The 144,179-nt window shown below is 37.8% G+C and overlaps 2 protein-coding genes across 3 annotated transcripts; one reads left to right on the forward strand and one right to left on the reverse strand.

Annotated features, from left to right (window-relative positions):
* Positions 1 to 18,526: 18,526 nt before the first annotated feature.
* LOC149839641 (Alkaline-phosphatase-like family protein) lies at positions 18,527 to 91,381 on the forward strand. 2 transcript variants are annotated; one of them, XM_090002702.1, is made up of 20 exons: positions 18,527 to 18,950; positions 19,182 to 19,216; positions 19,509 to 19,630; positions 30,173 to 30,262; positions 32,053 to 32,172; positions 32,563 to 32,646; positions 46,580 to 46,657; positions 47,169 to 47,294; positions 47,363 to 47,452; positions 53,848 to 53,883; positions 53,972 to 54,027; positions 54,859 to 55,006; positions 79,044 to 79,824; positions 79,930 to 80,021; positions 80,140 to 80,689; positions 87,568 to 87,709; positions 88,130 to 88,171; positions 88,310 to 88,475; positions 90,865 to 90,948; positions 91,126 to 91,381. In XM_090002702.1, exons 1-20 carry the CDS (start codon positions 18,574 to 18,576, stop codon positions 91,219 to 91,221), a joined length of 3,315 nt encoding a protein of 1,104 aa, XP_089858828.1. In that variant the 5' UTR covers positions 18,527 to 18,573; the 3' UTR covers positions 91,222 to 91,381. The 2 variants fall into 2 exon arrangements, with proteins under 2 accessions (XP_089858828.1, XP_089858829.1); XM_090002703.1 differs by lacking the exon at positions 19,182 to 19,216 and having other exon boundaries at positions 18,861 to 18,950.
* A 21,705-nt stretch (positions 91,382 to 113,086) lies between these two features.
* LOC149839642 (transcription factor MYB61-like) lies at positions 113,087 to 114,892 on the reverse strand. The gene is made up of 3 exons (XM_090004188.1): positions 114,760 to 114,892; positions 114,500 to 114,629; positions 113,087 to 114,379 (listed from the first exon to the last, which is right to left on the reverse strand). The coding sequence occupies exons 1-3, from the start codon at positions 114,890 to 114,892 to the stop codon at positions 113,524 to 113,526; spliced, it is 1,119 nt and encodes a 372-aa protein (XP_089860314.1). The 3' UTR covers positions 113,087 to 113,523.
* Between the last annotated feature and the right edge of the window lie 29,287 nt (positions 114,893 to 144,179).

A 144,179-nucleotide genomic window follows, 5' to 3' on the forward strand; every position in this document is an offset into this window, starting at 1 on the left:
CAAGTTTTCTTCATCTATCTGGATGCCATCTGTCTTCTCACTTCTTGTTATCAGTCTTTGCAAAATTATTATCATTTCACTCTCTTATTTTTCCAATTATTTTCTTAGCAAAAGCAATTTGTTTTATGATAGGCAATTTCCTTGAATAAAATTTATTCTATAATTTTCAGAATGTCTTCCCGATCAATCAAGAAGCTCGTCATCAATCCAAATGCCTTTTTGAAGCCGGCAGTGATCCATCAGGTCAAGGCAAGAGCAGAATGCAGTGAGGCTACAAAGCAGTCAGAAGAGTCCACAAAGTTCGATTCAACTCTCCAAGAATTGCCCGAGTTTGCATCAATTCAGAAACAAGATGAGATGTCATCCTTAGTTTAAGATCCAACTAAAGACATCAATATTGGTTCGGAGGATAGTCCGAAGATTCTCAAGATTGGCACCAGTTTGAGTCTGAAAGAAAAAGAAAGGCTCACCAATTTTCTCAAACAATATGAAGAAGTATTTGCATGGACTTATGAGGATATGTTGGGTTTAGATACCAAAATAGTCAAGCATCGCCTCATCTTAAAACCGAATGTCAAACCAGTTAAATAAAAGTTTAGAAAAATGGATCCCTGAGTGGAACAACAAGTTAAGGAAGGACTTGAAGACTTGCTCAAAGCAGGTTTCATTTCAACCATTGATTATCCAGTCTGGCTAGCAAATATCATTGTTGTTCCCAAGAAAAATGGCAAAGTTCGAATTTGCATCGACTTCAGAGAACTCAACAAAGCGACTCCAAAGGATGATTATCCACTTCTTAATATTGATCTTTTGATCAACAACACGACAGAGCATGCCATGTTCTCTTTTATGGACGGATATTTTGGATACAATCAGATCAAGTTGTCCGCTCGTGACCAATCAAAGACATCTTTCACTACTCCTTAGGGCACTTTTTGTTATATTGTCATGCCATTTAGGCTTAAGAATGCCAAAGTGACATATCAGCGTGCAATGGTCATCATTTTCATGATCAAATGCACAAAATCATGGATGCATATGTTGATGATATCCTCGTAAAGTCTAAAGAAGAAGAAGATCACATTGAAGCTCTTGATCAAGTATTCAAGTGGCTCATTCTTTACACGCTAAGACTCAATCCTTAAAAATGTGTCTTCAGAATCGAATTAGGCAAGTTGTTAGGCTTTTTGGTCAGCAAAAAGAGGACAAAAGTGGATCCTGTTAAGGGAAAGGCCATCATTGATATGCCGCCCCCAACAAATCTCAAAGAATTATGTAGTCTTCAAGGACGCATGCAGTCGATCCGATGATTCATGTCGAATTTGGCCATGAGGTGTGAGTCTTTCAATCATTTGCTCAGAAAAAAAGTAAAATTCAAATGAGGACCGAAGTGTCAGCAGTCATTCGAACGCATCAAGAAATACCTTTTCAATCCTTCTGTCTTGAAGTCGTCGAAATTGGGGAAACTCCTTTTGCTATATGTTTCTGTTAATCAAGCCGCTTGTGGCGGATTCTTAGCACAGTATGAAAAAGGCAGTCTGATAAAGCATGTTATCTACTATGTGAGCAAAACATCCAATGACTATGAAAAGAAATACTCTCAGATAGAGAAGGCATGTCTAGCTCTAGTCTGGATGTGTCAGAAGTTGCGACACTATTTGTTGGCATCAGAAGTCAAGGTTTTATCTAAGCCAAATCCTCTTAAGTATATTTTAGAACAACCATTTCTCAGCGGACAGATCGCCAAACGGCAAGTCCTACTGATGCAGTACGATTTGGAATATGTCTCTCAAAAATCTATCAAAGACCAAGCAATTGCAGATCAATTAGCTGATTTTCCTTTGGCAGAAGAAGTAAAAGTCGAAGATGATTTCCCCGATGAGCGAATATGCAATATTCAGCAATCTCTAGTTTGGAATTTATTCTTCGACAGTTCCAAAAATATGACAGACATAGGAATCAGGATCTTACTAATCACACCTGAGAAGGAGATGATCCCCTTTTCTCTCAAATTTGATTTTCAATGCACTCACAACATGGCTGAATATGAAGCTCTTATTCAAGGCCTGAAAATTTTACAAGAATTCAATGTCAAAAGGGTGCATGCCTATGATGACTTTTTACTCGTTGTCAATCAAGTCCTAGCTGAATGGCAAGTGAAACATCAAAAGTTACTTTTTTCCATAAAGATTGTTTCAGCCTTTATCAATAATTTCGACGAATTTCAGCTCTTTCATATCAAGAGGGACTTTAATCAAATAGCTGACAACTTAGCCAATCTGGGTTCTATTATGTCCTTCAAGAGCGAAGAATCTTGTTGTTCTTTTGAAATTGACAGACTTGATCAACCCGTCTTCATACCAGTAGAGCAGATAAACCAGGTTGAGCAAAAGAAGAAGCCCTGGTATCATGATATCAAGAATTTAATTGAAACTGACGAATTTCCTTCAGAACTCTCGAAGAAAGAGCAGTGAGCAATTCAGTACATATTTGTCTAATATTTCATCTTTGCTAATGTTCTCTATCATCGTGGATTCAGTTCTAAATATTCCATATGTTAAGACGAAGATAAAGCCAAAGAAGTTGTGCAAGAGGCACACAAAGGCATTTGCGGTGGTTACGTCGGCTACCAAACTCTTATCAAGCAAATCATCAGAGCAGGATATTATTGGAAGACTATGCAGCAAGACTGCTACCATTTTATAAAGAAATGTATTCAATGCTAGAGGCATGCATCTTCTATTCATTCGCCAACAACATATTTGCAATCTGTCATCTCTCCATGGCCATTTTCTATGTGAGCCTTTGATGTTGTGGGCCCCATCACTCCTACTTCAAATAACCACAAATATTTCCTTGTCGCAACAAAATACTTCAACAAATGGGTAGAAGTTGTCACTCTATGTACAGTAGAAGGTCGACATGTGGTCTTATTTATCCACAAGAATATCCTTTGTCGTTTCGGCATACTGCACGATATCGTGTCAGACAATGATAGTTATTTCAAGAATGAAGATATTCTTTTTGAAATTCAAAATTCATCATCATTTCTCAGCTCCATATTATCCTCAAGGGAATGGTCAGGCAGAGGCCACCAATAAAATTTTGATTCGAATATTGGAGCGAACTGTGGAAATAGGCCGTGACTGGCATGAAAAGATACATAATGCATTGTGGGCATATTGAACTACCATTTGCACTCCAACAAATGTTACTCCATCAAAACTTGTTTATGGAACCAAAGTAGTACTGCCTTTACGTGTTCAGAAGCCCGCTCTGAAGTTCACATCACTTTTGGAGCTACTCCTTGATCAGTACCAGCAGCAACGATTGATACAACTTGATTTGCTTGACGAGAGAAGACTCAAAGCAGCGAAGCACGCTCAATCATATCGTTAGAGGATAGCCAGATAATATGCAAAATCTGTCATTAAGAGAAAGTTTCAAGTCAACGATCTAGTGCTCAGATCCACGACTTATCTCAAGCACCGCACATGCGGCAAATGGTCGCCAAATTGGGAAGGACCCTACGTTGTCAAGGAGGCATTACCTCACAATTCATATCGGCTCATCAATGTAGATGGTGTAGAATTATCAGACCCCATCAATGCTAGATATTCGAAAAAATTCTATACTTAAATCATTTATTCTTTGTAATTCTTCAATATATTTTCATCAATAATGGTCAAATTCCTCTTTCCCAGGTACACTGAGGCATTTTCAAAATTTTGTTTTCATCTATAAACATTCTGTGTGCAGGCAGGATAAAATAAATTTCTCATTTTGCATGTGTGTGCATCCATTTGCATTATTTCGCATTCATTTGCATCAGTGTGTACTCATTCATATTCATTTGCATTGATTTATATCAATTTACATCAATCCATTACCCATTCAGAATAAGGGATAATCCTAAGACTCCGACAATCATTCTCGTCACAATTCCCAAATATCTTGAGAGCGCCAGTCTCCTTTCAAAAAATCAAGTCTCAATTAAAAAACAATGTTCATTTTCAAAATCGAGTCTTTACACTGGTTCATTTTCAAAAGTCGGTCTTTACACTGGTTCATTTTCAAAATCCAGTTTTTACACTGATTCAGTTTTAAAATCCAGTGTTCATACTGCTACATTTTTAAAATCCAATGTTTATACTGATACATTTTCAAAATTCGGTGCTCATACTAATACTCTTTCAAAATTTAGTACTCGTGTTAGTGCTTTTCCCTTTGATCGCATTAGTCAATCTCTTAGGTTAAGTCTTTGTCTTGACCTTTCATCAAAATTCAAGCTCTATACAAATTTCGACCCTTGGGTCATTCAATTTCCAATTTTGACCTTCGGGTCAAACAATTTCGACCTTCGGGTCACTTAATTCTCAATTTCAGCCTTCGGGACACCCAATTCTCAATTTCGACCTTCAGGTCATTCAATTCTGCCCTTCGGGCCACCCAATTTCGACCTTCGGGTCACCCAATTTTCAATTTTGACCTTCGGGTCACTTAATTCTCCAATTTCGATGTTTGAGTTATCCAGTTCTTAATTTCGACCTTCGGGTCACTCAAATCTCAAATTTGACCTTCGGGTCACCCAATTTCAAATTTTCAATTTCAACCTTTGGGTCACCCAATTTCCGATTTCCAATTTCAACCTTTGGGTCACCAAATTTCCAATTTCCAATTTCCAATTTTGACGTTCAGGTCATTCAATTTTCAATTTCGACCTTCTGGTCACCCAATATCAATCTCAATCATTTTCTCTTGCGAAGGACCCTTTTTACAAGGAGAGTTCGAGGGAGCTCGTTCTTTTCGCATGCTATTCTCTTTGTTCACTTAGCCCCGTTTCAGGGAGAGTTGAAGACACTCGTGTCTTTGTGAACCGTTTGCAAAATATCTTCCAATTTTACACAAGGAAACCATATTTCAGGAAGAGCTTTGACGGAGACTCATTTTTCTTGTGGCCCTCCCAATTTCTATACTAAGCCATTTCATCATGAAGGACCCACTTTCCAAAGAGAGTGTGATGGACTCGTTCCTTCATGACCAATTCGTCGACCTCATCATTACCGGCCCCCTTTCCATAAGAGAAGCCTAATGTTAGGGTGCTTTGACGAAAGCTTAATTTCTCTTCGAAAGTTCATTTTGCAAACACCTCCTCTTCAGGGAAGAGAGGAGTATTTTCTATTTTCCATTCTGAATCTTCTCTTTTGGGGAAAGAAGAGAAGAATTTTTGTCATGGATGCGTTAAGTCGTACTTCAAATGCTTGCTTTTACACAGGATTTCAAGAATATTTTGTCAATTTGTCGTTAAAAATTTGTTGATTTCAAAATCTTTATTGCACAAAATCTTTACCTCAGAATACCTTCAACATTACTTCCGAAAGAGCAAAGCTTTCACGAAAAAGGATTTAAAATTCAAAATCTTTCTATTGGCTAACCAAAAGGATGAAGAATAAATCCTCGATATGGCCAGCAAGAAAAATTCAATGTTGTTGCAAAGTCGTAAGCGATTGATATTAATCGCAGTCAATGACACATTTTTAAAGATCATTCTTGTGAAAATAAGACAGTGAAAATATCCTGGGTGATAAAGAGAAATTCACTCAATTTCTATATCTCCTTAATCATTTAAGCTGCAATTAAATATTTGCAAAAGGGATCTCTCAATTATCGTCAAGTTGAAGACTGGTGGACGAGTTAGACCCCCGAGGCCAAAGAAGATTTTGATCATCTCTAAGATGAATGAGCATGTGACAGATCCATCTAGGGAAAGTTTAAATCATCGTCAAGTTGAAGGCAGATGGGATGGATCTCCCGACAAACCCTAAAAGATATTTGATTTTCACTATCATCAAGAGACTTTCAACCAATAAGACAATACCGTTAGTATAATTCCTAAGACAAAGAAGGCTGAGAATATCTCCAAGTTGAAGGAGTTTGTGACGTACCCTTTCAAAAAAAAAGAGACAAAGAAGGATCAGAAGATCTCCAAGTTGAAGGAGTTTGTGACGTACCCTTCCAAAAACAAAAGAAAAGTCAGGACATCTCAAACATAAAGGATGATGTAATAAACTTCTCCCCCAAAGCCCAAGAGAGCTCCAATTCTGTCTCAAAAATAGTGCAAAAAGATCATCATGAGAAAAGAATCCCAGGATATCAAACTGCCAAATCTGTCAAGAATCTTCTTTAATTTTGTGAAATTCTCTTATCAGTATCTTTTCACTAATTGCTTTCACAATATCAAGAATACTCTTTCTATTCATATCAAGGGAATTAATAGCTTCCTTGAAAGAAAGCCAATGGCAAGCAATTTGAATTTAAATTTTGATTCTACAGAGTTAAGCCCAATTGGAAGTAATACTTCAGGTAGAAAAGAGGGAATATATTCGCACCAATGTGCATCATTTTCAAGTACTTTGAATCAACAATAAATTTCAACATTTTGACAATATTTTCTAGTTATCCTGACAAGAAGTGAGAGCTTGAGGTTCATCTTTGATACATTCTGGCACCATTTGTCATCCCTTAGTAGGACTTGATAATGTGAGTTTTCAAGATTCCTTCCCTACTTTGTTATAATCTGAGTGCCTGGGTTCTTAGATTTGCAAACTTCTCTGTGTCCCCACTGTCCCACCATAGACAGTCCCATTTCAGCTTGAGGTTGAACTACCAATCATTTTCTTGCAAAAGGTCATCAATTTCAAAAGTTATTTCAGTCTTAGCAACGAGGCGTTCAAAATCAACCCCTTTTCAAGCTTTAGGGACCCTCATTTTTATCCTTTTGCAAAACCCTATCAGATTCATTATGCGGAAGTTTAAAGGTCCCATCATTGTCTCTTCTTTCAAGGATTCCATCATTTCATCCCCCAATCAGGTTAAGGGTTTAAACCCGAGCCTCATTCTGATGAGATATTTTATTTTCTCTTTCAGAATAAGGGTTAGAACCTAATCATTCTTCGCAAGAGGCCATTTTTCAAAAGCTATTCAGTCTCAGTCACGGGATGCCCAAATCACTCATTTTTCCAAAGCTTTTAGGGAAAATCATTTTCATTGCCATCTTTGCGACCCCTCGTTTCTACACGAGGTATTTTTCGTCCCATTTAGGTTAAGGGCAAAACTTGAACCTCACTTCTATGAAGTGAATCTTTCTTCTTCATTCTCCATTTCATATCTACCATTTTCCTCAGGGTTAATTTTTTCATCAGTCAGATCCTTCTAACTGAGGCATTTTTTTCATATAGTCCAAAATTTGGTGTGTTTTTCTTTGTCACTAAGCTCGACCCTATACCAACTTAGTAGCAAAGAGGGGCATTTGTAAACACCACAAAATTTTATCATCCATTCTCAGACAACCCACCTCGTGTGGATGTCAACCCTGGTAGGTAAGTACAGGAGTCCAACCCTGAGTCTATCTTAGAAAATTACCATTTTACCCACTTTCATTAGGAAAATTATCATTTTACCCCTGGGTTATCCTAGACTCATGTCAGACAGAGTCTACCAAGCTTATTCTTAAGCTCAGAACAATTAGAATGTCAGTCATTTCTAGCTCACTTAAGCTCACGATGAGCCGATCATTTTCATTTCTGATCATTCCTGCCAAAATAGGATCATTTCTTGAGAAATGAGCTCAGTTCCAATTTAAATCTAAGCCAATTGTCTCCAAGTCAGTTATTCCCAGTTAATCCCATTCCTTTGAGTCTAGCTTGAGCTAATCAGGAGTTCAAGTGCTTCAGTTTCAGTTCAAATCCATTTTCCATAGTCAAAGAGCCTATTTCAGCTCATTTTAGATGAAATTGAGCTAAACCTAGTCAGTTGAGCTAGTGTTTGAGCTTCAGTTTTAGTTCATCTCAGTATTACTGATCTTTGTTCCAGCTCAAACCTAGTTCTTGTCCACAACTCACTTCAGTCCAGTGACCATTTCTCTAAAAATGGCAGTATTTCTTGACAATTCAGTATGAGAGTTTAGTTGAGTCACTATCTTGTTCGTCCATTTGGGTTCTGAAACCTAAGAACCCCGCTTATTCCAGCTCATTTCAGGTCAAACCAGCTAAAACCTTAATTTTCAGTGTCACTTTGGGCTCAAAAGAGACAAAAATCATTTCTTGAACCATTTTTGCCCATTTTTATCAATTTTACCAGTTTCTAAACTGGTACAACTATCAATCAGGGTCCAATATCTAAAATTCTTAATCCAGAGTTAGCATTTCGCATGGCATTTCATATAATTTCTCGTCATTTTTTATCATTTTATGTCATTTTATCATATTTTATTTTTGAGATCCATAACTCCAGTTTTGAAAATTTCAATCCAGATTTAAATTTTAAAGCTTTTCAAAATCAATTTCAAACTCTCGGCTTCCAAAATTGACATTTTTACCCCCAAGGCTCTAAATTTGGAAATATTTTCTCGAGAAAACAATCTGGATTCTATTCAAACTTAATTTTTTGAATTCTAAACTAGATTTGCTCTGCAAAGTGGTATAGGATTTCAAATTTTGAGCTTTATTTCAAAGTTGCTAAAAATAGCTCATTTCATCCGATTTTTTTTTTGAGAAACCATTTCACCCCTTTGGTTTTTAAATTGGATTTCAAAATAATGTGTGGGACCCACTCTGAGCGGCGCCACACTAAAGCTTCTGGGTTTTATTTATTTTAATATTTCCTTTTTAGAAATCATGTGGGCCCACTCCAATGTGGTGCCCCACTTTGATAACCCTTTTTGATAAACCGTGTGGGACCCACTCCAAGGTGGCGCCATATGTAAAAAAAATATATAATAAAAAGAAAAATAAAATAAAAAATTTCCAAATTTCTTCTTTTTCCTTCATTTTCTTTCTTTTCCTTCTTCTTCTTCCTTTCCTTTTCTTTCTTCCTTCTTTTTCCTTCCTTTCTTCCTCTCCTTGGTCGACCCCCTCTTTCCCTCTTTTTTTCTTCTTTCCTTCCTCCTCTTCCTTCTTTCTTCTTTCTTCCTTCTTTCCTTTTCCTTTCTTCCTTTTCTTTCCCTTCTTTCCTTTCCCTCCTTGGTCCAGCCCACACCATAGGGCTTCTTCCCCTTTCCAATTCCCATAACATCCATCATACGGCTGCCTCCCTCTCGCTACCAAGGCATTCACGCCCAGCTCTCTACCTCTCTTAACCCTTTTCAGCCCCTAACACTGCCTCTCTCTCATACTCTCTCTTCTCCAATTGACGCCATGCTCTCCTTAGCCTCTCTCCAGATCCCTCTCTCAAGCCTTCTCCCCTCTCCTCTTAGCATCTCTCTTTTTCTCCCTCACATACTTGCAGCCACCATACAGGGGACGCCCAACCTACCTTCAAGACAATCCAGTTAGTAGCTCAAGCCTGCTCCAGCTCCATCAAGACATCAAGTTGCTCCAGCTCTCCTTGCAGCATCAGTCAACTCCATAACCTCTCTCTAGCGCCCACCTTCAGCCGGTTCCACCATCTTCATCACCACCGGCACTATCTTCCTCCTTGGCAAAAACCTCCTTCACAACAACAACATCAACCTTGGTTGCAACCCCCAGCCATAACACCACAACCACCATCTTCTCCATTATAACCTCTACAGCCATTACAAGCCTCCTTCAAGGTAAAGCAAAAAAAAAAAAGAAAACTCTTTGTCTGAGGATGTAACAAAGATTTTTCATATGATGCTTACATGGATCTAATGTGAATCCTATTTCAAACTGGATTCATGAGTTTCTTTATGAGGATTGAATGACATGAAATGGTAGTCGCCCATTTCAATGCTACACATGTAAGACGATTGATCCGGAAGATGGATCAGATCTCTCATGTCAATAGCCAACAACAATTAATTTCATATCTCCCTTCTTTTTTTCATTTCATGTTATTTTAAGCATCATTTTCGTGAAAATCATATGCTTTAGGCATTTGACTGAATTAGTTTTATTGTTTTTTTGGTTTTATTAGCTTCATTAGTATTTTCCTAGGAATCTATAGGTTTAGATTTTATGCACAGTCCAATTATTATTTTATGTCTGATTTTTTATCGATAAATTCTGAAAATTTTGTTATGAATACCTCTATTGGTTTGTGATTCTCTGTAAAAAACCCATAACGATTTGGTGTCGGCAACTTTGTTTCAAAAATCTAAAACCAAATCAGGTTTTAAACCTTGTGGAAATATTAAATCCCCCTATAGCAAACTTATTCATTCAAGATCTCCCTTGTGGGAGATCCAATTTACTATCTAAAAAATACAGTAGATTCGTGGAGGAACTTTCTATTTTCCTGTATTTTATGTTTTTTTATAAAAAGGTTTGTTATCTTTCAAAAATCGAGTTTTGCAGACCAATGTGTTTTACCTGTTACAGACTTGTCACGGTCTAGACCAACCTTAATCCACTGTGGCTTCCCAATCTGTAGGTCGGATGCTCTAACTATCAAAATAAGAATTATTCCTCAAAACATCATCTACCATTTTCCATAAGTTAAGAATTTGAGGACTTAGATTTTTGTTATTTCTAGATTTTATAAGTTCATCTGTGAATTTCCTGTTCTTTCAATTTTGTCAGAATTATAGGTCTGACAATCCCATGTGTTCTCTGTAACCATAGGTCAAATGCCAAAACTATCAAATGAGAAGTTGTTCCTCTGTGTGTCAGTGACTGCCTCCTAAAATTTCAGATTTTTTGGTCATGGATTGCTATTTTGTCTGTAATTTTTACCAAATCCTATCAGTTTGCCTAAGATTTCAAGGTCGCTGGATTTTGACCTAGATTGCCAGCGATGTAATTCTCCGACCATAAGTCCAATCCTAAATCTGTAAAAGGTAAAAATCATTTCCTAACTGTCCTCTATCACCCTGCAAAATTTGGTGCATTTTCATGGTAAGTTACTATTCGAAATTAGGTTGTCATTAGAGCAAATCTAGGCTAAAAGGCACAAATCATGCATTTTAGGTTTTCTTTATTAATTTCCATATTGAAAAAATACCAAAAAAAGAGATTTTTGGATTCCATTATGTTTTTAGTATTAATTTAGGTGCTCTTGCCAAATTTGGTGCAATTTCAAGTTCATTTGCTATGTGAGTTAGTTGATTTGTCAAATTCAAATAAAAGTCACTCAAAATTCAGTGTTTTTATGATATTTTTGAATTTTTAGGGTTTTATCATATATATAATCATCTAATATCATATTATGTTTGATTTTAAGTTCATTTGCATTCATTGTAATTTCAAAATCCTCATTTTTAAAACAATTATTTTAGAAAACCCTAATTTCAAGGTCATAGTCTTGTTATCAAGGGCATTTTAGTTATTTTTACCTCAATTTCGAATTTCCAAACTTTCATTTTCGTATTTTCACATATTCAATCATATCATATCATCTTGTGTTTGATTTTATTTTTAATTAAATTTCAAAACCTCATTTTTTATAAAATATCTTTCTGAAAACCCTGATTTCAAGGCCATAGTCTTCCTATCAAGGCATTTTGGTCATTTTCATCCCAATTTTGAATTTTCAAATCTTATTTTAGAATTTTCAAGCTATTTTCATCATTTATTTCTTATATTTATATCAAGAAGGTATGAATCAGGGTTTACATCTGGATAAAATCTGATGATTTCTCGATATTGTCGGATAAATCTAGATAAACCTATATTTCTGTGCTAACCTCATTTTCTAGTTTTGCAAAGATATTCAAGAAGAAAATTGCATTTTTTTTTTTTCATTCGATTCAATGTAATATCAAATGTAATATTTGGAATAAGAATTTACATTTCTGCATAGAATAAGATGCATTGCATATAGTTTGCTTTTATACAATTTCAATATGTGATGTATGATTTATGCATGTTTTTTCAAATCTACTATGGTTGACACAAATGACATGCACACAAGCTCTTAGGGAGTCGACAAACTCGGTGGAATTCGTATTTATGGCTATAGTCAGAATATGAATGAAACCCAGATTTGTGATCTTCGTATTAGCCACATTCAACCTACACTCTTAGGTTAACTTCAAAATGCAATGCATTTATCACAAATAAAAAAGAGAGATTTCTCAAATTCCTCATAAAATATATTTAAATCCATATTCATTCATTCATTTCATTCAATTTGGATTATTTTTTTGACTTATTTTCTAATTCCACTACAGAGAAATCGATTTTCTCATATTTTTTTAAGTCTTTCTTAGAAGTTGAAAAACTCAAAACTTTGAGTTTTCAAATGAAGTTTCAAGTATTTTCCAAGTTCAAATCATGATTTTTTAATATTCTAACATCTTTAATTTAAAGATTCAAATCTCAAAAATCGATTTTCTCCAAATATTTGAATTATCTTTGAAACTGGTTTTCCCAAAATTCTCAAATCTTTCTTAGAAATCGATTTTCATTTCAAAAAGCAATTTCCAATAAAATTCATGATTTTCTCAGAATCATCACTTTTCCAAAGTATTTTTCGAGCAAATTTCAATATTTCAATATTTCAAGTAAACATCATATTTATCAAACTTGCATTTTTTGTTCAAAATCTCATAGCACATGTTTGATTCTCTGTGCATTTAGTAAATAAAGCTATATTTAGACAGTTGAGCCCAGTTAAACACACTCTTGATCCTTGGTTCAATTATCCCTGGTAAAAGCGTCAGGAATGGTTGAACCTCGTACCAACAGGCGAGTCCCATTTTACGAAATTTTTCCATAAATTAAAAAAATGAAAGCGAGTAATTTTCAAAAACCAATTTTCAAAACTTTGTTCGAGTTTGACCCGTAGAATTGTTTCTCTCTCTCTCGCAGAGAGAAGAAAAATTTTTGCGATGATAACAAGATGGAGGGCAGAATTTTGAGATGGAACGGGGTGAAGAGCTTATCCCCCACATGATGAGTTGTGGAGTCTGATTCACTGTTTTTTCCCTTGCAGGAAGGGGGGTCCGGGGGTTCCCCCCGGCACGGGTCCCGTTTGGAGGAGAGGTTTTTCCACGTAAAATCTGTGTTCTTCTTGTGTTTAGTTTGATCGTTCTTGTTCTTTGTTTCCTTTTGATTGTCTCTTGCTCGTGGTTTTTTCTAACAACTGGTATCAGAGCTAGGTTCGTTGAAGCAAGAATGGAAGAGGGAAAGATAAAGATCGATCGATTCGACGGTAAGGATTTCGGTTTCTGGAAGATGCAGATCGAGGATCTGCTGTATCAAAAGAAACTGTATCAGCCTCTATCGGGAAAGAAACCGAAGACGATGGGGGAAGAAGAATGGCTATTGTTGGATCGACAAGCCCTAGGTGTGATTCGTCTCACCCTGTCTCGCAATGTTGCGTTTAACATTGCAAATGAGAAGACGACGACAGATTTGATGGCGGCCTTGTCAAACATGTACGAGAAACCATCCGCCTCTAACAAAGTGTATTTGATGCGACGAGTGTTCAATCTCGAACAAAGTTGAGTTCAACACCATCACAAGCCAGTTGAGTTCGGTGAGCATCGATTTCGATGATGAGGTAAAAGTTCTTATTCTACTATCCTCTTTACCTGAGAGTTGGGGTGCGACGGTAACTATGGTGAGCAGTTCGTATGGCCAGAAGAAGTTAAAACTCTTAGAAATCCGAGATATGATTCTCAGTGAGGATATTCGGAGAAAGGAGTCGGGAGAATCCTTAGGCACTGCCTTGAGTTTCGAAGGCAGAGGGAGAAACTTCCAACGGGGCCAGAGTTCAAACCGTGGTAAGTCAAGGTCAAAGGGAAGGAGTAAGTCGAGACCTCGTGGTGACCTTGTATGTTGGAACTGCGATAAGAAGGGTCATCTAAAACGGGATTGCAAAGCCCCTAAGAAGAAGAAGAACCAGGACAACGCTCAGTCTGTGAATGCAACAGTTGAAGAAACTACATGTTTTGAGGACGTTTTGATCTTGAGCGTGGACAGTCCGATCGAGTCATGGATTTTAGACTCAGGTGCCTCTTTTCACTCCACTCCGTGCAAAGAGCTTATGCACAATTTTGTGGCCGAAAAGCTTGGTAAGGTTTATTTAGCTGATAATGAGCAGTTAGATATTATGGAGAGGGGAGATGTGCATATTAGGACTGCTTTTGGGTCCAAATGGACATTGCATAATGTTCGTTATATACCTGGTTTAAAGAGAAATCTGATTTCAATAGGTCAGTTGGATAGTGTCGGGTATAAAACAGTATTTAGACATGGTTTCTGGAAAATTGTGAAGAGAATCTTGATTGTTGCACAAAGAAGAAAATTGGGGACCTTGTACATGACTGATAACGACCAAGATATTGTTGCTTCGGTGAGTTCGGAAGCAGATGCTAAGTTGTGGCATTGTAGACTTGGGCACATGAGCGAGAAAGGAATGAAGGTGTTAGCATCAAAGGGACTATTGCAAGACTTGAAGTCTGTACACACTGGTTTCTGTGAGGATTGCGTGTTAGGCAAACAGAAATGGGTCAGTTTCTCAAAGATCAGAAGAGAACCGAGGACAGAGAAATTGGAATTAGTACACACTGATGTTTGGGGACCAGCCTCTGTTTGTTCCCTTGGAGGCTCACGATACTATATGACCTTCATTGATGATTCCACTAGAAAGGTATGGGTTTATATTTTGAAGAATAAATCTGATGTTTTTGCCACTTTTAAGAAGTGGAAAATAGAGGTAGAAAATGAGACCGGGCTGAAAGTGAAGGGCCTACGGTCTGACAATGGAGGAGAGTATGACAGTACAGAGTTCAAAGCATTTTATGCAGAGAACGGAATTAAAATGAGTCGAATTGTTCCTAACCGACCACAACAGAATGGAGTTGCTGAGAGGATGAATAGAACTCTCAATGAGCGTGCGAGGAGCATGAGACTGCACGCAGGTTTGCCCAAAGCATTTTGGGCTGATGCTATCAATATTGCAGCCTATCTGATCAACCGGGGTCCTTCAGTCCCATTGGATATGAAACTGCCAGAAGAAGAATGGACGGGAAATAAGATAAATCTATCTCATTTAAGAATTTTTTGTTGTGTTTCTTATGTACACATTGATTCTGAGAATAGGGATAAGCTAGATGCTAAGGCCCAAAAATGTTACTTCATTGGATATGGCTCTAATTACTTTGGTTATCGTTTCTGGAATGAAGAAAATCGGAAAGTAATAAGAACTAATGATGTAACGTTTAATGAGAATGTGTTTTACAAACACAAGTCCAGTGTAGAATCAGAGGGGACAGAAAAACAAGAAGATATGATGAGAGAGATTGACTTGGAGGAAATCTCAACAAATACCCATGTTGAGAATTCTGATACAATCGAAGTAGACTCTAACGTAGAGCCAACCACTCCTGCATTTGAGTTAAGGAGATCTGTTAGAGTACCTAAACCTTTGACTCAGTATTCTCCATCTTTACACTACTTACTGTTGACTGATTCTGGTGAGCCAGAACATTTTTCTGAGGCAATGCAGGTGAAAGATTCGGTTAAGTGGGAGTTAGCAATGCAAGATGAAATCAAGTCTTTGCAAAAGAATGAGACTTGGGTGCTAACCAAATTACCGAAGGGAAAGAAAGCATTGCTGAACAAATGGGTGTACAGAGTGAAAGATGAGTCTGATGGCAGCAAGAGGTACAAGGCAAGATTGGTAGTTAAGGGATTTCTGCAAAAGGAGGGGATCGACTACACTGAGATATTCTCTCCAGTGGTTAAGTTGACTACCATAAGGACAATTCTTGGTATTGTGGCTGCAGAAAACTTATACCTAGAGCAGTTGGATGTGAAAACTGCTTTTCTCCATGGAGATTTGGAGGAAGAGATTTATATGGTGCAGCCTGAAGGCTTCAAAAGCCAGGGTAAAGAAGACTTGGTGTGTAAACTGCAAAAAAGCCTATATGGCCTAAAGCAAGCTCCAAGGCAATGGTACAAAAGGTTTGATACTTTTATGTGTAACTGTGAATTTAGAAGATCCGAGTTGGACCATTGTTGTTACTACAAGAACTTTGAAGAGTCTTACATTATTTTGCTTTTGTATGTAGAAGACATGCTTGTTGCAGGTTCTAGCATGCAGAAAATAAACATACTTAAGCAAAAATTGTCAAAAGAGTTTGAGATGAAGGACTTGGGCCCAACAAACCAGATTCTTGGTATGCGGATCACTCGGGATAGAGAGAAGGGAACTCTAAACCTATCACAAGAAAAATATATTGGAAAAGTGTTGGAAAGGTTTAGAGTTCAAGATGCAAAGACTAGGAGCACCCCGCTCGGAAGTCACTTCAAACTCTCGAAGGAGCAGTCACCAAAAACAGACGAGGAACGAGAGAAAATGGCTAAGGTCCCATATGCCTTAGCCGTTGGCAGTCTCATGTATGCCATGGTGTGTACCAGACCGGATATTGCTTATGCAGTGGGAGTTGTGAGCCGTTATATGGCGGATCCAGGACCAGAGCATTGGGAAGCTGTGAAGTGGATATTGAGATATCTAAAGGGGACATCAGGTATGACACTTTGTTTCAGTGGGAGAAGTGCAAACTTGCAAGGTTTTGTAGATGCAGACCTTGGTGGAGACGTGGACGGTCGGAAGAGCACTTCTGGATATGTGTTTACATTTGGTAACACCACGATCAGTTGTATGTCAAGACTTTAGAAATGTGTTGCCCTCTCAACCACATAAGCTAAATACATTGCTATTTCTGAGGCCGGAAAGGAGATGGTGTGGTTGAAGAATTTTCTGAAAGAGATTGGCAAGGAACAGGACAAAAGTGTTATCTTCAGTGACAGTCAGAGTGCCTTGTGCATTGCAAAGAATTCAGTATTTCATTCAAGGACAAAGCACATTCAATTAAAGTATCATTACATTCGAGAGAAGATAAATGATGGGACATTGTCATTAGAGAAGATTCTTGGTGCCGAGAATCCAACATATATGTTGACAAATGATGTGACCACTGAGAAACTGAGGCTGTGCATTGCCTCAGTTGGACTCCTTTAATGAGCATGAGGGAGAGATGTCGTTTCAGAGAAGAGTTTGGGAAGAAAGACAGTTGAAGATTTTTTTTTTGTATCAGTCTCCAAGTGGGAGATTGATGAGTTGTGGAGCCTGATTCACTGTTTTTGCCCTTGCAGAAAGGGGGTCCGGGGGCTCCCCCCGGTGCGGGTCCCGCTGCGCGGTCAGTGGGCGGGGGTCCAGGGGGGCAGTGCCCCCCCCCGAAGAAATTTTTTCTGGGGCTTATGTTTGGGACCCGATTTTCAGTGGATCCGACCCGATTTGGTTAGGGTTAGGGTAGTCGCCCTTGCCTTGTTTATATTCTCGCTTTTCTTTCCCGAGCTGTAACTGTCTGTTAAGAATAATAATATTTCTCTCTGGGCGGCCGTGGTTTTTTACTCTCTTTCGGATTTGAGGAGAGGTTTTTCTACGTAAAATCTGTGTTCTTCTTGTGTTTAGTTTGATCGTTCTTGTTCTTTGTTTCCTTTTGATTGTCTCTTGCTCGTAGTTTTTCTTAACACCACATCCGCCACAGTCCACTGCCATCTCCATCCCTAGCGGCATGGGTTATGGTGCTAAAACCTATACATGGGGGAGGGGCGCCTTGGTTCTGTGAACATTACTCTTCTTTGCAAATGGCTATGAGAACTTTCTGTGTTGAATAATGACTCAGTTTCGAAGGAATTCCTGATGACAAAATACAACGGGGTCGGTGAGTTAATGCGTGCGGTCTCACAGCCTCATCATTTTATCTGAGAGAAAAAAATATCTCACAGCCTCAACTTCGATCCCCCATCCAGTCGGTCGGACTGGTTGACAGACTGACCGATTTTCAGGGAGAGCATGGAAAGACTCGAACATGTCGGGCCGTTGGATTTGGTTATGTGAGAAGGATGGGATATTCCCGGTGTCCAGCTGCTACTACTCTGTGACAGATCCTGGCCTAGCACCTTGGCCCAAGGAACTATTGTGGGGCAGTGAGCCATCTCCTAGATCACCCATGTTTGCTTGGCTGCTGTCCATGGACAGGGTGCAAACGCAAGTGAATTTAAGGAGAAGAGGTTTGAATTTGGCAAGCTGCTGCACCTTATGTGCTAAATTATTCTGTTCTTTGAGGTAATGAAAGAAATGTTTCTCTTTCCCTCAAAAAAAAAAAAAACATTGATTCACCCTCGAATCTGGTAGAATCGTAGGCCCTTAATTTAACATTTTAACATTATAATTTTTTAAATTAAAAAAGTTAAAATAAATCATTCAGCTCGATTCGGTTGGAGACTGAATTAGAGATCCTTTAGAACCGATTAAGGTGGGAAGCCGATATTGATAAAATAAAAAATACAATTTTTTTATGGTGCGTGGATGCGGCAGGACAGCACGTCCAGGAACATCCGTGGACAGTACAGGAGGGGACGGGATGTCCCCAATTCAAACGCCCTCTTATAGTCTTTAGACCATTTGGACATGGCTTTCAATTAATATTAATATTGTTATAGCCTCAAACTCGCTTACCCATCCAGTGATGTCAATCTTCGAATATTTGTTCCTCTAATTTAGAATTAAATGCCATTTTTCTGTGGGCCGAGTTTATTCAGCCCAACAGGAGAGGACAATCGAGGAGGCAACGCGGGGAGTCCATCCAAATTACAAATGGGCGGGACGGGCGTGGGAGGAGGAGGAGGAGGAGCAACAGCAGCAGCAGCAGCAGCAGCAGGGGAGAAATCTTTGAGGGATCAGAGATGGGGCCTCATTTGGCCCTTGTTCTACATCCTCTTCCTCCACCTCGTCGCCTTTTACTTCTTCACCCGGGGCTTCCTTCTCACCAGAACCGAGCTCTCTTCCATCAGCACCTGTTCCGACGCCTCCGCCGCCCCCTGCCGCAACCTTTTCCTGCGATCCGATCCGGCGTCCGAGTCCCCGCTCGGAGACGCTGACACTCCCCGCAGTTCGTCCGGGGAGACGCTGAACGAGTGCTGGACCAAACCAGCGGTCGATCGCCTCGTGATCATAGTTCTCGACGCCTTGAGGTGAGTTGACTTCCTGATCGATGCCCAGAAATTTCCCCCGCTTTTTGTGGAGTCCTACTGTTGAAGACCTTGATGAACTTCTGCACCGCAAAAGAGAAAAGCGAAACTGCAGTCTGAAAGGCGTTTTGGCATCATAGTAACTTTATTATGAATTCATTTGGAGGAATTGGTGCACGCTTCTTTGTAGGTTTTGATTTTCTTTCGCAATAACTGCATTTTGTTTTCCTGTAGGTTTGATTTTGTGGCGCCTAGCACCTTCTTTGATGGTAAGGGCATCATGGTTATGCCTTCCTCCCGATGGATCGATTTGTATTTTCTTAAATTGAGTTTTCGAGAGCCAGTTGTGGCATTTGGCCATGACTAATGATAGAATGCTAAGTTTCTGTACCTTAAGTGGTTGTTTGGATCCACCCACCTATCTAGTTAATTGGGGCCTATTAAGAACTTGCGTTTTTCTCTCCCCTAGTTGTCACGGTTATTTGGAAGAGTGGGTTAATCCATGCACCCCCTAAAAGAAAATTTTACAGGGTTTGAGATTATCCATGCGCTTTCTTCCAGAGAAAAAACCATGGATGGACAAACTAAAAGTTCTGCAGAAGCTGGCTGCAGACGAGGGATCCGCTGCTCGAATTTTCAAGGCCATTGCCGACCCGCCAACCACCAGCTTGCAACGTCTGAAGGTGCTTCATTTTGTTTTCCTTTTTGTTGTACTAGAACGAGTGCACTTTACAGTGATGCAAAGACTACTCTTGAGTTTCTTCCCTTTCATGTAAGCCATCCTCTTTATGTGATAAAAGCTCTGCAAATAAAAAGAGGATTTGTTGCACGAAGTCCATGTGGGTGTAACTGCAATACCCAAATAGCTTTCATTTGTTGCAGAATTATATTCATAACGAATTTATTCCTTTTATAATTTCAAAAAGTATATAAAATGTATACCTTCCATAACATGATTTCTTAGGTGCTTCTGTTGTTGTTTTTAGCAAATTTTGATGACTCATTCCTCTGTTTGGACTACCTCAATTGAGGATCTTTTGTCCCGCTATCTCTCTGCCTGTTTTCCTTTCTAAATTGTCTTACACTTTTATACTTCCCACGTCCGACCTATATTTGGAAAAGTACCAAAAGTTTATTGCTAAGACTGATGAATAGATCCAATAACTATTATCCCTGGAATGAGTTGCTTAAGCTGGTTGGTTGATCAGCTTGTTTTAAACTCTCCTGTAAGCCATAATCCCTAGTCCCCACCTGTCCCTGTTCCTATTAAACACCTAGATGGCTGACACAGAACAAGTTGAAAGTCTACAGTGATGTTTGTTTGGTCTTGTTTAGTCCACTTTAGTAAAGTTATTTTGCTAGAATGATCTTACTATGGTGTGCCTTTTCTGTTTATGGCAATGATGGTATTCTCATGCATTGATATGATTGTGAAATTTGCTTTTTACTTCCTCTCTCTCTCTCTCTCTAATTTAGAAAAAAACATTGGGATCATAGCCATAATAGTGAGAAAAGAGAAAAAAATAGATGAGTACATGGACATGAAAACGATGCTGATGAATGCATTCCATGCTTTGAGAGTACCATGACCCCAATGTACAACCCAAAATGTTTACCCATTGCAGTGTGGACACCCTCTTAACGAAAGAATTAAGTTGGTGAACCACTTTTTGCATCAAAATGAATATATTCAAATTTAAACAGAATACCACTTTGTTAGTATCATGTGTTGCAATGGCATGTTAAGGCTCTTGTTATAATAGCTTTGATGATCTTCAGAATTCCATCCTTTGTTGGGTTAAAAATGTGAACCTTGATCACTATAGGTGATTATTGAAGTTTTGATTGTCTTGAAGTACTAGTTTGAAAATAGCATGATACTATGCAAAAATACAGTTAATCAATATTCAAGGGAAATATTGCGATATTTTCAGAATATCTGCTGTAACATAAATATCGTGTTAATACTGCAATATTAAAAAAATATTATTTTATATATTTTAAGTATATATATTTTTGTTTGTTTTATTTTAAAAAATTTTCTAATTGTTTCTTTATGTTTTCATAAAAAATACTGCTAAAACCTGTTATTTCATTTAGAGAGAGAGAGAGCACTTTTTATGTAGTGACAATTCATGCTATGCCTATAATGTTTGGGGTCCTCAAGATGGTTGTTAGACGACCAGTTCACCAGGTTGTCACTAATAACTCTTAAAGAAACAACTAACCATTTAAAAGATAAATTGGAATTGGAAGACAAATAATCATTCTTGCACTCCCTTGTACTTTTAAGTGTGTTTTGTTCTTTATCTAGTAATTTGGTAGTATGGGTTTTGGGGATCTCTTCCTATATTATAGAAGATAGTTGTCAAATTGGTGGATCAACTTATGAGAAAGTATGCATACATGCATGCACACAGACACACACAAAAACACTTGGGTGTATCACAGACTGTATCAGCCAAAAACTATTGGGTGGCACCTGCCATTGGAAAGATGCCAGTCAAAATGATGGGTTTTTGTAGTCAAAGGTCTAAGATTGGCTTGTTTATTGCTATGAAGGGTATGCATGTAGAAAAACATGATTTGAGGCCATGTCACTCCAAAAACAAAAAAAAAAAGGAAAAGAGAAGGATTTTTACCATTAATGCTTAAATAAAAGGAGGAAGCCATGAAGACCACCTTCCTTGACATTAGTCCTTGGAAATAAAATTTCTTTTCACACAAAATCACCCTAATCACCCTCTTATATGAAAAACTCCAAAACCTCAAATCTCCCACTCTTGAAACTCTCAAAACCCTCACTCGTATCCTCTCAAATGTGTAAAGGGGTCTAAGACTCTGAAACACCCCCTAAGTATTTATAGGGTTCCACTAAAACAGGCTAGGCGTCTTAAAAATTTTAGAAAAATTAAATTTGCGCAATATAAATGTTGACGTCGGCTAGGGTTTTAAGAAAACCAGAAAAAGAAGAAAGGAAAAGAGAGAGAGGGAGAGAATAAGACTCGTTAAACTCTCATTAGGTCTAATCTCTCTTAAATAGAGAGATTAAACAAATAACTAATTTACAATAATGCACCTGACCTATTAAATGATTACCATACTACCCTTAAATACATATGCCTATATACGATGACTGTTTCTCAACACTCCCCCTCAAGCTGGAGCATATATATCAATGATGCTCAGCTTGTCACAACATTTTGAAAAATTTGAACTAGCTAGGGGTTTTGTGAAGACATCAGCAACTTGGTTCTCTGAAGGTCTGTGCTTGGTACATATGTACCCAGTTTGGACCAGGTCACGTACATAGTGACAATCCACCTCAATATGCTTTGTCCGTTCATGAAACACTAGGTTATTAGCAATATAAGTAGCAACTCTATTATCACATATCATCTCCATAGGTGATGAGACTTTCACTTGGAGATCAGTCAACACAGATTTAACCCATATCATCTCTGCAGCAGTTTGAGCCATAGCTCGATACTCTGACTCAGCGCTCGACCTGGCAACAACAATTTGTTTCTTACTTCTTCAAGTAACCAGATTCCCTCCAACAAACACACAGAATCCAGTTGTCGACTTTCTATTAACAACCGACCCAGCATAATCTGCATCTGAATAGGCAGTAACATCCAAAGAAGGATTTTGTTTAAACCATAGTCCTTTTCCAGGAGAGAACTTTAGATATTTGAGAAGGGCAGTTGGCCCAGATGGTATACCTATCGAGGCTTGGAAGTGCTTGGGAGAGAAAGGTTTAGAATGGTTGACAAATCTTTTTAACAAGATTTGGCGGACAAATAAGATGCCTAATGAGTGGAGGAAGAGTACTTTGGTGCCTCTATATAAGAATAAGGGTGATATACAAGATTGCACAAACTATCGTGGTATAAAACTCATGAGTCATACTATGAAACATTAGGAGAGGGTGATTGAGTCTAGGTTGAGGAAGGTTGTCATGATATCGGAGAATCAATTTGGTTTTATGCCTGGAAGATCAACTATGGAAGCTATACATCTTCTTAGACAACTTATTGAGAGAAATAGAGAGAGGAACAAAGATTTGCATATGTTTTTTATTGATTTGGAGAAGGCATGCGATAGAGTACCTAGGGACGTTCTCTGGTGGACAATGATGAAGAGATGTGTTTCTCTCAAGTACATTAGTATAATTAAAGATATGTACGAAGGAGTAGTAACCAATGTCCGCACTTGTGGAGGGGTGACAACCAATTTTTCTATAACGGTTGGGTTACATCAAGGATCTGCTTTAAGCCCTTTCCTATTTGCTATAGTGATGGATGAGCTTACAAGATCAATTCAAGAAAATGTGCCATGGTGTATGTTGTTTGCTGATGATATTGTTTTGATTGATGAGTCTAGAGCTGGGGTTAATGCTAAGTTAGAATTATATGTAAGAGTAAGACATAATATATGGAATGTCGGTTTAGTAAGAGTAAGACATAATATATGGAATGTCGGTTTAGTAAGCAACGAAGTAGTGATGAGAGTGTAGTGAAGCTTGGTGAGCAAGAAATACCGGTGCATGATTGTTTCAAATATTTGGGATCTATCATTCAAAAGTATGGAGAAATTGATGAAGATGTAAATCATAGGATAAAGGTTGGGTGGATGAAATGAAAAAGTGCAACTGGAGTGTTGTGCGATCGTAGAATGCCATTGCGGTTGAAGGGAAAGTTTTATAAGACGACTATTAGGCTTGCTTTACTATATGGTACAGAATGTTGGGCTGCCAAGAGACATCATATTCAAAAAATGAGTGTAGCTGAGATGCGTATGCTGAGATGGATGTGTGGAAATACAATAAAAGATAAGATTCAGAACGAGGAGATACGAAAGAAGGTAGGCGTTGCACCCATTGAAAATAAGATGAGAGAGAATCGTTTACGGTGGTTTGGACATATTCGGCGAAGGCCTAATGATGCTCCAGTTAGAAGGATGGAGAAATGGGAAAATATATTAGTTAAAAGAGGTCGGGGTAGGCCTAGGAAGACATGGATGGAGGTGATAGGAAAGGATATGAATGTTTTGAACCTCACCGAGGACATGGCATTGGATAGAAATGATTGGAGGAGAAGGATTCATGTGGAAGACCCATAATGATTTTCTTTTTTGGTTCATATCGCCGACCCCAATTGTTTTGGGATGAAGGCGTAGTTGTTGTTGTTGTATCATTGCAGCCTCCCAGTGGGCCTTTGTAGGTTTGTCCATAAACTGACTTATCTTGCTCACAGCTAAAGATATGTTAGGTCTGGTCACAGTCACATATAATAACTTGCCAACCAAGGAACGATAACTGCTACTGTCCACATACTCTGATTTTTCATCAAACAGATGAGCCTTAGGATCCATAGGAATCCTTACAGGTTTAGCACCTACCATCCTTGTCTCCTTCAACAGGTCCAAGACATATTTTCGCTGTGACAGCGTCCAAGACATATTTTCGCTGTGACAACACCAAACCTTCTTTACTCCTTGCAACCTGTATACCTAAGAAATATCTGAGTGGTTCCAGATCCTTAGTCACAAAGTGTTTCTGAAGATGGGACTTTGTCTCATATATGTCTTTTTCACTGTTGCCTGTGACTATAATGTCATCAACATATACTATCATAACCACAATCCCTGTGCAAGTTTTCTTAATAAAAAGAGAGTGGTTAGAGGCAGATCGGGCAAACCCAAATGTTGACATGACCTCAGCCAACTTGGAGAACCATGCACGGGGACTCTGTTTGAGACCATAGATTGCCTTGTTCAACTTGCATACCTTCTAACACTCCCCCTGAACTTCAAACTCCAGAGGTTGCTACATGCAAACTGTCTCCTCCAAGTCTCCATATAGAAAGACATTTTTCACATCAAGCTGACATAGAGACCAACCATGGTGCACTGCGACTGACAAAACCAGACGAATAGTCCCAGGACGAGCAACATGAGAGAATGTTTCAAAGAAGTCCATGCCATAAGTTTGAGTATAACCTTTAGCTACCAGGCGAGCTTTAAACCTTTCAATCGATCCATATGAGTTATACTTAATAGTATAGACCCATTTACAACCAACAATATCAGCCTCATGCGGAGGATCGACTAAGTCCCATGTTCGTCGAGAAAGCAGTGCATCCATTTCATCCTGCATGGCCTTCGCCTATTTGGGGTCCAGAAGAGATTTATGATGATTGAGAGGAACTGATGCCGCAGATAATGCTAATACAAAATTCTTCATATTTGCACCAAGTCTTGCCTCGGAAACAAACTAAGAAATGGGATGAAGTGTACACTGCCTTTTTCCTTTTCGAAGAGCAGTAGATAAATCACCATCAACAATAGGTTCGTCAGTAGGGTCAGGAACACTCACCTCTGGAGAAGTTGATGGCAAAGGCATAGAGTTGGGTGGAGCTCGATGTGTGTACACCACAGGAGGATTTTTGTAACGAGACGGAGTCAGATTTGGAACAAGTGGCTCAAGATAGGCAGACTCTAATGGAAAAGGAGGAATAGGAAGAGGAAATGAATCACCTTGACTAGCATGTAACCGTGGAGAAGTACTAGAAAAATATGGGATAAAGTCAAAAAATGAAACATCCGCACTGCCATACTCTTTCTGGGATATGAGATCATAACAACGATATCTTATTTGGTGCTTGGGATACCCAACAAAAACACATTTCATAGATTGGGGTGACAATTTATCTTGGTTGGGACCAAGTTTATGAACAAAACACACGCAGCCAAACACCTTTGGCGAGATAGGGAAAAGAGGAGCTTCAGGACTAAGAATTTGAATAAGAATACGATCCCCCACAGAAGTTGAAGGCATACGGTTGATTAGGTATCCCGCAGTTAGAACCGCATCTCCCCAATAAGACGCATGCATATTAGACTGGATCATGAGGCAACGGGCAACATTTAGGATATGTCTATGCTTGCGTTCCGCTACTCCATTCTGTTGCGAGGTATGAGGACAAGAGGTCTGAGGTTGAATTCCCAGATTATTGTAAAATTGTAATAATTCAAAGGATTTGAATTCGAGAGCATTGTCAGTACGAACAACTTTGACGCAATAATTAAATTGAGTTTTTATTTCAATAATCAAGGATTTAAGAATAATGGGGACCTCAACCCTAGTTTTTAACAAGAATACCCAAGATAATCTGGAAAAATCATCTACAATAACTAAATAATAACAACACTTGGAACGACTAGGAATTCTACTTGGACCTCAAATATCAACATGAAGAAGATCAAACAAATTTTGACTTGAAGGACTCTGACTAGACGGAAATAAACTCCTATGATGCTTCCCAAGCTGACATGCTTCACACAACAGAGTTGTGGATGGCGAGAGATGAGGAATAACTCGACGCAATTTATGCAACGGGAGATGACCAAGACGATGATGCCAAAGCAGCGGACTAGATGGGGATTCAACTGCCGAATGAACCGAGCCAACTGGTTGATGTAGATAATAGACTCCACCTTCCTCGTAGCCTCCACCAATCGTCTTCCCCGTCAGCAAGTCTTGAAAAGTGCAATAGGCAGGATCAAATATTACTCTACAATTCAATTCTTTTGCAACACGACTAACAGATAACAAATTTTGAGGGAATGATGGGGCATGAAGAACATTTGATAACTGAAGAGTAGGGGAGATGGAGATATTTCTCTGGCTAACAATGAGTGAGGAACTTCCATCAGCAAGAACTACCTTTTTTATGGTTAGCAATATTATCCAAAAAGAAAAAATCACATTTATTTCCACACAAATGTCTAGATGCCATTGAATCAATAATCCACCTACTACCTTGGCAAGATAATCCATCACCTGCAGAACATGCAACATCAGTCACGGGGGAATTAGACGACCGCTGTGCCAACAAATCATCATACTCAACACGAATAAGTGTAACAGAATTAGTAGGAGGAACAACGGGAGACTCAGGTTTGGCAACTTGAGCCGTATGAACAACTTTAGTTGAAGGTGCGGGAGGTCGTCCATTCTTGTCAAAGCATCTGTCTTCTAAATGTCCAAATCTCCCGCAGTAGGTACACTGTAGCTTGCCTCATCCTCCTGTGCCTCGACCACGTCCACGACCTCGTGTATTGGGAAGAAAACCTCAACCTCTGCCATAGGAGACAGACAGAGCAGAGGTCTGTGATTCCGATTAGGATGAATGAAGAGACATGGCAAGCCTACTTAGACGATTATATGCCTCAGCAAGAGTGGGAACATCTGAGCCTGTTAACATCTGAACTTTTGCAACTGAGAATTCAGCTGACAAGCCAGTAAGGAACCGTGAAACCATGGTGTGTTCCTGGTGTAGTTTCTGTTTGTCACATCACTATGGTCTATGTGCATTTAGTCTCTCAAAAGTTGCCTTTACAGAGGCATAGTACTGGGCAAGAGTTTGCTCTCCTTGCAATTGATAGATCTTCTGCTCTACTTGAAGAATACGACTTACATTAGTTTCTTGAGAGTAAGTATCTTGCAAATTATCCCACATTTGTTTTGCGGTGGTGTAATAAATAAGCCCATCGGCTATGTGAGGTTGCACACTGTTCATAATCCAGGACATGACGATATCATTGTCCTCTTTCTATGTAGCGTACTTTCCAATTTTGTCTTTAGGCTCATTTTCTAACAAAATATATTTTCTTCGATGCCCTGAGACAGACATCATGAATGTACGAGACCATCTAGCATAGTTAGTCTCATCCAGCTTTACTGATGATCCATATGAAAAGGGATTTGCAAAGGCTTTATAATCAGCCACTGTTTCGGTATTTATGTCTGACTTCTGCGTTTCAGCCATGGGCAAAGATAATGAGACTGATTCAACATGCAGGTACGACCACACTCAAATGTCACCTACTGAAAAACCCGGATCTGATGTGCACACCAACTACCACCTTATGAAACCGACTATACCAGATTTTAGTCACACAAAAAAAAATTTGATATACACGACCCACGACTGTTACATGCTTTGCAGATCCAAAACTTGCATACCTAACTCATATTGAACCTTACCTGACCATCCACAACAACTGCGACAAGCTGCATGCCACAACTAATTTCATATCTGAATGATACGGATCAGATCTGATCTACTCCACGGCTGCTACCTTAGACGATACCAAGATCGTGACACAGCTGGTTCATGACGGAACTTGCTGACTTATTCGACATCCACACTACCACCATCAACACGATCTGACGTCAGATCCAAAGTGCAGTCTAGATCACATCTTTCTTATGATGACCAAACTGCTTTGAATTAGACGTCAGATTTGAAAAAGAGGCGTCTCCCTGCTCCTACACGAAGAGCGATCTCGGCTGTAGACGCTGTCAACGATCTCTACAGGCGTGCAGTGATCTCTGCTGTAGACACTGTCAATGATCGCTGTGGATCCGATCTGCATTTTCTGTAGGAGGAGGAAGATGGGACGATCAGGTCAGACGCCCAGCTACGTCCTGCTCTGATACCATGTTGACGTCGGCTAGGGTTTTAAGAAAACCAGAAAAAGAAGGAAAAGAGAGAGAGGGAGAGAAGAAGACTCATTAAACTCTCATTAGGTCTAATCTCTCTTAAATAGAGAGATTAGACAGAAATAACTAATTTACAATAATGCACTTGACCTATTAAATGATTACCATACTGCCCTTAAATACATATGCCTATATATGGTGACTGTTTCTCAACAATAAAATGACAGTATCGATATCGTATGATACACTCCATATAAGGGTGTATCTTACGCTACAGTCTTGTATTGTACAAGACCTATACAACCTTTCAATTAGTTTCAGAGGTGTATCATGTTGAGTTTGGATATAAAGAGATCCATATTGTAACGCATCATACTATGCATTAAGATTTTTACAACCATGGTTATCTTTACTACGACAAAGTGTAGTAACCATCAACAGTTATGCATATGAGAAGGGAGACAATGAACAAAATAAACTAAAGTGTTCAGCTCGAGTTTGACTCAATCTCAGGTTGAACTTACACATGAATGTTTAAACTTGTCTAAACTACAATCACCTATTTCGCTGGTACTTCGAAAATATTGCAATATTATTAACACTTTAAGGTAAGCCGAAATTATTGGCATAGTATCACGATATTTTCAACATATCACAAGAACACATAATATCGCAAATTGTCACGATATTTTCAAAATATCACAATAATACATAATATCATGAATTATCACGATATTTTTGAAAAAATCTTATTTTTATATATTTAAGCCTACATTTTATACTTTTTTTTTTGTTTTTATTTTAATAACTTTGCAAACTTGTTTCTTTATATTTTGGAAGAAAAATAATGCAAAAATTATTATTTTCTTATCTTTTTATTTAGTCTTTATATTCTTTATTTTTTAAAACTTTCGATATTTCCCAAGAAAAACCAGTTTTTACAAAAGGACTTTGAGAAAAACCTTCAACGAAAAATTACTGAGAATGATACTGGTGACTATGATCTAACCTTAAGTGGAATTGACTCACAAGCGGTATTTATTTTTCTTGGGATGAGACAAGATTTGAACACATTACCTCACTTTAGAAAGGCTACCACAATGAATATTTTGATTTTAATGCTGACATTTGTATACAATATATGCATATCTGTGTTTGTGATGCTTTTAACAAGATTATATAAGGTTATCAATGTCTGAACAGCTCTAAGCTCTTATGCAGTTAAATGGGCCTTTAATTAAGCTTGAGTCTTGTTATTAAATGAATGAGTCTGAGTTGAGCTTTAACAACAAAAGACAGTGCTTCTCCCAAGAAGCTTGGGCCATTGCCCATTCATATAGGCTATGGGCAACCATATCACGTTCTGTGTCATGAGATTGCCTTGATTTGTTCACGAAAAGAGAATGAGAAAAAGGCTGACTTTAAGGGTATGTTCGGTTCGTTCCCACATAATCGCCTGAGAAAGCGATTCTAAAAGCATGAAATCTCATGTTCTTTCGAACATGAGATTTCAGGCAGCCTGTCGAAATCCCTGGGGAATGGAATCAGAATGATTTGAAATCATTCTGATTCCAAATCCCATGCGAGTTGAGGCACCCGAACATACCCTAAATGCTTTTCTTTCCCCCCCCTAAAAACGATTAAGTTTTTTAGAGAAAACAAAATTTTGTTTAACATATCATAACATAGTACATTTTCTATTGCCTCGTTCCAGGGTTTAACTACAGGTGGGTTGCCAACATTCATTGATGTGGGTAATAGTTTTGGTGCTCCATCAATAGCTGAAGATAATTTGATACATCAGGTATTATCTAATAATCATGTCTAAGTTTTGTTTTCTTTTGGCGTTGAGGATATTTTGATCACACTGTTGTCACCTAATCCACAAAGATGAGGTAACCACCACTCTGTCATTCTAACACCTTGCGTTGCCTTGGATGGAAGCACGAAAAGAAAAGAAATTTGTTGTTGCCTTTGTCTCCTAGGTATAGTGTAAATTTTTTTGTTGGTCTTTGAATAGTGGTTCACAATGTAAGCAAGGCAATTTGATTGCTGCCTTCAATCTAGATAGGTAGAAAGAAAAATTTTCTTGGACACTTGACTTTCACCAAATGACAGACTAGCATTTTCAGGTGCCATTCTTGTGTCAGATTTGCTAGAAATTGGTAAGGTCATCTACCTATGATGGTCAATGCCATGCTTCCTGTTTCGAGCCAATTTGATGCTGGAGTAGTGATGGTCAGCATGATGGACTTTTGCTGGTCAAACTAATGTATTGCCCTTCGAGATGATACCAACCTCACTAGTATCTTCATTACTGTAGGAAAATTCTAGTGTCAACATTTCTACACCCAAGTGTGCACCACACACACACACACACACACACACACACACACACCACACACACACACACACGTGTATGTATGTACAACTATATGTGTGCATGAATGTATATATGTATGTATGTACAATTTTGCATGTTCAAAATTCTCAAAGAAAAATAGAGTATCAATACCATCTTAAGTGCAAATTCTTGAATATAAACAATAATAATAAATCCAAGTTGAAAATTAGTAGTTAATGTAATTAATGACAAATTTTAAAAAAATGCAAGTAAATACAAAATGAACAATCAACATTACAAAGAAAAGATGAGTTAGGGGCGTGGGTTTGAGGTTTGATTGTGTCCATGAAGGGGCTGTTTGGATGACAGGGCCAAAACTTGGTTTCTGGTTTTTGGTCACCAAAAAAAGAAAAAAAAAAGAAAATCAGAAAATCAGAAAATCAGAAAATCCCCCTGCTGGCCATTTTTCGGCCACCCACCGACCAAAAAATTGCCGGGCTGATGTTGCCCTTTCTGGGTGGCACTGGCCGGGCCAATTCCCAGCCAGTGGCTGGCCGGAAAATGGCTAAGTGAAGTGTCTGTTGACATGGCTTACACATGACATCATGACTGGACTTCAAAATATACTTTTAACCACTGTCACCAATATCGGTGATATTTTTAAAATATTGCGAGAAATACCGATATTTTAGTGTAGCCGATAATATCGGAAAAATCTTGTGATATTTTCAAAATATCACTAAAACAAAAATATTGTGATATTATTACAATATTTTTGCAATTAAAAAAAACTTATTTTTATAAATTTCAGTTCAATTTTTTCTATTTTTTGTAATTTTAAAACTTTTAAAACTTGTTTCTTTATATTTTTATAAGAAAATTAATAAAATACCTATTTTTTCTTACTAATATTTATATTTTTTCATTTTTTTAAGCTTTTGAGATTTTCAGGTTTTTCAACTTTTGAAAATATCTCCAAGAAAAAAATCCTTGCCGAGAAATTACCTTGAATGATATAGGTAACTGTGCTTTTACCTGATCAAACCATGTAGATCATATCTGTGTGGTTTGATCCACAAGAAAAGAAAAGGCTGGAAAACAGTATTTTATTGGTTTGGTACAGACTACTGTATTACCCTTCAGTATGTGTGTGCATGCGTGTGGGCGTGCATGTGATGTGCGTGTGGGTGTTTCTATGTGTGTGCGTAATTCAGGAGTCTTGCATTGACTTGACCTTAGTTGAGCTGCAGTTAGCAAGGAATGGGAAGCGAGTCATAATGATGGGAGATGATACATGGCTACAGTTGTTTCCGAATAATTTTGAGACATCGTATCCATTCCCCTCCTTCAATGTCAAGGATCTTGATACGGTATAATTTCAACTTTAGCTTTTTTGCATTTTATGTACAAAATTTCTAGATTTCTCAGTTTTGAAATGTCATATATGGGTTTGTTCAAAGCTTGTGACTCTTATTCATGGCTTCAGCTAATGATCTGACATAGGTTATTCATTTTCTGAAAATGAACTGACATTTATTCTGCTCAAGCAAGCTAGGTTTGACATGGATCACTATCTTGAATCAGTCAGTTCTAAGTCCACCCATGTCACAGAGTTGCACGACTCTTGTCAAGCAATATATGTTATTCATTTTAACATAGTGTTAACTTGGGATATATTTGTATGGTCATTGGAGGCAAGTCCAAACTTGGCTGTTGCGAGTGATTCACAAGGGTTTACAACTGGTATTTGTGTGCTGCAGGTGGACAATGGAGTTATTGAGCATTTGTTTCCAGCTTTATATGGCAAAGATTGGGACATTCTTATTGCACATTTTCTTGGAGTGGTATGTGCATGTTCTTTCATTTCCACTTAGAATCTTAATTGTGTTTTTATTCACTCTATGCTATGACACCAATGTTGAATTATATAATTAAATTGCAAAGTTTTAATGAAGAGTTGCAATTCTATTTTGTATTAAGCCAATGATCTGCATGTTGCATGACTTTGCTGGAGACAAAGAGGTGCTCTAGAGGTGGAGAAGTTCAAGCTTCAAGGTGCAAACGTATTGGCCTCTCATTTTACACAGGAATGTTAAAACCAATGCATTAATATATTAATGAACAAAAAACTGGTCTAGGCTAGACGGAACTAGGGGTGTCAATGAATCAGATTTTACCTGATATCTGACTGAATTTGATTTTGTTTAGTTGCATTTGGTAAGCCAAACCATATCTGATTATAATTAGATGCAGATATGGTTTTGATTTTTTGCTACCGAATCCAACAAATATCCGAATCTGTTTACATATAAAAAGCGGATTTGATATGAACTTTTCACCATCCGAATTCAAATTTGAATCCATTTAGCCCACATCCGATTATCGGATATGGTATTTTCCACATCTGATTCGAATCCAAACCGTTTTGATAGAACCCGATTCCCAGAGGATTGATTCTATTAGTTCTGGCCTAGCAAGGCGCAGTTCAGAACCCGGAAAGTAACTCTACCTAGCAGGCATGAAATTCGAGGCAGAATCGAGGGCACAGTTGGAAGGGAAAAACACATTCTCCACTGGCCGGCGATGAGCGGGGATGGATGGACGGGTGAGGGAGCAGAGTTTTTCCCTCAAGGACCACTCACACAAGAACAGTGAACGGAATTTAGAGGAACAACTCAATAATTTTCATTAAAGAATAGAGGAGCTAAACATACCTATTTATAGAACAAAAAGAAAATCAAGATAAATTGTATATCCACAGTCCTTCCCTGGATGGGATCACAGGAGGGACATCCTACTCTCTGGAGGAGTCCGGTGGTGAGTGAGACTCCTGTAGAAAGTGAGAATCTCTAAGGGGGTGTCCCACCAGAGTCCTTTCCTAGGTAGAATTTTAGGCTGGGAGGGTTTCCCTAGGATGGATCCTGGGGTTGGGTGGCTCCTCCGGATCGGATCCTGATCGGGGCAGATCCTCTGGGTCGGACCTGGAGCAGGAAGGGGTTCGTAACACGTTTACATCCCTAGATGGAACAAACATAAGTTGTATTTCATTGGCTCAAGGCTATTAATCAAACACAAAGGATGGCTAAAATGTTATGCATATACATTCTGGCTTATGGCTTCTGGTGATAGAATGGCTGGATTGGCTGCTTGTCTCGGGTCTGCTCCTGATTGTTTTGAGGGAATTGTTTCGCACCTTCACTTGAGTGAAAGGAACCAACGATCATTTTCTAGAAAATTATACACATTATATTGGTAATCTATAATAAATGAGGTTTTTGGGATATTGTAGTAATTTATGGACATTGGTGCTTTCCAGTTGTGTTTTGAAGAATTTTTGCATGTACTCTTACATAAAAATCAGTGGTCTCTCCTTACTATGTGAGTTATCCCACCTCTGCAAGGCTGCTGGACTGCAAGTGGTCCGGCCTCGGTCTGGTTGGGGTGATGATAAATGCCATTGATCATGTTCGTCTATAGATAAAATCATGCAAATGTGCCAAACAATGCAAATTGCTGAAAGTCACACTATCCCAAGTGATGGGCCTCAAATTTGAATGTGAATGGAGGCTAAATCCAACCTTGAGTATTGAAAAGATTGGGATTGGTGTCACACTTCATTTTCCTTTATGGTTTTGCCATTCTTAAGAAAATGTTTTCTATCTCCTTAAAAAATGGTAGGATAGTTTTATCAAGAAGTAAAATTCATACAAGAGTATCATGGAGTCCATCATAGAATACGATATAAAAGATTACAGCTTGAACCCTTTTTTTAAATAGTCAAGCTGGGGCATAGGGGGTGCTCAACGAGCCGATCTAACTCGGGCTCGGCTCGAGCATGACTCGTTTAAGCTAGGATCAAACTTGTTCGAGTAGATAAACAAGCCGAGCTTGATCAGACAAGCAAACTCGATTGAGCTTGATCGGCCTGATTAAGCTTGGTTTGTGTAGTTGTATAATGCACCAAATATGGTATATGAATAATTTATGTTTGCAAAGTAAACATATTAGAAGGCTTTGCTTCAATGGGTAACGTGTTAACCCTTTTCCAGGAAGGTGGATAATTTGAAACCCACTCTTTTGACTTCACATTACATTTTTTTAAAATAAAAAATGCTCGGCGTGAGCCGAGCTGAGCCAAGCTCGAGTTTGACTCGAGCTGAGTTTGGACAAAAGTTGTTTAAGCTCTGCTCGAGCTCTAGCAGACCTTGGACAACTAATTTTTTGAACAAGCCGAGCTGAGCCAGCCTAAGCTTGGGTCGTGTGCACCCCTAGGCATAGCCCCAATGCAATTCGAACCTATAATCCCTTGGCTAGGATGTTGTGACACTAACCTCTAGAAAATCTTATTCGACCCCTCCCAATAAAGGCAAATTACAAAAACTTGCAAACTTGTAGGACAAACTGAGTATAATATTATATCTAAATTATTATTCAACTTCTTTGTGAGCTAGTTTTAAAATAGTGACAAATATCAGTATCGACCATATCTTAGCAAGGCTATTTCTCGCGATATTATAGCTTTGGTGATAAATCTCAGGGATTAAAAAATATAAAAAATAACAAAAATAAGTAAGAAAATATCATGTGTTTTTATGGTTGTATTTTGTGCAATTCAACATTATTTCGTTATGATTTTTTCTAATTTTTCACTATTTTCCTGATTTTTTAGAATTTTTGCAAATTTTTTATTCAAACTTTACGTTTTTTATGATATTATACGTATCTTATATTGGACCCGATTGATACGGGTAACTATACGATACTTACAACCTTTGGTTTTACTTTTTTTATTCATTTTTTACATTTTAATTATGTTTTTCTTCTTTCTTTTACATTTTTACTTGTCTTTTATTATTTATATATTTTTTTTGTAAATATGATATTATGGCCTTTATAAGACATCATAACCAAGTTTTTTAAAAATAACACATTAAACAATAACCAAGTTTTTTAAAAATATACCATCAATCATCATCATCATTATCTTCTTCTTCTTCTCCTCCTTTTTTGACATTCACATCATCTCTAATGTACGTGGGCTCTTCATCATCTACATCCTGAGCTCCTTCCACGTTTATCTATTGAATGTCCTCTTCATTTAGAATGTCCACTTCTTCTTGAACCCATGCATCCAATACATTAAAATTTTTCAAACTAATGGGATCAAATTGCTCTTTGTGCCTCCTTGATAATAACTTTTCTAGTTGCTTCAAAAGATGACATGAAAAAAATTAAAATTAGTTGGGTTTTATATGATATAAAAAACTTTAAATAAACACATGAAAATGACAAATAAAATTTATAAATTTATATACCTTTGCCTTAGCCGTAAGTTGTAGCGAACATAGACGAGGTCATTGAGCATTTTGTTCTCTAATCTATTTCTTTATTTTGTATATATTTGCGCAAAAACACTCCAATTTCTTTCACATTCACTTACACTACACGTTTCGCTAAGAATACGAATGACAAAAGCTCTCAAGTTTGGAAGATCACTTCCAAACCTAGTCCACCACAAGTTTGAAAAAAATAAGAAAATGAGAAATCAATAAAACAATAACAGATACAATAATACAAAGCATAATAACTAAATAACAATATGAAATTAAAATTAAATTAGACAATAAATTACTTGGATGCATCATGACACAATTTCACACTGTTGCAGGTCTCTCCATATCATACAATGCAGACCACAACATTGAGATGTGTCCCAGTTAAATGATGCTTCAATTGATAGATACCACCCGAAAAAACAACATGATAATAGTTGCACTCAATTTTCAATCAGTTTTCACTCATTACTTGAGTGTCCCATTGTCATGTCAGATCATTTGATGCTATCTTCTCCCCAAAAAAGCTCAATAAGAAGCAAAAAATAAAGTTTTTTTTACCTTAACCCACTTTCTTGAGTAAAAAATGGTGGAAATGCACCCTTGAACAAATCGCAAAAGCCCTCCCCCTTGCACCCAGATCGACCCCCAAATCGCTTTCACGAGTCCTAAGGTGCGTGGATACCTCTCTAATGGATTCTACATAAATGAGAGAGTCGGCCCTCAAGAGGTCTTTCAAGCACAAAAGCACCAAACTGGAAAATTACGATTCAATCCTTTTGAAATTCGCCCACGGTGTATCATACGCTATACCTTGTACTGTACGATACAATACGATACATGGCTGTATCATACGATATGTATGATACAATTACGGTACACACTCGATACGAGTGTGTATCATATAGATATTTTGCTGAATTTACCACAATAATGTCATGATATTTTGAAAATATCGTTGATATTTTTGACTGGTTTTAAACCATTGTCACATATATCATCGATTTTGAAAATCTCTCATTATTATCGAGAAATAATCACAAAACGTGATAAACCCGATAATATCGTGAGATTTTGAAAATCTCGCATAATTTTTATATATCACATTATTATCATGATATAAAAGTGATAATATCATGATTTTAAACAGCTGCCTAAAGTAGCCAAGGAATAATTATTTATGGCAGGGTATTCATTTACTGCTGCTTTGTTAAAAAAGGATGGTACTGATGACATGGATAGTCCAAGCGAGCAGTCCCTTTAATGTACATGTCAAAGAGGGGAGAGGCAATCCTCTTAAATGGAGGTGGGAGGAGCGAGTGTTCCTCCCTCATTTTTGATATGGGTCTATCTTTTATCCCTTTGCAAGCCTGATACCTCAGAACCATTCCTAATGTTACTCTCTTACCTTCCACCTTAGCGGACAGTTATTTTGGTATATTTTGGTGTTTGTATTAATGTAATATTTTATAATCCACCTATAAACTGCACATTAATAAATACTTTTTACTAAGTTAGCATATTATTTTTTATTATATATTTTATAGTATTTTTTTAGAACTGATATTTTCTCGAGTTTTTCCAAAAATTCCAATTTTGTTTAAAATCTCCGTAGAAATTTCATCGCCGAGAATGACATTTGTGACTATGTTTTAAACCTAGACAACTTCCTAATAACCATTTCCTGCTATGAATTTGATATTATCTGAGCTTGTTAACAAGCTTTTGAAATTGCAAGTGTATTTCATATGAATATGCCAAAAAATCGTTGAGGAAGGTGAAACCTGAGATGTCATGTCAGTCTCATTTCTCCAGCCACTTGTCTTGTTTCTCATTACGTGTACGTCAGTTCATCTTGAATCACATGTTTGGTCATGTCTAACGACCCTTCCTTGCTGTCTTTTGTAACTTCATTCTTCATTTCACGAAATTTATTTGTTGAGTTTCTAGACCTTAAATGCTTTGTTTTCACCCCAAAAAATGATAAACTTTCTCGTAAAGCTGTTCCATGGGATTTCTATGTTATGCCGAAAATAAAAAAGATTATAGATGTTATGTCATTAAAAATGATAAATTGTATGTCTCAAGGAATGTTATTTTCCTTGAAAACGAAAATGGTTTTGACAAATTTGAGTCCAAGGAAAAGTGTGACTATTTGTTTCTCTTTGATTTAGTTAATGAGCATAAAACTTGTGATGTAGAGAATGATCTTGTTGATAATCATGATGATGTGCAAGACAATGATTTGTGCATTGATGATTTACCTACTATTGATGAACATGTTAATAAACCTCATTGTGAAATTCAAGCTTACTTGCCCTGATGTGGATCATTCTCCCCATGCCTGTGAAAAATATTTGGAAGAATCTAACATTATAAGATCAACTAGGATATCCAAGGCACCTAGTAGATTTGTGTCCGATGAATCATTTGATCCAAAATATAGACCGTGTCTCATGGCCATACTGTTAAATTGTACACACACACACACACACACATATATATATATATATATATAATATTGTATTCTGTATATGTAAACCGAAATACCCATTAAGGGTATTTAAGTCATTTTACCTTTGTAATAGGTCTTCGTCCACTAGGGACTGACTCATCTTTTTCTTCTTTATTTTTCCTATTTATTTTGCTTTCTTTTTATCAGATATAGCTGTTGGAGCTGGTCCAACTAACCGTTGGACCAGCCCCCTTGTGTGTTAGAGTGCCTCTTTAAAGGCACTCCCTCTCTTGTTTTCCTCAATGCTTTCTTAAGCATTTGATAATCAAGGTTCATATTTTTTATCCTTTGTGTTTGCTCTTTGTAGCTATTGTGTGCATGTGTTGTGCTATTGTTTTCATTTTCATTACATGATTGTATTATCCCTGCACATGTTTTTGTATTCTTGTTGAACCTTATTGGGTTCTTTATTGGATTTTCGCTTGTTTTATTACACATGCTTGCTTATGTTGAACCATCAACATACATTGAGGAAAAGAACTAACAAGAATGGATTGATGCAATGAACAATGAATTTAAAGTATTAGAAAAAGGTAAAACATCTGAAATCTAATCATAACCCTAGGAAAGAAAGCTATAGGATGTTGGTGGGTTTACAAAGTCAAGACGAAGTGTGGATCATTAGAAAGGCAACAAGGTTAGGTTAATTGATAAAGGGTATACCCAAAAATATGGAGTAGATTACGAAGAAACTTTTGCCGTAATAGCTAGAATGACTACTGTTAGAATTCTTATAGTTATTGCCTCTATTAAAAAATGGCCAATTTATCAAATGGATGTAAAAAATGCCTTTCTAAATGAGAATCTTAATAAAGAGGTATATATGAAACCCATCTTAGATTAGGTTTGGCACATAGAAAGGTCTTTTGCTTGCGTAAAGCCTTGTATGTCTTGAAACAACAACCTAAGGCTTGGTACTATCGATTCAATATTTTGATGATTAAATTGGGATTTAAGTAATATTATATTAACATTGTATTGTTTATTAAGTCCTCTAATCCAGGCTTGGCGATCTTACTGCTTTATGTTAATGACACATGATCATCACGGGGGGCGACAAACAGGGAGTTAGTCATCTAAAAGTCTTCCTTAATGATAACTGTAACGCCATAAAATCCCGAACTTGTAATCTTTTAGGAAAAATTTGAAATACTTTGCAATCAATCCTTTTTTCAGAGTTTAAAATGGCAGTTCAGTGAAAAAATAGTGTTTGAAATAACAAGTCAACAGACCTTGGGCGCATTACAGGCGAACTTTCTTTTACATAATAGATTTGTATCTCCATATAAGTATTGAAACCACATAGATTCAAAACAAGGTTTTTGATAATTAAAGTTTATACAAAAGAAGAATTAAAAAAAACCCTTATGAAAAATTACAAAACGTGCTCATGAGCGAAACAACGGAGAAAGAGTGTGATCTTAATATCATCACGTCATCGCTTGCCGTACCGACCTAATTATCACCTGTACCCCATAAAACAGGTCATACTTATAAAAATATGGTAGGTGCATAAATATGAAAATTCAGAACAAGACTAACATATGCGTTGTTCCTTTCGTGATGTGTAGTTCAGAATAAGTAAAATGAGCATGATAATCTTGTTTCGATAATTAACTGCCCTGAGGATACGCATTAGAAAAACGTAGAAACAAATGAGATTGCCTGGGGGTTTGTTATTCTATGTATTTTGATACTTCAGACGATTAGTTGAGTCCGTTCCTAAGGGGACGGCCAATGACCAAGACAAAATTTCTCAGAGGCCACTTGTTCAAGGGGATACATCCGAACTTCTGCAAAAGTCATTTGGATCTACCACCTAGGATAATTTTTGGTAGCCCAGTCCCCTAACTTCGATGATCGGGGACACCGAGTCATTGCTACTCGAGGAGCGTAGTTGTTAGCAACTTGTCCATCAGAGTTTTTTACCATCCCATACTCTCTTTTGACGGAACCAAAGATACGAATGAGTATGCAATGTTATATTTTAACTGATGACCCATTCTACATGCTCTAGTATTTTAAACCAAATCAAGCATCTTGCCTGTGAAGGTGATCATCACAATTTATGTGATCTTCTTTTAATCATCGTGCATTTTCACACTACGAGGTTAACATAAACCTCCAATCCAATCATTGTAGTACTAACATGCCATGCATGTCTGATAGTACCACTACGATGAGGAAGATATCCGTTTCTCAGAAAGAAACCCCAATATTATTTAGAAATTTAAGCCTGTGTCTTTAAATACATGCACGCGTAATCTAAAGTAGGTAGGAGTACGTAAAACTGCATACTTTATAAAGTTATATATGTATATAGAATACATATATAGTAAAGCACAAGCCTGTGCATATTACAGCGCGACAATAAAGTAAATGACATAAAGCAATGCCCAATGTGTGAAACCACATATCAAGCTAAATAAATTACGTAAGCGATGTCACGGTATACGAAACTGTACATCAGGCTAAATAAATTGCGTAAGAGATGCACGATGTACGAAACCGTACATCAGCTAAATAAATTGCGTAAGCAGGCACCTGTGCACATTACAAGGCGGCTACAAAGTAAATGACGTAATTTAAATGTACAAGAATACGCAAAACTGCGTCATTGAGTTAAAAGCATATATATATATATATTTATATATATATAATATAATCCGTATAAGTTAGAAATATTCTAACATTTGTTCTCGTATGCAACTTTCCCCTACCTCGGCGATGGTCCAAATCTCTGACGATTCTGAGCGTAGGTTCTTCAAGGCTTGTGTCTCGGTAAACGTGTCTCATTCGTTGTGTCGGTTGTGGAGTGCTCAAAAGATTTTCGTTGCACTGTGTGAAGAATACGCTGTAAGAAGTTGGTTTAGCAAGGAACTGAATTGACTGGGTTTGACCTAATCGAACTTGGTACCGAAAAAGATGGATTGAGCAGAGTTCGGCCCTTGCCGAACTTAGCTTGGCTGAGCCAAGTAAGAGGCAACCCTAAGTTGCCTCTTGACCGATCTGGGCTCGGGCCAAGAGGTGGGGGTAAAGTACGACTGAGCCAGGCTCAGTTTACTAACTGAGTCAGCTCAGTCTGGAAGCATGGACCGAGCTGAGCTCGGTTCTAGTTGAGCTCAGCTTGGCAGGCTAAGCAAACTGAGGGAGGGGGGTGGGCTCGGTGGTCGGGCCGAGCCCGACCTGGTCCCAACCCTATGACAGGACTGAGCCTTGCTCGGTCCTTCAACAAGGAGAAATGCTGAAGGGGGGTTGAGAGCCCTACTAGCCTGGAAGGAGCGAGAGAGTGAGGAGAGGGTGCTTGGCACCCTCTCATTTGACGAGCCAAAGCCACCGCCGTTGGTGCCTCTGGTTTGCCAGTGAGAAAAAAACAACTGGGAAAAGGTGGGTGGCGGCTTCAGCTGCCCCACCTGGTCGACACCCAAAAGCCACAGCATCAACCGCTAGCTGTTGGTGTCCTCTGAGAAAACAAGGGAAGAAGGAGAAGAGGAGAGGGTGCTCGACACCCTCTCTCTTGGCAAGCCAGAGCCACCACCGCTGGTGGCTCTGGTTTGCCGGCGAAAAACAAAACGGGGGGGGGGGGGGGGTGTCGATTTCTGCTGGAAATCATAAGAGGAAGAAGGAGAGGAGAGTTCGAGTGTCGTTGGTGTCAGGGCGACATCGGGGTTGCGTTAGCAGAAACTCGAAGAAGGAGATGTGGGGTCTAAGGGTGCAGCGGGTGGCTTAGGGCAGTGGCGTTAGCAGAGAGGCGACTGAGGTGGGTGTTGTGTGGTGGAGTCGATTGGCTCGGGCGGTAGGGGAGAGGCGGCACTATGGTGGTGCCGTTGCTCAGGGAGTTGCCGGGTAGTCCTGGCTTCAGAGGTGGTGCTGGTTCTCACCACCACTCGTGGCTAGAGAACCGCTGTGAGGGTGTGGGTCAACACCCTCACAACAAACGATGAGAGAGGGAGAGAGAGACTTACAGGGAGTCAGGAGGTTGCGCCGACGTGCGAAAGAGGGAGACGAGGGGGTTTGGCTTGCTTTCCGGCTAGGGAGAGAGACGAGGGGGGGGGGGAGAGTGAGGGTCGGGGAGAGAGAGAGTCGAGGAGAGGGATGAGAGGTGGAGGAGCTCGGGGGCACTCCTGTGGGGGGTTTAAATAGACCACATAGGGGAGGTTGCGACCCGGATCCAAACATTTTTTTTGTTTTTTGAAAAAACTCGAGTCTTACAATAACTTTGAAATGAAAAATCTTGGTTTTCTTTATTATTTTCTTAGTATAGAAGTTGCATACTCACCTCTTGATTATTTCTTGTCACAGACAAAGTACACAACCAAATTAGTAGCTCGATATATGATTACTAATGAGAAGAGAGTTAATACCCCTGTGGTCATAAATGATAAGATAAAGAAAGATGATGGAGAACCTCTGGATGATCCAACTCCCTACAAGCAAATGATCGAAGCTCGAACTTACCTCTCTATTATTTGTTGTAGTAGGATGTTCATGTTAATCTTTATTTGTGATGGCTAAACTGTTATTTATTTATGATCATGATGGTTCCAATGTATTAAATTTCATATTCCTCGAGATTGTGAATTTTGATTTGATTTGAACATTGTTTTCAAATCCTCTAGCTGCCTTGCTTTTTGAAAAGGATTATTTGTGTTTTTGTGTGTTTTTGGCCTTCTTGTAGCTCTTTTTGGCATAAGTTTGGTTTTCATTACAGGGTGTTTTACCTTTTTGTATCCAACTTCTTTGCTCAATTGCTATTTTTTGTTAGAACTAGAGATTGTTGTTTTATCAGTTTTACAACCATGCGTGGTAAGTTGTGTGCACCCATTGTAGCTGATGTTATCAATTTTACAACCATTTGTGATGTGAGTTATTGCACTTCTTGTGGTTGTAGCTGATGCTTTTTGTTAGTTTAGATAGCCAGTTTGTGGGTGCATGGTTACTCGTGTGGTTATCGCTGACATTTGCTTTACTTTTTGGTCCTATGCATATATTAGATTCAGGTTTTGAGGTTGTTAAGTTGGGAGACTGTGAGGTGTTTGCCTGTGCTGACCAAACTGTTGTTTTTTGTGGAACCTTATTGGTTTTGATGCAAAGTGTTGTATTCTTTTTATTGGAGAATTTTGTTGGAAGATTTATTGTAGTTTTTTAGACTCCTTTGTGGGTACCTTTATTTCTTCCGCTGCTCTTGTGAGTCTTTTAAGTATTTCCATGGGAAAATGCTTGTTTTTTTGGAAAAATTCTATTTTCGTATATATTGCATGCACTATATTATGCATAGGAATTTGTTTTGTTATTGCTTCATTGCATATTCGTTATACCTGTTATGTTCTTAGATTAGTTTGTAACATAAAAAACTTTTTGATTTATTGCTTTGTTCCACATTAGATATCTTCCATGCATATATATATGTTGTTTATTTGAGTAAATTATAGTAATTCTTTCTATGTTGTGGGTTCTCTTGAGCTTTTTAATATCTTGGGATCTTGTATTTAGTATTCATCTCATTAAAAATTGGCTAATTGTTGCAAGGACTTAGAATTCTTGATTATTTGTATTTTGTTCGTTTAAGTTAGTGGAATATTGTTTGTGTATGATTGCTATTTCTCTTGATATTTTATGTCTAGTATTGAGGTATGCTTGCTTTTGGTTATGGTCTTTTAAGTGATCCAATCTTTTGGTCTTTGTTATCTTCTATCCATTCATAGGATTTTGTGAATATATTGATACTTGTCCTTTTGCAAAAATTGTGGTTATGGTCATCATTGTGAATTTTAAATTTGTTTTTGAAAATGTTTCTCATGTTTAGTTTGGGACTTTTTAAATGGTTTGTTGTATGTGAATTTTTGACTTCTATTTGAGTGTTTATTGCATTTTCTATATATTGTATTTTTATGTTTGGTGAGCTTAACCATCATCTCTCCATATATATTTATCTAATATTATATTTATTTATTATATTTAGGTTGTGCTTTACAAATTTTGTTTTGTTCAAAATCATATTTGTTTTAATATATGTATATATATATATATATATATTTGTGTTATGTTATCCTTTCTTTACAATATCTAAGAGAAGGCATTGGTTGGGCTAAGGCCTCTTGAAGATTTGAAGATTGAAGTGTTTGGGGTTCTAATGATCAAAGCTGTTCTTTGAAATATCTTATCATGAGGATTATGGATGAAAGCTATTGACGACCTATCTTTATTCATTGTCTTGTTCTTACAACTTCCGGTTGGGGTTGGGGGTGTTAACATACATGTATTGTTGGGAAGTAGACTTAGATATACTTGTTGGCAAATCTTCTATTTCTTTTTGTATTCAAGGTATATCTTTGGTGTACTTATTGGGTGTTTAGTCTTTAGCTTAGGTATTTTCTAGATTAAGTATATATAATGTATACTTGTAGAGGTAGAATAGGTATTTTAATTAATTTACTTTTTAGTCATTATTTAAATGACTAATTTTGTATTTTCTATTTCTATTTATTTATTTTGGTCAATTTAAACTGACCAACTAGTTGTTGGGCTACTCTCTTCGTCTCTCACTATTATATATAGGTGTGTGTCTGTCACAGGGATTCGGCTAGCAGGGTGCCGCACCCGCATCGACGCGACTCGACGAGGGTGCAGGTGCGGTCAACCCGACCCTGGGTGCGGTCAACGCACCCAGGGTCATTTTGGTCCAATTCTCGAACTTAAAAAAAAAATTTCCAAGATTTTTTTTGCCCTATATGTCACAGGGATTCTCCAACTAGGTGCCGCACCCGCACCTGCACCCGATGCAGTCAACCTGACCCTAGGTGCAGTCAACGCACCCAGGGTCATTTATGTTCAACTTTTGGACTATATATATATATAAATATATATATATAATTTTTTATATTTTTGCCGCACCTCCACACCCAGATTTTTTGAAAGTGCCACATCCCCGCACCCGCACCCATGTGACATAGGTGTGTGTGCATTTGTAAAGTGAGAGGATGGATGCAAATAGTGTGTTTGTGCCTGAGTATTGTAGTGAGGCTGCCTTGTAAATTTTATGAATATTTTTATTAATAAAATATTGATTCTTTATTTCTTGTTCTTCTTCTTGGCTATGTATGTTTTGTTGTATTTAGCCAAATACATTATGATAATGCATTTGGATTTCATTTATTTTTGACAAAATCATTATTTTTCTTTATTTTCTTTTTGTCTTGGATTCCGTGCCATACTGTGCCAGTCCATATACAGAAATTGAAGGTAAATGAGTATGAATCTTGATATTTTCTGGCACAATCCACTAGGATCATCTTCCTGGATGTCATTTGTTTGTTTAGTTGCCTAAATATGAATTCAAGGGACTGCTTTTTTATGCCATGAAGATTGTCTAAGTTTGGTGCATGAGGAAAATATTTGTGCATATCAGATATGAGCATTGTTCTTTGCACATGTTGGGAGCACTGCGAGCCTTCTTGATGCTCATTCATCCTTGACATGTAGTTGTGAAAGGAGGGCCAGTTTGGTGTTTCTGGTCTGATTAGACTTAGATATAGTTGCCTTCTTTTTGTTAATAAGTATTAAATAACTGTCTAATGGTTTCCATTTACAATGAATTATCATATATCATCTCTAAATGTAACTTCTGAAGGTTTGAGCTTTATGCATATTTTTAGCCTGATATTGGACATATCTTAATTATTTTATTAATTGGCAACTCATTGTTTCTCTGTCGTAGTCCTGTTTATTATGGCGAAACATGGCTTCTTATTGCAAGATCCACTGAAGTCTCCTGTTCCTAACTTCAACTTATTTCTTTGATACACTATTTTGAAGTATTTGACTGTTGTGAGGATTAAACCAAGTATATTTGCATATTCACTTGGTTTCTTTGTTTCCTTTATTTGATGATTATGTAAAAATAGATGCTTATGTAACTATTTGTATTAGGATCATGCAGGGCATATATTTGGTGTTGATTCTACTCCTATGATTGAAAAGTTGGAGTTATACAATCAAGTTCTTGAGGTGAACTGTAAATTCATATGTTTTTTTTTTATTTTTTACTATTTGTTTTCTTGTACCTGTGATTTTGTATAGAAGTGTTTCCAGATTGGACATGCCTAGTTGTGGGAAAACATCATATTTGACACCCCTGCAGAAGAAAAAGGAAGGAAAACAGAATATGTATCTATGGTGTATTTAGCATTGGGCATATCACGAAGAAAATTGGTTTTGACTCTGCTAAAAAAGAATTTGACAGCGAAAGCAAAAATACAGCGATTAACAGTGAATTTGGAACAGAAATGAGTTTTAAGAAATGTATGTCTCGCAAAAAGCAAAATCTGGGGTTGAATTTTGCCTAATTGATTTTGTCTCTTACCAGTGTCCATTTTAGTTCTTTACCAGTGTCCTGTGTGTTTGAAATATGATGAACGTATGTGCATGCATGATCTTTTGTACCCAAGCACACTAGTGTCTAACATGTAATCTTTACTCACTACGTTTAAACTGGGAATTGTCTGTTTTCTTTCTTCAGGGAGTTATAAACATTCTGAAGAACCACTCGGAGCCTGGAGATTTACACGAGAACACTTTCCTTCTTGTGATGGGTGATCATGGACAAACCATAAATGGTGATCATGGTGGAGGAACTTCTGAAGAGGTCTCATATAAAATAAAGTTTATAAGTAGAGTTTAATTAATGCCTGACTCATTGTCTACTTGATGCAGGTGGAAACATCACTTTTTGCAATGAGCACAAAGAAACCTCCAGAAACCATACCAACTGAACTTGATAACTCCTTTTGCAGTTTTGATGCGGTTGTGATCTGCACTTTCACACTTTTTTGGAAATTAATGCTCCATGTTAGATGATAGGAGAACCTGCATAAAATGAAATTAACATTGAAGTCAAATGATAAATATAAATGGATAATCTAAATAACTGAATGATCATATGAAATGACTGAAAGAATGATGGCAAATATATGAGTCCTTACAGAATATACTGAAAGTTAATTTCTCTTAGATTGTTAAGCACATAAAACAAGAGAGAAGATGAGAAACAGAGGGACGAAGTTTAAGATTGAAGGTATATGGGACAAGTGAATCTAGATGTCAGAGTGTGAAGATTCAAATTTCTGTCCCTGAAAATCCATGTATAATGTATTTTGCCTCTTTTAGTCTTGATAGTATAATGTAGTGGAAAAATGAATTTGGTTGGAAGTTGTTCATTTTTGGTTTGATCCTTCACGCCATGTAATGGTACCTATCCCATATTTCATCTGTTAGGTTGATCAAATGTTATATCATCATTAGACTGAGATGAGTTGATTGAGACCTAAACTTTGTGTAAAAACTTGATCATACCAAAAGTGAACTGTAACCTTGTGCAGGATTCAAAACTCAAACCAAAAGTTGGAAGTTGTTACGTGTTGTTTGTTCCAAAAGCAAGTTAATCATGACATTAATTGTTAAAATATATGTAATATATATATTTATATATATATCTATCTATATATATATATATAAATATATTTATCATACACTACCCGATAAGGGGTAGTTCTGTAAACTCGCCCAATAGGGGCATTTTAGTCTTTTTCTTTTTCTTCTATTTTTCCTTTTTCTTTTTTCCTTATTTCTTTTTTCTGTTTTTTTATTGTCCTTTTTGTGCATTTAATGCACAGCCATTGGGGGCCCCAACAAAGAGTCGTTGGGCCCCCAACGATTCCTTGTTGGGACTCCCAATGGTCCCTCTCTCTTGCTTTTCTCTAACTCTCCCTCACTCCTCTCTTGCCTATAAATAAGTGGGGTCTCCCCTTTTGTAAGGAGTGGCTTCTTCAAGCCCTTTAGTGCATTTATAAGATTTTATGCTTTCTAGCCATTATTGGCTTTTGTGTATGTCCTCTTTTGGACTTGTTCTTTGATTTCTTTGTGTGAATGTCCATTGTAGGACATACTTTTCTTTTCCGCATATTTCATTGTTTGTCCTCCATTCTTGATTATATAATGGAAGGAGAACAAAAGATTGATCTCTCCTTCAAGCTTAATGGTACTAACTACATGATGTGGGCCACCGCCATGGAGAACAACCTCAAAGGTAAAAAGCTTTGGGGATATGTTATGGGCACCATTAGGGAACCTCAACTTCAACTTACAAAAATTGATGGTGATAAAGAAAAAGCTCTAGAAGGAAATGCTCGCATGAAGGCTATTGAAGATCACCAATCCAAGGTAGAAGATTGGGAAAGTAAGCATGCAAAAATTCTTGCATGGTTCATGAACAACGTGGAGCTAAAGATTTGCGCCAACATTGCTAAATTCCACCTAGCAAATGAAGCATGGTTTTTTATGAAAGGTATGTATACCCAAAAAGACCTTGCTCGTCAATTTTTTATCCAAGAAAAAATCCGTACCATTAAGCAAGGTGAAATGAGTGTAAGAGACTACTATAACACTCTTGGACCTTTATGGGATGAGCTATCCCTTCTTGAACCCAAATGGGTATCTAGTGAAGATGTGGAGATGCGAAGAGAACAAATGGAAAAAGAACACTTTTTCCAATTTTTACATGGGCTTAGGCCCGAATATGAACAAGTTAGGTCCTCCCTTCTTCATAGGTCAAAACCGCTTCCATTGGAAGATGACATAGCCGAAATATGCCAAGAAGAAACTCGTCTTGGCATGATTAAGGGAGGAGATGAAGTTCTTGCCGTATCTAAACCCGGCAATCATATGAAAGCATATAAGCCTCCACACTTTGGGAGGCAAAACAACTATAATGGCAATTATAGGAAAGCCATTTGCCATCATTGTCAAGAACCGGGTCATATAAGACCTAATTGTCCAAAGATAAATGAACCTCCAAAAGGGAAAGTTGCTATTATTGAAGAAATTCCACAAAAGAAGGAGGAGCCAATGAAAGGGAAAGAGTCCTTTTCCCTTGCTCAACTATCCGAAGCACTTCAAATTCTATTCAAATCGCCATCAACTTCGGGAGCCGCCATTGCCTCTTCTTCTCCTCCAGGTACGCCCTCTTGGATTCTTGATTCTGGAGCATCTTTTCATATGACCCCTATTGAAAATGGACTATCCAATGTATGTAGCAACTCCAAAAATTCTTTTGTTTCAACCGTCGATGGTACCTCTTTACAAGTCAAAAGTTTTGGAACCTTAGACTGTTCAAAAGATTTTTTTGTGCCAAATGTAAGAGTTGTACCTCAACTTAATTTAAATCTTTTATCCATCTCTCAAATATGTGATCATGGATGTGAAATCTCCTTCTCAACCAAGGGTTGCTCTATACAGGATCTCCGGTCCGGGAAGCGGATTGAGCAAGGCCATAGGAGGGGAGATCTCTACTACATGAACCATTTGAAACTTCCCATCAACTCATTTTGTAATCATGTCCAAGATAAAAATATAGAAACTTGGCATCAAAGACTTGGACATCCAAGCTTCTCAAAAATGTACTCCTTTCCTTTTGGAAAGAAATTTTGTAATGAGAAACATTTTGTTTGCAAGAGTTGTATTTTTGGAAAAATGAAATCCACCCCTTTTCCAAATAGAACATTTGTGTCCAAAAGACCCTTTGAATTAGTTCATTCGGATGTTTGGGGTCCTTCTCCGGTCATATCAAAAGGAGGATATTCTTACTATGTTACTTTCATTGATGATTTCACTCGATATGTGTGGATCTATTTTCTCAACCTAAAATCCGAAGTGTTTAATTTCTTTAAGAAATTTCATATGATTGTCGAAAATCAATTTTCAACTAATATTTCCATTCTTCGATCCGATTCTGGTGGAGAATATCTATCAAATGAATTTCAAGAATACTTAGAAACCAATGACATTTGTCATCAAAGGTCATGTCCTAGGACTCCCCAACAAAACGGTCTAGCCGAAAGGAAGCATTGACACATCTTGGAAACCACTAGGACTCTTCTCATTTCTAAAGAAATTCCAAAATGCTATTAGGCCGAAGCCGCCTTAACTTCCACTTACTTGATAAATAGAATGATATCCTCATCCTTACAAAATATATCTCCATATGAAAAACTCTTTGAAAGAACACCCGATTTTAATAGATTAAGAATTTTTGGGTGTAAGTGTTTTGTCCTCACACATAAAAGAGATAAGTTGTCTCCCAAAGCTATCGAATGTGTGTTTTTAGGATACAGAGAAAATAAAAAAGGTTTTAGGTGCTTCAACCCCAAAAGCAACAAACTATATGTATCCAAAGATGTTACCTTTTTAGAAAATGAGAATGGTTTTGAGAAAAATAAAGACATTGATGAAAGCGAATATGCTTTCTTATTTGATCTTCTCTCTCAAGAAGATGTGACTCCTCACGTAGAGGATGTTCCTAATGACTTAGAGGATACTCCTCTTAGTAATGATGAAAATGGAAGTAATGATTTTGAAAAATAGGTCAATTCAAACCTATGCTAGGCGTGGTCAAGAAACTCCCATAAGCGCTTTAGAAAAATATTCTCAAAATTTCAACATAGAAGAAACCTCTTTAAGGAGATCTAGCCGAATCTCCAATCCTCCTAATAGGTTTGTTTCCTATGAGTTACTAACACCTAAATATAGGGCATGCCTAATTGCATTACACTCTTATCATGAACCATCACACTATAATGAAGCCAAAAACATTCCTCAATGGGTTGAGGCCATGAAACTTGAACTTAGTGCCCTTGAAAAGGCTAAAACTTGGGAAATAGCTTCATTACCCGCTGGGAAGAAGTCCATTGGATATAGATAGGTCTTCAAGATTAAAACTAAAAGTGATGGGTCATTAGAACGTTATAAAGCTAGGTTGATAGCCAAAGGATATGCTCAAGAGTACGGAATAGACTATGAAGAAACCTTTGCTCCCGTAGCCAGAATGACTAGTGTTAGGACTCTTATTGCGGTTGCATCTGTTAAAAAATGGCCTATCTATCAATTGGATGTTAAAAATGCATTTCTTAATGGCGAACTAAGTGAAGAGGTCTATATGGATCCTCCGCCAGGAGTATCTATTGGAGAAAACAAAATTCTTAAACTAAAAAAGGCTCTATATGGGTTAAAACAAGTTCCAAAGGCTTGGCATGACAGATTTAGCAATGTAATGATTAGCTTAAATTTTCGTTCATGTTATACTGACACTGCGTTATTTGTGAAAGTGCAGGGTCTTCTGTAGTTATTCTACTACTATATGTTGATGATATGATCATCACTGGAAATGATGAGCAAGGAATCCATAATATTAAGAAAATTTTAAAAGAAAATTTTGACATGTCTGACCTTGGTTTCTTAAGATATTTTCTAGGTATTGAAGTTGCATATTCTCCCCGAGGATATATTCTCTCTCAGATGAAACTTGCTGCTGACATTTGCTCAAAGTCTGGAATTTCGGATGATAAGAAGACTGAAACCCCTGAGGTTATCAATGCAAAGCTAAGGCTGGAAGATGGGACACTTCTCGAGAACCCTACTCCCTACCGTCAACTCGTTGGGTCTCTGACATACTTATCCATCACTCGGCCAGACATAGCTCATGCAGTTCACTCCGTCAGTCAGTTTCAACATGCACCTACAACTGTGCACATGAGTGCAGTCTTAAGGATTGTCAGATATATTAAAAACACCATAACTAAGAGAGTTTTTCTTTTCTCTTTATCATCCCTTGATTTAATTGCTTATACAGATGCTGATTGGGGAGGAAATCCCAATGATAGAGTCTCAACTACTGGTTTTTGTGTTTTCTCAGGTGACTTTATGATTTCTTGGAGATGCAAGAAGCAACATAAAGTTCATTATCCTAACTGAAGCGGAATATCGTGCAATGACCACTACAACCATGGAGCTTGTGTGACTTAGAAGTCTCCTTTGTGATATGGGCATTGTCATCTCAAATCCTTCGAAGATGTGTTGCGATAACAAGAGTGCTATCTATATTGCAAGCAACCACACCTTCCATGAGCGTACTAAACACATTGAGATGGATTGCCACTATGTTCGAGATGAGTACCTGAAAAGAACCATAGCACTACCCTACGTCACATCCGAGTACCAGTTGGCAGATTTCTTCACCAAAGCTCTTGCTGCTCCTCGCTTCATGTTTCTTCTCAACAAGCTTTCCGTTGTATCCCCGTAAAGCTTGAGGGAGGGTGTTAAAATATATGTAATATATATATTTATATATCTATATATATATAAATATTTATCATACACTACCCGATAAAGGGTAGTTCTGTAAACTCGCCCAATAGGGGCATTTTAGTCTTTTTCTTTTTCTTCTATTTTTCCTTTTTCTTTTTCTTTTTTTCTTATTTCTTTTTTCTGTTTTTTTATTGTCCTTTTTGTGCATTTAATGCACAGCCATTGGGGGCCCCAACAAAGAGTCGTTGGGCCCCCAACGGTCACAATTGTGACCGTTGGGAGCCCAACGATTCCTTGTTGGGACTCCCAATGGTCCCTCTTTCTTGCTTTTCTCTAATTCTCCCTCACTCCTCTCTTGCCTATAAATAAGTGGGGTCTCCCCCTTTGTAAGGAGTGGCTTCTTCAAGCCCTTTAGTGCATTTATAAGATTTTATGCTTTCTAGCCATTATTGGCTTTTGTGTATGTCCTCTTTTGGACTTGTTCTTTGATTTCTATGTGTGAATGTCCATTGTAGGACATACTTTTCTTTTCCGCATATTTCATTACAATTAATCACATAAATAAAACATGATGAGGCCGCTTGGCCTCCTAACCATTACAGAATGTTGACATAATGAGGCAACAGGGAACTTTTCTGTATCTAGATTGGCTTGAACCGTTTATTGTATTTTGAGGACAATCTATTCTGTGGGTGATGAATAAGGCCCTTTAGCGGATAGTAAACGTACTGTGTATGTCATAATTTATAAACAACAAACATAAACCAATATTGTTTTTTGGATGAAAAACACTCAAATGACTCAAAGACTGGGTGAGGGGGAGACAATACTAATGCTAGAAGAGTGATGGAATTAGTGGGTTTAAGCTATTGGCATTTGATCTCCATCTTTCAATTTATCTTGAAATCTCGTTTCTTTTGTATTTTTATTCTGTAATTCTCAGCACGTTTTGCTCATGAAGGTCCTCTGTAACTTTTATACACCAAATTTTCTTAAGCGTAATTTTGTTAAATCCTACAAATTAATGTTCAATGGTAGGCTGACATGACCGTCCTTTTCAGGAAGGGAAGAAACTTTGCATCAACTCCATCCAACAGGTTAGGGTTATGTTGGTTTTCATACCATTCATTTTATCTGTTATTCAATATCAATTTAGTAATGAGCACTTTTGGAATTGGCTTACAGCTTGATTTTGCAGTGACAATTGCAGCACTGGTTGGGATTCCTTTTCCCTATGGAAGGTTGGTTACATAAATCTCTTAATTTGGATGTGATTTTTTTTAATAGTTTGTGACCCCTAATACCAGTAGGGGAATAAGGGTTGTTGCAAGCACGTGCATTACTAACTGGATGATGACAAAATGAGAAATTGTAAGTAAAAGCCCAGCAATAGATCAAGCAACAAAATGACTCTATGGTTAAAGACCATAGAGCCCTAGAGCCCTTGATCAAACAAATAAAAGAAAAAAATACAAAATACAAAAGTCAAAACTGTCCCTAGTGGACAGTTCTAGTTTCAAGGGTGTAAAAAGACTAAAATGCCCCTAGTGGGCAATAGAAAAAAATGACAGAATTTAAAATATATAGATATATATATTCACATATACATGCATATATTTAATATAAAACAAATAGGATATATATATATATATATATATATATATATATATATATATATATATATATATATATATATATATATATATATATATATATATTAACACATAACTCACCCACCTGTCAATAAGGTGCTTCTCTCGAGCTGATCTGCGCAGTTCAGTCTATGTCTCTTGTTGCCATGTGTCACGGTCTATCTGCTGAACTGAGTTGTACTGTCACTTTTGCCCTTCTTTGATAATATCAATGATAGACATATCGGCTGGAGGTAGATGAGATGCTGGAATATCTATTTTATCATCAGAGGAGATATTCTTTTGCCCTTAACCTGCTGTTTTAACATCTTTATGGGATTTTTCTGAAGTTATTTTTTTGGTACAGTTTGCTTATTCTTCAGATTCTAATTTTTATTTTTGTAAGGTTCTTACTGGCGCGTTTAAAAACTTTGGTTGCAGCATTGGACGGATCAGTCCCGAGTTATATGCATTAAGCTCTGGTACATGGTATGGAAGGGGAACTAGTCCTTCAAGCAACAGTAAATGTTCAAATTTGGCCACATGGATGCAGAATTATCTTTCTGCTCTCTGTATTAATAGCTGGCAGGTAAATCTTATCTTTATTACAGTGTTCTGCGTGCAACTATTTGTTACACATTTTATGAGTTTTTCACCTGTTGTTTGTGTAAAATCCAAGGTTGCCAAACTAGGAAGCGGAAGCGGGAAACGATACGGGAAACAAAAGCGAGGAGCGATGCATTTTAAAATATATAGGAAGCGGGAAGCGAGGAATAAAAAAAAGAAATATAAGAATTGAATGAGAATCAAAATAAAACACAAATAAAAACTAAAATAAAAGTGACTAATACTAAATTTCATGATTTTTTAGTGTAAGAATTAAAATTTTAACAAAATCTAAAAATGATAACCACCAATTTAGCGAAAGCACGTGGAAGTGAGTGAGAAGAGCTAGAGAAAACACATAAAAAAACATGAAAAGTTAAAGAGAACATATAATAAGAATAAATGAAGCTTGTGGAAAGCATAGGAGAAGCGTGGGGGAATCAAGGTTCTCATCAAGTTTCGGAAGCGAGGAGTATCGCGCTTCCGAAGCGAGTTTCGGGGAAGCGAGCTTCCCACATATCTAAGAAGCTTCCGATAACTCTGGTAAAATCCATATGCTATTTAGTAGATGATGTAATGAAATAAAGTGCTCTCCACAAACCTCAAACAAGAGGCCAATACAAAGCCCACACAAATGGCAAAAACACAACAACCACTTAGGGGGTATGTCACGGGGATTCGGCCAGACAGGTGCCTCACCCGCGTCGACGCGACGCGGGTGCGGAACCCGGTGCAGTCAACGCACCTAGGGTCATTTTGGTCCATTTTTGGATTTAAAAAAAAAACATTTTGCCCTATGAAATGGGCTGCGGAATTTTAAAAAAAAAATCTTGGGGGGGTGGTGGTGGGTGGGTGGGGGGGGGGGGGGCGCTGCCCCCCTGGACCCCGCCCGCTGACCGAGCAGCAGGACCCGCGTCGGGGGAAATCATCGGACCCCCCTTCTCTCTCTCTCTCTATATATATTATTTTTTTTGCCGCACCCCCGCACCCAATGTTTTTGAAAGTGCCGCAGACACGCACCCGCACCCATGCGGCAACTTTGGGGCTTAGAGGAACACACAACACTAAAAAAATATAATCTTTATTTCATTCATGATGCACACAAAATGCATAACTTTACAAGGGGTCTAAGCCCCATATTTATAGGCAAAAAGGGGAGTGAGAGGCTCCAAAAAATATAGCTGTCGGGGCTCTCCAAAGGCTAGAAATCTAGCCATTGGGAGCTCCAAAAGCTATATTTCTGTTATATTGTCAAGGACAAAAATGCCCTTGACAATATAACTTATTACCATATTAAATAAAAGCAACCCCTATTGGGCGACACCTATTATAGAAAAATTACATTGGTCAAAAGACCAAAATATCCCTAGAGGGTCATACATATTGCAATCATATCACACACACACGTATATATATATGCTTATACAACCTGTATTCTAACACCCCCTCGTCAAACTCACGGGTAATTGTCGCAACCAAGTTGTAGTGGCCATTGCACAATACTCGGCTTTTATGGAAGACATGAACACCTTCTGTTGTTTCTTGCATCTCCAAGATATCAAGGAATCATCTAAAAAAATACAATAACCAGTGGTTAAACGACGATCATTTACATCTTCTCCCCAATCAAAGTCAGTATATGCAATAACATCTAATGGGGAAGGAGATGATAAAAACAAACCATGATTGATATTATTTTTAACATATCTAACTATTCTCATTACAATACCCATACATACTATAGTGAGAAAATGCTGAAATTGACTAGCAGTATGAATAACATGAGCAATATAAGGACGAGTAATAGAAGGGTAAGTTAAGGCGCCAATCATTTGGCGATATGTAGTTTGATCTTTGAGATGTTCTCCATCATCTTTTTTCATTTTTGCAATGATGACCTCTGGTGTGTTCACTCTCTTTTCATCCGTAAGACCTGACCATTCAATTATCTTGGCTGCATACTTAGTTTGAGACAAAAAATACCCTCGTGGTGAGTAAGCAATTTCTATCCCAAGAAAATATCAAAGAAAGCCAAGATCTGTCATATCAAAGTATTTTTTGATTTCATCTTGATATGACTAATTCCCTGTTTATCACCTCCTATGATAATCATATCATCTACATAAAGGAGCCAAATAACTATACTTGCATCAGAGGACTTAACAAACAATATAGTATCAGTATAACAAGATCTAAATCTTAGTTGAACCATCACATTACTAAAACGATGATACCAAGCCTTAGGGGCTTGTTTTTTACCATACAAAGCCTTTCATAAACGGATAACTTTTTCATATGTCAAAGCTAATCCGAGTGGAGGTTCCATATAGACTTCTTTATTAAGCGTTCTATTTAAAAAAATATTTTTAACATCTATTTGAAAGATAGACCCTTGTCTAATAGATGCGATGATGATGAGAGTTCAAACTGTGGTCATCCTAGCTACTGGGAAAAAGGTTTCCTCATAATCTATCCTATATTCTTGACTATACCTTTCGGTGACTAGCAATGTTGTGAAAAGCGTTGAGGTGAAGTGAGGCGCTCCACCAAAAACTGAGGTGAGGCGTAAAGTGTAAGCCTCAATTTTTTTTTTTGAAAACTAAAAAAAACTATGAAAAATATCTAAAATTACAAATAAATAAAAAATGCTTCTTCTTCTTCCTCTTATTCTTCTTCTTCTTATTATTACTATCATGCCTAAGGCTGGCGCATTGAGGCGCAGAGAGCCTCACCTCAAGGCGAGGCACGCTTTTAACAACACTGGCGACTCACTTAGCTTGTATTTTTCTAATGTTCCATCACTTTTGGTTTTAATTTTATAGACCCATCTACGTCCTATGATTTTCTTTCTTATAGGTAATGATTAAATCTCCCAAGTTTTCTCTTTTTCTAAGGATTCTAATTCCTTATTAATGGCCTCAATCCATTCATGATGACTTTTGGCTTCATTATAGGAGGGTTAGACATAGGAGTGTATGACCATAAGGCAAGCTCTATAGTGGGGTTCAAACGACTCATAAGATACAAACCTACTAGGTGCTTGGGATATTCTCGTAGATCTTCTAACACTAGATTGATCTATGCCTTCACTTTGAATATACCTTTTTAATGCATATGGTGGTTGGTCTTGTGTACGATGAGAGTATGTTTGAAGTTCATTGTGAGGTTCAACAGTAGTCATATCACCTTTATGTGCATCATGAGTGTTATCATCAACACTTTCATGCATGTCATGAATATCATTACTTTCATTCACATCAATATTATTATTATCATTAGTAGTATTATGCTCATGCATTAGATCAAACAAAATGAATACTCACATGGTTTCTTCGACTCAATTTTTCCAAAACCATTTTTTTTTAATAAAAGTTGCATTCCTTGAAACATAAAGTTTGCCTTTCTTAATATCATAACATATAAATCCTTTTTGGCTTTCAGCATAACCTAAGAAAACACAAGGAATAACCTTGGTGAAAAGCTTATCGTTTTTGTTGGAAAGAACAAAACATTTATAACAAAAAATTCATAATCTTGAATAATTGGGAGAGATTTTAAATGATTTTTCATTGGGAGAAGTATTTTCAACAATAGAAGGCATTTTATTAATTAAATAAACCACCATAAGAGCGACTTTGGCCCAAAATGTTTTTGGAACATTTTTGGATCTTTGTGCCTCCCGGATGAATGGTGTACCAGGATTTGTGAGCCTCCGCTAGAATTTTGTTTCTCAACTTAGGGTTATTGGGAACCCATAGACGATATTTTAGCCATATACTCCCTTCTTCCTTAAGATAAAGAGGTATCGTGCTGCTCCGCTCGAGCTTTCAGCTTCTCGTAAAGTGCATCGTCCTTCTACCCAGCGATAATTCTAGCGAGTATCTCGGGTTGAACAGTGAGATTTGACAATCTGATTGAGTCCTGCATGCTTGTAAACGGTTTCCATGCGACCAAGTCTTCTACCAACTTCCATCCTGTGCACAAAAGGTGACCAAAGCTCCTGTGGTCTTTCTGCTGAGGGCGTCGTCTACAACGTTCGCCTTTTCCGGATGGTAGGAGAGGGTGAAGTCATAGTCCTTGAGGAATTCCAGCCAGCGCTGGTCTCATATTCAATTCCTTTTAAAAAAACAAGTACTTGAGTTTCTTATGATTGGTAAAAGCTTCGAACTGTTATTCATACAAGTAGTGTCGCCAAATTTTCAATGCGACACCACCGCGGCTAACTCTAAATCATGAGTAAGATATTTTTTCTTATGAGTTTTAAGTTGGCGCGAGGCATAAGCGATCACTTTCTCATTCTGCATCAATACACAACCTAAGCCTGACCCAGAGGCATTGGTGTAAATAACAAACCCACCCTGACTTGAAGGTAAAGCTAAAATAGGAGTAGTCGTGAGTCTCTTTTTCAGCATCTCAAAGCTATCCTTGCACTTATCATTCCATTCGAACTTAGCTTCATTCTTTAGTAGCTTAGTCATCAGTAGAACGATCTTGGAAAAGTCATGGATAAACCTTCGATAGTATCTGACTAATCCAAGAAAGCTCCTGATATCACGAACATTGTTCGGTTGCTGCCAACTCAGCACGATGTCTACCTTGGCAAGATCCACAGAGACTCCATCTTTGAAAATAACATGCCCCAAAAATAACTTCTTCGAGCCAAAACTCACATTTGAAAAACTTGGCGAACAAGTGTTGCTTTCGCAAGGTTTACAAGACAATGCTCAAGTGTTCACGATGTTGTTCCAGACTTTCAGAATACACTAGGATGTCGTCGATGAATACGATCATGAAGGTATCCAAATATGGCTTAAAAACCCTATTCATCATATCCATGAAAGCTATAGGCGCATTGGTGAGTCCGAAGGGCATGACGCTAAACTTATAGTGCCTGTATCTGGTTCGAAAGGCTGTCTTTAAAACGTCATCTCCCTTAATGATACCCAGATCTAAGGTCGATCTTTGAAAAGATTTTCGCTTTTTGTAGCTGATCGAACAGATCCTTGATACGAGGTAGCGGATATTTATTCTTTATTGTGGCCTAATTGAGCATCCGATAGTCTATACACAGCCGTAACGATCCGTCTTTTTTCACGAACAATACCGGTGCTCCCCAGGGCAAAACGCTGGGATGAATGAATTCCTGGTCCATTAGCTCCTTCAACTGCTTCTTGAGTTCCTCGAACTTGGCTGACGCCATCCGATATGGTGCCTTAGAGATTGGCACGGTGCCTGGTAACAACTCGATGTTGAATTTTACCTCACGATGCGGAGGAAGTCTTGACAACTCTTCTGGGAATACATCAGGAAACTCCCAAACTACTTCTAGATCTTTGATTGAAACATGCATTGGTTCAGACCAGACGACACTGACTAAGAAGGCAGTGCATTCATTTCGCAAATACTTTTGCGCTTTCATCGATGATATCATTCAAGAGACCATAAAATTAGGTTAGCCACTTGGAACATAGGGTCTTTAACTGGTAAGTTGGTAGAGTTAGTAGATGTTATGTGTAGGAGAAAGATTGATATTTTATGTCTACAAGAGACCAAATGGGTAGGTGAGAAAGCAAAAGTGATAGAACCTTGGGGATATAAGATTTGGTATACAGGAATAAATAGGAATAGGAATGGAGTAGGGATTGTTATGAGTCGTGAGTTTATAGATAATGTAGTTGAGGTTCGTAGGAAGGGTGATAGGATTTTACTTATTAAATTAGTATTAGGTACGGATATTATTAATATTATTAGTGTTTATGCACCTCAAGTAGGTTTAGATGATTCCACTAAGCGTCAATTTTGGGAAGATTTAGATGGAGTAGTACAAGGGATATCTTATGGAGAAAGGCTTTTCATCGACGGTGACCTTAATGGGCATGTAGGCATTAGTAGGGATGAATTTGAGAGTATCCATGGAGGCTATGGTATAGGAGAAAGAAACGATAGTGGAGAAAGGATTTTAGATTTTGGTTTGTCCTATGATATGATCTTAGCAAACACTTGGTTTAGGAAGAAGGAGTCTCACCTAGTAACATTTAAAAGTGGGGTTAATACGAGTCAGATAGATTTTTTCCTACTTAGAAAGAGAGATAGGGGTTGTTGCATCGATTGTAAGGTTATACCGGGAGAAAGTATAGCTACACAACATAGAGTCTTAATTTTAGATCTTAGAATTAGACAATGCCGCAAAAGGGATAGACATATGATAGATCCTAGAATTAAGTGGTGGGCACTGAAAGGAGCTATACAAGGAATGTTTGTAGAGCGGGTAGTTAAGGAAGTTGATTGGTGTCTCGAGGAGGATTCAGAATCTATGTGGAATAAGATAGCGGGTGGCATGAGAAAGGTGGCTAAGGAGGTATTGGGTGAGTCTAAAGGCGGTGCACTGCTAGGTAAGGATACATCGTGGTGGAACGAGGATGTCAAATTAGCTATTAAGGTTAAAAGAGAGTTATAAAAATCTAAGTAAAAATCGTGATAATGAGAATTTGGAGAAGTATATGATAGCAAAAAAGGAAGCTAAAAAAGTAGTTCGGAACGCGAGGGATAAGATATATAAGGAGGTTTATGACAAGTTGGATACCAAAGAGGGTGAGAAAGATATTTATAGGATTGCAAAAATGAGAGATAGGAAATCGAGGGATCTGAGTATGGTTAGATGTATCAAAGATGAAACGCAAAGGGTTTTAGTCAAAGATGAGGAGATTAAGGAGAGATGGAAAGATTATTTTGATAAGCTATTTAATGAAAGTCATGCTCAGGATCTTGGAGACTTTTCCATTCCTTTTCATGAGATGAATCATGACTTCATGCGCAAGATTCAAAAGAAAGAAATTGCAGAGGCTTTGAAGAAAATGAAATCAAGAAGGGCAGTTGGCCCAGATGGTATACCTATCGAGGCTTGGAAATGCTTGGGAGAGAAAAGTTTAGAATGGTTGACAAATCTTTTTAACAAGATTTGGCGGACAAATAAGATGCCTAATGAGTGGAGGAAGAGTACTTTGGTACCTCTATATAAGAATAAGGGTGATATACAAGATTGCACAAACTATCGTGGTATAAAACTCATGAGTCATACTATGAAACTTTGGGAGAGGGTGATTGAGTCTAGGTTGAGGAAGGTTGTCATGATATCGGAGAATCAATTTGGTTTTATGCCTGGAAGATCTACTATGGAAGCTATACATCTTCTTAGACAACTTATTGAGAGAAATAGAGAGAGGAACAAAGATTTGCATATGGTTTTTATTGATTTGGAGAAGGCTTACGATAGAGTACCTAGGGACGTTCTCTGGTGGACAATGATGAAGAAAGGTGTTTCTCTCAAGTACATTAGTATAATTAAAGATATGTATGAAGGAGTAGTTACCAATGTCCGCACTTGTGGAGGGGTGACAACCAATTTTCCTATAACGATTGGGTTACATCAAGGATCTGCATTAAGCCCTTTCCTATTTGCTATAGTGATGGATGAGCTTACGAGATCAATTCAAGAAAATGTGCCGTGGTGTATGTTGTTTGCTGATGATATTGTTTTGATTGATGAGTCTAGAGCTGGGGTTAATGCTAAGTTAGAATTATGGAGGCAGATATTGGAAGCAAGAGGTTTTAAGTTGAGTAAGAGTAAGACAGAATACATGGAATGTCGATTTAGTAAGCAACGAAATAGAGATGGGAGTGTAGTGAAGCTTGGTGAGCACGAAATACCGGTGGATGATTCTTTCAAATATTTGGGATCTATCATTCAAAAGTATGGAGAAATTGATGAAGATGTAAATCATAGGATAAAGGTTGGGTGGATGAAATGGAAGAGTGCAACTGGAGTGTTGTGCGATCGTAGAATGCCATTGCGGTTGAAAGGAAAGTTTTATAGGATGACTATTAGGCCCGTTTTACTATATGGTACGGAATGTTGGGCTGCCAAGAGACATCATATTCAAAAAATGAGTGTAGCTGAGATGCGTATGCTGAGATGGATGTGTGGAAATACAATAAAAGATAAGATTCAGAACGAGGAGATACGTAAGAAGGTAGGCGTTGCACCTATTGAAAATAAGATGAGAGAGAATCGTTTACGGTGGTTTGGACATATTCGACGAAGGCCTAATGATGCTCCAGTTAGAAGGATGGAGAAATGGAAAAATATATTAGTTAAAAGAGATCGGGGTAGGCGTAGGAAGACATGGATGGAGGTGATAAGAAAGGATATGCATGCTTTGAACCTCACCGAGGACATGGCATTGGATAGAAATGAATGGAGGAGAAGGATTCATGTGGAAGACCCAGAATGATTTTCTTTGTTGGTTCATATCGCCGACCCCAATTGTTTTGGGATGAAGGCGTAGTTGTTGTTGTTGTTGTTGTATCGATGATATCATTCAACCCACAAAGACAGGCTTTGATAGTTTGAACTCTACCTTAGGAACACCTGGCGGAGACAACACAACCTTCTCATCATGGCAGAAAACCTAGGCGTGATATTTATGGAACAAAGCCATACCTAGTATGACATCAAATTTCGTCATATCCAGTAGAATTGCACAAGCAGGCAATTGCTGGTCTGTCAAGACTACGTCCATATCTGATACGTAGGTTGCATAAATAGTGTTCTTCCAGATCGGGTTGTACACATCCAACATATTACTTCGAGGTTGGTCAGCGACCAAACTAGTACCTTGCACGAGTTCTCCTTTAGCCAGTTGTTTGACTATGGTGGCATAAACATGCCTTGACGCTCTCTTCTGACCATTCGTTTGCTGTAGGTGCTGCTGAGGAGGTCGAGGGGGCTGGGGTACTCCGCCATTCCTCTTGAGGTCATCTGCTTTCTTCTTTTGGCATTCCAGTATGTAATGGCCCATCTTACCGCAGTATAGGCATCCTCATGTCTCACGGGGGCATGCTTGCCCGCCATGCATCCGTTTGCATTTAGGGTAGACATCACCAGACTGCTGTCTGGGTTGAGGAATACCCTGTGGTCGCTGCCTCTTGGTCGGAGGAACATGCTTCTTTCCTCCGTCATTCTTTTCATGGAAGGCTAGCCGTTTAACTTGGGCACCTGAGGGAACCTTCTTCTGATCGCCACCTGCTGTAGTTGGTTTCTTGTTCAGGACGTTCTTAGAACGTTCCCAGTCATCACTTAGAAGGGTGGCTGCCGCAACAGTCGCAAAAAAGGTTGATGGCATACTGGTCAGGACTTGATGTCAGAGCCCTTCCTTCAACTCTCGAATGAATTTTCGAGCCTGTTCTCGATCGTTTTTGAATAGGTTAGAACAATAACTCTCCAAGTTCTGAAATTTGGTGTAGTCCACTAGACTTGAGCTGCCTTGGCATAACTCAAGGAATTCAACCTTCTTCTTGTCCCGTGCATGAGGGGTAAAGTAGTTTGCTAGGAAAGCACCCCGAAAAGCTTCCCATGGAATAACCGTGGCTCCTGAAAATTGGATTCCCCGGGTTATATCCCACCATTTGCACACATTGTCCTTAAGCCGATAAGTCCCAAATACTGTCTTTTTGTCTTCAAGTATAGACCAGGGTTACCGGAAGCGCCTAGCTAAAAGGGGAAGCGCGAAACGTCGCGCTTCCGAAGCGTGGGGGGAAGCGTCCCCCTTTTTTGGGAAGCTCGCTTCCCTTTAATGGGGGACGCGTTTCCCTTTAATGGGGGACGCACTTCCCTTTAATGGGAAGCGCGCTTCCCATCACGCTTCCCCCACGCTTCCCCCTCGCTTCCGAGACGCTTCCTAGGTCGCTTCCGAGATGCTTTCTAGGTCACTTCCGAGACACTTCCCGAATCGGTCCTAAGTGGTCCCACGCTTCCTCGCTTCCTAAAATTTTGAAAGTGCCTTGCTTCCCGCTCCCGCTTCCCGTATCGCTTCCCGCTCCCGCTTCCTCAACTGGCAACCATGGTACAGACAATACTTGGAATGTGTGCTCGGTCTCCTCGAGCCAATTTTCGGCCAGTTCTGGATCGGCCTTGCCAGCGAATGTCGGGGGGATCAAGTTTCAGAATTTTTTCATACGTAACAGTAGTATGATAATTCACCTTAGAAGACGAAACCTGATCCCTTTGGATGCGAACCTGATTCCAGATTGCATCAGCCAAGGTACTAAGGGAATCCAGGATGAATCCCCGTTGCTCCGACCATTCGTCATTCGAATCGCCATGAGTGCTTTGTGTCATCCTTTATAACAAAAGATGCTTAAGTCAGGATTTAAAGAATTCGAAGGAATCAGAGACAAAAACTCACATATATATACATTATGGGAACAACGTAAAAAAATTGAGCACTGCTGGTTGATAAAACAGAAATAGAAAACTAGTCGCAACAACAACAACAAAAGAGTTCACAGACTCTTGAATGAAAACCACAAGTACCATCTCCCTTTAGGGACGATTAGAGAAATATCTAAGATAATTCCTCCTGTTGCCAGTGCGCTTAACTCTGCTCCTAGGAGAGGGTCATAAAGTCTTGTTGAGGGCTCCCATCTCGTAGGGGGGTGTTGTAGGCATATAATGTGGCGAGTCTGGTGCATAAAGGGGTGAAGCCGGCGTATACACTCGGGAGTATGGCGAGGGCGTGTAGTTGGGCGAGGAGTTGCCTTCCGTTGAGTTCGGTGGTACCTCAACATGCTCGAGTAGTCTCAGAGCACTCTGGACTGAGGAAGTTGCGTCCTCGAGTCCCTGTGCTGCCAATATCCTTTTGTCACAACCTTCCTTAGGGTGACAAATCTCTATGGAATGCCTTAGCTCTCTCCAGTAAAGACACTCATCTTGGGTGTCCGGGGGACCTTCAACCTCTTGTGAGCCTGATGTAATCGGATGATTGATCAATACTTGTGACAGAACCTGAACGCTTTCCCTAAAGTGCATTGCAGTCCATGCAGCGGCTAACAATGCCCGGTAGGAAAAGAAAAGTACAAGTCCCTAAGCATTCATAAAAGTGGGTGGGGGTGGTCTGTTTATCCGATAATCCGACCAGGTCGTTGGGCGTCTATTTCTTTCTGTTAAGATAAGTGACTAGAGTTTATTTATTCTTAAGGTTGGATTTGAGATTTTATGAATAATGAAGGACCCAAATGTAAATTTATTCTTTTGGCTAATCTCTATTTAAACTAAAGGAGATTAGACCTAATTAAGAGATTGACGTCTTTCCCTCTCTCTCTCTCTCTTTTCTTATTCTTCTATTCATTTTTGCTATCTACATGGTATCAGAGCAATCAACCTTCAGAGCGTGATTTCGGGTTCTGCGCCAAAGCTCGCGTGAAGGGCATCAGATCCAAGGTGTGTCAGATTTTATTTTTGAGGAACCGAGTGGGACAGATTTGATAACAGATCTGTAGTCTGACAAGAGTCATGACTCAGATCTGTAATCAGATCTAAATGTCGTGATGAAACCATGTGTTTCTGTTGACCAGATATGGTGGGTACATGTATGGGTGCTGTGATGATGTCGTGAAGTGGGTGACGGTCAGATTTGACAATCGTTTTTTTTTGCGTCATGGTGAAGATTAAATACATTATATAGTCGTGGATCTGCATACTGGATTTTTTTTCCAGATCTGATCGTATGTTCTGGATTGTTTAGATCTGATCACAGATCTAGGTGTCGTGGTGAGGATTAAACACTGTCGTGGATCTGCATATCGTGGAGCAGATCGTAAGTTCTGGGAGAACTCAGATCTGATCTCTTAGTGGGTCGGGAGAGTAGATCTGAACGACACTATTGTTGGTAGTCGACCAGATTTACAAACTGTGACAAAATTTCTTTTTTGGTGCACGTGGAAGTCTATTGTGTCAGCGATAGTGGTTGTGAATCCTGAGTTAATTGTATGCATTATGGGTGAAGTTCCAAAATCTGATTACAAGAATGAGGCTATTGGGGAATATAAAGCCTTCGCCAATCCTTTTTCATATGGTTCTTCTGTGAAATTAAATGAAACAAATTATGCAAGGTGGTTCAAAACCTTTATGATGTCGGTGTCTGGACATCGTAGAAAACATATTCTGTTGGAATCTGAACCAAATGATAAAACAGGAAAATACAATACTTGGGAAGAAGATAATGGCATTGTTATGTCGTGGATCATGAATAGCATTGAACCACATATTGCTGATGGTCTGATTTATTACACAACCACTAAACAAATGTGGGACAATCTTCGAGATACATGCTCTCAAGAGACTAATGTGAGTCGAATTCTCTAAGTTTAACAAAAGATATATAATTTGCAGCAAGGGGATCAGACCTTGGCCCAGTACTATGCCTCCGTTAAGGATGCCTTTGAGAGACTTAATGCTCATAGGCTTCTGTGTTGCTCAAAACAAAAGGATCATCAAGAACAAACTATGGTTGCTCGGTTCCTCATAGGCCTATCGTTAGAGTTCTCAGTCGCTAAAGTTCAAATGTTGACTGGGCTTGATGTTCCAACTCTTGCTGATGCATACAATCGGTTGAGTAGACTTGCCATCTCTCTTCGACAATCTCAACTTGCAACTCAGTCATTTGCTTAAGCTGTTCCATCTGGTTATGGACGAGGAAATACTCTGAATGTTAGAGGAAGAGATCGTGGAAGAGGTAGAGGTAAACTCCAATGTACTTATTGTGGAAAATCAGGACATTTAGAAGATCGTTGTTGGGATAAACATGAACAACCTGCCTTTCCTCCGTTGAAGCCGAATGTTACAAAACTAGAGGTAGAGAATGAAAGCGATTCCCCTAGTGATTCTATTACTCTTAGTCGTGCAGAATATGATGAGCTGGTTGCACATCGTCCTTTAAGTTCCTCTTCTCCTGTAGCTGGTGTGGCCTACTCAACAGGAGACAACCTGTCTTCCCATGATAGTAAGTGGATTATTGATTCTGTTGCATCTAGACATCTATGTGGAAACTTTCAAAATTTTTCAAAGTTAAAAGGCTATTACTGCACATCAGAGTGTCTCTTTAGCTGATGGGAGTTCCTCCTCTGTTGTTGGTCAGGGAAATGTTTCTATATCCTCTTCTTTGCAGTTGAACAATGTCCTTCATGCTCCTTCATTTCCTCAAAGTTTACTTAGTTGCCTTACTGAAGAGCTAAATTGTAGAGTGATATTTGATCCTGTTTGTTGTCATTTTCAGGATTTGCTGACGGGAAAGAAGATTGGTGGAGGCTATGAAGAAAATGGAGTCTACTATCTACACCACCCAGTGGAAAATATTTATGCTGCAGTTGATTACTCCTCTAGTCCTGTTCAGTGGCATCGTCGTCTCAGACACCCTTCATTGTCGAAGCTTCGTCGTGTCATTCCTCAAATTTCGTCTACTACATCATTCCAGTGTGAAGCATGTCAGTTGGACAAGCATCATAGAAGTTCATTTCCTTCTAGTCAGAGTCAGTCGAGTCCTAGTAAGATTCCTACCAGGACCCAATGTCGTTATTATCTTGTTATTGTCGATGTCTTTTCTAAGTTATCTTGGGTGTTCTTAATAAAAGAAAGATCTGAAGTTCCGAGTATCCTCAAATCATTGGTTATTGAAATAAAAACTCAGTTTGAGTGCGTTGTTAAGATTATCCGCACTGATAATGCCCTTGAGTTTAAAACCAAAGAGTTGTTGCAATTTTATCGAGACCATGGTATTCAACCTCAAACCACCTGTGCCTATACTTCCCAACAAAATGGGGTGGCTGAGAGAAAATACATGCATCTCCTTGATGTAGCCCGCACCCTTATGATCCAATCCAATGTTCCTGCTTCATATTGGGGTGATGCAATTACCACAACCTGCTATTTGATCAACCGCATGCCTTCATCATTCGTGGAAGACCAAATTCCTTTGCAAATCTTGTATCCTAATGTACCTCTCTTCTCTCTTTCGCCCAAGGTATTTGGGTGCATTTGTTTTGTGCACAGACTTGGACCTGACCGTGATAAATTAGCAACTCAAGTCACTAAGTGTATTTTTATAGGCTATCCCAAAAATCAAAAGGGGTATCATTGTTATAATTTGATTTCTTGTCGGGAGTATGTCAGTGCAGATGTATCCTTCTTGGAGTCTCTTCCATATTATTCCAGTACTGGTGCTAGGATGCAAGCTGATCTAGATGACTCCTTTCTACTTCCTGTTCCTCCTTTTCCCTTGGAATCAGTGCCCTCATTACCGAATCCAACTCCACCTACCTCACAGTTTCACAATCCTCCATTGGTGTATGTGCATAGAGCTCCACCTCCTCCAGTGCCTCCATCTTCTTCTTCTCCTGAGGTAAGTGCTCCTGATAGCATTGATATTCCTATTGATGATAACAGGCCAATCGCTCTGCGAAAAGGGAAGCAACAATGTACCTTATATCCTATGTCTCAGTTTGTGTGAGATGACAAAATTGGTAATCAGATGAAAGCATTTATTTCAGCTTTATCTGTTGAAACTATTCCTCTGAGTTATCAAAAGGCAGTACTCGATAACAGGTGGAAGCATGCTATGCAAGATGAAATGAAAGCTTTACTGTCTCAACAGACATGGGACTTAGTTGATCCTCTATTGGATGCAGACATTGTTGGATGCAAATGGGTATATACCATTAAGTACAACTCAGATAGTTCAATTGAGAGGTATAAGGCCAGGTTAGTAGCAAAAGGTTATACTCAGACATATGGCGATTTTTTGAGACATTTTCTCCAGTGGCACGGATGGTCACCATTCGTCTTGTTCTTTCCGTAGCCATTCACTATGGATGGAGTTTGTGTCAGCTAGATGTGAAAAATGGCTTCCTATATGGGGATCTGTCTGAGACAGTCTACATGCAACAACCTCCTGCGTTTGAGGTTGAGCGAGAGTGTCAGAAGGTGCGCAGATTAAGAAAGGCGATATATGGTCTAAAGCAAAGTCCTCGGGCATGGTTTTAAGAGTTGTTTGAGGTGATGTCAAAGTTTGGTTTTAATAGGTCAGCGTCAGACCACACATTATTTATTAAGAAAACTAACTCAGGCATAGTAGTTATGGTGGTATATATGGATGACATCATACTTACAGGAGACAACATGAAAGATATTGCAACTACGAAGGTTCATCTTCAAAAATATTTTGTTACAAAAGATCTTGGTTCCCTTAGATACTTTTTGGGCATAGAAGTGGCCAGGAGCTGTGCGGGTATGGTTTTGTCTCAACGGAAGTATGTTCTTGATTTACTAAAAGAGACATGAATGTTGGGAGCTAAACCAACAAATATTCCAATGGATCACAAAGTTCATTTATTAGATGAGAGGTCAAAACCTGTCGATAGCAAGAGCTATCGCTCATTGGTAAGGAAGTTACTATATGTGACGGTGACTAGACCTGATATTGCTTTGGTTGTAAGCAAGGTTAGCCAATTCATGGACAAACCGCCTGAGGTATACTGGAATGTTGCAATGATGATACTCAGGTACTTGAAATCTTCTCCTAGAAAAGGATTATTATTCAAGAAAGGAGGCTCTCTGGATGTAGTTGCTTACTCTGATGTTGATTATGTTGGATCTGTAGAGGATAGGAAGTCTACCACAGGATTCTGTGTATTTGTGGGAGGTAACTTAATTTCTTGGAGGAGCAAGAAGCAAACCGTTGTTGCTAGGTCAAGTGTTGAATCAGAATATAGGGTTATGACCCAAACAACAGCTGAATTGATGTGAGTTCGAACTGTGCTGACAAATCTTCGAGTAAAGGTTTCATCTCCTATGGTGATGATGTGTGATAACAAGGCAACCACATATATAGCCAATAATCCGGTATTTCATGAGAGAACAAAACATATTGAAGTTGACTGCCACTACATACGAGATATGGTTCAAGCTAGACATATCTCTACCAAGCATGTAATCTCTGAGAATCAAGTTGCAGATATTTTTACAAAGCCTCTTGCCAAGTCCAGTTTCTCTAAATATTGCGGCAAGCTGAGCATGATTGATATCTATGCTCCAACTTGAGGGGGAGTGTTAAGATAAGTGTCTACTTTAGAGTTTATTTATTCTTAAGGTTCGATTTGATATTTTATGAATAATGAAGGACCCAAATATAAATTTATTCTTTTGGCTAATCTCTATTTAAACTAACGGAGATTCGACTTAATTAAGAGATTGATGTCTTTCCCTCTCTCTCTCTCTCGTTTTTTATTCTTCTATTCGTTTTTGCTATCTACACTTTCCATAATAGACCCCCTACCCCTTATTGAGCGGCCACACGTCCTACGCATTCCACTCTCATGAGCTCTTCCCGTGTCAGTTGCGTCCATGCCTTGCATGGGTGTCATGCGAACTTTACCAAGTTCGTCTTCAGATGTGATCTTCAAAAAGAACGTAAATTGTCTTTTAGTTTTATCCAAGCATAGTGTATTATAAAAGAACTTATACTCACAACACCATGCAAATCAAGAATCACTGTTTCTCTAGGCTTTGATACCAAGTTGTAACGCCCCAAAATCTCGAACTTGTAACTTTTAGGAAAAATTTGAAAGAGCCTTGAAATCCTTCATTTCTAGAGTTTTTAAAATAGCAGTTCAGCGGAAAATGGTATTTGACATAACAAGCCGACAGACCTTGGGCGCATTACGACGAACCTTCCATTACGCAATGGATTTGCATCTCTGTACAAGCATTGAAAACCATATAGATTAAAAACAAGGTTTTTGATAATTTGGAGTTCATATAAAAGCGGATTTTTTTGAGGAAACCCTTATACAAAATTTACAAAAAAAGAATGTATTTAGGAGCAAAATGCAAAAAAAAAATAGTGGGGTCTTGATGTCATCTTGCCATCGCCTGTCGTTCTAACCTAATCATCACCTATACCCATAAAACGGGTCAAATTGATGAAAATTTGGTAGGTGCATAAGTATAACAATTTAAAACAAAACTAACACGCATTGATCCATACGTGATATGCAATTCAATATAAGTAAAATGAACATCATAACTTTGTTTCAATATTAGCTGTTCTAAGGGTATGCACAGTAGAAAACGTAGAAACAACTGAGACTGCCTGAGGGTTTGTTATTCTTTGTATTTTGATACCCTAGGCAACTAGCTGAGTCCGTTCCAAAGGGGACGACGAGTGACAGAGAGAGAATTTCCTAGAGACATTTGTGGCAAGGGATGCATCCAACTTCTACAAAAGTCCATGGGAACTACCACCTATGATAATTTTTGGTAGCCCCATCCCCTAACTCCGATGACCGGAGACAGAGTCAATTGCTACTTGAGGAGCGTAGTTGTTAACAACCTGTCTATCAGAGTTTTTGTACCATCCCATTCTCTCTCTTGATGGAACCAAAGAGATAAATGGGTATGTCTGGTTCTATTTTAACTGATGACCCATTGTACATGCTCTGGTCTTTCAAACCAATTTATGCTATCTTGCCTGTGATAGTGATTATCACAATTTATGTGATTTCTATGTTATTATTGTGCATTTGTACGTTATGATGTTATCATAAATCTTTCATCCAATTATCGTAATACTAACATGTCGTTTATGTCTGTTAGTACTGTTACGATGAGAGGGGTATCAGTTTCTTAGAAAGAAACCCAAAGTTGTTTAGAAAATCTCAACGTCCCTTGCTCTAAGTCGGGGATATCATAGTCATTTTTGCATATTAAAACAGAAGACCGTATGTACCACTTAGGGCTACGCAGGGTTGAGGGAAAGACTTGGTTGCGAATAAGTAACTGTCAAATATTTATTTTCACTTTTCGAAACAACGAATATTATAAACATTAGAATCTCACATAAAATTCTCTTTTTCTTTAAAGACTTGGCGAGCATGCGCTATTTTGTGTCTTTAAATGCAAGCGTAATGCACAGTAGGCGGGAGTATGCAAAACTGCGTACCTTACAAAGTCATATATATGTATATATGATACATATATATCAAAGCATAAGCCTGTCCATATTACAGTGCGACAACAATGTAAATGACATAAAGCCAGATTCGATGTGTGAAACCACACATCGAGCTAAATAATTGCGTAAGCGATGTACGATGTACGCAACTGTGTACATCAGCTAAATAAATTGCGTAAGCTGTGCACGATGTACAAAACCGTACCTCGGCCAGATAAATTACGTAAGCAGTAGCTTGTGCACGTAACAACACAACGGCAAAGTAAATGACATAAAGCCAGGCTCGATATGTGAAACTACATTGAGCTAAATAAACTGCGTAAGCGATGCACGATGTATGAAACCATACATCGGCTAAGTAAATTGCGTCAACTGTAGTTTGTGCACGTAATAGCGCGATGACAAGGTAAATGACAAAGCAAGACTCGATGTGCGAAATCACACATTGAGGTAAATAAATTGCGTAAGCGATGCACGATATACGCAACCGTACATCGACTAAATAAATTGCGTAAGCAGTAGTCTGTGCACGTAACAACGCGGCAACAAAGTAAATGACATAAATTTAAATGGATAAGAATATACAAAACTACGTCCTTAAGTTAAATATATATATATATATATATATATATATATATGTTATAAATGTTCTACTATTGTTGTTGTATGCAATTTTTCCCTACCTCGGAGATTGTCGGACTCGCGTATGATTCCAAGCGTAGGTTATCCAAGGCTCGTGCCTTGGTGCACGTGTCACGTCCATTGCACTGATGGGGTGCGTTAAAAGGTATTTTATCATGCTGCGAAGTAAACAATGAAATCTTTTTATATTATTGAAATAAGAAATGCTTGCGTCGCAGGGGTCGAACCCGAACCTGGTTCGAGCCGATTGGGCTGAGCCGATCTTATGCCGAGAGTGAATTGAGCTGGGCTCGGTGCTAGCCAAGCTCAGCTTGGTTGCGTCTGACCAGCAGAAGGCGGGGACCGAGCTGAGCTCGTTAATGACTGAGTTCAACTCGATTGAGCCTACCCAGCATAGCTGGGCAGGCCACAACCGAGCCAGACTCGGTTTCTGACAAAAGGGAAGACAAAAAGGGAGGGAGTGGGCTCGACAGTCAAGCCGAGTCTGGCCCTTAACCTATTGATATGAGCCACACTTGTTAGAATATAAGCCTGTAATAAAAAAGACCTAATAACCCATTCAGTCTTACAGTTTATCTTGGAGAGTTTTGGTGGTATAAGCCCCAAGTGACCACGATATATATGGGTTGATCCATATATGTTTATTATCTTTGTAAGTGAAATTGTCTCACTTGGTCTCCAGTCCTCGGGAGGTAGGGGATTGGATCTACTAAATTGTTTGTCCTAGGGTGGTAGTCCCACGACTACTGCATGCTGCATCCTTATTTGTACGATATCTTTGTGAGGGTTCTACCATAGGGAAGAAGGAGAGAAACAAAACAGGGAAGAAAGAAGGAAAGAAAAAAAGGAAGCACAAGGAAAAGAAAAGAAAAGAAAAGAAAAGAAAAGAAAGAAAAATATCGAGAAAAAGGGAAGAAAAATGGTTGGTTGCATGTTCGATTAAGGAAAGAAAAGTAAGAACAACAAAGGATCAATTAGAGAGAAATAGGATGAGGATGAGAGAAACAAGTAAAAGTAATAATAGAATGTAATATCTTGTAATTTTCCATGATTTTTTTAGCCTAAAATATAATTTTTTAAATCGTATATTTATATTTAATTGATAAATATCATGGGAAAATCATTAAATAGGGGTGACGTTAGTTGGGTCTGGGCCCACTGACAAGATCTAATTGAGTTAATTAAAAGTTGAGAATTTTTTAGTTTTTAACCTTTAAATTTGAGCGAAATTTAGGTTAAATTCAGGCGAAATTGAGGTACGACCACTGTTAGATCCGCCTCAGAACATAGATCTCGTAGGAGATCTGTTTTCTCGAAATTGGATTACGGTTGGCCCGAAAAATGTGTTTTTTAAAAATGACCGGCCTCTATTTATGATTTTTTTCTAGTTTGGATCAGACTAAATTTGCTGCATTTGATCCATGTTAATATGGATTTAGACCCAGTCCAAGATCTATATTGACTAGTATCTGGTCCAGGTTGAGATCCAGTTGGATTGGATGTGGATTTAGATTGTAGATCCAATTTGGATTCATAATCCATCCATGGCAATTTTAAAACTAACTTGAATTTAAAGTTTTAAATTTAACTAACCTTTAAATAAGAATAAGGATGAGGTAGGGTAGAACTTTACCCCATGAGGACTTCCAGAAGGGGGCGTGCCCCCTAGAATATTCTTTAGAAATATTAAAATAATAAAAATAAAACAAATACTAAAATCTAGATGGATAAGGAAGGTAGGAGGTAGAGTTCTACGTATGGTAGAACTCTACCCGTATAGGAGGGTATCTAGAAGGAGACGTCAACCCCTATCTAGAAAACTTCATAAAACATAAAAGGGGTCTAGAGAGCTCTCTCTCTAGAACTTGTGTTAGAGAGAGAGAGAGAGAGAGAGAGAGAGAGAGAGAGAGAGAGAGAGAGCATCGTGTGGAGAGAGAGAAAAGAAAGAGAAGAGGGAGAAAAAGAAGAAGAAAATACAACATCCATCGATTTTCTCTAGTCTTTTTCATACATTGAATCAATGTACGAGTTTCTCTCTTAATTCGCACGGGAAAGAGAATCGTATAAACTGATTTGAGCATGAGTTTAGAGGGAAAAAACGAAAATCTGATTTAAAGGATATATATATATATTGCCGATTATATATATATATTTGTTTCTCATGATTATCAAATTTTCTTGCTTGTGCAATCTGAATATATATATATATATTTTAGATTTGTCGATTTTTTCTGTTCATGCATCTGAATATATATAGGTATGTATACTTCAGATTTATTGATTTTCCATGCTCATGCATCTAAAAGTACATACGTGGTTCAGAATTGTCTATTTTCTTGCTCATGTGTCTGAATATATATATATATATATATATATATTTCAGGTTTGTCGATTTTCATGCTCATGTATCATAAATGCATATATATGTTTTAGACTTGTCGATTTCATTAAGCATGCATTTAAAAATACATATGCAATTAAGATTTATCGACTTCCCTGTTCATGCATCTAAAATAAACATGTAAATCAGATTTATTGATTTTCTTGCTCATGCATATTGTAATATACATGTAGTTTAAATTGTTGATTTTATTGTTCATGGATATTTAGTGCTGGCCGATCCATGTACGTGAATCTGTTCATGTACATGAATCAGACCAGTTTATGGTATATATGACTGGCTGATCCATGTACATGGATCAGATCAACATGTTGAGATACATATTTATGTTGGCCAACCCATGTACATGAATCTGATCATGTACATGGATCAGACCAACTGCTGATATGGTTATTTATGCTGGCCGATCCATGTACATTAACCTGTTTATGTACATGAATCAGCCCAGCTGATATTAATTTTTGTCTGGCCGATCCATGTACATGAATCAGACTAGCTGATGTGATTTCAGACTGTCCGATCCATGTACATGTAGCTGTTCATGTACATGAATCAGCCCCGCTGATATAATATATTTTTCGCTTCAGCAGTTATTTATTGATGTTTGGTCGATACATGTATATAAATCTGATCATGTACATGAATCTGACCAATAGATGATACTTTATGCATGGTCAATACGTGTACATGAATATGATCAACTATGGTTATTTTTATGATTGGTCGATCCATGTACATAAATCTGACCCGTGGTTGTATTTCTTGATGTGGTCGATCCATGTACATGATTCTGATCATTTATATGAGTATCATTTACATGAGTCTGACCAGTAGTGATAAATTTGATGCATATTCGATTTGAGTACATGAATTTGACCATGTACATGAATATGATCAGCACTTGTAATTTCTGCATAGCCGATTTACGTATATGAAGATGATTATGTATATGAATCTGATTGAAAAATATATTTTTCTGACTTGATACATAAATCTGATCCTAAATTGATCCGTTTGCAATTGTGCATATCATACGCATGAATCTGAATATAATTAGATGTTTGCATGACTGTGATCATATGCATGTTTTATTGATTGTATGCATAATTTGATCATGAATAGTGGGGTCAAGGAAGGCCAAGGGCCTCAAAAGGAGAGCCCAAAAAGGGGGCTCCCATGGAGTCGTTGGGAGCCCCCAACGGTCACATTTGTGACCATTGGGGACTCCAACGACTCTATGGTTGGAGCCCCTTTTGGTTCCTAAAAAATACAAAAAATAAAAATAAAAAAAAGGAAATTACATTTTAACAAAAATTAAAAATAGTTGTTTTCTAAAACAACTATGTGAAATTACAAAAATACCCCTATCGGGTATTGATGTAATATATATATATATATTATATATATATATATATGAAGTACATTTTAACAGAAACTACAGTAGAAGGCCAGCAACCTTAGGCCTGGAGCTGCATGTATTTATAATATTAGGGTTATGAAAAATGTCAAAACTACCCTTGATAATAGATAAAATTTATATGACAAGTATATGACAAATATGCCCTTGACTTTACACTAAATATTAGAAAATGACATCACATCATGTCTAACAAGTATTACAATAGAAAGGTTAAATAGAAGGCATGCGAGCGTAAAAAGAATGAGATGAAAATGTAAAAAAGGAGGGAAAATGGCATATTGAGCTGCATATTGGAGTCAAACGAGAAACCATATTCTATCGATACATGAAGGTTTTTCTTCTATTACATTAGCATTTAGGTATAAATGATGAAATTTCCGATTATAAACAGTAGCGTGCAATTCTGACCCTTAGAGTGCAAATGACAAAAATTCCCCTAAAAAGACATAATGACAAGAGTATCACTTGTGTCCTTTAACACTACTGTGACTGTAAACAAGCTTTGGATAGCCTAGATTTGCTAAAGATTTACAAATTATAATAATATAGCCTAAGTGCTTCTGGCATTGTGGCCATAATCCTTAGAGCTTTATAGGAATTCGAAAAACTGTTCGTCTTTGTGGATGTTGCAAATCTTTTGTCTATCATAGTTCTACATTCATATTAAGGTTTTTTTTTGTTGAGATTCTGATTACTGATAGAGTTTAAGTAACAAATATGGGCTTAAGACTTAGGATGTTCTTGTATGGTTTGACTGGATTGTGGAGCAGCCCGCATAATTTTGGCCTCAATTAAAATGTGTTACTGATTTGACAAAGATATTCTGTGCTGAACTTAGATAAGTAAATTTTGACTAAACTCATCATACCATTCATATGTAATGGCTAATCGTGATGACTAGATATTTGATAACATGTTGCCAGTTGGAGTATGCCTATGTTACATATGAATGGGAGCTAGTAAATGGTACAAAGCAGGTGTGACTGGTACAGTTCAATTCTTTTCCATTTTGATGTTTTCAAGGTCCAGGATGTAAGCAAAGCTGGAAATCTCGAGTAGGATATGTAGAAAGTTAATAACTGGCATCAAAATAATTAAAAGATTGATAATAGGAGCTTATCCGACCTAACATTTCCTTTACACAACAAATATAATAATTTATTTAGGTAAACAAAGGAGTTGTGGGTAAGAGATAAAATGCCTTGCCAAGGGCTACATTTGCATGTTTAGCATTAAGCCATTGTATGGTGTAGACCATGATTTTAACCTCTAAGTTTGCCATCTCCTATTGCAAATTCAAAATTGAGGCTCAAATGATGTGACTGCCATTTCAACACCAGTCAAATGGCCTAGCAAAACCTAAATATTTTGTTACCTCATGAAATTAAAATATACCTGCTTAGAGCCTTAGTTCTATAAATAAGCTGGAATCCAAATCTTAATTTGGTAGCTAAAATGAGTCCTGGTTTGCCACAATGTCATATCCTTGGAAGTCAATTGCCAACATTGCAACAAAGTCATATTTCAGTGATCTGCAAATGGAAAAACTAGTTTTCTATAGCAATACTTGATTTTTATTGGCATATATTACTAGGCACTGAAAAGTAGTATTGAGTATTGACATACATGTTAATCGTATATAAGTTGCTTAGGTGTTTCAAAAGTTTATGCTTCTTTGTTGTAATTTTGATGCTAGCATTTTTTGCTTTTGCAGGTAAAGAGGTACATTGACCAGTATTCAGCGTCATCTATCTTGAGGTTTCCCTCTGAAGACTTGCTTCAACTAGCCGAATTATATTCACAAGCCCAGTCAAATTGGTCATACATTTTTCATAATGAATATTTATTAGAGGATGAAGCTCCTGGTCGAAGTTGTGATCTTATACATATTTTCTTAGGTCAAATCCAAGGATATTCGAATTTCTTAGGCCATGTTGCTGAGCTTGCTCGCTCTAAGTGGACCCAGTTTGATGGCAAAATGATGAGTTTTGGACTTTGTATACTGTTAGCTTCTGTTGCTGTTCAAATATTTGCTATTGAGAGGACAAGAACATCAAACCCAATTATGAACCAAAACAATTGCTTTATTAAGGGAAGCTTCTCCAGCTGGTCTATTGTTACAATGTCAATTTGTTTTTGTGTTCTAGGATCAATATTGTTAGCTGGACCTTCTTTAGGCCATAGCTCTCTGGCCACTTCAATGCATGCCAAGAATGAGGATATCCTTCTTTACCTTTTTGGGGGAATAGTTCTCTTGTCAGCCATCAGGTTTGTGCTATTGCTATTGTGTGGTTCTGAACATGTTACTTCCTGGAGATATTTCTGCAAAGTGGAGACAAAGAGTTTGTCCGCACACACTCTTTCCAGTCAGATTATTTATAAAGGCAATAGGTATTATAACTTCATGAATCATTTTGAGATTTCAGGAAGGTGTATGGTTGCAGCTCTTGTTGTGGTGATACGTGCATGCAGTTTGCTCTCCAACAGTTACATCTGTAAGCCTCTAATTGAATTTCTTGAAATTTTGAGTTCTTTAAGATTGTAAAGGACGGATTAAATCTTGATTTATAACTAATTTTGTCACTTTGTCTTGATTTCAGTGGAAGAAGGAAAGGTTGCTCATTTTCTTTTGGCCACAACCGGCATTTTTAACTTGCAATGTTCAATTGCAAATGGGTCAATGAAAACTGAAGTAAGACATCTGCAAATGATTCCTGTTGTAGGTACTTGTAGGAGAACTTGATTTGAAACACTTCTGCAATGCAAATGTCACTCTCTTTGTTATGATTGTTTTTTGTGCTGATGTGCAGGCATTTACATTTCTTCTACTAAATTTTATTCTTCGAGTTATTGGTGAAGCTGGTTTATCAAAACAGACGATTTCCTCATCCCCTGGTGTTGATCCTTCATCGGTTCTTGAAGTTGAATGGTGGGATTATTTTTGGCTACTTTGTGCAGAGATAGCGCCTATGGTAATTCTAGTTTTGTTCATATCCTTGATCTTCCGGAGGATGGGTTTCAGCTCACATTGGACAATTTTGAAGTACTGTCTTGGTGTCACTGTATTTAGCTATGTGCTTATATCTGTGTACTGGGTTCTAGAAAGTAAATTACTTTCTATATCGACTGTGCTCAAGTATGTTGGAAAGAATATTTTCGCCCGTGTAGTTTATGCATTCAGTTTTGGGATGGTCATTTTCTTAGCATTCTTTCAAAAGTTGGATGGAAGCTTTAGATCTTCAGATGACCCCGGAGGCTTGACAGTTGTAACCATGGCAATGTTACTAGCTTGGAGTTCAACTATCTTATTGTTAATTGGAAGACAAGGCCCATTTGTTGTTTTGGTATCCATTTTTGAAGGTACAGACAACCACATTTGTCTCCTTTCCAGTTATAATATGTTTAAACATGTGGCTGTGTAATCTCAAATATTATGTGGAGATGAGTTGTTTATTTATCTTTCTGGTTATTCCTGAATCTTATTGAATGACACCTCATAGTAAATTGTCATCTATCCCTTTAAAATCATTAAAAGTTTTAACTTGCAACTTTTTCAGTGCAGAAAATGTGTGAACCATATATGATTGCTTATTGCAAACAATGCTGATATATTTCTCTACTTAATATGGATTTGCCATGAAGTGATTGTGAATATGAAGACTATTAGGCTTTATTTTTACAGAAACCTTTTTTCTTGTTGAAATGCTCAATGCTTGATTAAATGTGAAAAGGCATTATTGATCTGAACATGAGAGATGCAATTCTGTGATAGTTGATTCTAGTATTCTGATATTACAAGATTGCCACTAAAGGGTGGTGACACCTGTGTGTATTCTTTCACAAATGCTGTTTCAGTCCATTACTCCCCATCAAGTCATACATCTTGATAGCATGCATAACTACCTCGCAAATAGTAAATGTTTGAAACTTGATGTTCTGAATTAATAAATTACTTCTGCTTCTATCTTTTCTTAAACAAAATGGTAATTGATATCATAGTTACCAGGAAGCAAAATGGATACGGGAAGTGATGCATGAAGCGGAAGCAGGGAAGTGAGTGTTAAAAGTAGTATGACGCATGAAGTGAAATTCATTTTGGAAGCGATTGTGGAGGCATGTGAGAAGTGAAAAAGAAACATGAAGAAGACAAGGGGGAAATGGGTTGAAAGCAATGGAGAAAATCAGATTTCTGTCTTGTTTACAAAAGGTTGACGAGGTAAAGATTCTGCCTTTTGAAGAGCAAGTTGTCCATGGTAAAGGACCATGTAGAACTTGAGGGAGGCTATTGAGACGTCGTATGCTGGAGTCCGGATTGGATCGTGGATACAAGATCCAGTCATATTTTATTGCTGTGTTACATGTATTATTTGTTTACCTTATTACCCCTTGTATAGTATTCTTTTAATTGTTATCATGGGTGTTTCTGTCATGTAAGAAATTGTATTCTTAATATAAACAGTGAAGAGGAATAGGCCACAACCCATATTGGGAACCGTGAAAGTTTTAGCCCTTATTTGCTGTGTCGTTCTGGTATCAGAGCAGGCCATGATGTCAGGGATTGAGATTGCTAAGTCTGCGTGACCATCAAGATCCTCTTTTTCTCTTATTCTCTTCTTAATCTTCATCCATTTCTTGTTTCAATCATTTGTTTCTTAATATATCAAGGAACCCTGCATTTTTTTGAATTCCCAATATCGTTCTTGGCTACATCTTGTTCACGTCTTTGCCTTTTCTTTATATCGTGCTCTCTAAAATCTTTTTTAAAACTCACTAATCTTGATTTCTTTCGATCCTTTCTCTCTTCTGATATATTTTCCTTTTGCTGCTGATTCTGTGTCATCTATACCACACAATTTCACATTTTTGTTTTCAGCATGTGTAACCAAACCGATATCATGAATCAATTGGGTTTGATTAATCTTGCTCGCATTGTATTTTTTGCTGAACCGATACTCAAAATCGATTGGGTTTGATCAATTTTATTTTCATTGCATAACCCGCTGCTGATACTAGTGATCTGCAAAGAAAAAACGATCATTTATTTTTGTTGATTCTCATATTTCAAAACTTTTGGTAGCAAATGTTTCTTGTTAAATACCAAAGATAATCTTGACAAGTTTGATTCAAAATCAGACGAAGCAATATTTTTTGGATATTCTTCTAGAAGCAAAGCTTACCGTGTTTTTAATAAAAGAACTTCTTGTATTGAAGAGTCTTTACATATTGTATTTGATAAGAATGGTGGGCAGGTTGTACCTCTAAACGAAGGAGAAGAAGTCATACCTCAAGGAGAACCTTTGATAGAAAGCACTTCACAAGAAAACAATCCTCAAAATCTTCCATCGGTTTGGAAAGAACTTCGTAATCATCCACATGAGCAAATTATTGGAGAAATAAAGAGTGGTGTCCAAACTAGATGCATGTCATATTTTCATTGAGTTAGGAGTTATTTTATTATCGGTTTCGGTTTCAGCTTGGTACCAATCGGTTTCGGTTTTGTTCTTGTGTTTCTCAGTTTCGGTTTCGGTTTCATACCTATCACATCCACTCTCCTTTGTGCTATTTATTTTTATTCCTTCTTTCGTGTGGTATTTTTGCTTTTTTATTGTCATAACTGTCTGAGGATTCCAACTCTCAAGCATCCCTCTCTTCCATTTTCTTAATCAGTTAGTCTCTGAAAAACTGAACACCAATTTTCTCTCTCGAAAGAGGCAAACAATTCATTTTTATTAGGAGTCAGCATGTTGCTGGTCACTTGAATGGATCAGTTCCCATCCTGCTAGAATTTCTTTTAAAGGAGGATAAGGATGACAAAAGGGTTATCACTGCATCGAAAACTATCCGGAATCCTGATTGTCAGTTGGATGAAGCGAGACCAGGCTTTGGTGGCTTACATCACCTCTACTTTGTCACAAGAGGTGCTAATTGGTGTTCCAGATGACTGCGCTACTATGGAGTTATGAAATAGGTTAATTCAGACCTATTTGCAAATCTCAGAGGCCACAATATTATATTTGATGAGGGAATTTCAGATGCTGAATAAAGAGCCTTCTATGTCATTCTTGGACTACTTGAACAAGATTAAGACCATCATTGATCAGCTAACTTTGGTTGAACATGAAGTTCAAGGCAGAGACAAAAATCAACAAGCTTTGTGTGGTTTAGGTTCAGAATACAGTGTTCTTTCCACTACACTACAATACACATCCAACCTGTCGACATTTGATGATTTGAAGGCAAATCTGTTACACTATGAGATGTCTCTCAAGGGGACATCTAATGAGACGGACAATGGGAATGTAGAGGCACATGCTTAGTTATTGGTACTTTTGCAGGGCATGGACGAGGAGGAGCCTAGGGATGTGGTTGTGGTGGTAATCAGGGCGGTCGTGGACTACTTTCTACGCCCAACATGACTCCTCTTGCAAACAACCTAGGCAAAAAATATACCCACATGCTACATATGCAAGAAGCAAGGGCATGCCAAGGCGAATTGGTGGTTTAAAGATGATCCTAAATTCTAATCCCGAAGCTCAGAATAAGGGGCAGTAGAATAACCAAGGTCAGGACAAAGGTCAAGGCAGCGGTTCTCAGAGCGGCCCAAATAAAGAACTTTTATTGGCAACATTGAACAAAACAACATTAAACAAAATGAACAAGGAGTATGGTATATTGATTCGGGTGCAGCAAGTCATGTTATTGGTGATGTGGGTAAGTTCTCTAAATTGGTCTCATATTTTGTTAGAAACAATATTATTACTGAAGATGGTACTCGTCACCCTATAACTCATTTTGGAAGTATGTCCATTCCTTTGTCTAAATCTAATTCCATCTAGTTGTCAAATGTTCTTTGTGCTCAACATTAAAAAGAATAGTGTCTCTAACTTGATGATACCAATTCTTATGTTGAATTCACTCCCTCTTCTGTTTATGTCCAAGACATTTAAACAAAAAAGTCATTTGTTGAAGGGGAGCGTCGTGGGAATATATACATCTTTAAGGAAGATCCTCTTATTGTCCGTGTTCTGTTGCAGTTGGATTTGAAGCTCGCATCATCTTCTTCTGCATACGTCTTTAGTTTGTCCAAGTCCAATAAGCCAAATGTTTGGCACAATCGATTAGGTCATTGTAGTCGTGTTTTTGTTGAGACTGATTTCAAGTAATCTGTTACTTAGGTCTGTTTTGAGTCAAAAAACTGATGATCACATTTGTTCTAGTTATCAAGTATGCAGGTCATGTTCTTCTATTTAATTCGTACAATAAGAGAGTTTCATAACCATTTGAAATCATTCATTATGATGTTTGGGGCCCCACTCCAAGTACTTCTTTTTCTGGTAGTCAATATTATGTTATCTTTATTGGTGATTATTCTCGTTATAATTGGATCTTTTTCATTAAACATAAATATGAAGCGTTTGATTTGTTTCGTAAGTTTCATATCTATGTTCGAAATCAATTCTATTTCAATATCCTTAATTTTCAGTATGATGGGGGTGGTGAATATTTGTCTAAGGAATTTATTGAGTTTCTGCAAAACAATGGGATCAATCATAGAGTTTCATGGCCGCATACTGTTAAGATATGTATATATATATACACTCTATCATTGTAATAGGTAAATGCCCATTAGGGGTATTTTTGCCCTTTCATAGTTTTGTACTAGGTTATGCCCATTAGGGGCACAATAGTCTTTTATTTTCTTTTTGTACAAACTAGTATTTTAGTTTGTAGCTGAAGGCATTTATGTAAAGCATACATAGAGTCGTTGGGACCTCCCCAACGACTCTATTTCTAACCGTTGGGGAGTGTCCCAATGGCTCTACGAGGCCTTGGTTATGTATAAATGGGGGTATTCCCCTTTTTGTAAACTCAATGCTTTTTCAAGCATTTTGATATATAAAAACCTATATTTTTTAGTTTGTTCTTGGCCTTTAAGTGGCCTATGTGCATGTGTTTTTGTGTTGACCCATAAGTGGTCTTTGTGCTCTTTGATATTGTGTTCTTGTAAGCTCATAAGAGGCATTCTCTTTCTTGTTTTATTACATGGTATCAGAGCTTTGGTGAAGTGATTCTTGAAGGCAAGTTGCTCGTGTGAACGTGAGCTCGTGGATCGTGAGTCTCGTGGTGTTCTTTGGAGCATTATACCTTTTCTCTTTCATTCTCTCTCTCTCCTCTCTTGTGGCATCACCATGGATGAGAACCAAGAGAACAATATTATCATTCTCGTGAGACTAAATGACTCCAACTATGTGATTTGTGCATCAATTGTCAAACATAAAATTTGGAGCAAGGGTCTATGTGGTTTGGTAGATGGGACCGAGAGAGCCCAAACTCAAGCTTACAAAGATCAATAATGGTAAAGTGTCGCTCCAAAGAGACATGTGTAAAGCCGTTGCCGAATACGAAAAGAAATGAAAAGAATAGAGGATGAGCCATTCCAAGATTATGGCATGGCTCATCAATAGTGTTGACATAAAGAAGTGTTCTAACCTAGCCAAATTTGATTTTGCTAATGATGCTTAGAAGTATCTCCAAGATATGTATTCTTTAAAGAATATCGCTCATGTATGTAATGCTCAACATAAAGTTAGGACCATGACCCAAGGAGATATGAGTATAAGAGAATATTGCAATGCTCTGTCTCTCCTTTGGGATGAGTTAGCTCTTTTAGAGCCTAAGTGGCATTGTCCCATGGACATAAAGCTCCCTGAAAAATAAATTAATACGAAGCATTTTTATAATTTTGTAGATGGACTTAGACTTGAATTTCAGGGTACTAAGTCTACACTTTTGCATAGAGAAGGTGTTCCTTCCATAGTTGAAACAATAAAAGAACTAACTATGAAATATAATAGGTTGAAAAAAACCACCTCTTCCAAAGATGAAGAATCAATTCTTGATATGTCAAGACCTGAAAATCACACAAGAACTTACAAACATTCTCACTTTGGAAGAAGCTTAAATGACTATGAATTAGAGTTGTCAGTCGGGGAAGCCGGAGCGGAAAGCGATTTGGGAAGCGGAAGCGGAAGCGGAAGCGGAAGTGAAAGTGGAAGCGGGAAGCAAGAAGCTAGGCACTTTCAAAATTTTAGGAAGCGGGAAGCGCGGGACAACTTAGAAGTGAACTAGGAATCGTCTCAGAAGCGACCTAGGAAGCGAACCGGAAGCGACCTTGGAAGCAAGGGAGAAGCGAAAAAGAGAAAAAAGAAAGAAAAATAAAAATAAAAATAAAAACACAAAAAAAGTGATAAAAGAAAAGGAAGTGAACTTTCCCTAAATGTGAAGTGTGCTTCCCAATTTTTTTGGCGCTTTCCAGCACGTTTCAGAAGTGCCATGTTTCGAGCTTCCAAAACGCGCTTCGGGGAAGCGTGCTTCCCCATGATCTATGGCACTTCCGATAACCCTGCTATGAATACAATAAGAGTGGCAATATAATATGCCATTTTTGCAATGAGCCAGATCACGTCAAGCTATTTTGCCCAAAGAGGAGAAGAGAAAATCGAGGAGATAAAAAAAAAGTGGCCTCCGTCGGGCCATCTTTTGAAAGAAATGGTGTAAATGAAAACTCCAAAAGCGTTGACTTAATGTCACTAGCACAACTTATGGAGGCATTACAACCAATGTTAAAAAATAAGCCTCTTCCCTCTCCGGTGCGGCCGTATCTACATGTATTGATCCTGGTAAGACTTCTTGGATTCTTGATTCTGGTGCTTCCTTCCATATGACTCCAAATGAGTTGTTACTATCTGAATGCCATATTAACTCAAATAATTCTTATGTTTCAACCGCCGATGGAACTTCTTTGAAAATTAAATGTTTTGGAACTTTACAAACACATCAAACTTTCTATGTACCAAATGTTAGAATGGTGCCAAAACTAAATTTAAACCTCTTATCCGTTTCCCAAAAAAGAGTCCTCAATGGGTCGTCTCCTCACGAACGACATATCTTTATAGTCACCCTAATTAAGCTTCTTTACAACGGGTCATAACATTTGGTGTAAATTGCAAATAGTAACATGCCTGGGATAGTTTAGTATATTCCACCAATTCCACCACCTGTAGTGTTTCTGATATTGCAACATTGCCACTATAGGGTGGTAGCGGCTATATGTGTATTTTTATTACACGAATACCATCTGTCTATTATACTCAACTATATATATATAATGTGTGTACTTGCATGCACGTATTTTTTACCATGTTTGTTTGTGTGATAGAATCTGATTCTCATGACAGGTTGGTGTATAATAAAGTTGCAGAAGCTAGCACAGAAGCGGGAAAATGTGGATAACAAGATTATAAGATGGAGTTCTGATGCATTTGCAGTGACTCAATGGAATCTTCTAGCTGTTTCACTGTTCTTTTGTTTGGGCCATTGGTAAGATGTTTCTGTACACTTTTTAATATTCTCTGGACATTTACGGTTAAGTTTCCTCTTTCTTTTCCTTGCTAGACTGATAAAAAATATTATTTTGAATGATGAATTATATGAGAATTTCTAGGATCCTACGTTGTATTAATGTGTTTTCCTTCATTTAGCACATTAAGAATATTTATTGTAACTCAGTTAAGGGAACCACTATCTGGATTGTTTTGATTTCTTAGAATTGTTAAATCTCATGCATATATAAGCAGGTTGCAGGTTGAGTACAATTAGATGGTGTAGGGATATAATCAGTTTGATCCATTATGTGGGAATAAAACGCTTCACAGTTTCAAAGTACAAATAGAACGAACTGTCTATGTTGTTCTGTTTCATCTGGCTCATATTGGTAATGCACGTGGCATCTCCCTGCAGGTGTACTTTTGATGGCCTCCATTATGGTGCAGCTTTTATTGGGTGAGTTTTCTTATATATGTTGTGATTGCATGATAAACCATGTCCACTGTCATCTGCTCCACTGCTGTTACTGCTTCAAGAATTTGGTCATTGCATGCTGCAGTTTAATGTTGGTCATTTCTACTTTTGCTTCTTCAGGTTTGACGAGTTCCACATTATTCGTCAAGGAATCCTGCTTGCAATTGAGACTTTTGGTGTTTCTCATATCCTTCCTATTTTAGCTCTTCCACTGCTCGTGGTGTTCCATTACAATTCTTCAGAGTGTGTCAAAACAAAGGGAATATTTTTCATGAACTTGATTCAGGTAAAAAGTTTTGGCCATGCTCTTTTTTCCCTAAAATTAGCATTCAGATATATAATATGTGTAGTTCAAAATGCCCAATGTACCTGTGTCCATGCTGGTACTTTTGGGTGTTGGTATTAGGTTCTTCTACCTGTGCTGCTACATATAAACATGTTATGTAGTACAATGATGCATTGTGTAACTGTAAAGTTTATACTTTTTATAAATTTTTATTCACCCTTTTTAGTGGAGTTCTTTATTTTCAGTAAAATGTGTGTGTGCACACAGTGATACAACCCAGTCATACCCTCACATCTTCTTTTAGGGGTTGTTTGTTTCATGCCATTTTCATATGAAACAACCCATTTTCATATGAAAATGAGTTTCTTCTCAAGGAGGGTGAAGTGAACATGCTCAAGGTGTCAATGAGAAGTGTGTTTCCCTCTGACTGTTTTTTTGCAAAAAATAGCGTCACATCTCCCCCTTGGGGAGCAGCTTTCTCTCTTAAAGGTCATGTACCATGAAAACACATCTTGAGCGACACCCTCGACTGTCTACCGCCATTGTCTGCCCTTGCCTCAGATCAAAGAAGAAAGAAATTACACACCATATGAAGGCAAGCCTGATGACCTAGCCTTGGGACATCAAGCGACAACCAGCCATGTACCCACCGCCTGTCTCCCCTTCCCCCGGACGCGTATTTCAATCCATCATCACTCAGGGCAGAACTTTGCCAGTTAAAGCAGCCACTCCTGCTGCTACAGTTCCGTAAGCAATTTGCTCACATTCAACATGGTTTTCTTCATTCCTTCCTTTGTCCATTCTGTTAGTCTTCGTTCCTATGCTAATAAACTTGGTTGCTTTCTTGTCTTTGTTAGCTCTGTTATCGAGTTCTTCATTGTATTGTTGCCTTCATTTAGGTGGTTTTTACTTGGTAGCACTAGCATCCAACTTATTCCAATTTTTCTTTTTCCATGTGTGCAAGCCCTAGAAATTTGGTCCCATGGCTGATTAGAAGAGTAAGGATGATTCGTTTGGCAAAGAGTCTTCAATTAATTCTTCAGATATTTTTAGGAACTAGAAGCTGTATTGGTGGGCTTGTTAAAATTAAGGGATGGGCCATATATCTGAAACAAAGACATCCTTAATGTTGTTTCATATGAAAAGTATTTCATAGTTTTTGATTTTCTTATTAAAAGTCAGTTTCCCATGAAAGAATTCTCTTTCTCATGTCTGAAACAAATGTCTTCTTAAGGAACAGCTGTTACCTATATGTCATAGCCATTCTGACCTGTCACATGGACACTATTTTGACTCCCATTCCATATCCCCTTATCCACATCCATATCCATGTGACAGATTCTGAGTTTTTAAACAAATATTTTGATTAATTTTGACATTCCTCTTGTCCACAATCTGGTTTTTGTTTAACCATTATTCTGTTTTTTGTCCAAACAGAACAGAAAACAATATGGTGATTATTCAGAATCCAGAAACTGCTAGCCTTTCAGTGTCACTGTGTTGGTTTTATTATCAATGATAGGTGGAGTCTATATTTCTGGATTGTGTTCATTAGTTTATTACTAGGATCAATATCTGATATAAAATATTGCATGCTGTATTAGATTTTTTTTCCTAAAAGAAAAGAATCAATTTTATTCAGAAATAATAGAAAGAAGAGCAAATATGTTGGTGACAAGCAGTTACCCATATAAACATCAGAACTGAGCTAGAAAATTACAAAGAGAGGAATCAAAAGCCAAAAGGTAACGAGTGCAGCAAACTAATGTATTAGATAGTTTTTGTATGTTTTAGTTTGTTTATATGGTATTAATGTTAAATGTATTTAGTCTTTCAGTTTTCTGATTCTTCATTCCTTCAGTTTTTCTTTGTTTCATGCTATGTCACATGGGTGCGGGTGCGGGGATGCGGCACTTCCAAAAAACCCAGGTGCGGGGGTGCGGCAAAAAGATAAAAAATTATATATATATATATATATATATATATATATATATATATATATATATATATATATATATAAAGTCCAAAAGTTGGACCTAAATAACCCTGGGTGCGTTGACTGCACCCAGGGTCAGGTTGACCGCATTTGGTGCGGGTGCGGCACCTAGTTGGAGAATCCCTGTGACATATAGGGCGAAAAAAAATATCTTGGCAATTTTTTTTTAAGTCTGAAAAATTGGACCAAAATGACCCTGGGTGCGTTGACCACACCCAGGGTTGGGTTGACCGCACCCGGTGCTGCACCCGCACCCGCACCCGCACCCGCACCAGCATCGTGTCGCGTTGACGCGGGTGCGGCACCCTGCTAGCCGAATCCCTGTGACAGATTTCATGGCATTAATGTTGAATATATTTAGCCTTTTGCTTTTCTAATTCTTCTTTCATTCAGGTGTTATTGATATATGGGCTTGTTACTTCAGTTACAACTACTTTTACGACAATTTGTGTGACAATTCAAAGGCGCCACTTGATGGTGAGCGTTTGTTCTTGGCTTGCCTGGTGTTTGGCTGTTAATATGTTTGGTTTTGAAAATTGATAAATTAGACTACAGAACATACTGAAAGAATATGGTGGGGTCGATTCTCTTTTTCTGCAAATTGTATAATCTTAAGTAGCTAAGACATCTTTCGTCTTTCTTCTTTTGTTGCAGGTCTGGGGACTGTTCGCTCCAAAATATGTATTTGATGTGGTGGGGCTCATCCTTACAGACGTCTTTATCTTCTTGACTTCTCTTTACTATTTTTGATAATCTAGGATGGATTCAATGAGATACACAGTTGTTTCCTCTGCCTTTTTTTTTAGTTCTATCTTGATGTCTACAGTTATCTGGGAATGTCTTCCATGATCACCCTTCATTCTTTTGGACCCCCTGTTTTTTGGTTTTCTCATTTATGCAAATTTGAGTTTGAACAGTTACCTGTTTTAATTTTTGTTTTTCTTTAAATTTTCTGATTCCTCCTACCGGCACAGAGAATGTTTGAATTCCAGTTTTTGGATGTACTCTGTAATGAAAATGCTAGTCCCAGATCTATGAAGATGATCAAGAGATCGTCTATCTGATAGGCCTTTTGCATAGAATTGAGGGAGAAGTGAGGTGATTGATCACTGAAAGCGTGACCTGATCAGGTTGGGGATGAAGTGAGGATGAATGTGAAAAGGCTTCAGATGGTGTTGATGAGAATTTGCAGGTTGAAGATGAACATGGCCTCTATTTCGAGGAAGAAGGTAGCCTCCATGAAATTCATTTTGTTAGCTCACACATACCTCACTACAAGCAGATCATCTCCATTAGCCCCTGACCCTCAACATGGGTTTGGGGGACAAGACGCGACCCACATTATATCAGATCCACCCCATTATTCCTAAGTTTATCTCACAAGCTATTACCTAGATTTTAGATTGAACCTCAGATCATAAGATTGGACGCAAAGAGTGACTAGACTGAACCCAATTGACTCACTAGACCTAGGTCACGAAACCCATCGCTTAACGGAAAAGGAAAACCCTGATTCTTTCTTTTGATTTTGCATTGGACGCAAAGAGTGCCGGTTTTTGGTTAAAAAGTGATGAAGTGAGCGTTATTTATGGCTGTTAACTACACCTTGCAAAGTCCTTGCACGTGTATGCACTTGCAGACTGAGGCATAGGCTTGAGGCACTGCATATCGTGAGCTCCTTCTCTAAAAAGTTTTAGAAAAAAAGTCCATCGTACTCATTCTTCAAAAGAATCAAAGGCGTTCCTTGTCATTAGAAACTAAGCCCAAACAACAACAACAACAACAACTACGCCTTCATCCCAAAACAATTGGGGTCAGCGATATGAACCAAAAAAGAAATTCATTTTGGGTCTTCCACATGAATCCTTTTCCTCCAATCATTTCTATCCAACGCCATGTCCTCGGTGAGGTTCAAAGCATTCATATCCTTTCCTATCATCTCCATCCAAGTCTTCCTAGGCCTACCCCGACCTCTTTTAACTAATATATTTTCCCATTTCTCCAACCTTCTAACTGGAGCATCATTAGGCCTTCGCCGAATATGTCCAAACCACCGTAAACGATTCTCTCGCATCTTATTTTCAATGGGTGCAACACCTACCTTCTTACGTATCTCTTCGTTCCGAATCTTATCTTTTATTGTATTTCCACACATCCATCTAAGCATCCGCATCTCAGCTACACTCATTTTTTGAATATGATGTCTCTTGGCAGCCCAACATTCCGTACCATATAGTAAAGCGGGTCTAATAGTCGTCCTATAAAACTTTCCCTTCAACCGCAATGGCATTCTACGATCGCACAGCACTCCAGTAGCACTTTTCCATTTCATCCACCCAACCTTTATCCTATGATTTACATCTCCATCAATTTCTCCATACTTTTGAATGATGGATCCCAAATATTTGAAATAATCATTCACCGGTATATCTTGCTCACCAAGCTTCACTACACTCCCATCACTACTTCGTTGCTTACTAAACCGACATTCCATATATTCAGTCTTACTCTTACTCAACTTAAAACCTCTAGCTTCCAATGTCTGTCTCCATAATTCTAACTTAGCATTAACCCCAGCTCTAGACTCATCAATCAAAACAATATCATCAGCAAACAACATACACCACGGTACATTTTCTTGAATTGATCTCGTAAGCTCATCCATCACTATCGCAAATAGGAAAGGGCTTAAAGCAGATCCTTGATGTAACCCAACCGTTATCGGAAAATTGGTTGTCACCCCTCCACAAGTGCGGACATTGGTTACTACTCCTTCATACATATCTTTAATTATACTAATGTACTTGAGAGAAACACCTTTCTTCATCATTGTCCACCAGAGAACGTCCCTAGGTACTCTATCGTATGCCTTCTCTAAATCAATAAAAACCATATGCAAATCTTTGTTCCTCTCTCTATATCTTTCAATAAGTTGTCTAAGAAGATGTATAGCTTCCATAGTTGATCTTCCAGGCATAAAACCAAATTGATTCTTCGATATCATGACAACCTTCCTCAACCTAGACTCAATCACCCTCTCCCAAAGTTTCATAGTATGACTCATGAGTTTTATACCACGATAGTTTGTGCAATCTTGTATATCACCCTTATTCTTATATAAAGGCACCAAAGTACTCTTCCTCCACTCATTAGGCATCTTATTTGTTCGCCAAATCAAGTTAAAAAGATTTGTCAACCATTCTAAACCTTTCTCTCCCAAGCATTTCCAAGCCTCGATAGGTATACCATCTGGGCCAACTGCCCTTCTTGATTTCATTTTCTTCAAAGCCTCTGCAATTTCTTTCTTTTGAATCTTGCGCATGAAGTCACGATTTATCTCATGAAAAGGAATGGAGAAGTCTCCAAGATCTTGAGCATGACTATCATTAAATAGCTTATCAAAATAATCTTTCCATCTCTCCTTAATCTCCTCATCTTTGACTAAAACCCTTTGCGTTTCATCTTTGATACATCTAACCATACCCAAATCCTTCGATTTCCTATCTCTCATCTTTGCAAGCCTATAAATATCCTTCTCGCCTTCTTTGGTATCCAACTTGTCATAAACCTCCTTATATACCTTAGCCCTCGCGTTTCGAACAACTTTTTTAGCTTCCTTCTTTGCTATCATATACTTCTCCAAATTCTCATTATCACGACTCTTACTTAGATTTCTATAACACTCTCTTTTAACCTTAATAGCTAATTTGACATCCTCGTTCCACCATGATGTATCCTTACCTAGTGGTGCACCGCCTTTAGACTCACCCAATACCTCCTTAGCTACTTTTCTCATACCACCCGCTATCTTATTCCACATTGATTCTGAATCCTCCTCGAGACACCAATCAACTTCCTTAACTACCTGCTCTACAAACATTCCTTGTTTAGCTCCTTTCAGTGCCCACCACTTAATTCTAGGATCTATCCTATGTCTATCCCTTTTGCGGCATTGTCTAATTCTAAGATCTAAAATTAAGACTCTATGTTGTGTAGCTACACTTTCTCCTGGTATAACCTTACAATCGATGCAACAACCCCTATCTCTCTTTCTAAGTAGGAAAAAATCTATCTGACTCGTATTAACCCCACTTTTAAATGTTACTAGGTGAGACTCCCTCTTCCTAAACCAAGTGTTTGCTAAGATCATATCATAGGACAAACAAAAATCTAAAATCCTTTCTCCACTTTCATTTCTTTCTCCTATACCATAGCCTCCATGGATATTCTCAAATCCATCCCTACTAATGCCTACATGTCCATTAAGGTCACCACCGATGAAAAGCTTTTCTCCATAAGATGTCTCTTGTACTACTCCATCTAAATCTTCCCAAAATTGATGCTTAATGGAATCATCTAAACCTACTTGAGGTGCATAAACACTAATAATATTAATAATATCCGTACCTAATACTAATTTAATAAGTAAAATTCTATCACCCTTCCTACGGACCTCAACTACATTATCTATAAACTGACGACTCATAACAATCCCTACTCCATTCCTATTCCTATTTATTCCTGTATACCAAATCTTATATCCCCAAGGTTCTATCACTTTAGCTTTCTCACCTACCCATTTGGTCTCTTGAAGACATAAAATATCAATCTTTCTCCTACACATAACATCTACTAACTCTACCAACTTACCAGTTAAAGACCCTATGTTCCAAGTGGCTAACCTAATTTTATGGTCTTGGACTAACTTCTTTACCCCCACCCGTCCAACAAAGTGAGGGAACCCTTGCCTATTTGACACCACACCCGGGCGCCGGTGTGACGCGTCGCTTCTGGGCGACGACCTAGCAACCCTTGCACATTTATCACTGCCTCCGGGCCTAGAGAGTACAGCGCGTCGCTCAGTAGGGAACGCCCCAACGAAATTCTCATATTGGTTCATTTTCATAGGATATGACAGTTTTTATGCTGGCTGTCACAGGCCTACCACAACCCTCCTCCTTTATCCGGGCTTGGGACCGGCAGTGTATAACTACACAGGCGGAGTTAAAACTAAGCCCAAATACCAAAATTGAAACCTCTTCTCCTACATTTAAGACTGATCTTAATCGAAGGGTTTTGCCATGCTTTCATTAGACATATTTACATCTTTATTAAACTAATTTTTAATGTCTCTAGTAACATGTAAAGAGCTGCTACTCTAAATCATTTGAATGTTTAAACATTCAAATCATTTAAACATTTAAAAGATTTAAAAACATAAACAAAAATAATTTAAATAGTGCTTTCAGTTTAAACGTAATTTAACCATTCAATAGTGTTTTCATTTTAGACAATTAACATGGGTTTCACATTCAAATCATTTAAACATTCAACATTGGTTTTAGTTTTACATTCAAATTATTTAAACATTCAATCAATGAATTTATATATACAAATGAATGGCTTTATATAAAAATTCATTCATAGAAACATTCAAATGATAAGTAATCATGAGTTACAATGTTGATTTTCGAATATATAAAAAAAATAATCAAATAAATTTTTACAGTTGAGGATGTTCTGATTGTAGCTAGGGGTGGCAAAACCTGACACGACCTGCCAATCCGACCCGCCTCTTAGGCGGGTTCAGGTTTGGCAAAAATGAACCAGTTTAATAAACTGGTTGACCCGCCTAACCCGTTTATTAAACGGGTCGGGTTCGTGTTAGGGGTATGCCAACTCGCCAACCCGGCTGACTCGTTTAATAAACGGGTTAGGCGGGCTGGTCAACCCGCCAACCCGACCCGCTAACCTGTCAACCCATTTATTAAATGGGTTGGCGAGTTGTGTCAAGTTACCCATTTAATAAATGGGTTGGGTTCGTGTTTGCCACAACCGACCCGTTTAATAAACGGGTTGGGTTCGGGTTGAGGTATGCTGACCCACCAATCCGACCCGATTGTCACCCCTAATTGTAGCTCCTCGATGACTTTATTTGCATTTTTTAGAAAGCCAACTTGAATATGTATCATATTCTCTTGATTATGTACCATATTTTTTAGCATGCAAATTTTTTCAAGTGAAAGAGCCAACTCTCTGTTTGATTTACTTGGTATTTTTATGCTTTTCTTCAATTTTCTTTTTTTCTTGAAAGACCTTCTTTGTCATTGAAGAACAAGCAACCTGTTGGATGACTATAAAATCGTCATTGGTGGCATGTTTCATGGACGACAAGTCGATATCTTCCTCGTCCTTGCGCAAGTCTTGAAGTTCAGAGAGGAATACCATGGGGTAATCTTTCGTAGCATGTGATAGAAATTTGCTAACTGTGCGATGGCGACTGGTTGGTTGCTAAACAAAATAAAAACTGTCGAATGATTCAGTTGACCATTTGGCGCTCAACTTCATTTATCTTGTGCATTCAAATGACCTTTCTGGCGATGTCTTTCGCCCTCACAATCACATCAGTCTTCTCCTTCTCCTCCAATGCTCATTCATAGGCACCAATTTATGTACGTTTCCTTTATGGTTAAGCTTACATACATGCATTTATTAAAAATATATATAAAATATTAATAAAAATACTTGCGTTTGCCCTAGTCAGCCTATGAAGCAATGAAATGCAGTAGGCACGTGACATGCGAGAACCCATCAATCTTCGATCACGACTCTCTTTGTTGCATGATCGACTCCACATTATGGTACATGAAAATTCATGGACAACATCACACATATGGGGCCTTTCAATGGATATATGCTTTTATATCTAAACTTGTATAACAATAATTAATACACAATATGTATCAAAACATAATATATAATTTTAGAAATAACTATAAATCAAAAGTTTAGGTGCAATGAAAAAATAAATACCTCCAACAACATCAACATCCTGATAAGGTTTTTTCTTTCGCTTCTCCTGCTGCTCAAATTTGCATACAGGTGTACAAGTGCGATTGTTCCCAATGCGTATTGATTGACACAATCCAAGTCTTTCAACAATTTGATGTATGATTCATGGATCAACTATTCACCAGTATCAGTGAATAAGCATGAGCCAAAGAAGTATATCAAGAATGCTCTCACGGTCTTGTCTACCCTACTACTACACTTCCCTTCAACATATGTAAAACCCAGGATCTAAAAAAAAACTATTTTGAGTCAGACCTGGGTTGGGTGTGGACCTGACCCAGACCTGAACTGGATACCCCACCCCCCTTGCTTTTATAAAGCAACAGAGGGGTTAAGGTTTTCTCATTCGAGAAAACCCTCCCCACCTTTGCCGCCTGCCTTGGTCTTTCATCCCGTTCGACCTCCAGCCGTTGGAGCGTCGATCGATGGCTCATCAGAGCATCGATCGACAACCCCCTCTGTGATCGCCCCTCTCCCTTTCTCTGTTACCCTCGCTCACCCTCTCTCTATGTTCGCCCTTCTCCCATGTGAGCACCTTCGTCGGAGCTGCCTCTGGTGACCCCATCTCCCTCTCTGTTGTGATTTCGGCAGGCCGCCAGCGACCCACCGCCGCCACCTTCCACTCTGACAACCTCAGTCGACGCCCTCGACACAGCCCCTGCATCTCCTTCTCTCTCCCTCGTGCCGCTTCGTTTCAATAGAAGAGCCTCGATGCCGGTGATTTCACAGGCAACACCCCCGGCCCTCTCAGGTAACCTCTTCTTCTTCTTCTTCTTCATCCTTATCTTTTTCATCTTCTTCTCGCCCTTCCTCTTCTTCGTCTTGTTTTGGCAGGGGCGTCGCCCATATCGCCTGTCATTTTTCGATAGGGGCGATGCCCTTGCCACCTTTCTCCTTGGTCAGGTAGGGGCCTAGCCCATGCCACATTGTTTCGGCAAGCAGGGGCAAAGCCCCCTGCCTCTTTCCTCTCTGTCAGGCCCCTGCCGCCTTATTATCTGGCAAGGGTAGGGGCCTCACCCCTGTCTTTGTTTTTCTTTGGCAGGTAGGGGCGAGGCCCCCTGTCGCTTTTGGTTTTTTGGCAGGGGCCTCGCCACTGCCTTTGTTTTCCTTCGACAGGCAGGGGTGAGGCCCTCTGTAGCCTTTGGTTTTTTGGCAGGGGCCTCGTCTCTGCCTTTGTTTTTTTTCGGCAGGCAGGGGCGAGGCTCGCTGCCGCCTTTGGTTTTCTGGCATGGGCCTCGCCCCTGTCTCTGTTTTCCTTCGGCGGGCAGGGGCGAGGCCCCTGCCACCTTTGGATTTTCAGCAAGGGGGCTTTTGCCAGGGGGGAGGGTGTTGCCTCCCTCCTCGTCCTCTGTCCACCCGGCAGCCAGCGGGCAGGGAAAGAGCCCCTACCCCCTGCCCAATAGGGGTGTGTCCCCTGCGCTTGCTCCTTTCGACAGGATAGGCAACGGGCAGAGGTGCAACCTTTGCCCCTTCCCATCCTTTTGAATCGACAACGGCAGAGGGTCTACCCCTACCCTTTCTTGCTTCTTCCATTTTCCTTTCTATTATAATAACATGTTGTACCTTTGTAGATTGCACAATGAAGCACACTCATGCCTCGTGGCTAAAGCCCGTCCTCACTTACGCTTAGGGGTGGCAATCGTGTCGGGTTGGCAGGTCGACCCGACGGGTTGGCGGGTCAACATACCTCAATCCGAACCCGACCCGTTTATTAAACGGGTCGGCTGTGGCAAACACGAACCCGACCCGTTTAATAAACGGGTAACCCGACACGACCCGCCAACCCATTTAATAAATGGGTTGGGTCGGGTAAACGGGTTCTCAGGTTGGCGGGTCGACGGGTTGGCAGGTCGGGTTGGCGGGTTGACGGGTTGACCCGCCCGACTAACCCGTTTATTAAACGGGTCAGCCGGGTTGGCGGGTTGGCATACCCCCAACCCGAACCCGACCCGTTTAATAAACCGGTTAGGCGGGTCGACCCGTTTATTAAACGGGTTGGCTTGAGCCCAACTCGAACCCGCCTAAGAGGCGGGTTGGCGGGTCGTGTCAGGTTTTGCCACCCCTACTTACGCTTGCAGGCGTACACAAAACTGCAACCCCCTATGGTAGGGGCAAGTTGCGCGAAAGGACAATGAATGAACAAAATGCTAAACCAAATAAAAGATGATTAAAAATTAAAAAACAAAGGACATATATATATATATATATATATATATATATATATATGTATGTATATATATACATACACTTTTAACTGAAGGATGCGGTTTCACGATCCTTGTCCTATTTACTTTTCTGCAATTACTTTTTGGTTGCCACCACGCTTCATGTGCCAAGGCTTACTTTTTGTATTTACTTTTCTGCACTTGCTTTCTGTCTTTATGTTTTCGTATTTACTTTCTGTCATCGTCGTGCTTGATGTGCACATGCTTATTTTCTGTATTTACATTCGTCTTTACTTTTCTATAATTACTTTTCTGTTGCCGCCATGCTTTATGTGCCCAGGCTTACTTTTTGTATTTACTTTTTCCGCACTTTTTGTTTTTACATTTCTACTTTTACTTTCTGTCCCCAACACACTTGATGTGCACATACTTATTTTCTGCTTTTACTTGTCTTTACATTTCTGCATTTACTTGACTGTTGCCACCACGCTTTATGTACACAAGCCTTGCTATCACATTTTCTGCTACTCGTTGCTTTTGTTCCGAGCTACTGCACCTGGTGCGAGGTCTTGCTTCTTGTTTTTCATCCAATACAAGCCTCACAAGGTGTGTGGGTGTGCATACCAATTTTTGGTCTTTTCGAAGAAATGTAAAATTGCATGTTAGCATTTTAGTGTTGAGAAGGGGTTGTCCCTATGTGGATTACAAACTTCTCGAGTGCACATCCATGCATAGAAATGCTAGCATTTATTTTCCTATACGTTGCTAGATGCAACTAGCTTCAACCTGAGTTTTACTTGGGAGGAATGTTTGGATCTGCAGCAATCCTAAGCCATGCATGATACTTCTATAGTAAAGACTAAACATGGACTTACATTATGCAAACTTTTTGTGGGGTTATCGTTTGAGAAACCCATGCTTATCATCGTAGCCGTGCTTTTAGATAAGGATGATATATTGTACTATGATGAGTGGTTGAGGAAACCTCAAAGCGTGCAACGAGCATATTTGTTGAAACACACCAAATGGTAATGTTGCACCTTCACAGGCAAGATGCTCGAGTGGGTCTACAGAACCAGAGCATGTAGAATGGGAAAGCAGTTAAGTAACCCCTATCGCGGCCATTCGCCTCCTACGATTTATCAAGAGAGAGGATGGATGGTACAAAACTCCAATGGACAAGTTATCAACAACCACCCTACGAGCAAATGACTCAACTTCTCTAGCCATCGGAGTTAGGAGAAATTGACTACCAAAAATTATCCTATGTGGTAGCTCCCATGAACATCTACAGAAGTTGGATGCATCCTTTGAACGAGTGGCCTTTGGGAAATCCTCAATTGGTCACTGACCGTACCCTTAGGAGCGGACTCAGTTAGCTATCAAGGCTATCAAAAATACATGGTATAATAAACCTCCAAATCAGTTTCGGCTGCTTCTACGTTTCACATCTGTGCGTATACACAGTCCAGTTAATATCGAAACTAAAGATATCATGTTCACATTATTAAATGTTGTGCACTTTTAAGTTTCATGAACTGCGTACTGCGTTGGCTCATATCTTGGGTTGGTTATATGCTTTAGTTAACTGTTCTTTGCATGTAAAATCAAATGTACATAAATTACTTGCATGCATAGTTAATTATTCTTTCTATGGCTATTAAGTTCAACTGCTTATCATGCTTTAGCTTTTGTTCCTTATTGTCTTATTTTTGCGCACATACCAATTTTTTTACGAAACTAACTCATTTTATAGGAATAGGCGACAAGTAGGTTTTCTTCAGACAGACGATGGCAGGATGCGAGATGGACCGAGACTTCACTCTCCTGCTCACAGTTTTGAGCCCTGATTACCTATTTTGTTTTAGAGTTTTGTATAAGGGGAAACCCTAACTTTTGTACAATGGATAGTTTTTATAGTAAATATTTTGGCTCACTGATTTTCTTATAAAAATGTTTTTGATAATGATGGCTTGATGATGAAAATTTTATTGCTTAAAGTTGTCAACATGTTTTGCTTTTAAAAAAAATAATTTCTGTTGATATAAACTCTAAAAAATGAAAGGTTCTCTAAAGTATTTTTAAAAGTTTACAAGTCTGAAATTTTGGGGCGTTACAACACATGGTTGTTTCACCTTCATCCTCCTCGCCTTACTGGGGTCATAATTGCTCTTAAGCCATGAAAATTTGATCTTATCGGCTTCAAATACATCATCATCTGCTTGTAAATAAATATCACATAACTGCTTAAAATTTCTCCACCACTGTCCACTAACTAGCTTCACATGACACTTTAGTCTTGTTATTCGTGTCATATCTTTCAACGTGATGGTCATCTAAAGATTTTTGAACTGAAGGGTGTTGGTTGTTGGATTTCAAAACTGCATAACGGCCATAGGGTGACTGATGTTCCATGGTGTTATCTGCAAGAATTTATGAAAGTGCATTCGATTCAACAACTCCTTCGCTACCTCCATTATTGTTAAAAACCATTGGTGTGCTTGGTTCTAGTAAAACCGATGCATGCTGGATGTTGGCTCTTCTAAATCAATTAACTGAGAATCCTGCGATCTAAATTCATTTTACTCAAATCAATCAATCGTAATGAATTCATGTATACTAACAATATATATCATTTTAATCAACAAAACCAGTCAATTACAATGAATTTCTGCATGTTGCATGCATACATAACAAACTAATCGATGAAATTAGTCAATTACAATGAATTTCTACATGTTGCACACATATATGACAAACTAATCAATTGCATTCATGTATAGTATCAATATATATATATATATACATATATATCTTAATTTAATCAATGAAGTTAGTCAATTGTCATAAATTTTTACATGTTGCACACATACATGACAAACTAATCAATTGCATTCATGTATAGTAGCAATATATATCTCAATTTAGTCAATGTAATCAGTCAATTGCAATGAATTTTTACATGTTGCACACATACATGACAAACTAATCAATTGCATTCACGTATAGTAGTAATATATATATCTCAATTTAGTCAATAAAATGAGTCAATTGCAATGAATTTCTATATATTGCATACATACATGATAAACTAATCAATTGCATTCATGTATAGTAGCAATATATATATATATCTCCATTTAGTCAATGAAATGAGTCAATTGCAATGAATTTCTATATATTGCACACATATATGACAAACTAAACAATTACATTCATGTATAGTAGCAATATATATATATATATATATATATATATATATATATATATATATATATATATATATATATATTAATTTAATCAATAAAATCAGTCAATTGCAATGAATTTTTACATGTTGAACATATACATGACAAACTAATCGATTGCATTCATGTATAGTAACAATATATATATATATATATATATATATAAATATATATATATATCTTAATTTAATGAATAAAATTAGTCAATTGCAGCGAATTTTTATATTTTGCACACATACATGACAAACTAATCAATTGCATTCATGTATTGTAGTAATGCATATATATATAATCAATGAAATCAGTCAATTACAATGAATTTCTACATGTTGTACACATGCATGACAAACTAGAATATATATATATATCTCAATTTAATCAACAAAATTAGTCAATTGCAATAAATTTCTACATATTGCATACATACATGACAAACTAATCAATTGCATTAATGTATAATAGCAATATATATATATATATATATATATATATATATATATATATATATATAGTTAATTGCAATGAATCTCTACATGTTACACAAATACATGACAAACTAATCAATTACATTAATGTATGGTAGCAATATATATCTCAATTTAATCAATGAAATCAGCCAATTACAATGAACAAACTAATCAATTGCGTTCATGTATAGTAGCATTATATATATTAATTTAATCAATGAAATCAATCAATTGCAATAAATTTCTGCATGTCGCACACATACATGACAAACTAATCAATTGTATTAATGTATGGTAGCAATATATATATCTCAATTTAATCAATGAAATCAACCAATTACAATAAAAAACTAATCAATTGCATTCATGTACAGTAGCAATATATATATCTATCTATATATATATATATCTATATATATATATCAATTTAATAAATAAATATAGTTAATTGCAATGAATTTCTACATGCACACATGTATAACAAACTAATCAATTGCATTAATGTACAATAGCAATATATATATCTTAATTTAATCAATAAAATTAGTCAATTGCAATGAATTTTTATATGTTGCACACATACATGACAAACTAATCAATTGTATTCATGTATATCAATTTAATCAATGAAATCAGTCAGTTGCATTGAATTTTTATATTTTACATATATACAAGACAAACTAATCAATTGCATTTATGCATCTCAATTTAATCAATGAAATCATTTAATTCCAATGATTTTTTACCTGTTCACGAGCACCAAACTTTTCCCGCTACGACCTCTGGAGCATGCATTTTCTTCTGCTTATGTAGGGCAACATCGGACTCCTAAGCATTGTTCACATCCGACCCAGCCACGTGATCCTCACTTACATCTACTTTTTGAGGATGGTCAAGTACTTCCTCTACTCCTTGGTCAGGTACTTTTTCTATTCTCTCACCACTCCTACTACAAGTGGCCACATCTCAAGCTTCATGTATTTTGGTATTGATGCTATTTTGAAGTTGCACTCTTCTTGGTGTCCTTAGGGTCACACATACATGGCATTTTTTTTGCCATGCTTTTTCCGTCAATCGCTATGAAAATCCAAATGCATACTTACAAAGATCAAAACATAATAGAATAGTGCATTTAGAGCATAGATATGCACACACATACAAAGACCCCTATAGCAACATCAAAATAGTACCAAAACACACTCTTGAGCACAATGCCGTCTATTGTAGTCAACCTCATTACAGATGCTACACTTGTATGACACAACCTCCATTAGCATTGTCTTTTTTCTCTTGACCTTAGAATGCCTTGCTTTATATTTCACTATCAGTGGAAAGTGTAGAAGACGAGGAACAATTGTGTGAAACATTATATGCCATTAACATAAATAAGAATGTATTATATGCTACTAGTTTTTGTCTATGATACAATTCCTACGCTCAAGTGAGCCAAAGTTTTGGTTTCATGGAATGGAACATGGTTCCATGAGCTAAATAAGTAATACCGTTCAATTTTAAAACAGGCACTCCAATATACCATGGCCCTACTTAGAGTTGTACTCCTTCGAGATTCTTGGGTAGGTCGAGGATAATGAGAATTGTCAAACCTGCCTTCACATGTAAGTTTTCAAAGAATGGATAAGAAAATGACAGAAGTTCGATGATCATTTAAATAAAACATGCTTTAAAATGGTAGCAGTGAAAACCATGTTTCATTGGTATTCAATATAACTTAGTGTATCATGTATCAAGTGTTCCAATACTAGATACCAAACAAAAATATTTTTGGAAACCATAAATAAAAGTATCAAATGTTTAAAAAACTCATTTCAATTATTTGAGAAACTGATACAATCTTTGGTAAATACTTGTTGTAGTACGTGATAACTAAGTTTCAAACTCATTTATGTCAATATCTCTATACACAAATAATAATGTCATTAATTACTACTATATACTATTTTCATGAAGACTTTTATATATTAAACCAACTTTTTTTACATTTTATAAAATTACCAAACTACTACTTATAGAAAAAAAATTCATAACAATAGTTTTCAATAAAACTCTAGTGTAAACTGTATACTAAATAATAAAAATAAACCAGTTTACACTAGTGGTAAGACCAGGTCGAACTCAGAGAACGGAATAAGGCAATGCATAATTCACGTGAATTATTCACTTTATTGATATCTCAAAAATAAAAGAATTACAATGTCTACAAGTACACAAATAACCATTAATAAAATCCTAATCTAAACTATGGGACTCCAATGTCAGCTGAAGAAGCCAAAGAATCAATCTTCACTACCCGCCCTCCTCCTTATCCATTCGAATCATGCAAAATAACCTAAGCTATGTAGACTCAAATAACAAAGTTAGTACCTAATCTACTTAACACTAAACAAGATTAAAGAATCAATAAATAACTTAATAAAATAATCAACAACTAATTATCTAGCTAAAAAACATGAAAAAGCAATTATGAGAACACAATTAAACTAATGCTAACACGAAGGAAATTATAACTACACTACAAAAGCTAATGAATCAAGCAATTAAGTAATTAACTAAATAATTAACTAAATTATTCTAAACTATATTAACTTCTGATAAAATAACAAAACCTACTCTTAACTGAAAATAAAAAAAATAACAGAATTAAAATTAAAACTTATTCTAAATGAAATTACTGAACTACCCTAACTACTAATCAAATAGGACAATTCAAGATAGATTCCGAAAAATCGGGATTTTGAAAGGGTAAACAGGGTCAAAAGTCTATGTATTTTTACAAAGGTATTCTGAAAACACTCAGAAACCAAACCCAATTTACAGAGTTGAAAAATTCTACCAAAATCTACAAAAAATAATTTTTTAATTTATGAAAATGCCCTTTTGACAGCAATGAAGCAAAACAGTAATTTCTGCAGAACCAGTTTTTGAATTAAAATTAATTAATTGACCAAATCAACATGAAAAATTATGAAATTTGGTAGAGATATAGTAGACATGCTGATGAAATCAATATAAAACTTTTAAGTCAAAACTCGTTAAAAGCATACATGAAATAATGACCCAAAGTTGACTGAAAATTCAAATTTTGCAGAAGTTACTATTTTGGCTTTGCTTGACTAATTAATTAACTAAAAATATAAAAAAAAAAGAACTAATCAACCAAAACTTAATTATTGCTAAAAAGAACACAAAATTCATGGATTCAAACCTAATCTAAAACAAAAAATTAAGTAAAATAATTAAGAAATAAAGCAACAAAAATTACTTACTAACTACGCTACCGTTAAACTAACAAATCTAAGCATTAATCAATAAATTCTAAATAAACTAATTTACTTAATTAAACCAAACATATTAACTAAACAAAAATTAAACATGACTAAACTAAGCATGAAAGGAATATAAAAGGCATAAAATAAAACCTAACTACAATATGTGGAACTAAATTAACTTAATTAATACACGAAGGTTACATGACTAACTAACTAAGCTAAGCATAGACTGACTAACATTTATACTAAGGGAATAGCTAATGTAACTTAAACAAATAGAAGTAAACTAACCTAATGCATTTAACGTAAACTATACTAAATTAACTTGAATTTAAAGATTGAATTTAAAGCTAAGCTAACTTACCTAAAATAATTTAAAACTAAATAAGGTTAACTAAAGCTAATTAGGGCACAAGGGGAAGTTATGAAATTGATCAGAGATTTGAATGCTTCACGTCCCTTAGTGGACCCCACTAAGGACTAATTACTAATTACTAATTACTAAAAAAACAATTTAAACTAATAAATAAAGATGACAATTAAAAAATTACTAAAATTGATTCAACTAATAAGAAAGGAAAGCATTGAAAACAAGAATGAAAGCGTCTAACCTAATGCTCTAGACTATCTTTAATTACCTACCAAAACTAAAACTTACTCTAATTACAAATAAAGAAATAAAATCTGGAAGTTAACCTAAGAATTCAACATAAGACAACGATTAAAATTTCAAGAAAGAAATGACTCAACTTGCCTAAATTAACACACTACACGATTTCTAAACCCTAATTCAAAGTCAAATATTACTAAAAATTGAAATGCAAAAATATCTATGCTAATCTAATGACTTAATTGCAACAAAATACGTTGACATAACTCTGCTTAACCTAATCTAACCTAATTAAATTAAATACAACTTAATGGCACCATAAAACAATTAAATAAAAATAAGGAAACTATACTACTCGACTTACTTAGAAAATATCAACTATATTTAATATATTAACGATATTTAATCTAATTATGTAACAAGCAAATAAAACCTACTTACCTAATGTTAACTTACTGTTAAAAACCAGAATTAATAAGGTTAAAATTAATTTTACTACTGATTATGGAATTAGTACTAACCTAACTTAATTACTAATTCTAACCGATTAACCCTAATCTAATTGGCTAACACCGATTGTTAGTGGTCGGATCTAGCTGCAACTAGATCATGACCAGACTTAAAATATATATATATATATATTTTACAAAATCCTAATTTGGTTATTCTAAAAATAAAGTAAATAATAATTTGTTTTTTGAAAAACAATTATATGTAGACGATTCAGCCGATTGCATTTTGAAAGGTTGAAATCGATATACTTGATTCAATCAGCTGATTTAAAAATAATGAAATTGGTTCTTGCTCACGCAAAAACACGATTGTAGGTTTAAAACAGTAAATACAAATGGGTTTTGACTCGGGCAGACCTTCACACATAGACCCACGATCAGACTTGACACGACACTTAACTCTATGCTAACTAGAAGAATGGGGCGCGAAGACTTACCTCTCGACTAGTCCGATGAGTTGGGGGAGAACACGACTGGTTATTGGGATTGGGAAGCACGCCCTTCACGTCTTGGAGGTCTGCAATTCATCCTGCAACAGATGCAATCTCCAGGGAACCGAATTGGGGAGAGGAAGGTTGGTGTTGAAAGCAAAGAGGGAGGCCCGGTTAAAGAGAGGACACGATCGGATCCTCGGTGGTGGTAGACGGCATGCCGAATTGGAGTTGGAAGCTCTCCGAAAAAATTTGCAGCACCTGCAAAACAAATGGCAATACACACAAGAAAGACAAACAAAAATGGAGAAAAGAAAAGAAAGAGGGAGAAGAGAATTAAGAAGATAAGAAAAAGAAAAATGGTGGAAGGTTGAGAGACTGAAAGGGGGAGAGAGAAGTGGAATAGGGGGGCGGCTTTTCTAAGACTCCAAAAAATGTCAAACCCTAGAATTCTAAGCTATTTAAATTCCTAAAATCATTCATAATTCTAAAACCTACCTTAAACACAATTTCATTATAACTAAAAGTCAATACTATTTACTACTACCTAAATGTTTAATAAAGATGGGGTTTCTTGAAAAAGTTCATGGAATACACCTTAGATCATGTGGGTTTATGGATATTTTGAGTTTGAATCTAGTTCATGATCCAATATTTCACCCTTGGATCGGATCTGCATCCGATTTATCTTACAGTTCACTTCAATTATCCTGAAAATGCTTCATTTCTTTCATTTTAGCTTGGATTCGAGTGAAATTCGAATCGTAGCTTCTTTTCACCTAACTATACAAATACATGAGTTCTTATCCTTCAAAATACATAAAAATGCATAAATATTGTATGAAAATGATATGCATTTGATGCCTCATCATCAGACTTCAATTTATGTGCTGAGTATTTGGTCATGAAATCAGGATGAACATATTTCTCTCTGTATCCCAATTTTAACGACCCAAACCTCACCTGAATCTGTGTTCGAGATGAGAAGTTATGATTATTTTACTAATCTCATATTTAAGGGTATTTTGATTTTTTTTATCATGCAGGTCTAAACAACTAGACTCAGTTTCAGTTTGGTATAAACTGAACCAAACCCAGTTTGGTATGGTTCAAACTGAATCAAAGACAAAGATCCAGTCCCTGTCTCTCTCAAAGTAGTAAACCGGATCCAGATCCAGTTTGGAACAACTAGATCAGACCCAGTTTTGTATGGGTTTGGTACCAACCAGGCCCAGACCCCATTAGGTCTGGGTTTGGTCCAAACTGGACCTAGACCCAAATCAGTTTGGGTTAGGTCCAAATTGGGCCCAAACCCAAAATCAGTCTGGGTTTGGTCCAGATAGGACCCAAACCCAGACTCGGTCTGTCCGGTTCATGACAGGAAACTGAGACAGTTTTCTCTTGATTTTTTAATATATATATATATATATATATATATATATATATATATATATTAACTCTTTGACCATACTCGGTTTGGGCTGAACCCATGCCGAGTCTGTCCTAGTCTGGGCCAACCCGGTCTGGATTCACACCAAAACCGGTTTGGGTTAGGCCGACTCAGTCCAGTTCAGCCCAGACTGAGTCGGTCGGGCCCTATTCTGGGAACGACCGAAATGGCTGTTTTTTTTCTCAGCCCAGCCACCATAGCCGAGACAGGCTGCCCATCTCTCCCTTGCACAAGGTGGCATCGCTAGCAACCCTTGGTTGCCAACGATTGGGACAGAGTTACTATCTCTCGCCCTCTCTCTGTCTTTCTCCCGAAATAGAAGACGTCGATAACCCCTGGTTGCCGATGGTGGAGACAGAAGGCATAGCCTCTGTCCCTTGCCCTCCGTCTGTCGCCCTCTTTCTCTCTTCCAAGGGTGCCGACAACTATTGCAGTTGTTGGCCCCTCTCATGTGACCAATTGGCGCCGGAAACCATCATGGTTGCCAGTGTTGTCACTCTCTCCCTCTTAAAAAGAAGAGCAGCAAAAGGGGGTGGAAGGGTTTACCTTTCGGCGGCTCCACCTCCAGCCGACGCTTCTCCTCTTTCTCTCTCTCTGAATACACCGTGAAAGAGACAGAGCTGTGGGGTTTCCCTCAAGTAGAGAACCCCTCCCCTCTCTCTCGAATATCGTGGGAGTTCCTCTCCCTGCAAACGTGAGGATTAATTCCCCACTTCCCACCTCTTTTGAAATGAGGAATCGTTCCTCCCTTATGTTTATCCCATTTTTTCATCTCTATCTGTTGTTTTTTTTTACTATTTACTGCACTGGTGCAGGTTTTACATGTTTCAACTGGATGGTTGGGATTGACATGAAGCCTTTAATACCTTACTTTTACCAGACCTGACTTGTCCTACAATGTGAACTACGTCTGTCAATTCATGCATGCCTCTATCAAATTTCATTTCTAATTTGTGAGACGTATCTAAGATACATTTCAATATGGCATTCGTCTTCTCGCTTGGAATCTTATGGTTTTAAACAAATTTTAAGCTGTTGATTGGGCTGGATGCTCCCTTACTCGAAGGTCTACTACTGGTTATTGCATCTATCTTGCGGCAATAATAGCTCTTGGAGTGCCAAGAAGCAACCTAGTGTCGCTCGATCAAGCTCAAAAGCAGAATACATGGCTTTTGCTTCCACTACTTACCTGTCTTACATTTATTCTTTGAGATCTTGGAATATTTATTGTCCAAGCGCCTAAAATATTCTGCGATAATCTTTTGGCTCTCCACATGACTGTCAACCTAGTTTTTCACAATTGATCTAAGCATATCAAGATTGATTATCACTTTGTGTGCAAGAACGTCGCTCAACATCAACTTGTTACCATATTTATTGTCACAAATACAAGTTGATATTTTTACTAAACCACTTATTAAAGCCACATTTCATGAGTTGCTCACCAAACTCGGCCTTTGTCTTCCACCCCAGTCGAGTTTGAGGGAGAGTATTTTGAGCAAGCCTTCAGGACCAAACAAATCAGGCTCAACTGAATCCGACAACAATATTTTGAGAAAATTTTCAGGCTCAAACGAATAGCAAGTTCAGTTCTTGTTAGTCATTGAAAATCAAAATGGGAAAGGCCAGCAATTACAGCCTTGTTGAAAAATCAAGAAGGTCATCTAATGAAGAAGGTAAATCTGTCACTTATTATGATAAGCAAAGGAAAACATTGGAAAGAATTTTAAACAGCTCCAGTCTTAATAAAAAATCAGGAAGCAAGCCTGCCAGCCATGAAAAATCAGAAAAATTATCTAATGAATAAGGCAAGTCTGCCCACCATTGTGAGAAGCCAAGGAAGGTTCTCAATGAAGAAGAAATGCTTGTAGATAGCTCCAACACAAGTAAGAAGGTGTCCAGATTTTGTGAAGAGTTAGGAAAGAAAATCAAACAAGAAACTTCTCACGTTCTCAACTCAAGCATAGAAATCATGTCTGATGAAGAGGGAAAGATTTCAAGAAAAGATGCCACGAAATTTCAGCCAACACAAACTCTATCATAATTCGGGGTGGGCAACAGGCTGGCCAGCTCAATGGGCCAAGCTGACTTGGCCCGCCGGCTATCGGGTCGGCTTGATGAGCCTGAGTTATTTATTATGTTTCAATAATAAAAAAATAAAAAATAACTATTGCATATTAACTGGGTAACTATTGCTATTTACCTAATTAGTTACATTAATTTTATGTAAACTATAAAGATGATTAATTGAGTGCGTGGAAAGTTGGAGACTTGTTAATTATTACAATTTACAAATGAATTTGGGCTAGGCCGAGCTGGACCTGACCCGCTTCACATTGGCCCATTGGGCTGCTCTTCAAACCCGAGCCCGTTAAGAAGCAGGCCAAAACCTGGTTTACTAAAGGGCTATCTCTGGGCCGGGCCGCACTTAAAGCCAGGCGAGCCGAGCTCTAAACGGGCCCAGGCCCAGCCCGATGCCCACCCCTAATCATAATCTTAGCCCATACGTGGAAAGAAAAATAAGTAAAAGAAATATGAACTTGTTAAAATTAAGTGGTCCTCAAAAGAAAAATTATTTATGTTGTATTGCTGAAAAAGTGAAATAATAGAGTGAGAAATACCGTTCCCATCGTGGACGTAGGCTCAATTGGCCTAACAACGTTAATCTCGTCTTTGCTCCTCTCTCATTCTCACGTTTTCGTTTACTACTACCCCAAGGCCACAAACTTCCAAGTAAGCAAATGTAGCCTCACCTCCAACTCTTCATCCCCAATCACTTACTGGAATTCTCTATGGAATTGCATCCCTTCTTGTCAGGGATGCATTTTGTCTTCTTTGAAGACAGATTTTCCTCCACTAAACTCCACCCAATGATGCACCCAGCCAGATCTTGGGGAAAAAGAAGCCAATCCTTCCCTATGGCCACAATCATATGGAAAGCCACTATCCATATCAAAGAATGTGTGCTTCACAAGTTCCACAAGCCTAAGGGGCCGTAGCTTTTTTTTTTAAGTGCAAAAAAATCCTAATTTTCTGGCTCTGTACATACAAGGAACAACCATGGTTCGAAACCCATGAGTGGCATCCCTTGCCATAAGGTAGAAGCTGGGTGTATTCTGCGGTGGGCAGGGAGCACGTCAAGAGTTTTTACCAACGGAAGGTCTGTCAATGTGAGATTGGTGTTGGTAGGGTTTTTCCTCGGCCCAGCAAAAAAAAAGTCTCACATAAATGGAATTGTGTGGCATGCCTTCCTAATTAATCTACTAATATAAGATATAATAAAATTTTAACAACCACAATTGCAAGCTGTATCTACTGCAACACGGCATTTGAGGGTTGCATGGCTCCCCATATATCGAGATAAATGCCATAATTTGAGATGTTGCATTATGAATTACCATGTAATATCCCAGATTATACCATTTTTCTGGATAAAAGGGTGTGTGCAAAACTACTGTTAGAGTAACTTAGGCAGATGATCCACGGAAGTATATGAAAGCAACAAACACATGACTCTTGATGTTATTCCTTTTATACCAAACTAGCTAGATGGTAGCTATGAGTGTTTGACAATCAAGACAAAAGCAATTGAGCAGGAGGTTAGATGGTCTACAAACTTATTGGGGGTGCAAACTAGATGTACTCTGTCCACGAGAAACAATTAAGAATGGCAGTTATTCCTTTTATTCCAAACTAGAAGGGAAGCATGATTACAAACTGGTTCCAGAACACAGATGAAATGCAGTCTATGAGAAACATTGAGATTGAGGGGTCATAAAAAAAACGAAAAAAAGCGTCACTCTGAAATTCTAGCCACTAAATAACCACCTGAGTTAGCTTGTTCCGCCACAAATATACAAAAATTACAAACTCTATTTTGTATCGGGCCCTATTTGCAAGGGAAAAATCTATGGCATAAACCTGTAGCCTAAAGCTTTTATTTAATTCTATCAATAGAAAAATGTGAGGATCGTTCTGTCTTCTCTTTTCCTTCCAATGTCTGCAGAAATAGGAGGGACAGATTTACAGGCTAAATATGCCCAAATGTCTCTGTAATTCTCTGAAATTCCTTGCCATATATTTCTGAAATCTGGAACTGTTCCAGATTTTGATTCCAAGAGTTCGAATTCTCAATGCCAAACTGATCCTCCGATTTCATTTCACCGATCAGTGGCTGATTCTGAACCGAAAGAGTTGCAGGCAACATGTAAGGAGGCTGGAGATACTCTGACCATTTAATATCTTCCTGTTCACGGTTGAATTGGATCTGTGCATCTTCTTCGGTAAGTCCCGATGAATCGACCCTGCAATCTGCCAATCCCCATGAAAACATGCTGCTCTCGAATAGCAAATTGCCGTTCTGAAACTCCTCGCTGCCGCTGCTAGTGTTAATTGTGAACGCTGGAGTCATCTCGAAAGGCTGGCAATTCTGGTTGAACCAGAGACCTGAACTTGGGCTTGCAGAGAGAGCAACGGAAGCAGCTTGGTTGCAGGAAACTGCATCATAGTGCACGGGCTGAAGATGGCTATTCATGAAGAACTCTTTGGATAGAGAATTTGATGCGGTCGAGTTGCTGCTCTTACTGTTAACTTCAGAGCCATGAAATGCATATTCCGCTGATGGTGCATTCGGCCTCACATTCAGAATGGTATTACTCTCAATCATGGTTGTGGTTGAAGGAAGATTCAGTTCGCTTGATCCTGAACCGTTCTCACTGTTGGCCTGAACCTTATTATTGAGTTCACCGTTCTCAACCTCTGCATGTGGTTTATGGGTATTAGGGTCTATACCTCTCTGTCTCAATTTCTTCTTAATGCTAGAATTCCACAGATTCTTTATCTCATTATCCGTTCTCCCAGGTAATTGCGCAGCAATCTGAGACCACCTGCAATTCATCAACGTACCAGTAATCAGCATTGGATGATTGAGTTGCCAATAAAAGTACAAGAGTAGAAAGTCATACAATGGTGGCCACTTGAACCAAGGGATTGAATTTTTTTTTTACCTGTTTCCCAAGACCGCATGCAGTTCAATAACTAGATTCTCCTCCTGCTGGGAAAATGCGCCTCTTTTCAGATCTGGTCTCAAGTAATTAATCCATCTCAACCTGCAGCTCTTACCACACCTCTGCAGGCCTGCAAAATTTTCCAAAAAAGAAAAGGAGCAGAAAACTGTCACACCCACAAATAGAAAAAGAGACGAAATAAAATTTGAGAGAGAGAGGCCTAATTAAAGTGGTGGTGTGTAGAGGGCAGGGCCTCCCACCTGCTTGTTTTGGCAGTAAGCTCCAGCAGCCATGACCATACTTGGTGATGTATTTCATCAGTTTCTGATCTTCCTCTGGTGACCACAATCCCTTCCTGAGTTTCTGCTTATAGCAGCTCAAGTGCCGCCCCATGTAGAGAGAGAGAGAGAGAGAGAGAGAGAGAGAGAGAGAGAGAGAGAGAGAGAGAGAGAGAGAGAGAGAGCTTCTCGAAGGTGGCAGCCCGTGTAGTCTCGGTAATCAAGCGGTTTGATGGCGTGAATTGTCAATAAAAATTGAATCTTGTTCAGATTTAGAAAAGGAAAATTTTGGGCTAAATGAGATGGGAATTGAAAGGGAAGAGATAGGCCGAGGGAGTGAGCGAGCGCAAGATTATCGAGGAACTATCAAGGGTCGCGGTCAGGAAGGTGATTGCAGTTGAAGCTTTTGAAAGAGGTGGACGGGTTAATAATGACTTGCAAATGTCTCAGCAAGATGAAAAAGATTGTCAAGGGAGACAATTCTTCCTGATATTTTCTCTGAGAAAGAACAGCACCAACTTTGGCTCCGATCTGAACTCATTTGTAACTCAGCTCAGTGAAAAAAGCAAAGGAACTCAGTAGGAAAAGCAAAAGGATGAATTGCAATTTTTTTTCTTAACCGAACAGTTACAATTATTCCATTAGCTTTTACAAAGCAAGGGAAACATGGCCGTTTTACATTTGCGGTTAGGTTGTATTCAGCCACAACCAATTTAATAGCCAACTTGTAATAAAAAGATTCCACGTAAAACAGGAATACAACAAGAAGGATGATAAAATATTCTTCCAGGTCAAAGACTTACTATCCTTGATGTTATGTTTGTCCTTGTCTACTGTTGAAACTAACTGTAAACGGATTTTTTTTTAGAACTACTATTTGTTGCAGGAAAGGAAACCTCTCTCTCTCTCTCTGCTAATCTAACCCAGCAGACGTGTTTACCACGGTTCATTTGGTAGGAATAAACTGTTGATACTATATTTGGATGCTTGAATATTTATAAAAATTCTAAGCTATTCATTTTCAAGCCTTAAAAGATTTTGCTTATGCATCTTAATGGGATGATCTAAAAGCTGGACCCTATATATCCAACCACTTAAACACATCCATACAATGAAATTTAAGAAAAAACCCAAAAAAAACTTATGAAATCTTGGTTTATTGATGCTGGGTCGGTGATGAAGCCGATCCACGATCCAAGATCCAAATGGATCTTAATCGGCAAAAGTGGTTATTACGTCGGGCGAGTCTAACTCACGGGAATCAAACAGAACATCTTGGTTCTGTTTGGGAACTTAGCAGAGTTTCAATCCCTGAATTTGGAAATAATATCCAATAGACCCGGGATAAACAGAACACACAGGGCAGTTGTCTGGTTGAAGGAATTTTGTCCGAAACTCCACGGACAAGACAAACAATCAAATTCGAGAGGGTTTTCAAACCCTCAAACAACTGAGTTTGGGAAAACCGAAAACAAAAAACAGAATAGTTGTTCATTATTGTCTTATCTTTTTAACAAACTAAAGTTTGGAATTTTTGGACAAATACTAAGTGAGTTATGCCCAAAATACATGAGTATGTTTTCTATTTTAAAACTAACCAAGATAACAGTTGGGGATTTTTTTATGTAGGAAACATGCTCAAGTTCAAAGGTACAAACAATTGAATTACAGAATGTCTAAAACATGAAAATTGTTTCTATGGATGTAATCTTTCCATAGTAACAAAAATGTTGATAATCAGGGCAATATTGATCGAGATACAAATCAAATAATACACTATATCAAGAAAAGGAAGTAACAATCATTCATGCAAACCCTATTCAGACAACCGAATTTTCCAAGAATTTTAGCTGTGTGACAAAAAGGACTCAGGAAAAGTGATTAACACTAAAGTTGTAGAGGCAGGTCTTAGCTTTTCAACAAACCTAATTAAGAACACCAAAAACATACTTGTATCTAGATAAATACATTCCAAATACCGAGATAAGGTTAAACAATCTCGAATGCAGAAACACACAATGAGTGCAACACTTAAGTTTTTAATTTCATTATTACTTAGGGCGTTTAAGAGTTCAACCTGCACAAAAACACACTTCTAAAGGTGGATTCTTCAATTTTAATAGCCCTTCTTCCAAACCCAAATCCGGTTAGAAAATACTCAGCTCAACCATACAGAATATCTAAACACACGAGTTCAGGAAATAACTTCTCAAATGCAAAATTTCTTTGGAAGACAAGTAAGTTCCAAACAAGATGCAAACACAATCCACCCTAGCTTTGAAATGGCAGATTCAAGAAAACACTAACAACAACTACAACACAAGTTAACAAAGCAATGGGGTTTTTAGCCAAACCAACGAAGATAAAAATCATCTGGTTCAAGTCACAAGCACTCCATTCAATTTTAATGGTCACAAGACAAGGTGTACAGTTTCAAGCTGCTACCATGGAACACACGCAACACTTAGGGTCACAAACACAACTCTAACAACAATGGTGATCGTTCTTCACATCCAGCACGATACCACGAGGCTGAAGGGCGTTCTACTTGGCTCCTCTAAGCTAGAATCCTACAAACTGTGCTCAAACACCCAAAGCCATCCATTCTTCTTCCAACACTTTTCCATATCATTTCTTTAGCGAGGCAAAAGACCCCTCACCAATTTTTTAGCTGAGATTTATGGGGGTCAAAAAGGAACAAATTTCCTCATTGGCCACGTGAGAGGCAGCCTCTCTTGAGGCCAATGAGGGGGCTCTTTTTAAACAAGTCTCAACTCTCACTGCACCTCAAGTTGGCCAAATGACACAACACTCTTTTGAATTAATTTGACCAGCTAGGCGTGCAACACCTTAATCAAGCCCAATGAGGATGGGCTGATGGGGCTGGTCAAGGAAAGCTTGAATATCATTGACCCAAGTCCATATTGGTCCAGCTCTAGGGCACCAATATGGACCTAAGCGATGGTATTGGATTTTGTTATAAGATCCAATACTTAAACTAGATCTTTACACATATAATACCTTTACACATATAATACTTTGGATTCAACATCAAAATTATAAAAAATAAAAATAAAAATAAAACTACCTAATTACCCCGTACACCCTCTAGTGCCACAAAAAGATCCTACAAGGCACTAGAACTATCTGGATCTATAGAATCTAGCACTTATAAAAAAGTAAAAAAAAAAAAATCAAATGTGATTCTCAATTTGCCAAAATAGAATTAATACTACTAAATATAAATATTGACAGAAATGAATTACTCCGAAGATCGAATTGGATCAAACAAGTCCTGAATGAGATTGGATAGTCTCGGGTATCGTACCCTAGATCGGGTATGAAGAGTTGGATTCACATCCAACTCGTCTTTAATGCTTTGATCATTTGGATGCTCTGCATCATTCCCTCCTGGGTCAAATGACTTCATCTTCGGAGCCTTGTTCTTCTTATGTGAAGCTCTATAATCTCTGCAAAAATTCAAAATAAAATCAACGCAAAATCTGTTTCCAGAAAAAAGAAATAAACTATGCAATGCAAACAAGATTAAATATGTGTGAGAATAATTATGTTTAAAATTTATAATTTCAGACAATATAGAACACAAATGTTCATGCATATTAAAAAAATCAGAATGCCTAAGATGGAAAATTACCTGAGTTTTGCAACATAAAGCTTTAGAAAATTCAAAATTCACAAGTTCTAGAATTGCTAACTTATGTTGACACCAAATTTTTTTTGGGACTTTTACATGCAAAATGTCTAATGTATTCAACTCATATTTAGGAACGAAAGGGATAATTGAACATTGTAAATACTCATCATGAGAAAATTCTTTGTCAATAATTAATTTCTTGTCAAAATAATTTTCTTGTTGATCCTTATTATATTCAATTTTATCTGGAATAAATTCTTCTATCTTCATATCGTCCTTCAAGATGAGTTTACTAATGACATATGTGAGGTCATCATTGACAATTATAGAGCCCCCACATTCAGACGAGTCTTCTTCTTTGATGTCCTCTTTGAATTCTTCAAATATGAGTTTGTTTACGCAAAAGGATAAACAATCTTCATGATCTTCAATGGATATTGAGTTATTAAAAATAGCACGTGAAGGTTCTTCACAATAATCTATTTTAGAAAGCAAAGAAATTTGAGACAATCCTTTGCACACCTCATCTTCATCGAAGATAGGTTTACCATCGATCTCTCGTATAGGAACATCCTCAATTTCAGGTAAGGGTTCCTCTTCATCCTACTCATCAAATATTGGATCTCCAATGATTTCAAGAAAAGTCGCCTCTAGGGATTCTTTCGTGAAGATGCTCAATGCAAGGTCAACCTCTTCACAGTGGGATGCCTCCTTGAGATTCAAACCAATCTTTTAATCCTCATTTTCACTATGACTTCATCGCTTTTCTATGATTCGAAGTCATAAAAATTGATATTTTTTTCAACCCCGCAACTTGCATATGAGATATCAGAATCGACCGAGAATAAGAAGTAAACATGCTGGATTGATGTAAAGCTTCTTGAAGTTCATGTCGTACGATGAACACACTAAGGAGCTTAACCCTTGAGGTAATACCCTTGAAAGTGGTCGGGTGAGAGTTTTGGGTGGTAGATGATGATTGAGATGTGGAAACATATGAAGTAGAAGATAATGAGGATAACTCTTTAGATGCCTTTAACTGGATTTTCCTTCCCTCGAAGGTGAAAAAATAGGTGTTAGTTCGATCATTATGGATGACTGATCTATCATATTGTCAGGGTCTCCCTAAAATGAGATGGCTCACATCCATGGGCAGCACATCACACCATACTTGATCAAAATAGATATTTTTGATGAAAAATTTGACCAAACATTGTCGGTCAATGTAGACGTTTATTCTCTTTTAGAGCCATTACATCGGGTAAGGGCGAGGGTGAGTCCTATAACTCAATTTTAATTTTGGCATGGCCTCAACAGATATAACATTCTCACAACAACCATAATCTATTATGAATCGACAAACCTTTTCATCTATGGTACAAGCAGACTCAAAGATGTGAGTTCTAAGTCATCGATCACTCACTTATTGATGAGGAGCTAAACAAATTCTCCTAGAGATGAGTGCTTCTCCTCTATCTGGCAACAACACGTCTTCCTCCGTAATCTCCTTCTCTTCTGGTTCTTCTTCAAACAATTCAATTTCGGGATCATAAATAGGATCAAACTTAGGATCAAATTTTGAAGCTTCTTCTTCATGAGGTCCTTCAATGAATAACACTTTGCCATAACATTCAGTGCACTTATGACCTGGTTTTTCATAAGTATAGCATTTGATGGGGACATTAGAACTAAAGGTTCTTGCTTGGACTCCCACAGAGGCATTCTGACTCACAATCCTAGGTGGGTTAGTAGCATTTGGGTGTCAAAAGATTGGGATAACTTTAGCATTAGAAAGCACTGGGGCCCACACTGCTAGTCTAGTAGTCTGACTAGTTCTAGCCAAGGTCTTTCGCTGAGTTGACCTTTCTCATTGGTGCACTTTTTGATGAGCTTCGGACACCGTCCAACACTCAACAAAGTTAAACATGTCTTGCATTTGGAAGTTCAAACCTCCAATATAGTTAGAAACAAGTTGTTCTTCATCTTCTCTAATGTCATTTTGCACAACCAAGTCATAAAGATCTTCGGTGTACTGATCAACCGACTTGGTACCTTGTTTCAAATTTTAATACTTTTGATATAACTCTCTATGGTAGTTCAGTGGAAGAAATTGAGCGCGCAATTTCTGCTCCATGTGCCCTCATTGCTCAATAGGTGCATGACCTTGATTCATACATATTTGTTTGAGCTGACGCCACCAGGCTGCAACTCGACCCTTCAGCTTTAGGGAAATTAATCTCACATGTCTGTCCTTTGAAACTTCTTTAAATTCAAGGATATCACAAACTTCGCTAATCCAGTCCAGAAATTCCTCTGGAGTTCTCATTCCTTTGAATTCGAGAATTTCAAATTTCAAGCCGGAGTCCCAATGTGACCTCCGATATTGGTAAGTATCCCTATTATCTTAACCTTGATGAAACAAATCAAACTCACTATCTGAGTCACAAGAGTTTGTGTCATGTGTTTCTCAGGAACTGCACAAACTATGCTCAGCTCGTCTGTCATGTTCCCTTGTGAGTTTCTCTATTCTTAGACTCATGTCCTCTATTCGCTTATTAGCTTCCTCGAGTTGTCACCGTAAATCATGTTTTTCATATCTAAGATCTTGACCTTCATTTTTGATGTTAAGATCATTTCGACTTTTTCCTCCCATTCGTCCAGTCATTTCAAAAAACTCTTAAAAAGAAAAATTTAAATGTAGCTAATAACCCCTAACTCATGTCGAATTAAGAAACCCGACAACCTCGCTTTGATACCAAAAATAATGTTGGGTCAATGATAAAGACGATCTATGATCCGAGATCCAAATGGATCTCAATGCGCAAAAGTGGGTATTACGTCGGGCGAGTCTAACTCATGGGAATCGAATAGAACGTCTTGGTTTTGTTTGATAACTTAGCGAAATTTTTGTCCCTAAAGTTGGAAATAATATCCAACAGACCCAGGATAGACAGAACACACAAGACAATTACTCGGTTAAAGAAATTTTGTCTGAAACTCCACGGACGAGACATACAGTCGTTGTCGTCCAGTCGATGGACAGATAGTCAACTTCAGAAGGGATTTAAGACCCTTGAAATACTAATTTTGGGAAAACTCAAAACATCAAAGTTGTTTGTTATTGACTTATCTTTCTAACAAATCAAAGTTTAGAATTTTTGAACAAATACTTAGTGAGTTATGCCCAAAATATGTGAGTCTATTTTCCATTTTTAAAATAACTGAGATAACAATTTAGGATTTTTTTATGCAGAAAACATGCTCAAGTTCGAAGGCACCGACGACCGAATTACAGAATGTCTAAAACATGAAAGTTGTTTCTATGGATGTAATCTTTCCATAATATTAAATTTTTTGATAATCAGAGTAGTATTAACCAAGATACGGATCAGATACTACACTATGTCAAGAAAAAGGAAGTAACAATCATTCATGCAAACCCTCCGAATTTTCTAGGAATTTTAGTTGCACGATGAAGCAGATTCAGGTAAAGTGGTAAACACTAAAGTTGTAGAGGCGGGTCTTAGCTTTTCAAATGAGCCTAAGAACGCCCAAAACGAACCTGTATCTAGAGAGATACAGTCTAAATAATAGAACATGGTCAGACAATCTCGAATGCAGAAACACATAACGAGTGCAACACTCAAGTTTTTAATTCTTGTTTTACTTAGGGTGTTTAAGAGTTCAACCTGCACGAAAACACACTTTTAAAGGTGGATTCTCCAATTTTAATAGCCCTTCATCCAAACCTAACTCCGGTTAGAAAATACTCAGCTCAACCATGCAGAATATCCAAACACAAGATTTCAGGAAATAACTTCTCAAATCTGAAATTTCGTTGGAATACAGGTTTCGAACAAGATGCAAACACAATCCACCCTAGCTTTGAGATGACGAATTCAAGAAAACACTAACAACAACCATAACACAAGTTAACAAAGCAATGAGGTTTTTAGCCAAACCAATGGAGATGAAAATTGTCTGGTTCAAGTCACAAGCACTCCCTTCAACTTCAATGGTCACAAGACAATGTGTACAATTTCAAGATGCAACTACAGAACACACACAACACTTAGGGTTACAAACACAACTCGAACAACAATGGTGATCATCCTTCACATCCAACACAATACCACGAGGCTGGAGGGCATTCTACTCGGCTCCATCAAGCTAGAATCCTCCAGACTCAGCTCAAACACCCAAAATCGTTTAGAGAGGCAAAAGACCCCTCACCGATTTTTCTGTTGGGATTTAAGGGGATAAAAAAGAGCAAATTTTCTTATTGTTTACATGAGAGGCAGCCTCCCTTGAGGCCAATGAGAGAACTTTTTTCAAACAAGCCTCAGCTCTCATTGCACCTCAAGTTGGCCCAATGACACAACACCCTTTTGAATTAATTGGACCAGTTGGGCGGGCACCTCAATCACGCCCAATGAGGATGAGCTGATGTGGCTAGTCAAGAGAAGCTTGAATATCATTGACCCAAGTGCATATTGGTGCAACTCTAGGGCACCAATATGAATCCAGGTGATGGTATTGGATCTTGTTATAAGATCTAATACTTAAACTGGATCTTTACACATATTACTTTGGATCCAACATCAAAATTATAAAAAATAAAAATAAAACTATCCAATTACCCCATACACTCTCTAGTGCTAAAAAAGATCCTATAGGGCACTAGAACTATTTGGATCCATAGAATCTAGCACTTATAAAAAAATAAAAATAAAAATAAAATAAAATAAAATAAAATAAAAAGAAATATCAAATGTGATTCCCAGTTTGCCAAAATAGAATCAATAGTGCTAAATATAAATATTGATGAAAATGGATTACTTCGAGGATCCAATTGGACCAGACAAGTCCTGAATGAGATTGGATAATCTCGGGTATTGTATCCTGGATCAGGTCGAGAGAGTTGGATTCACATCCAACTCGTCTTCAATGCTCTGATCATTTGGATGCTCTGCATCATTTATACTCTAATTAATATATTTTAGAAGTTGCACACACACATATATATAGGGATAAGAGTAACAATGGACGTTGTTCACTGTTGTATCGGACGAAAGAGTGTTGCTGATTGTGTGCGCGATCAACAACACCCATTTTTCATGCAAAACACCCATTTAGCGGCAGATTTGGCCACCACTAAAGACCTGGGTGAAAAAAGGTCTTTAGAGATGGTCAAGGACCATTGCTAATCACAATTTTGTGCAACATTAGACGCTTGACCGGAGGGGGTTTGATGTGTGTGTGTGTGTGTATATATATATATATATATATATATATATATATATATATATATATATATATATATATATATATATATAATGTTTGTGACACTCATGAGAAGAAAGGCTTTAGTAAAAAATTGTAATTTTTTATTCTTTTATTGTTTTTTTCACATTTAAGCCTCTGGATGTGATCTTACATGTTTAGATTAGTAGAAACGACCCTTGAATTATAGTTTTTATACATGTCATATTTTTTGAGAGTTGAAAGCAAAAACCTACAATGTGCTAAATTTTAACCCTCCAAACATCAATCTTGCTGTTGAATGCAAACCCTGTATGCAAGTGTATGCTCTCATTTTATTTAAAGCTCTATCTTAAGTCAAAATGCATTAGAACTCTTTGATTTTTGCATGCTTGAATCATATTTACAAAACATCCTTACCTATGTTCTCCCGACCACCACGTTGCTAGGCTTTCTCCCTGAACCATAGTTCAGGACAAAGCCTCACAACTTGGCCACTTATTTGGACTAATACCCCCTGTCACGTACCGAGGGAGACAGTTCAAAGTATATCAGCAGGCGCTCAAGGATGTCGAAGAGTCATACCGTTAGAAGCCTGGAGATATTTTATGTCATGTACATTGAGCCTCGGCTCAAGTATATAGGCGTATCATGATTAGACACAAATAATTTGAAACCTTAGAGTTAGGGTAGAATCCTACAAGCCTTTTCAAAATTACATGGTAGAGTCAGCCTTTAGGGAGTGTTGTATGTGCATCTTTGTTTGTGCAACTTTGTTGTTATTTGAATTTGATTCTGCAATCCCTATTAACTGCTTCCTATATTTTTAGAACAAATTTCTCAAAACCCTGGATGTCTTTTCTAAATTCCTTAGTTTTCCAAAAATCCAGGCGTATATCTTTTCCTCTTAAATTGTTATCATGAATCTCGATTCTTCAATCAAATCTGGTCCTGCCATCTATCATCTTCAGCAAATCTTGTGTCTCCTTCAGATTTTGTTGTCATCTTGTTCTAACTCTCTTTATGATTGCCAGTGTGTTCCAATGGCGTTAAGCCAGAATGACATCGTTTTTTCTGAGAGTCATATCTCATATGAGATAAGGCGAGGTCTTTCAGAACATAGGATTCTAGACATTGATCCTTTTCTTCTTCAGTGGTACTACTCTTGGCTCACCAACTTCTCTCATATATTTTTGAACCATCTGAATGATTGCGGATTGAAACTGACGTCAACAATGGGCAAGCAGACTATCAATGGTAACCTTATTTAAGCCTTAGCAGAGAGATGGAACCCACATTCCTATCTCAAGACTTGAACTCTTCCCCGTCTATAAAATGCAGTAAAAAGGGTATAATTAACAATCTATGAAAATACAAGAAGTCATACAAACATTCACAACTATAGTAATAAAAGCATTTTGGTTTGTGGATGAGTTGAGAGTTCAGACTCCGTGACAATTTTGAGAGTAACTGCAAAGTCTTCATCCCGCTGAAAAACCGGTCCTGTGCACAGAGCGAATCCCTACAAGTAGCTTCTCCTTATGTTCACTGCCACTCCTGAATTATCATTGTTTTTTTTTTTCGTAATCGCAGAGAAGTCAATTTGTCTGATTGTTATTTAGTTCAGCTTTTATGCTCTTCTTCTACAGAAAGTCACACCAAGAGAGCAAAAAAAAAAAGATAAAAAAGAGTGTTATCTCATATTTTTATCATTTGGGAGCTTGATTTCGGGGATGTTTGTTTGGCTTCGGTCCATTCTCTCACATCTTGTGATTCCAATTCATGTGATTTCAAATCACAATTGGGTTGGAAATTTGTATGGTGGACGGCGAAGCAAACTTACTCTTCATTTTATTTTGGCTGAAAGCACATAATCATGGTGGTTACGTGGCCTTGTGGTAAGCTAGGTTAGAGAGTAACGTGAAAATCATGGTTTTAAACAAAAAAAAATCATTGTCACAACCAAACACGAGATGTGACCGGTAAAACAAGTACTTCTTAGGCCCCATTCTGTAATAATCATGTGAAAATTAAGGGTACATTTGGCGAGAGATCTAATCATTCTGATTTCATTTCCCATGGTAAATTTCACAGGTGGTCGTAATTTCTAATCAGAATCACATGCTTCAGACTTTTAGAATCTTTCTCAGGTTCCCCTGAGAAAGCAATTCTGTGGGAACGAACCAAACGTCCCCTAAGAATCAAGATCAATGTCAATATGGAATGATTTGAAACTAGCTTTCTAATTTCTAGTGGTATCATGGTTGGTTGAACTGGCGCCGCATTACAACCATGACTAGCTACATTATCATCCTTTGTTACTTGGTTAAATTCTAGTTTTTGGGCCCAGAATGAATCTAGAAAAGAAAACTATCTGCAATTGATTGGTGTAACGGGTGCACCTACCTGGACAGGATGACACTGGATATAGATCCGTCTCCCGAGGGTTCTAGTGCCAGCTTTACTCGTTAGCTCACACCATTGATATGGCCATCATTTACATATCCCAACAAACTCCTAATTATATGTTGATTGTCTATCCCTTTTTTTGTGGATAAATTAGTCCTGCAGCTTAAAAAAACACGGAGAATCTTTTCCGTATTTGTTTGCAAGTGCGTGCATAAAAGTGGGACTGCTAGTCTAGCTGGATTATTTGTTGCCACATTCAAACGCACCTTTCTGGCTCTCACAAGTTACTTTGAAGGACGGCCAAAGTGTGACCTGTTAGCCCGTTAGTGGGTACAGTGACCAAATGGCCGTTGTTCAATATCCAATGTATCCATGCAACACCTTCACATCCCAAGGGAAGAAGAGATGACAATTAATTATCAACACCATGCTCGTGGATCACCTTATGTTAAGGCCCATAAAAAGCTCATTCAAACTGGTAAAAATGTGCCCCAAGGGGGGGTTGGGTAGTGGGGATGGGGCCTTGGCTGCTAAACAGTCAGTCAATGTTCGATTCCCATGGGCGTCGCCCCTCTGCACAAGCCAAAGAGTAACATAAGTCCTAGGGGCAGGGGTCTTAGCCTCGGAGTTTTACGCTTCTGGCATGACGACCGTAGGTATGGCAGGCTGAGCCAGCGTGACCAAGTCTCTTTATGTCGGGTGCGGTTTCTTTGGGTTACAAATCCAAAAAAAAAAAAAAACTCTTAAAAATGAGCCAAGCTTGAACACTTGTAGCTGGCCCGTGGGTGAGGTGGCTGGATAGCTTTAGACATCTCAATTAGTATTGTACGTAGCCAATAACTTTTCGAGGACTTGCAACCAAACACAAATTATTGGATAAGAATGATTGAGTCACTAGTACATGAGAACTACCTTGTGAACCACCATTTTCATGGATTTTTTTTTGGTCCTTTCTCTTAAATATAACCATGTGGATGTGATTCACACGCTTGTTTTTATAAGGAGCAGCTCTTTTGAATCATGCCATTATGATGCATAAATAAGATTTTTAAAGGTTTTGAAATCAACAGCTCATAATTTTTATAAATATTCAAACATCCAAAAATTATATTAGTTGGTTCCTAGCAAATTCACCATGCCGAACACATCTACTTTGGATTTGCAAAAAAAAAGTGTTGGAAATGCCCAGTTCTTGTAGTAATTCTTGTATTTCTAGTTCTCAGATTACAGTCTCAAGAATGATTAATATTAGAATGTTTAAGGCCGATCACTAATTTGAGTAAATACATGTTACATCTTGACTGAACTATGAGCTTTCATGCTCTTGGTCCGAGATCAACACACTTTTGATTAAAATTCAGAACTCCAATCACAGGGACTCTGCTCATTTGCTAGGTGCGACTTGTGCCTGTATCCATGACTTTGAAGCCCACGTATATATAGTTTGTTGAATAAGTGGCAGGGCTCTTGCCTTTTGGAAAAAAAAATAAAAATAAAAAGGGGTAACTATATATTGGTAGTTTCAAAAGTTTCCCTTTTATAGAAAAAAGAGAGGGATGGGTTTTTTTCCATGTACATATACCCGAGAGGGTGGTGTATGTTCTCCCCCGATGATTCACTGAATCCCACGTCTGTGTTCGGGGCTTTGAATGAGCACCACGTATACAAGCACATGGGGCTCGTATTCCCGTGTATGTTGACATAACTTTGCATCGGACTCTGGTGTTGTTGCAAAGACTTAAGTACCCTTTCTTGCTATTCTTCTCATAAAGTGATGGCTTGAGAAAATGACAAAAATGCCCTTCATTCAAAAAAGAAAAAAAAAACAGTTCAAAAAAAGGACAAACATGTCCTCCATCCAGAAAGTCGAGGATGATGTTGACTCTTCAAAGTCTTCTTCTTCTTTCTCTGTTCAAAAAAAGGACAAACATGTCCTTCATCCACAAAGTCGAGGATGATGTTGACTCTTCAAAGTCTTCTTTCTCCGTAAAACACTGTAAAACCCTCTCTTTCTCTAAAGAAGAAATCAAGGGAGACAAAGAGTTCTTTCTGGAGAAGGCCATGAACATCAACCCACTCACTCTCTCTCCCTTCTCTCTCTACTTCTATGCACATCCAACAGACAATCCTACATTGCTCCATCGCCATCTTCTTCTTCTTCCTTCTTCGTAAAACACTGTAAAACCCTCTCTTTCTAGAGAAGAAATCAAGGGAGGTAAAGAGTTCCCTCTGGAGAAGGCCATGAACACCAACCCTCTCACTCTCTCCCTTCTCTCTCTACTTCTGTGCACATCCAACAGACAATCCTACATTGTTCCATCGCCATCTTCTTCTTCTTCCTTCTTCGTAAAACACTGTAAAACCCCCTCTCTCTCTAGAGAAGAAATCAAGGGAGGTAAAGAGTTCCCCCTAGAGAAGGCCATGAACACCAACCCTCTCACTCTCTCTCTTCTCTCTCTACTTATGTGCCTGATTTAGAGTTTTTGCCCTTACAGGAGGGGGGTTCGGGGGCTCCCCTCGGCACGGATCAGTATTCAAGTTGAATGATGCCTCTTCTGTAAGGGCAAAAACTCTGAATCAGGCTCCACAACGAATCAAGTTGAATGATGCTACCCACGCTGGGGGGAGCCCCCAAACCCTCCTTCTGTAAGGGTAAAAACTCTGAATCAGGATATACAACTCATTTAGTTGAATGATGCTACCCACGCTGGGAGGAGCCCCCAAACCCTCCTCCTGTAAGGGTAAAAACTCTGAATCAGACTCAATAACAGTCAATGTGCAGGTTAGCCGGTGCTTGATGGAGCAATGTAAGTTCTTTTGTTGGATGTGCATAGAAGCAGAAAGAGAAGGGAGAGAGAGAGAGTGAGAGGGTTGATGTTCATGGCCTCCTCCAGGGGAGATTTCTTTCTCAGATAATCCTGCAGTGCAGAGACTGGGTCTTAAATAATCATCTTTGGGGCACTTAAGTCTTTACAACCACTCCTTTTCAAGAATCGTCATTTTTTTTGCACCAATGGAGGAGAGGGTACTTAAGTCTTTGCAATCGCATCAAACTCCAATGCTAATTAATGATGACAAAACATGGGGATACGAGACGCACATGCTTACATACGTGGTGCTTTTTGGGACCCCCGAACATGAGATGTAGCTAACTGCCCTGTTCGGGGGGGGGGGGGACATATAACCTGCTTTGCATATACCCTTAAGAAAACACTGTTGAGGCCAACAAGGGATACTCCAATAGTGGAAGATGGTGACAATCCATAATTAAAAAAATTGGTTAATTCCAGCCCTTAAGCTGTCGTATTTATTTTTCTAAACTTGGATATATAAAATAAAAAGGGACAATTTCATATAGAGAACCATCTTTTGCCTGAAATTTCATATCTGGCACAACCATTTAAAAAACACCTAAAAACAACCCATCCTTTTCTATAAAATAATATATACCTTTTAACTAAACCTTGATTAACCTTATAAAATGAACCAACTACATTCCTGCCACACCTAACAAGGGCTAAACCATATCTGGGTCCTGTAAGGTAACTTTAACCAAACCCAGAGTACACCTGATAAAATACTAAATTTATATACATTTTACTTTAAAAAATGTGGATCTTAATTGGGAGTTGGGTTGGATCATGGTAATCGGATCTCACGGGTCTGATTCAGATAGCCAATTGGACACCTTTCTTTGTTACCAAACCCTGAGCCTTCCACATCCAGTGCGGGTCAGTATTCGGTCATACCTGACCACTTAACACCCCTAGTTAATTACTACTAACCCATCCTAAGTTTGAACAAAGACATTATCCTTTTGCCCTCTTAACACTTGATGAATAATATTTTTGCCTCAAATGCATTGGGAGGCTGTGAACTACGTGGATTTTGATTTCTTATCCTCTTCCCTTGATTTTGGCTCTCATTATTTTTTATTTAGCCTTAAAATATTTTGATTCTAGTTTATCACGATAAATAGGTTTTTGATGGTGAACCTTTAAATTTCCTTTAAAATGCCAAAAAAAATTAGGCATCGTGATGTATCACGATACTCTATCATTTAATACCACGATATTTGTTTTATTCTGTTTTTTTTTCACTTTAAATTTCATCTTTTAAATGATGCGGATTAAGCAATAGGCGGATTTTTTAGAGATTCAGTTGGGGAAGTCCATGAATCAAGTTGCTTTGCATTTTCTACCCCTTTTTAATAAAAAGTTTTTTTTTTCATTTCCGTTTGTTATCTTGCTTTTTACATATTTTTTCTTACATTTTACTTTGCAATTTATAGGCTGGTGGTGGTTGACTGCTTGGAGAAGCTCGCATCTTCAACCTTCTTCTTCTTTATTATGCAAGTTTCCACGATCTATTGACTTTTGTTTTTTTATTTTTCTTCGGTAGGTTAGCAATAGTACAAAACTACACACTTTCTTGGTGCTTCAAGATAAATCCATGGTGTCTGCCTGTCCCATGTTTGTTTTCCCTGTTAATGTACTTGCTTAAGCTATCTCTTAGGGGCAAAAAAGTCATGATACATTACATGCATAATTTCTTAAAAGAAAAGACAAATTCCATGCATGATGTTTTTGATTTTTGAAGGAACTATCTTTATTTGTTTGTGACTTGAATTATGTTGTACCCTTGGAAATTTTTGAATTGATGCTGGGCTCACTGGCATTGGAATCGGGAGATGGACTGAAAGGAAGATCTGGATCAGCTATCGATGGGTACTTTAACAAGAATCTAGCATATTCAAGTAGATCGAACTTGCATTTTTTTGGCTTTAGGACCTATGGGTTGTGTGTCATAGGGTCTGGACCCTGGTGGACATGATGGGGGAGAAGCCAGAGGTTTCTCATTGTGGTTAACGAGACAGTTCGGGCAAGACAAGGCCAAAACAGTTAATCAGGTAAGGCAGTTTTGGCTCAAATGGTGAAACTGATATGGTTCGAGTTTCAGTACTCGTAGGACTTGGTTGAGGGGTTCTAGGGATGCCTAGAAACATGTGAGAGGGTCTGATATAGGTTCTGAATAGAAGAAAATGAAGTTGATGATCGGGGGTTATCGATTTGAAAAAATCAGGTACATGGCAAGATGCAGTTTTGGGTTCTAAAAAATTGGTAAAAGTTGATCTAAGACTATCGAGGGATTTTAGGGATACCGTGTAGGTTTGTAGCAAGTTGGGATAGAGTCTCCCACATTCTAAAACTCGGACACACAATCTGCAATGCAGCAACATCAATTGGCTTGTTGAGAAAGCAGAAACGTACGGTCTGGGGTGTTAGAGGAGCTTGGGCTCTCCGGGGGGTAGAACGACTAGCCCTTGGGGGTATGACCCTCACATTAACCAAGGAAGATCAGAGAAGCAGAGAGAAAAGGGAGAGATGCATGAAAGAGAGAAGAATACACTAGGAGAGAGGAATGTCTAGAGATAGAGAGGAAGAACAATTAGGGATTGAAAAAAAATTTAATTCAATAAACTTGCATAAAATCTAAATGGAGACTCTAGGCCACTTTAAATAGTGTGTGACTTGTGTTTGGGTTCAACCCCAATCTAAAAATAAAATACTAACCTATAAACCTCATGCGCCTTCTAACTACCAAAACAGGATCATAACGAGCAAACAAAACTAGAGTAGAGAGAGTTAATTAGCTTGACTGGGTCCCTCCTAATCAGATCCTAAAGACCTAACTAAATTACTAAAAACAAGAATTAATAAATTAGAAACAATGTTATGCTGGACCAAAATACAAAATAAGAAAGTACAGAGAGGGGGAGGACATTTTCCTCTATTTTGGCAAGTAGGGAGCGTCCCCTACTTGCCTTCTTCTTTTCTTTATTTTTCAGAAGGGATGCCCCCCATGTGGTCCCCACCTTATTGACGTTGTGACTCTCTTTCATTCTTATGGAATGACATCTCCATTACAGAGAAATTTCAAGCTATCTCTTGTAACGTTTGTAGCCACTATATACTTAAGACCATGTCTACTCCATGGATCAGTAGGATGTATAGGTCGAGAACAAACATTGCTCATTGAAACTGCAAACATACTCATGAGTATACTTCCACACACTTGAGGTGCAACCCATTTTCAACCATCACATCAAAATCGAGGTGCTCTTTAATTTTGCACCCGATCTCTCAAACATCTTTGGGGATGATGTTGTGGGTGATTAGTTAACCTCTGATTATATAGGCATCCAACACAATATGCATTAGAGTATACTTGAACCACCCTAGACTTAAGATAGTGTTAACAGGATCCCATACTAAATGGTTTTCTTCACGTCATAGGATTCTCTTAACAGTTGCCCAGTGTTCAACAGTTGGGAGACGCATAAAATGACAAACTTTATTGACACTATACGAAATATATGACCTAGTCATGCTCGCATATTGATGGGCTTCAACCATACTTCAATATAGAGGCAGATCATTAAACTCATTCCCACTAGAAACCAAAAGCTCCAAAGAGGATAACATGGGTGTAGAAATAGGTTTAGCATCAACCATGTTGGACCTTAAAGCAAATTGCTTTCTAACTGATTCAACTAAATTTTGCACCATGTCATGAGAGTTCCATGTAATAAAAAAATCAACATAATCCAAAATATACATACGTAGATCTCCCTTGCACAAAATAAACAATGATAAATTAGCATTTGAGCTAACAAACCCAAGCTTAATCAAAACATTACTTAGCTCCTCGTACTGAGGAGCTTGTTTCAGCCCATAAAAAGCCTTATTTAACTTACACACATGGTTCAAAAAACTTGATCTTTCAAAACTTGGTGGTTGAATCATATAGATAGTTTCTTCTAAGCTATCATTGAGAAAGACATTTGTTCATATCTAATTTCCTAACCAGCCACCCAGAGTTTAGGGCAAGAGTTAGAATCATATGCATAGTGGTTGGTTTAATCACAAGGCTAAAGGTCTAAAAAAATCTACACCTTCTTCTTGATAAAACCCTTTAACAACCAACTGAGCCTTATATCGCTTAAGAGATCTGTCAAACTTCTTTTTTATCTTATACCCATTTACAACCAATAAGATTTTAACATGGATCAATGAAGAATAAGATTCATGTATGATTTCTCATAAGAGCAGCATATTCTTTACTCATGACTTTTTGTCACCTAACATCTTGGGACGTCCATTTATAGGTGTTTGGCCCTTGCTCTTTGATAAGCTCAACAAGGAAGGCAGCAAGAAAAGAGTACTTGGATGAAGTAGTAAAGACCCTAGGTTGGAGTATGCCATCTTGAGCACAAGTTATCATGTGATGCGTCCTTTGAGGTACCATAGGTGTTTGTGGTATGGGACCAAGATCTGTAACCAAATTAATACCAAGAGAAGGAGGAATTGAAGACTCATAATTGGACTCTTCGAATATTGATACAAGTTCAAGACTCACTTGATTAGGGATAGTAACAAGTCCTCTCGATGTGGACTCAAGTGGACTAGTTGGAACGAGTATACTGAAGGATCCAAAAGCTGAGGACTCACGACTAATAGGTTTATCATTCATAGGAAACTGATTTTCATCAAATGTCACATCCCTAGAAACCGTGATCTTATTTGACACAGGGTCAAGACAAAGATAGCCATGATGATTGTTACTATATCTCATGAACACATATAACTTAGACCTCAAATCAAACTTGTGAGATTGATATGGTGTAATATTCAAAAATTTTATCAAAAATTTTAATAAAATATAAAGGGTTTTACCTATTTGAATATCAGTCTATACTAATACGTTTTAATTATTTAATGAGTTATTCTTATTTATGGAAAATTATTATTAATTATCAAATTTAATTGAGATTTACAAAGTTCTATATGAGGTATTTGGATCTAGATCTCAATAGAAATCCAAGATGATCAACCCACACTAATGCAAGTTTAAAGTATCTGAATAAGCACATTGGATCTATTGGATCTTAAGTTATTTAGATTTGAATCTCCAAATGATTTGGATCAACCCAAATGGGTTTGGGTAGGGTTTAGACTTGTATTGGGGTTTAGACCAAATATAAAAAAAAAAATTGGATTCATCCAAGACCCAAATAGGTCTTGCTAAGGATTTGGATCCACTTTAGACCCAAACAGATCTCCAAAAAGGTAAAAAAGATTTTGGATCTATTTGAGACCCAAATGGAACTCACTAATACTAAATGATGATTTGGATTCATTTGAGACCCAAATGAATCTCACTAAAGTAAAAATGATTTGAGTCCATTTTGAACCCAAAAGAATCATATTAAGTATAATATATATAATAATTAAATATATATAAGTATATAAATAATGGGTTGGATTTGATAAGACCCGAATGGGTCTCACCAAATCCAAAACCAAACCTCAAACCCCATGGTTTTCACTCCTTGTTTTATAACCCATGGTCTTAACTCCTTGTTTTACGAACCATGGTTTTCGTCTCATATTTTTTTTACCCCTTGTTTTCTTCCCCTCTCTTGCCTATAAAATGGATCTCACCCGCTATTTTTTTTTATCTCTCTCTGATAGTGGTTCATGGTGGCCACCCTCACCCAATTTTTTTTTTGGTGAGCAAAAGTCACCCACCAGTCGAATCCCCATGAGTTTCTCTCTTATGTCCACCCTCTCCTCTCTCTCTGCAAGGGGTTGACTCTCCTGTTGTTGCCTCTTGATGCGTGTCTCATTGCTCTACCACCACCATTGTCGAACCTGCTCAAGTTTTTATACTCTATATTGGACCAGAGGCACACGAGCTTGTTCTGTTGCATTTGTATCATCCACAAACATACACTAGCCTCATGCATTTCAAGGTAGGGGAAAATGTACATTAACTCTGGTGTTTGTTCAATTCTAATGCATACATGTGAGTATAGGGTTTTATGCCAATCATCAACCGTTATACATTATTCAAATGCATGATTTGAAATTACGTAAAAAATATCTAAAGGATGAAAGTATAGATGTATATATATTTAATATTGAAAGTGCATGTTTTGAATTATCTGTGCATGACTAGAATGGCGTACGTAGGAAATATGTATGCTTGAGGTTTAGATGTTTCATATTATGAAATACGTAGATATGAAATTACAGGATGTAAATACGCATGCTTCAAGGTTCAATTTATGAACGAATGAATAATATGAGATGTGATGTTATGATATAATGTGATATCTAAATTGATATGTGTTGGTGCCCCAAAGCGGTGACCGATAATCTTGTGTTTGATTAGTTGAACTTATACATACTTGTGCCTGAATTGGTGGCATCTGACCCTGTGAGTGGTTAACTGTGTTTATGCATGTATGATGATAGAATGCACTTGATAAAGTTCCAAGAGTGAGTAACTCGTTAAGGAACGATTCGCCAGAAGACAATCTCTGTGAGAATGTACATGTCCAAGATTAGGTCACCCAACTAGCACGATAAATTGCTATGAATGAACATGTCCAAGGTCAGGTAATCCAGCTAAGGTAGTAAAATCTTTGTGAGGATGTGCATGTCCAAGACCGGTAATTCAATGGGAGACTTGTTTTCAAGATACAAAAAATCTCTATGAGGATCAACATGTTAAATAATAACAATTATGATGGATTGTGATGATCGTATGAGCTTGTAGAGATAGCCATTATAGGAAATATGAATTTGGCTTTGTGTAATTCAATGTAGCTTAATTATATGTTGAACCTTAAATCATTACCTTATCGACAATAGATTATGGCATGAGATTATGAGTGAAATATATATTAAATGACACATCACGCCTACTTAGTCACTTTGCAAATGAATGCATTATGTTTATCTGATCGATTTATATCATGGATATGCGATAAATGTATTAACTTTGTACAATCACTATGTAATCTGGTGTAGACCTACCAACCTTTCAAGAGTCTTACCATTTTTATGGGTTTTCAAATAAAGTGTGACGTATAGCTGTGGAGTGGATGTGGGATGTTGTGGCGACATCGAGAGCCAGTCATTTTCCTTTTTTGAGAGCTAAATTTGAATATATTAAATTTAGTCTTATCGTTATTGTGTGAAATGTAAGCCGCCTGAAGTTTAAACCCAAGTTTTAAAAGGTTTTTGTTGATGATTTTAATAAGAAAAAAAAAGTTTTAATTTTCACATATTTTATGAGTTAAAAATCTCGGGGCATTACATATGGTCTCATATTCGGGTAGCAAGCACAACTAAAGGTCTTTAAAAATTTGTAATAATGTTGTTTTTGAAATAGAACTTCCATTAGGCTCTTAAGTTTCAAATTAGTTGTAAGAAGTCTATTTATCAAATACACAACCATAGAGAAAGCAAAGGCCCAAAACTTCTCTGGCATCCCAGAATGAGCCATAAGCATCAACCTAGTGTCAATAATATGATGATGTTTTTGCTTAGGTAGTCTATTTTGCTTCTGAGTATGTGGACAAGAATATCGATGTCCAGTCCCAGACTCTCTTAGAAAAGGATCTAATGTCTTGTATTCACCTCTTCCATCTTAATGAAGATACTTGATCTTCTTCCCAACCAAATTTTCTACCAGCACTTTACATTTTTACAAAATATTTGAAACATCAAATTTACTATTCATAAAAAAGAACCAAGTTCATCTAGAAGCTAAATCTAGAGCATGCATCCACAAACACTACATAATGTCTTGATCCTTCAATACTTGGAATCGGAGTTGGCCTCCAATCATAAAAAAATATAATTTCAAGGGGTTGAAGCATGGCATATGAGACTCTTGAGAAGGGCAATTTTTGTTGTTTGCCAACCTGACATACCAAACAGACATGCAAATAGTCATTGTCATATGGCAAATTAAAATGTTGAATACTATTCTGAACAATTTTTAAACTAGGGTGGCCATGCAACTGATCAAAATTAGCTTTTTCACCAACACATGCAGTCTTTTCAATTCTACTATTAAAATCAATGGATAAGTGACCATTTTTAGATTTTTCATGCATCAACTCCTTTCCCAACTTAGCATCAACCACTCTGCAAAACATTTGATGGAACTGGAATGCTACTTGATTGTCTTGGGTAAATCTTTGCATAGAAAGAAGCTTTTTAGTCATACTTGGCACATGCAAACTTACAATTCTCTTAATGAAAAACAAAATTACCAATATGAAAAATTCTCAAACCTACCCCATTGCTGATTTTAACCGAGTCTTTGCCTTGGTATTCTGAGTGAAGCGAGAGGGAATTCAAATCGAGTGACACAATATGCGAGGTGCCAGGGATACCACAAGTCATCTCATGTTATAATTGGCAACTCATGATAAGCATGAAGAGGTATGGACTGATCACCTCCTATCAGCCCGCACATCTTAGTTTTGTGGTCGATCTTGTCATAGAACTGGCACACGACTTGTTGATTTGAACCAACAAATTCATTGGCTTGCCTCCCTATTTGATTAATGAATAGATGCCTACTATTTGACCTGTCATGGCTCAAACCTCTGAACTTGCCATGACAGGTCACTTTATAAATTGTGAAAAAATAAAAAACCCAACTTTGGTTATTTTAGAATATGGGGTTGCCTTGTGGAAGCTAGAATAATTGATAATTGAAGACCTAAGTTGGGACTTATGTCTATTACAGTATTTTTTTTAGGGACATGCTCTTAATAGCAAAACATATACGCCTTTTAATTTAGGAAAAACATAATTTTTGAAATTGTACATGTAAATTTTTTTAAGAATATCATGCATTTTAAAATTAGAATGAATAATGTACTAAGTATTAATAATGGTTGTACTTCTACTTCACATAATACAAATATAACTAATGAAGAACATGTGAAACTTAGAAGAAGAGACCTAGGGTTGAGAAAAATTTTGGACTCAATTTTTTTATTTACTCAGTTGAAGATCTGATTAAGAAATCATGTCATTGCATGATGCATCTTTTTGAAAAGAAGCTATTAATATAATAATACATAAAAATTAGTTGAATTACCTCCTGGTACTAAAAGTGTAGGTTGTAAATAGATTTTTAAGAAGAAAATGGCATCGGATGAAACTATTGCAAGGTTTAAAACAAAATTGGTTGCAAAAGGGTATAAAAAAATTGTGAGAAAGTGTGGTCATTTTGGACTTATTTTGGCTCATTCTAAAATTGTAACATGTTTGTGTTATAGGTCTATCGTTACCCGACCATTCTCTTTTCTTGTTTTCTTTTTACTTTTCTGCTTCATCAATGAATTGTTGTGCTTTCCATTGTTGGTCAAACATTTTCATTGGAAATTATTTTGTTCATAAGTATATGTGAATTGCTAAAATTCCAAATGATTTTGTCAGGTGACACATCCTGGGCGATGAGCCGAAAACAAGTGTATCTTAAGTAGGGTAACAACGGGACTGGTTTACCCGACCGCGAACCAAACCCTATAGGATCCAACTGTGGTGATAAATAAGAAGACCCGATTAAAACCCTAACTGAAGGTCCGATTAATACATGAACTCGAGTGTAGTTTGTGAAATTTTATACCAGACCTGAGTTTCGATTAAGACCCATAAATTTTCAATGTAAAAATGATAAAAAATATGATTTTACCAGGTATGGTTCATGTAGTTTTTATCGGGTCCAAAAAAAGGTTTTTCTTATAGTGGACCCTATTAGACTCATGTCTAAACCCGATACCATACCCGAAATCTGGTCCAAATCTAGTTCCACCTGAGTTTGAACGAAACCCGGCGGGTTGACACCCCTAGTCTTAAGTAGTGTGGGCCCCATATGCCCACTTTCCCATCCTACCGACCTGTCAAAATCACGTTAAGGTGATCTAACATTCTTACCGTCCAATGCTTCAATCCCACGGTCCTTGTGCAAGTTGTGGGGCCCACTAAAAAGTTAAGGAGGACCTCAAAATGGCAGTCGTTGGTCACAGCAATGGACGGCAAATAATAGTCTGGTTTGGCAGATCAGTAGATCTGTCTTTCCACCGTCACGTTCGACGTATGCCTTTCGTCAGCAATGTGGAACCCTGGGCTCAATAGTCATTTCACTGCTGGTTCCCATCCTTATCACAGGGCGCCCAGCTTCCTTGCAGCCACACGATGACACGTCCGAACGATGACCCTACGCCAACGTCACTGTCCCTGCGTTTGACAAATTGATTCATCTTTTGGAAGTATTTTCAGGTGGCTGATCCGGAACCCTTTGCACACGTTGAGCGAGAGAGAGAGAGAGAGTGAGAGGGTTGGTAGTTACATGACCTGGTCGTCGCTCTGAGTGCCTGCAGGTGAGGGGCCGTCGGCAATGTTATCTAAATCAAAATAAAGGCTGGGTGGTCCTCTCCTGTCCAGTCCAGTCCTGTCCTGTTCTCAACCCGAAATTTTATCTCGCAGGAAAGCAGGCTCATTAAACATTTTCCTTCGTCATCAAAATTAAAAAATATCAAAGTCGATCTGAATTAACCGATTCAGATTAAATAGAGCCGTTGACCAAGGGAATATGGGTTGATTATTTCCTTTTTTTTGACTGATTTTTGGCTCTGCTGGTAGAATCGGATAGACATTGAATAGGTTCACTTAGATATTTTAAAAATATATTTATAAAATATAAAATTAAATCAAAATCAATTTATGAAATAGTTTGATAAAAACATGGATTCTGATTCGATTAGATTTGGAACTGATTTTATCTTCTGATTTTTAATTCCAATTCATTTAGTAAGCCAGTTTTAACAGCACTGAGCGTTTGTTTCTCCCAAAGCCCAGGGAAAGACACCCATTTTCATATGAAATGGGTCTCTTCCTCATGGGGTTTGAAGACGCTTTTTCACACAAAACGATATGTTTCCTATGAAAAGGGCGTCGTATGGCCGGCAGCAATTTGATTCCTCAAGGCGTAGGTGCCCTTGGATGCGATCAATACCATCGTGGCTTCATGAGTTTAGTTGGACAAAGGAGAGGCCGCGTGCAGTATTTAATCATGGGTTTAGTTGGACAAGCAGTGCGTTGATGGTGATCTGTTTGTTGGTGATACATGTTCCCTTCTTTCAAAGAAGAACTCCAATTAGCAAAGAACTAGTCTGTGAATCTCCCTTTTAAGAAAACTCACATCATGATTAATTAGTGGCATTTATTTAGTAGTTCTCAATAATTAAATTCATCCAAGAGTTGTTTTACCTTCCTTTTTGTGTTTTTTTATTTTATTAAATCATGCCATCAGGTTTTCATACATTCCTCATCGTAGTTGGAGTTCTATCTATTCAGCAATTAATCGATTCATTTAAATGGAGTTGCTCAGCTTACCAACTGATTAAAATGGCAGAATAAACCATTTGGGCTAAGAATTTGTTTACTTGATTCTTACGTCACGGTTTTTGGATTTTTCATTTAAGGTTTACCTCAGAAGTTAGAATCACTATTTCTTATGAATTTTTATATTATGCAAATAAAGCTTGTTGAATTTTTCGCTCCCACGGAAGCTGGTGTATTTTTCCGTTAGAGGAATCCAAAAATAGTTTCGACCTATGCACTGTTTTCCTTTTGAAAGAAGAGCACGCACTGTTTCTTAAGAATCATGAACAATGCCCTAATATTCCCTAATACCAAATTCACAATAGGTACCTATCAAATGCAGTTGAACCTTTCTGCTTCAACCTGCAACTGAAAGATTTCTAATATAGTAAAATGCAGCCGTTGAACCGACTTACTGTAGGAATTTTGACCTCAGCCAATTTCCTCTCTCTCTCTCTCCACATTTTCAGGGGAAGGTGAAGATAAAGGTTGAAGACGTAACTTGAATTTACTGATCAATAAACTACAAAGTCCAAAACAACATAACACATTGTGGATACGTAAGTTAAAAAAGAAAAAGGAAAAAAGAAAGAAAGAATAGGCTCTCTAATTTTGAATGTACATTACTTTGCAATGTGATAAACACCCAACTGCTACCATGGCATTCTAATTTGCATGTCTACTTATTGTGATAAACATGCTACTACCGTATCGGGTCTCCCCACAAGTGTGAATCAATGAAAATAATAAAGTAATGACAGTGAAAGAAATAAAACCAAAACAAACCAATAGCGGAAACAAGACAGCACACAATGATTTACATGGTTCCTTCTCAACTGAGGTACGTTCACGACGACCAATAGGTCAACAACTTCCATTTTCTTCAAACAAAGATTACAAAGTGGCCAAAAGGCATAAGCCTTACAAACACATAAGGTGTAACAAAATGAACAAGAAGATATACATCACTGAGAAACAAAGAATGAATGATCTGAAGAACCAGCTTGACGAAGCTATCCTGAAAGAAGTGTAGCAGCACTTCTTGCTTTTGTTCACTTCACACCGTTTCGGTGCCCTAAAAGAGTTTCTCACACCTTTTCGCTCTCTTCTGCTTCTTATTTTGTTCTCCCATCCATCCTTTAAATAGAGGACGAGACCCCGCATTTAATGTGAAAGATTAAACATCTTGCATAACTTACAATGTGCCTAAAGCGCATTAGCACAAATCGCTATCCACCTGAAGCCACAAATCGTTATACAGCAACTACTACAAATCGCTATGCAGCGATACCACAAATCGCTATCTAGCGAGTACTGCAAATCACTATTCAGGTTAAAGCACTCTTTGCCAAATCGTTATCGATAAATCGCTGATTTTCAAACTCTGAATAGCTGAATCGTCATTCAATTGAGAGGACTTCTACAAATCGCTATCCAGCGAATACGAAAATCGTCCTCAAAATGATCAGGCATCGTTCTTGGAATTCAACAGTGATACTGAATGTGCATCGAACCAATGGATCCCACAAAGGAGAGAAACCCAACACGAGGTTGATCGGTTGAATGTTTGAAGTCCAATTGTTTCACGAGATCTTAGACTATAAGTGAATCTAAGTGTGGTTTGATGAGACTGTTGATGAGATGAGAGACACCAAAAACAACTCTTCAACAAAATAACAGGCTGTTCTATGAAAAAGGTCACCGACACCTGCACGGGTCGCCTGAACTTCCACTGAGTGTGCAGGTGCCTTTAACTGGTGGACTACGTAAGAATTTGAGTGTTGGTGACCCCACCCAAGGTTTACCTCGCAGGGGGTGGGGTCATTAACTGATCCAGTTCTCAGCGAGGGTTCCCGCCATCCAATCAATGTAGGATGGAACCCATCATATTTCAAATGATGGGATCCCTGTTCTCGTTTTGTGGACTTTTGAGAGAATCTGCTGTAATTTGACTCCAAAGAATTGCAGTTTCTTGAAGCAGTACTTGATGAGAACGGGTGCTTCGGGCATCACCAGCATTTGGTAGGACAAGCCTCCGGATGTCTCCAAATATTAAAGCTATTAATGCATCATGGTTTTTTTTTTTAGGATCTCTTGATGCACTGGTTGGGTTCTGCCTAACCCAAGCTTGCCTATAAAAAAAAAGGCAATTTGAGTATCAAAACATATGTTCTGGTCCTAGTGTGGCAATATCATAACTATCACCTAACCTGTCAAGGTATATGATGTAGAATCAAATTCAGTTGAAGATCAGTCCAATCCAACAGAAAACTTTAGAGAAAATGAAGATCAAGATAAGCCAGATGGCCAGATCCTCCTAGTTTCCCGCAAAGCCAACCTTTAGTTAAGGAGTATTAAGGATAAAGACGGATCTACAACAAATACAGGTCCAGGGAAAATCGTTCCAAAGGGGATCAAATGAGATCAATAAAGTTGGCACCAAGAAGATAAACACTCATGCTGGCAAACATATCGTTGGTGATCCTAAACTAACCTCTTTTTATTGTGAATGTAATTTCTCCTTGATTCATGAAGAATGTCAAGGGAGTTGAAGGAAGTTGAGGTGTACGCATTTTTTTTATAGTAGAACCTTCATCTCTCGGTAGACGAGCAAAAGAGGAGAGTCGTGGAAGTAGGCATAGAAGGAGCCAAAAATCCAAATTAGGGTGGGCACGGAACACTCAGACTCTCATGCTTGAAAATCGTAAGAGGGGCACATGATCTTACTGTATGTATAATCATTGAACTTGAATAGGTTGAGTTTTACAATTTAGATCCATCTTGGACTCATCTTTAACCCGTCCCCAATTACACATAGGAAACATATTAATTAAGCCTTTAATTAGAGAGTTGGACGTCCCATCTTGGATAAGTCCCTGCATCAGTTTGGTTGAGGTAGGACTCCTACTAAGTTGATCTTTCTTGTTAATTAAGAATACTTGAGCTGACAAAGAAGTTGGCTCAAATGAGGAGTCTGATGTAAAGGTCGACCGGATGAGGAGTCTTTGTATGAATTGAACTCCTTCAATGCCACGCCAGAGGAGTCTGCTTCATTCATATCTCTAACAATGACAAACACCCACACAGTATTTTTCATGTCACCAAGCTAGAGAGAGAGAGAGAGCAGGGGTTTATTAAAGATTGAAAGAGTGACCAGAGCAAACAAGAGGTTGTGAGAAGAGGCGGTTGATTGGTGTGTGTTGGATTATGGGCTTTCTTCTTTATTTCTAGTTGGGTGGTGAAGGGGTTAGTCTTGGGGAGTGTTGGTGGGAAATGGGCTCAACCCCATATCTGAATAAGTTCAACAGTTACAAACCCAACTTAGCTCCCTCAAAAAGAGAATTTATTCTGTGTCAGATTATGTATCCAAGGCTAAGGCCATAGCCGACCAACTAGCCATGACTTCAAAATCAACTTATGATGATATATATAGGAGTGAGAGTAACAGTGAACGAGTATTTCGTCCACTGTTATTCAGACGTAGTTGCACCACTTATCGCACACAAGATCAGCGACGCAAAAAAAAAAATGCAAAAACGGAATTTAGTGGTGGTCTTTATCGCTGCTAAAGCCCATTCAGTTATGCTACATTATAACTGAAGGGATTTTAACGGTCGTAAAGACGACCGCTAAAGCCCATTTTTGCAAAATCAGTGCACGCCCTTGTCGCGTGCATGTTCGACGATATAGGCATCAACTGTTACACCCTTTCCTATATATATTGTCTGGTGTGCCTACAAATGAATAAGGTTCTTTTCGAACCTCATTGAATACTAGGCTTGAGCCGACTGACATAGATGATCTTCTTATCCTGCTGT

The sequence above is a fragment of the Nuphar pumila genome, chromosome 4 (genome assembly GCF_984573655.1).
Source record: "Nuphar pumila chromosome 4, dmNupPumi1.hap1.1, whole genome shotgun sequence".
Classification (NCBI taxonomy): domain Eukaryota; kingdom Viridiplantae; phylum Streptophyta; class Magnoliopsida; order Nymphaeales; family Nymphaeaceae; genus Nuphar; species Nuphar pumila.

Coding starts and splice junctions, on each gene's coding strand:
- LOC149839641 (XM_090002702.1), top strand. CDS start 18,574: ATGGGCGGGACGGGCGTGGGAGGAGGAGGAGGAGGAGCAACAGCAGCA. Junction 87,710..88,129: donor TTCTTTTGTTTGGGCCATTG/GTAAGATGTTTC, acceptor ATCTCCCTGCAG/GTGTACTTTTGATGGCCTCC. Junction 88,172..88,309: donor TATGGTGCAGCTTTTATTGG/GTGAGTTTTCTT, acceptor TTGCTTCTTCAG/GTTTGACGAGTTCCACATTA.
- LOC149839642 (XM_090004188.1), bottom strand. CDS start 114,892: ATGGGGCGGCACTTGAGCTGCTATAAGCAGAAACTCAGGAAGGGATTG. Junction 114,630..114,759: donor CTTACTGCCAAAACAAGCAG/GTGGGAGGCCCT, acceptor AAAATTTTGCAG/GCCTGCAGAGGTGTGGTAAG. Junction 114,380..114,499: donor CATGCGGTCTTGGGAAACAG/GTAAAAAAAAAA, acceptor GATGAATTGCAG/GTGGTCTCAGATTGCTGCGC.